The sequence below is a fragment of the Monodelphis domestica genome, chromosome 1 (assembly GCF_027887165.1).
Source record: "Monodelphis domestica isolate mMonDom1 chromosome 1, mMonDom1.pri, whole genome shotgun sequence".
In the NCBI taxonomy this organism is placed as follows: domain Eukaryota; kingdom Metazoa; phylum Chordata; class Mammalia; order Didelphimorphia; family Didelphidae; genus Monodelphis; species Monodelphis domestica.
The window spans coordinates 565920395-566064573 of record NC_077227.1 but is presented as its reverse complement, the minus strand read 5'-3'; the positions used below and the strand labels follow the sequence as shown (position 1 = coordinate 566064573).

Genomic DNA, 144179 nt, shown 5'->3' with positions numbered 1-144179 from the left:
ATTGTATAATTATCCTAAAATCCAAGGTTTAAAATTATTTGGAGAAATTTCAGGAAAAGAAACTCATCAACACCCTGAATCAAGAAAGCAGATCCTTTGGAGAAGGTGTCACAAAGAAGACAGCAGAAACCATACACTGAATCAAAAGATCAAAAGTAAATTTTGGGATATAATGAGCTGAACTGAATGGAGTTGAACACATTTATTCTGAATGTAAACTCTTATGCCAAAGGAGAATGCCCCAGTTGACTTTTTGTCAATGCACCTATCAATCATTGTTTTTGCTTTCTTTCTCTGTCATTTCCCTCTTATTCACAACTACTATATTTTCCCGTTGGAAAGTGCAATATTGTATGCACCTATAACTAGAAGATCTTTAGCAGTGTAAACTGGCTATATGAAACAATTCATTAGGGAGCCTAGGCATGTAAATCTGGGAGATTTCAGCATGCTCATCTCCCAGTAGAATCACAGGGAGAAAAAGAACTTAAACTCCTTTTATTTATTTTAACTTAATCAAGAGCTTGGAGTCCCCTGCCTTTCACACGTAGTTAGTCATTAACACTTAGTAAGAAACTTTTAGTATAAAAGGAAGTTCATACCCTATGTTAGGAGGGTAATTTAGGGAATGGCACCAGATGGATAGGTATGAATCAGTATCAGAAGATTAACAGGTTTGGGAAACCTGACTCTAAGATGACACACACAGATCACTCAGTGAAATGGGAAGTAGTTTTAATAAAAGAAATAAAATAGAAGTGTATGGAATAACCTAAAGCTAATTTATCTAACTAATACACCAGGATCTAATATCTCCTCACAGAGATATCTTCAGAGTGATTTTTTCCCTACTCTATTGCTTTCCTCACTGCCTAAATTCCCCAGTCCCTGTTATTGGCGAAGCTAAACTAAACTAACCCCCTTACCCCTCCAGCTGGTTTTAAGGAAAGGATCTGTGTAAGGCTGATAGGGCCCAGGGAAGGTCCTAGATCCAAAAGGACCCAGGCCTAGCCTCACAATCAGATGCCAGATGGTTCCAGATGAACAGGAACTGCAGTAGATAAAACAAATCAGTGAATAGCTGGGCAGCAGGGCAGCCAGCCAGCAAGACAGGATAGCGAATTCAGGATAGTATAGGGTAGTATCAGACACTAAGGAAAAGCAACCTATCTCTCCAGGTCAAACAAAAAAATTAACAAGCAATAAGTTGGGAGATGAACAGAATTTTATCTTTTGTTCCATTAATACCACTACTATGCCTATATCTCAAAGACATTTTTTTAAAAGAGAAAGGGACAGCACTTTGAGCATGTGTGTGTGTGTGTGTGTGTGTGTGTGTGTGTGTGTGTGTGTGTGTGTGTGTTGGCAAAGAATTAGAAATTGAGGAGAAGTCCGTCAATTGGAGAATGGCTAAACAAATTGTGGTATATGATGGTGATGAAATCCTCTTTCACTGTAAGAGAAGATGAGGAAGAAGATTTCAGAAAAACTTTAAAGACCTACATGAACTATTACAGAGTGAATTAAGCAGAACCAGGAGAACATTGTTCACAGGAACAGGAATACTATATGATGATCAACTATGAAAAACAGCTATTATCAAAAATATCATGAAAAAAATCTGAAGGACTTATGACAAATCAATGCTATCTACCTCTAGAGAACGAATTAATAGAGTCTAGGTACATATTCAAAGGTACTATTATTCACTTATTTTAATGTGTTTTTATTTTGTGTTTTTTGGTTTTATATGAGTATCCTCTTACAAAAATGAACAAGATGGAAATATGTTTTGCAAGAACATACATATACACCCAGATCAAATTGCTTCTGATATCAGAAAGGATGGAGGGTTTTAAGGGTAGGAAACAATTTGTATCTTATAATTTCAAAAAGCATTTTAAAATTATCACATTAAATTATGAAAATAAATATTTAAAATTTTAAATGACATAAAAAGAATATCAAGTCAGTTTTCCTTGATAGTTTTTGATAATATGACAACTGTGATCTTTTTTTCATTGTGGCTCTTAAGTAGTCCATCAATTCTTTTTTTTTTAAACATTATTTTTATTTGGTCAATTTCAAACATTGTTCATTGGATACAAAAATCATTGTCTGTTCCTCCCTCCCCTCCCACCACCCCTCCCATAGCTGACACGCAATTCCACTGGGTATCACGTGTCCTTGATCTGAACCCATTTCCATGTTATTGGTATTTGCATTAGGATGTTCATTTAGAAACTACATCCCCAATCATATCCACTTGGCCCCTGTAGTCAAGCTATTGTCTTTCCTTGGTGTTTTTACTCCCACAGTTTGTCCTCTACTTCTGGATAGTGTTTTTTCTCATAGATACCTGCAGATTGTTCAGGGACATTGCATTGACACTAATGGAGAAGTCCATTACATTCAATTGTACCACAGTGTATCAGTCTCTCTATATAATGTTCTCCTGGTTCTGCTCCTTTCACTCTGCATCACTTCCTGGAGGTTGTTCCAGTCCCCATGGAATTCCTCCACTTTATTATTCCTTGAGCACAATAGTATTCCATCACCAACATATATCACAATTTGTTCAGCCATTCTCCAACTGAAAGGCAAACCCTTATTTTCCAGATTTTGGCCAACACAAAGAGCACAGGTATGAATATTCTTGTACAAGTCTTTTTCCTGATCCTCTCTTTGGGATACAAACCTAGCAGTGCTTTGGCTGGATCATAGGGCAGACAGTCTTTTATTACCCTTTGGGCATAGTTCCAAATTACCCTCCAGAATGGTTGGATCAATTCACAACTCCACCAGCAGTGAATCAATATCCTGACTTTGCCACATCCCCTCTAGCATTCATTAATTTCCATAGCTGTCATGTTTGCCAATCTGCTAGGTGTGAGGTGATACCTCAGAGTTGATTAACTTGCATCTCTCTGATTATCAGAGATTTAGAACACTTTTTCATGTGCTTATTAATAGTTTTGTTTTCTTTAACTAAAAACCACCTATTCATATCCTTTGCAGCTCTTTGTAAATTTGAGTAATTAAACCGTTGTCAGAGGTTTTTGTTATGAAGATTGTTTCCCAATTTGTTGCTTCCCTTCTGATTTTAGTTACATTGGTTTTGTTTGTACAAAAAATTTTTAATTTGATGTAGCCAGAATTATTTATTTTACATTTTGTGACTCTTTCTAAGTCTTGCTTGGTTTTAAAATCTTTCCCTTCCCAAAGGTCAGACATGTATACTATTCTGTGTTCACATAATTTACTTATTGTTTCCTTCTTTATGTTCAAGTCGTTCATTCATTCTGAGTTTATCTTGCTGTAGGGTTTGAGGTGTTGATCCAAACCTAATCTCTCCCAAACTGTCTTCCAATTTTCCCAGCAGTTTTAATAAAATACTTGATTTTTGTCCCAAAATCTGGGGTCTTTGGGCTTGTCATACACTGTCTTGCTGAGGTCACTTACCCCAAGTCTATTCCACTGATCCTCCTTTCTTTCTCTTAGCCAGTACCATATTGTTTGGTGACCACTGCTTTATAGTATAGTTTGAGATCAGGTACTGCAGCTTTTTTTCCCATTATTTCCCTGGATATCCTTGATCGTCTGTTCTTCCAAATGAACTTTCTTATGGTTTTTTTCTAATTCAGTAAAAAAGTTTTTTGGAAGTTCAATGGGTATGGCACTAAATAGATAGATAATTTTGGGTAGGATAGTTATTTTTATTATATTAGCTCATCCTACCCATGAGCAGTTAATGTTTTTCCAATTGCTCAAGTCTAGTTTTAGTTGTGTGGAGTGTTTTGTAGTTGTGTTCATATAGTTCCTGTGTTTGTCTCAGCACATAGATTCCTAAGTATTTTATATTGTCTAAGGTGATTTTGAATGTAATTTCTCTTTCTAATTCCTGCTGCTGAGATATGTTGGAGATAAATAGAAATGTTGATGATTTATGTGGGTTTATTTTGTATCCTGCAACTTTGCTAAAGTTGTTGGTTATTTCCACTAGCTTTTTAGTTGAATCTCTAGGATACTTTAAGTAGACGATCATGTCATTCTCAAAGAGTGATAGCTTGGTCTCCTCATTGCCAATTTTAATACCCTAAATTTCTTTTTTTACTCTAATTGCTACTGCTAGTGTTTCTAGTATAATGTTGAATAATAAAGGTGATAATGGGCATCCTTGTTTCACTCCTGATCTTATTGGGAATGCATCTAGATTATTGCCATTGCAAATGATGTTGGCTGATGGTTTTAGATAGATACTGTTTATTATTTTTAGGAAAGACCCTTCTATTACTATACTCTCTAGTTTTTTCAATAGGAATGAGTGTTGTATTTTGTCTAAAGCTTTTTCTGCATCTATTGAGATAATCATGTGATTTTTGTTGATTTGCTTGTTGATATGGTCAATTATGTGGATGTTTTGTCTGATATTGAACCATCATTGCATTCCTGGTATAAATCCCACATGGTCATAGTGAATAACCCTCATGACGACTTGCTGGAGTCTTTTTGCTAGTATCCTGAATAAGATTTTTGCATCTATGTTCATTAAGGAGATTGGTCTGTAGTTCTCTTTCTCCATTTTTGACCCACCTGGCTTGGGATCAGTACCATATCTGCATTGTAAAATGAATTTGGTAGAACTCCCTCTTTGCTTATTATGTCAAATAGTTTGTATGGTATTGGGATTAGCTGTTCTTTGAATGTTTGATAGAATTTACTTGTGAATCCATCAGGCCTGGGGATTTTTTCTTGGGGAGTCCTTTGATGGCCTGTTCAATTTCTTTTTCTGATATGGGATTATTTAAAAATTCTGTTTCCTCTTCTGTTAATCTAGGCAATTTATATTTTTGTAAATATTCATCCATATCACCTAGGTTGGCATATTTATTGCCATATAATTGGACAAAATTGTTTGATGATTGCCTTAATTTCCTCTTCATTGGAGGTGAGTTATCCCTATCCATTTGATTTTCTTCTTTCCTCTTTTTTTATTAGATTGACCAATATTTTTTTCTATTTTGTTTGTTTTTTTTTTCAAAATACCAGCTTCTAGTCTTATTTATTAGTTCAATAGTTCTTTTACTTTTGATTTTATTAATTTCTCCCTTAATTTTTAGTATCTATAATTATGTTTTCTTCTGGGGGGGTTTAATTCTTTTCACTTTCAAGTTTTTTGATTTGCATGTCCAATTCATTGACCTCTGCCCTCCCTAATTTGTTAATATATGAAATCAAGGATATAAATTTTCCCCTGAGTACTGCTTTGGCTGCATCCCATAGAGTTCGAAAGGATGTCTCATCATTGTCATTTTCTTCAATGAAATTATTAATTGTTTCTATGATTTGTTGTCTGACTAGTCAATTTTGGAGAATCATATTATTTCATTTCCAATTAATTTTTTATTTGGCTCTCTATGTACCATCACTGCTCACTATTTTTATTGCCTTATGATCTGAAAAGGTTGCATTTATTATTTCTGCTTTTCTACATTTGTATGCCATGTTTTTATGACCTAGTATATGGTCAATCTTTGTGAATATGCCATGTGCTGCTGAAAAGAAGGTGTATTCCTTTTTGTCCCTATTTATTTTTCTTCATAGATCTACTAACTCTAATTTTTTCTAAGATTTCATTCACCTCTTTTACCTATTTCTTATTTATATTTTTATTTGATTCATCTAAATTTGATATTGGTAGATTCATGTCTCCCACTAGTATAGTTTTACTATTTGCTCCTTCAATTCTACTGATTTCTCCTTTAGAAATTTGGGTGCTATACTATTTGGTGCATACATGTTGATTAGTGACATTTCCTCATTATCTAAACTCCATTTTATCAGGATATAGTTACCTTCCCTATCCCTTTTAATCAGGTCTATTTTTACTTTGGCTTTGTCAGATATCACGATTGCAACTCCTGCCTTCTTTCTGTCATTTGAGGCCCAATAGGTCTTGCTCCAACCTGTAATTATGACCTTGTGAGTATTTACTCGCCTCATGTGTGTTTCTTGTAGACAACATATGGTAGGATTCTGGATTCTAATCCACTCTGCTATTCATCTGCATTTTATGGGTGAGTTCATCCCATTCACATTCAAAGTTATGATTGTCACTTTTGAATTCCCTAGCATTTTGATATCCTCTCCTACTTCTGTCCTTTCTTCTTTTCCTATATCCTTTTAAGCCAGAGGTTTACTTTTAGTCAATCCCCCTATTCCCCTCCCTTGATATGTTTCCCTTTCTGGCCCCTCCCTTTTTTTCCCTTCTTGTTTTTTGGGGGGTCTGTTAAGTTCCCTCCCCAGTCTCCTTCCCTCCCCTTTTTTTGGACTCCCTCCCCCTTAGCCCCCTTAGTTTTCCCTTCTTCTTTACCCTGTAGGATAAGATAGACTTTAAGATCCCAATGGATCTAGATGCTCTTCCCTCTCAGAATTGATTTCACTGAGAGTAATATTCGAGTATTATCTATTAGCACTCTCTTCCTCTCCCTCTTATAAGAGTATTCTTCCCCACCCCTTCCCATGTGTATCTTTGTGTGACAAAGATTATTCTATTTATTTTATTTCTTCAAGTATCTCTTAGTACTATCATCGATTCCCCCCACCCTTTTTTGCATATTATTTTATAGCCTTTAATGCCCCAATCTTTTCCTATGAGTGATTCTTCTATTTACTATAATAATGAAAACATTTTTGAGAGTTACAAATAACATTTCCCCATATATTAATATATATAATTTGATCTAATTGTAGCTCTTAAAGAAGAGAGTTTGAATTAAAAAAAACATTTTTCTCCTTTTCCCTCTCTTTCATATTTACCTTTTCATGTTTCTCTTGATCTTTGTGTTTGGATATCAAATTTTCCACTTAGTTCTGGTATTTTCTTTACAAATACTTGGAAATCTTCTATTTTGTTGAATGTCCATACTTTCCCCTGGAAGTATATAGTCAGTTTTGATGGATAGGTGATTCTTGGTTGAAGACCCAGTTCTTTTGCCTTTCTGAATATCGTGTTCCAGGCCTTGAGGTCCTTTAGTGTGGAAGCTGCCAGGTCTTGTGTGATCCTGATTGGTGCTCCTTTGTATCTTAATTGTTTCTTTTTGTATTCTTGTAGGATTTTCTCTTTAGCTTGAAAACTCTGGAATTTGGCAAATACATTTCTGGGAGTTGTTTTTGGGGGGTTTCGTGTAGAGGCAATATCTATTTTGCCCTCTTGTTCAAGAACATCAGGGCAGTTTTCTTGGATGATCTCTTGTAGCATGGTGTCAATATTTCTGTTTATTTCTGGCTTTTCAGGTAGACCAAGGATTCTCAAATTGTCTCTCCTTCTTCTGATTCCCTGATCTGTCACCTTGTCAGTGAGATATTTTATGTTTTCTTCTATTTTGTCAGTCTTTTGACTTTGCTTTATTAATTCTTGCTGTTTGGCAAGGTCATTGGTTTCCAGTTGCTCAATTCTGGTCCTTAAGACCTGGTTTTCTGTTATAACATAAACAGAATTATAATTCTGTTATAATCTTTTGGTTTTCTGCTTTAACCTTTTGGTATTCAGCTATGATTTTTTTTCATTTTTTTGAACCATTTCCTACATCTCTTTCCAGAAGGCTTCTATATTTTTTATAAGCTCCAATTGAGATTCTTCCAGGGCTTATGGACAATTTCTGTTATTTTTAGGTTTTGCCTTTGTTTGAATTTCACCCAGTATTTCCTCTGTAGTCTGAGTTTTTCCTCTGTAAAAATTCTCAAGGGCCACAGTCTTCTTTTTGGGTTTTTTGGAAGGATTTTGAGGCTCCTGTGCACAATTAGCCATTTTCTTGGATGATTTCCCTTCCCTCTTTAGTCAGAAATCTGAGTCAGCTGGGCAGGTTCTCTGTGTATGGAGTTAAGGAGCAAGGATTTTGCCTGAGGCAAGCTCTCAAATCTCCGCAGTCCTTTTGCAGCAATTCTTGGTGCTACCTTCCCATAGGGCACTCAAGGTCTGAGCTCTCCTGCCCTCCTGGGTTTCCAGTCTAGCTGCTTTCAGGGATATTTCTCCAGATGTCCTAGTCAGCTCCCAAGGACCTAGAAGTGCCCCTTTCTCACTCTAGAGGTTCTCCTCATTCACTCCCTGATTCTGGCAGGCACACTAGCTCTGGGCACCTAAGGTCTGTGCTCCCTCATGTGCTGGGGTTTTCTGCCTAACTGCTTTCAGGGGTGGGTCCCCTGTGATCCTAGTCAGCTCCCAAGGACACAGTGGTGCCCCTTGCTTACTCCAGGGGTGCCCCTTTGCTCACTCGTCTTGGTGTGCACTGGCTCTGGCTCTGACTCTGTTGGTGGGGTTGGGGGAGTATAGATCAGCTCGCATTTGGGTAAAAGCCCTTTCACCCTCTTATAGACTAGAAAATCCCCAATCCCACACATCTTCAATTCTGTGCCCTACTGCACAGCTCCTCCACTCCTCTGAAAATGATTCTTAAGGTCTTTTGGGGTAGTCCTTGTCAGTGTGTGCTGGGGAGAGGACGTGACCTGCATTTAGACTGCCGCCATGCTAACCTGGAAGGTTTTAGTCCATCAATTCTTAAATTATCTCTCTTGGATCTATTTTCCAGGTCAGTTGTATTCCTCCTAAGATATTTCACATATTTCTCTTCTTTTATTGTTTTGACTTTTTCTTGGTATTGTTTCTTGAAACTGCTGTTTTGTTTCTTGAATGTCTCATGGAGTCATTAGCTTCTACTTGTCAAATCAAATCTTTAAGGAATTATTTTCTTCAGTGAGCTTTAAAAATATACTTGTTCATTTCTTCAGTTCTACTTTGCAAGGAACTCTTTTCTTCACTAGATTTTAATAACTCTTTTTTTTTCCATTTAGCCAATACTGATTTTTAAATCATTCTATTCAGTATATTTTATGCCTCCTCCACCTAGATATTGACTCTTTATAATATTCCTTTGATTTCTTTTCCTCATCTTTCTTCAGTCTCTTTCATTTGATTTTTAAAATCCTCTTTGAACTCCTCCAGGAACTCTTTTGGGTCTTGAGACCAATTTATATTTTTATTTGAGGTTTTGCTTGTAGCTACTTTGATCTCATTTTCTTCTTTTGAATTTGTGCCTTGCTCTTCCCTGTCTCTATAACAATTTTCTATTATTTGAAGTTTTGTTTGCTCATTTTCTCAGTCTATTTCTGAATATTTATTTTCATATTAAAGTGCACTCAATTCTTAGAGTGGAGTGTGTACCCTACTAAACTACAGGTTTTTCCTAAAGCTACCTTCAGAGCCAGTTCTGGGTTCCTTCAAGTTTCAGTTCTTCCAAGGTATAGTAAGTACTCTCCTGACTATTGCTCTTATCTATAATTTACCACACAACCACTCCTTTTCACCCTGGAACTATGACCTGTTTCCCAGATTCTGTTAGTCTTTCTGCTTTCCTCAGGGCTATAACCCAGGACTTCATATGGTCTATACAAAAGAATTCTGCACCAAGGTGACCATAATTTCCTTCTCACTAGTTGAGACCCTTTTTAATGCCTGTGAGATAAGAGCTCTGGAAGCTGTGTCCCACTTGTATTTTGGCCTCTCCCAAGGTCTACTATTGGCTTATACTGGTCTGGCATATTGCAGGTTATATGCATGCTCAGGGGGCCAAGCCTTGCTGCAGGCTTGCAAAGAGCTTTGAACCTCAAGGGGTAGACATAAGGTCTTTGCTGTTAGCTTAGACAGTGTCTTCTGACATCAATGCTGGTTTGGGCTCAGGTTCAGAACTTCATACCATAGTGAAGGAAGGGTTGCCTTTTCACGTCAGGCAGTGTTCACCTCTCATCTCAGTGAAACATATCTTTCCTCCCTACCTTCCAAATCATTTTCAACAGGAAGAGTGTATTACCTCATCCCTTTGTTGATTTTACCTCTCCAGTATTCCTTTTGAAGAATTATTTTAAAGTTGGTTGGAGGCAATTTTCAGAGGACTTCCATGCTTTCACTCTGCCATTTTGGCTCTGGCCACAATTCATTATTCTTATTTCCATTTTCAAAAATTCACCATTATACTTTCACCTTTCCATGAACTTTATTTCTTTTTTCTCAAAAAATATGTAGATTCCTTTAAAGCCCCACCCTCTCTTTCCCCAAGGCTTTTAAGTTTTTACCCCTGGATAAAAGATAGGGAAAGATTCTAAGTGGCATCATCTTATTTGCATACTAATGCTCTGTAGCTAATCAAGCTTCTAAAGTCTGGGCAATATGCCCACCAGATGGTCTTTTGGGGTAGAGTAGTATATTTCTTAATCATATGCCAAATAACCTAAATAAAAACTTTATACTGTAGTATTTCTCTTTATACTTTAGCAAAATATTTTATAAAACCCCAAATAATCATAATAGTGTTGCATTTTGGAGTTCCTAAGAGCTTCTAAATGCATGATTTCTTTATACTTTCTTTAGTTTGCCTAAATAATTAATTCTCTCATATAAAGCTTTTAAAATTATATTTCATTTTTAAAGAGATTTTGAAAAAATTTAAATTTTTTCAAGATTACATGTCAATACAATTATTCATAACTGTTTTCTTATATTTTGTGATTCATGTTCTCTCCTTCTTTCTTATACCTGCCTCCTCCCCAATACAGGAAGTAATATGATATAAGTTGTAAATGTGTTATCTTATAATACATATTTCCATTGTAAATCTTGAAATTTCTCAGACTTGTGAATTTTAAAAATTTCCACATTGAGGAATCTTCTATTGGAACATATTCCCTACTGGAAACATTCCCCATTTTGATGTGAGAACTCGCCAGGATCAGAAATGGGAGGACCTCTACTCCACCTGTACTTAAGACTGCTTTAGGGGAGAAAACTCCTTGCTAAACAATGAAAGTACTTGGACCCATGCTTATAATAAGGCAAGGAGTTCTTTGAGCCATGCCTGTTTTTAGAATTGATACAATGGGATGCTAGGTACCTATAAAGGTCGGGCAGGTTTTCTCTTAATGAGATTAGTCGACTCAGCTGTGTTTTCTCTGTTTCAGACTTACTGAGGGGATTAGTCGACTTAGCTGGAATTCAGATGGGCTGTCTTTTAGAAAACATCTATGGTGATTGGTAGATGAAAGAACTTAGGGAAGGTGACATAGGAAAAAAAAACCCTATATAAGAAAAGGAATCTCTTCAGCAAGAGATTCCTGGGAGGCTTGGAGATAGATCCTTTTGGAGGAGGCCCTTTGAAGATCTCTTGAGAAGAAGTCCCTTGGGAGGTGACTCTGGCTGGAACTCCCTCTGGGGAGACTCTGTTCCCCAGACATCCTTGCTTAAGACAAATCTTGTGGTGAGTGATAAAAGACTGACTGACTGATCTCTCTCTCTTAAGACTCAGGTCTAGGCCATGTTGGCTTAAGGCCTTTCATACTTATTTCCCTTTTCTCTCTTTCCTTTAATTACTCATTGTAATATTAATTAAAATCTCTATAAAACCCAGTTGACTTGGGTATATTGAATAATTTGGGAATATATTCCCTGGCAACCACCTTATATTTGATTTAAAACCAAGACACTGTAGTGAAACATATTTTCTGCGGTCAAATTTACTCACCCGCTCTTATATCTATCACAATTTATATCTTCCACCATTTTAACTCACTACAGTTTACAACATCAACCATTTTAATTATAACAGTTTATGGCAGACAACTATTTTTTTAATTGTTACACCATATTCATCATATTGTGAAAGAAGACACATCACACTAGAGAAAAATTCATGAAGGTAATCAAGTAAATAATGATATGCTTCAATCTGCATTCAAACTTCATCATTTCCTCTATGGCAATGGATGGCCTTTTCATCACAAGTGCTTTAGAATTATTCTGGATCCTTCCATTGTTAAAAAAAAGTTAAGTCATTGAAAGTTGATCTTTATACATTGTTAGTGTGAACAATGTATTCCTGGTTCTGTTCATTTCACTTTATATCCCTTCATATAAGCCTATATAAATATTTTTTACAAGTAGTTCCTTTTCCTATATCTTTGATGTTTTGAGGTACAGATGAAGTAGGGGTTAATTTTTCATAGACCCCTCTTCAGTTTAAATTACTCTTTCCATTCTTTAATTAAATTTTACTCATTTTTAAGTTACTCCTTAATTTAAAGACTTTTTTTCATGGTCACAAAAGAGTTAACAAGAAGGGTTTATAAAATATAAACTACGTTCTTTTTTTTTCCTTCACTTGGAGTTGCTTTCAAATTAGCTGCTTACCTTAATTAAACTAAAAACAATAAGCCAATCAATCTTTAGGTGAAAGTTGAGCTGTGTTATTTATCTGTAAAATTTTCAATTCTTATTTGTCCTTAAAATGGATTCTATATAGTGGTGCCCCAAATCTCACTAAGATAGTTCAGCAAATATTAAACTTCTGCTAAGTACCTTATCAGATAAGACAATGTTAAAGCAAAAATAGATCAAATCAAAAGAGATAAGGAGAATAAAGAATAATCATGACATTGTAAAAGGCCCTGGACAATGAAACACTATCAATACTGAAAATGGATGCACCACATGGCATAGCATCTGTCATGTTAACAGAAGAAGTTACATGAGGTGCAAGAGGAAATAGCAAAACATAACTAGTGGGGGGGGGGTTCTCAACTTTCCCCTCTCAGAAGAAGATAAATTGGCTAAAAATAAACAAGAAGAAGGTAGAAAAAAGTTATGATAGATCTCTGGAGAAACAATCAGAATTGAAAAGATATACCTCTTTCTCAACAGTAGATGGCATCCTCACAAAAACTGAACATATAATAGGATCTAAAACCCTAAGAAAAATGTAGAAAAATAAACATCAAGTGCATATTTGTCAAACCATAAAGTGATTAAAAAATTATATTCAACAAAGGACAACAGAAGTAAAAACTAAAAATTATTTGGAAATGAAATAACATTATCTGAAGAATGAATGGGTCAAAGAAAAATCATGGAAACATTTAGGTTTCATTAAAGAAAATAACAGTGAGGAGACAACATACCAAAATTTAAGAGATGCAGCCAAAATGTTACATAGGAGGAAATGTCTATCTCTAAATGTTTACATCAATAAAATAGAGAAAGAACAAGTCAATGAATTGAGCATGCAACTAAAATTAAAACTAAAAAAAAGAACAAATTTAAAATCCCCAATTAAAAACCAAATTGGAAATCCTGAAAATCAAAGAAAATCTAAAATTGACAGTAAAAAAAAATCGTTGAACTAATAAATAAGACAAGGAGTTGGTTTATGCATAAATAAATAAAATACATAAAGCATTGGTTAACTTGATTTTTTTAAAAGGAAGAAGAAACTAAAATTACCAGTAACAAAAGTGAAAAGCACAACTAATGAAGAAGAAATTAAGCCAATTATTGGAATTCTTTTTGCTCAGCTACATGCCAATAAATCTGACAATCTGTGTGAAATAGATAAATACTCACAAAAATATAAACTACATAGACTAACAAAAGAGGACATAGAACACTTAAACCCATCACTGAAAAAGAATTGGAACAAATCATCAAGGAAGTCACTAATCAATGAAAAAAAAGCCCCAATACCAGATAGATTTCCAAGTGAATTCTATGAAACATTCAAAGAATAACTAACTCCAATATTACTTAAACAGTTTGGAAAAAGAGGGGAAGAGGGAATTCTTCAAATCTCTTTTTATGACAAAAATATGGTACTAATAACTAAACCAGGAAGAACTACAACAATGAAAGAAAACTATAGACCAATCTCCCTAATAAACATTGATGCAACATTTAAAAATAAAATACTAGCAAGGAGATTACAGGATTATATCACAAGAATCATACACTAAAGTCAGGAAAGATTTTACCAGGAATAAAGGGATAGTTTAATATTAGGAAAACCCACAGCAGAATTGACCATATCATTTAAAAAAAAAACAGAAATCATTATTATTTCAATAGATTTCAAAGTATTTAACAAAATACAATAACCTTTCCTGATAAAAGCATTGGAATGAATGGAAACTGCCTTAATGTGATAAATGCCATCTATCTTAAACCATCAGAATGCACTATCTGCAAGAAAGATAAATTTAAACCTTTAGGATCAGGGGTAAAATAGCAATGCCCATTATTGCCACTATTATTTAATACTGTACTAGAAATTTTAGCTAAAGCAATAAGAGAAGAAAATAAATAGAAGAAATTAGAATATGCAATGAAGAAACCAAATTATCACTCCTTGCAGATGGTATGATAGTATACCCAGAGAATTCTAGAGAATCAATCAAAAAACTAATAGAAATAATTAGCAACTTAAGGAAAGATATAGCATGCAAAAAAAACTGCCTTAATAATCAAAATTTCTATTTACCACCAAAAAATTCAACAAGAAAAAGAAATTCTATTCAAAATAACTGAAGACAATATAAAATACCCAGGGTATAGCTGCCAAAACAAACTCAGCAAATGACAGTTATAAAACACTCTTTATACAAATTAAGTCAAAACTAAACAATTGAAAGAGCATCAACTGCTCATGGATTGACTGAGATAATTTAATAAAAATGACAATCCTACCTAAATTAATTTACCTATTCAATGGGTACCAAACTACTCAAGAATTATTTCATAGAACTAAAAAAATAATAATGACAAAATTCATGAACAAAAGGCCAAGAAAATCAAAGGAATTAATGAAAAAATATAAAGGAAGGAGACCTAGATTTCAAACTATACTATTAATGGTAATCATCAAAACAATCTGGTACTGGCTAAGAAATAGATTAAAATTACACTAAATTATGAAGGGGGTTGTACAGACAAAGCTAATGCAAGAAAATTAGAAGGAAAACAACAAATCTGGAAAAAAAATTCTAGCAAGTATCTGACGAAAGCCTCATTGCCCAACTATATAGAGAAGTGAGTCAAATTTATAAAATGCAAATCATTTCTCAATTGAAAAATGTTTAAAGAATATTAAGAGGTAGTTCTCAGAGGAAGAAGAAGAATAGGCAGTTTTCTTCTTAGAGGAAGAAATCAAAACCTCTGTAGCCATATAAAAATGCTCCAAATCACTATTGATTAGAGAAAAGTAAATTAAAATAACTCTGAAACACCATCTCACATCTACCAGACTGGGTCACATGACCAAAAATGAAAATGATGAATGTTGGAAGGGATGTGGGAAAATTTGGACACTAATATTACACTGTTGGTAGAATTGTGAACTGATAAATCCATTCTGGAGAGCAATAAGGAATCGGCCCAAAGGAACAGAAACTATGCATATCCATTGACCCAGCAATACCAGTACTGAGACTATATCCCAAAGAGATCAGAGATAATGAAAAGGACATTCCTGTACCAGAGTATTTTCAGCAGCTTTTTATAGTGACAAAGAATTGAAAATGAAGGGGTTATCCATCACTTAAGGAATGGATGAATAAATTGTTGTATATGGTTGTAATGGAATATTATTTGCCATAAGAAATGCTGAATAAAATTAATTTAGAAAATTGTATATGAACTGAGGCAAAGTGAAGTGAGTAGAACCAGGAAAACAACACATACAGTAACAGAAATGTTATATGATGATCAACTGTGAAGAACTATGCCATTATCAGCAAAGCAAGAATCCAAGATAACCTCAAAGATTCATGATGAGAATGCTATCCTTTTAAGAAGGGGAGGAATGTGGGAAAAGAGAGTGAGGGAGAAAATCTTAAGCCTAAAACATCAGAAAACAATAGTCAAAAATTGTTTTTACATGTAACTAAAAAAATAATAAAACAATTTTTAAATGAGTAATAAGAAAGTTTGGAGGGGAATGGAGGGGGTAGAATAAGTTCAGTTTTTGACTTATTGAATTTAAGATGCCTTTCAGAAATCCAAGTCACACTATCTGAAAGATAGCTGAAAGGTCAGAAGTTTAGATGGACACTTGATGCTAGAAGTACTTCATTGCTAGGAAAAGGATTTTGTATTTGATTCAGTAGGCAGTGGGGAAAACTTCAGGTGGGACGAAAAGAGAAGGGATACTATCAGATGTATGTTTTAGGAACATCCCTTTGGCAGCTGTTGGGAGAAAGAATTGGAGAGAGAAGACCCATGGGAACAGCAGGTTGAACCAGACAATCAGGAAGCATAAGGTGTTGCTGTGGGAACTTGGTCTGGGCACATCAATCAATCAATCAATCAATCAGGAATTATTTATTATCTACTTGTATCAGGAAGTGAATTAGTAGCCTCCACTTCCTTTCCTCTCACTCTCTTCATAGTTTTCAATACTATGAATTCCAACTTCATCTCAATAAAACTACTGTCTCCAAAGTTACCAATATATTGACTAATTGACAATAGATAAACATAATGTTTTTTCTAGTCTTTTTGTTCTTTACATTCCAATTAGATCTCTTACTGTTCTTCATGCATGACATGGCATCTCTAGAATTATATCATATATTAGTAGGGGGAAAGAGCCTACTCGTTTTATATATATATATATATATATATATGTATATGTATATATATATATATGTATATATATACATATATATATATACTTAAAGGAAAAACTGCAAGTATTTGGATTTTTTAAATGACACCAGCAAAAGACTTGTACAAAAATATTTATACCTATGCTCTTTGTAGTGGCAAAAAAATTGGAAAATGAGGGGGTGTCCATCAATTGGGGAATGGCTGAACAAACTGTGGTATCTGATGGTGATGGAATACTATTGTACTATAAGGAATAATGAACTGGAGGAATTCCATGTGAACTGGAACAACCTCCAGGAATTAATGCAGAGCAAAAGGAGCAGAACCAGGAGAATGTTATATACAGAGACGGATATGCTGTGGCACAATCGAATGTAATGGACTTCTAGTAGTAGCAGTGCACTGACCCAGGACAATTCTGAGGGATTTATGAGAAAGAATGCTATCCACATCCAGAGAAAGAACTGTGGGAACAAAAATGCAGAAGAAAAACATGATCAATCACATAGTTCAATAAGGATATGATATGGGTTTTGATGTTAAAAGATCACTCTACTGCAAATATGAATAACATGGAAATAGGTTTTTAATAATGATACAATTATAACCTAGTGGAATTGATTGTCAGTTCTGGGAGAGAGGAGGAAAGATTGGGGCAAGGGGTGCAGGGGGTAAGGTGATCAAGGGAATTTTAAGAGAGAAGGTGGGATTCTTTTCCTTCTCTTTAAATGGAGAGGGGTAAATACGTTTGTCTCACTAGAAAGATGTAAACTCCAGTGAAAGGTTGAGGGGAAATGTGGTAAGGGAAATATGGATGCTGAGATGTAAGCAGATGGGTTGAGGGAAAGATGGCAAGATCTCTCCCTCTGAGGAGTTAGCTGACACCAGAGCCTGAGGCAACCTCAGAGAGACAGAAAGGACTTTTTATCTCTCTTCTCAAAAGATATTTTGTAATTTATACCTCTTGAGTCTTAATGGAAACACAACTACAGGGAAGATATTTATATCCCTCATCAGTTGTCCCAAGCAAAGAGGTTTGTAGTCAAGCCCTCTTCTGTGGAGGGTTGTGGCAACCCTGGTCTAGTTTGCCACAGATGAGATAGGATTAAACCTTGAATCCTGTTCTCAATCACACAACCTTTCTCTTGTTATGAAGCTCAGGCCAATTCCAAAATCTGACTTGAACTAAGATTTTATTTGGAAAGGAAAAGTAAGGTAAGGAAAGGAAAAAAGGGAGCAGGATGCCCTGACAAGCTAAACCAAACCCCCAACAGCCAGGTTTAGAGGTTTGAGTCTGAGTCCCAAAGGACTCTGCCCTCTTTCCAGCTGTCAGTCTTCTCTATTTCTAAATTACTATCTCTAGTCTTTAAATCTCAGTCAAATTCAAAGATAGCAAAGGGGAGACCCAGAAAGAAGTAGGCAGGCTGACTCAGATGAGAGAGTCCAAACCAAACTCCTTCTGAGTCTAGGGTTTTTGTTGGTAGATAGAGGAAAGGTGATAAAAGGATTTCTTGATGCAAGCAGGTTCACAGATGAGCAGGAAAAGTTTGGTTCTTCTCCCTCTTGTGGCTTTAGATATCTTCAGCCACCCAGGAAAAGACTTCTCTATTTCCCTTCCAGAGCTGGAAGTGCTGAGCTGTCCCTAATTCTCCTCAACTCACAGTTCTCTACCCAGAATCCTTTGCTGACTCTCAACGGCCACTGAGCTGTTTGTCCATCAAAGGTGCAGAATTGTATCTAGATTCCTTTTGCCATACTTTAGAGAATCATGAATCATGGAACCATGGAAAAATATTCTAAATAAAGGCTGAATGAAATAGAAATTAAATTAAATTAAAAAATAAAATAAAATTTAAATGACACCAGTTTTTGTTTGTAGACTAATTAATACTTTTCATAACATTAAACAAGGGCCTTTCTGTGAATGTATTTTAAACCTACATAAATATTCAATATTTAAAGACTTATTTGTGCCTAGTTATATAACCTCATGGTCACATTTGTAATTAATCAAATATTAAAATGCTGAAATAAGTTAGTTTTTCCTAATGTTTTTCCATTCTTGCATCCCATGTTTAAATCAAAGTTGGTTACAATGAATAATCTTTAATTAATTTTTTAAATTTTCAATTATAAATTCCCTCCTTTTTACTCCTCCCCTACCTATTAAGAAAGTAAGAAATATTGTACACTTTATACATATGTAATCATGCAAAATATGTATCCATGTTGACCAGGGGAAATATATAGCATGTTGTCCAGGGGAAAGGCAAGAAAAATAAAGTGAAACAAAATGCTTCAGTCTGCACTCAAATTTTATCACTTCTTTCTGAAAGTAGATAACATTTTTCATTTTGAATTATGGTGAGTAATTTTTACCAATATATTGTAGTAGACTCTTTGGAAAGATCTTACTGAAAACGTTGGCACTGATATCCATGAATGAGATTGCTTTGTCGTTCTCTTTCTCTACTTTATTCTATATGGTTTACACTGAAACTTTTATGTCATTTCTTCTCTGACACCTAATTATGGTATAGAAGTGGCCCTATATTTTTGAAGGCTTTGGTAGCAGCCTACAACCACCAGAGATTCCTACAAATCCAGAGTCTTTGGATACAGGACAGGTGATGAATTGTGTGTGTTTTCCCAGAAATCAACCTACCTTAAGACTAAGAGGCTCACTGCTACAGGACAAGAAATGAACCATTTTGGTTAAAAAAATCTCTTAATAGCCATATATCTTGGTGTGGAAGGACTATAATCTATCATCAGGAGAGGATGTCATCAAAGCAGTGAAATTCTGTATCTGGATCTGGTCCAATAAAATAAGAAGAGCTTAAATTATTTAGGGCTCCATAGCCAAATGTCAGAGGTAGAAGTTGAAGCCAGTCCTCTTGCCTTTTCCATCCTTTTCCATCATTTCTTCAGTGTGGACTCTCTATCTATTAGGACACACTGCTTCTGCTTCATACAAGAGAATATAAGTTCTAGATTATGATTTATAAGATAGATATTTCACCTTTTCAAATGAACAACACAGTAATCATTTCTACTTTGGAAAACATATTTTCCAAAAGTGATTTCCTTTATTAAAGTAAGAAAGAATAATTTTTTATTTAACTTCTCTCATTTTTTGCCCTCTGAGTCTTTTATATGTTCAAAGGTTTCCATCGTTTCTTTTTCCTCAGGCTATCCGAAGTAAAAAGCACAACATGTCTTTGTTTTAGAACAGGGCCCTTGTGAAAAACGAGGAAATATACATTCTCCAACCATACACTTCCCTCCCTTCACCACTTTACAAAGGAAATTTTCTTGAAGTTCACCACACCCTATGGAAATAAATCAAAGAATGTTTCAGAATATTTGTTTATAAACCCATAGAAGAAATGTTATGTTGTAATGATGAATCTTAGTTCAGAGGACTTAGCCATTAACATAAGATAAAATGATTTAACATTTATGAAATTTTCTCTTAATGAATATGGTATTCTGTTTCAATGAAAAGAACCAAAATGTGAAAATAGAATATTGGAATTCTAATCCCAGCATGCCTACTTTTTTTAGCTTTAAGAACTTGTTAAAATTATCTCACCTATTTGAGTCTTAGTTTAATTATCTATGGAAGGAGAGTCATCATACTTACACTAACCTACCTCACAAGGTTGTTATGAGTATGAAAATGGGACAGGGACTGAACCTGTGATTTTATTGCTTTTGAACAGGTGTTAGTATGTCTCCTTTTTTAGCACATGCCAACAGTCCCTGTTTCTTCTGGAATCAAATACAAACTTCTTCATTTAATATTAAATCACCTTTCAACCTGATCCTAGTTTGTGCAACCAAACTCTGGAGTAAAATCCTTGCATTCATTATAGAATTAATTCAAACTAGTTACTCTTTGTTTTTCATATCACAAGACTTAATTTATCTTCTCTATGTCACTGGACTGAATCAACTGCTTTTCTGGAATGGATTCTTTCCCAATATTGACATCTAAGAATTCATAATTCACTTCATTACTCAACTGATGTGATACCTTCTAAAAGCAGCCTATCCCAATACTTGAAGCTCCTGCTACATTCCCCAATACCCACTGCAATGGATCACTTTTGCATTTTATATACACATACTATATGGCCATCACCAATAGAATAAAAACTCCTTGAGAATATAAATGTTATTTTACAGTTGTATTTCTATGCCCATTCCTTGACTAAAACAAATAAGGGATTAGTAAATGCTTGATTGACTTCAAAGGTACTTTAGTACTACTAATATGGTACTACAGATATGACACATTATTTATAGTCAAGGAAACTATGAGCTGGTAGAGATTAGGTACATACATACACATGTAGATACATGTGATATGGTAAGAAATATAATGTAGTTTCGAATTTAAAATGAAGTATTAGGAGGATTCATTTGAAGGGGAAAATTCACTTCTGTTTTAGATAAGGAAGATGAAAGAAGGAAGGATTCTAAGAGAAGATGTCATTTGAATTGGAACTTGAGAGATGCATAGGGTTTCCCCTAGATGGACAATCAAGAAAAGGGCTTTGGGCTAAGGGGTTCAAGTGAGCATAAGCAAGTTAGAGGCTATTCTCCAACATCCCCCTTGTCAATGTGAAGATATATAGGAGACAGTAGTTTATACTATGACATAATAAAAAGCATATTAGTCAGGGGCAGCTAGGTGGCTCCATGGTTTGAGAGGCAGGACAAGAGACAGGAGGTCCTAGGTTCAAATATGGCCTCAGACACTAGTTGTGGGACTCTGGCCAAGTCACTTAACCCTAGTCCTTTCTGCTTTCTTGCCTTGCAACCAATACATAGTATTAATTCTAAAATGGAAGGTTTTTTTCCAAATGAAGAATATTAGTCTATAATCAGTGAACTTAAGATCCAAACCTATTTTTGATGTTTATACCTATGTGACCTTGGGCAAGTCATTTAACATCTATTTACAGCTGTAACATTTCCAGTTGTAGACAACTTCTTAAAGCCCTCTTCATTTCTAAATCCAATAGCCTCATTCGTTAAAACTACATAATTAAAGTAGACTAGATTTAGAATGTAGGTCAACAAAGCAAAGAACTGGACAAGTATTTGACAAGCAATCTTGAGCTATTAGAGATGTTATTGTGAGGTGGTAGATTTAATCTATTATTGAACTTAGCAGGGACAAAATAACAAATACACTTTAGGGTAACTTTTTATGTGAATATGAACCAGTCATACTCAGCAGGTTTCCTATCAGTAAGGGGAGGAAGTTGGACTAATAATAATAACAGCAAGAATTTATATGCTAATTCAATATTTTAGAGTTTTACAAATACTACCTCATTCTTAGGAGGTAAGAAATATTATGAATCCCATTTCAGAGCTGATGATGATGATGATGATTTGTGTCAAGCTGGATATATACCAGTCACTATACTAAGGATTTTAAAATTATCTTATCCTGACAATAACTCTGGGAGGAAGTTGCTATCATTGCCCCATTTTACAGATGAAAAACTGAGGTAAACAGAAATGGAATTATTTTCCCAAGATCATACAACTAAGACCCAATTTAAATTATCTATAAGATGGAGCAGTGGACCTAGACTTGAATAAACTAGATGACCTCTACAGTCCCTGCCAGCTCTAAGGTTACATTCCTAAAAACCATATAGAGAAAATGTCTGGGACAAAAGTGTTAGCTGAGGTCTTCAGTGGTATGCTCAGTTTGGGTTTTGTTTGTTTGTTTGTTTGTTTGTTTTGGATTTGGGGAACAAGAAAGAATAGATTAGGGATTAAAGAGGACAATGATGTGAAGAATTTTTAGAACTGAGAGTGTTATATAGATGCTAGCTATTAACTATTACCTATCAAAAGAGACTGACCTGGACTCATAGTAGATACAGTTTATGAGAACTACACCTTTCATCTATCCAGCAGAAGACAGTTAAGGATAGAATTTTAATTTGGAAGGGACTTTGCAATCATCTAATCTAAGTTTAGTGACACAAAGAAAGACAAAAGACTGTCCCTACCCTCAAGGAGTTTACAGTTTAATGGAATAAATTACATGGAAATTACTATATGGTGATGAAATTTATGCAGGATAATTTGAAAATAATTCACTTTTGCAAGAAATTACATAGCTAGTGGACCAGGACAAACATGGTTCAGAAACCCAAGGAAACAAACAAAAAAAGACAATACAAAGAGCAATCTGTAGATATCATGCAAGGGATAACAGCAAAAGACTCCAATTCAGGAGAAATGAGTCTGATTTCATAAAAGCTATAATGCTACATGTTCATGGAGATATGAATGGTTTGATCTTAGCTTCAAAGTACTTTGTTACACTTGAGAGCAATGAGAGGATTTTACAGAGGCAAAGGCAGGCCAAATAATAACAAAATCTGCTATGGAATGAATTTCCTTGAGATGTAGAGGAATCCACTTTCAAATGCAGCATTTATCCAGCTAATAAAAATTGCTCTCCTAATTTGTTCCTTCAACTAAATGGAAGCACCTTTCCCTTAATCTTCCATACAGTTATGAAGATCCCAGCCCTCTTCTCATAGCTAGTTCAGAAAACTGATGGTACTTCAGATTAAGCTCATCCTCCATATCCACAGTCCCATCTCTTTGATACTCACACTGCACCTTACCTATGCCAGAGTAGAAGATCACAAAAAGCATTGTAAACAATAGGTAGAGGATCCTCATGGTGTCTAGATGGCTGAAACCTAGAATTGGAGGAGAGGTGAGATAAAGAGAGCTCAGGAGGACCAGGGCAAGTAGAATACACCAGGCAAGAGTCAGCAGTCCAAGATGAACTGGACTCCTCTTTATCCCTAATTCTTGTCTTGATCTCTTCCAACCCTGTGCATTTCTAAATATCCTCTTTCATGCATGCAATAGATTCTGCTCTTCTTTCTTACCCACCTCCCAACTCAAAACCATTTGTCTTGGGGGCAGGTGGGGGGCTCAATAGATTGAGAGTCAGGCCTAGAGATGCGAGGTCCTAGGTTCAAATCTGGCCTCAGACACTTCCCAGCTGTGTGACCCTGGGAAAGTCACTTGACCCCCATTGCCTAGACCTTACCACTCTTCTGCCAATACATAGTATTGGCTCCAAGACAGAAGGTAAGGGTTTAAAAAAAAACTTGTCTTCAACACTACCACATACTTAAGTCTGTTAAAAATCCCTCTTTTCAAGAATCAACTCAGATATCAGCTCTTCTAAAAATCCTTTCCAGACCTCTTCTGCTTCACCTCCAACATTCTGGGGCAAATGATATTAACCTTTTTCATATTTTGGACAGGATCTTGAGATAAGTGCAAGAAAATGCAAATTATTCTGAGTAATTTATATATATATATATATATATATATATATATATATATATATATATATATATATATATATATAACTTTCTTCTAGAAGACAGTAAACTTCTTGAAAGCAAGATTTTTGTCTCCTCTTTGTATTCTTAGGAGCTTAGTACACAGCTGACATAGTAGAAACTATAGATATCCATTAGAAAAGATTTTCTGTTTTTCTGTAATTTTGATTATCTCTGTCAAGATGTCCAAAGCTTCTTTTCCTTTTACCTAAACAGCAATAAAAAGTCAGAAGACATTATAAAACTGATCGAACTCAAACTTTTGCATACATGTGAGAAGGGTTTAGAATCTACGCCATAAGACAATTAACTCTGGGAACCTGAGATATTTCATGATGAAAAGAGAAGACTCATGATAACTGTCTTCAAGTATTTGAAAAACTGTCATGCAAAATCAAATTAAACTTGTTCAGTTTGGTCCTAGTGGGAACAACAAGGACTAAAAGATGGATCGTTTGAACAGTCAAATTTGGACTTGATATCAGGAAATAAAAATCAAAGAATTTCCTAACAACTAGAGCTAACCAACAGTGTAATAATTAGGCCCAAGAGCTTCTCCTCAATGGAAATCTTCAAGCAGAGGCAAGAAGACATTTGTCTTGTATAATATCTCCGGCATTATTTTTCACACATGAGTTGGACCAGATGACCTCTGTAAATTTTAAAACTACTCCACCGTACTCAGACCGTACTTTAGAAGATTTGATTTAGCTATTTCCTGATTTGTAACAATGGAGATATTGGGAACTCTACATTGCTCCACCCTACTTAGTTTAATAAGGTCAGGAATGTCTGCACCCATATTCAAGGATTAAGTACCTAAGAAGAAGGCCTTCAATAAACATGTGCAGAAACAGCTGACAGACCCCTGGGCTGTCCTAAGTCAAGCTAAGCTAACATTGGTACAGATGAGACGCAGGAATGTGACATAAAACCATCTATATAAGGCACATCACTTCCTCTCTTTGGCCTTTTTCCCCAGAGAGGCAGCTCTAGATGGCAGCATGCTAAGTGTTACAATATCTTGGCGTGATGGCAGCTATTTGTCTGGGTTTTGGCAGTGAGTTTGCCCTTGAGCTAATTCTGGTTCAGGCATATTGGCTGAGCCCTCTTGGAGTTCAGACTGATTCCTTTGTCTTTTATTCTCCAAAACCATACCTTCCTAAAGGTAATCTTCTAATGAAATAATAAATAAATAAATCTCTAATCTTCCCCCTGGCACAAGCCAGGTGGGAGAAATCCTACACCCTTTCCTTCTCCCTTCTTCTTAATTTCTTTCCACTATATTAATTAAATCACCATAAATTTCCAGCTAATTTGGGTATTTTTTTTATTTGGGATATCCATGGCTACCAATAATTAATATAGTTTAGGTCAAAATGCTAAAATTATCCTTTACAGTTTTGGTTGACCACATCAGTTATGACGAAATACCCTCAATCTTCTTAACTTTCCTAAACCTTTTCTCTACTGTGACTATCCCTAAGTTCATCTTTTAATAGATTATTTTGATCAGCTGTAAAGGTAAGTAAATTTGTATTATTTTTCCCTCTCTCCTTAAATTATATAGAATACAGCTGTTTTTTTCCTTTTATTTAATCCAAAGAGGCAGGAATGGGAAAGCTGTTTAGTTACAAATCCCCTTTCCCTTAGGAAACAACTGCCTAGATTACTCTTAATTAGGAGTGAAGGGGATCTAAAGAGAGTTTTGGCTTTGTGCTGCTCCCCACGTGTTTTGTGAAGCCTGCTAGGAAAATAATTACCAAAAAAAATTATATATATATATATATATATATATATATATATATAAATGAATATTACATTCTTTGATATTTATATGGTGGTTGAAGAATTAGGGGCATTGAGGAATTCAGCATACCTCCAATTTTTAATATTATTAGATTATGTCATTTTTGTACTCCTCAGTACTGTGTTTAGAGATGTTAACATAAAAAAATTATTTGACACTGAAATTCAGAAAAACACACAAAATTCCAAAGCTAAAATACAAGAAATTATGCAAAAATCTGAAGCTAAAATACAGAAAATTATTTAAAAAAACATGCAAGATAAAGCACAGGAAAATATTGTTAAAAATTTGAGGCTAAAATGCAGGAGAACATACAAGTCCAATTGGATAATTTAAAATGTTTCTTACAGGATTAAATTGGCAAACATCCACCCCACCAAAAATAGGTCTGGACATGACAGACCTGTTTATGAACCTCTAAATGAGGAAATTTCCATCCCCAAAATAGAAATGGAAAATACCTTCCCCATAGCTCAGCTAACAGACTGGTTCTCTCATGGTCTGCAAATCTTGACTGAACTTAGTCCCGAAGACCCTTTCCCTGCAATCCCAGTTTCTCATGTTCCTCCTCCTACACAAAACCAAATTCCAGCCCAAAGTAAATCTCATCCTTCTAAAGAAACTCGTCTTAGTCAAACTGACCCACAGGTACCAAATTCAATTAGAGGCCTGTTTCCTATAAGAGAAGTACCTGAAATAGGATGGAACAGGGATGTGGTGACTTTAAGGCACAATATACCATTTACTCCCCAAGAAATAAATGAATTTACATGAAATATCCCCACATATGAACAAGATCCCTTTCTAGTAACAAAAAAGATGACAGACATATTTTTTTTTAGTATAATCCATATTACAAGGACAATGAAAACTTGCTACAAGCTTTTGCTAACTGTCTATATAGAGCATGTCACTTCCTCTCTTCGGCCTTTTTCCCTGGAGAGGTGGCTCTGGCTGGCAGTGTACTAAGCGTTCTGACATCTTGGCATGGTGGCAGCTATTTGTCTGGGTTTGGGCAGTGAGGTTGCCCTTGAGCTAATTCAGGTTAAGGCATCTTGGCTGAGCCCTCTTGGTATTCCTTCCTCTTTTACTCTCCAAAACCTTACCTTCCTAAAGCCTCTAACCTTTCCCCTGGCACAAGCCAGGTGGATCCTACACTCTTTCCTTCTCCCTTCTTCTTAATTTCTTTCCACTATATTAATTAAATCACCATAAATTTCCAGCTGACTTGGGTTTTTTTTTTAATTTGGGATATCCATGATGACCAATAATTAATATAGTTTAGGTCAGAAAGCTAAAATTATCCTTTACACCTCAGTGGTCTCTTCCAGCTCTCAGATTCTGTGATACTCTATTTCTGAATCTCTGGAAAGTGCTGAGACTCAGCTGTACTTCCAGGAAGAAATATAGTGACCAAGAAATTAAAAGAGAATCATCTAGGCTTCTGGAATTAATTATCCTGAAACCTCTTTATCTAATAGTATCATCACTAGTTCTTCTAACTTACAAAGGGGAATGGCATTACATAAATCTAGGCAAAATGCGATCTGAGACATAATCTTAGTGCCATCCATTCCCCATCAATTTGTCAAGTATTTATAATTCTCCTTTCATTAGCAGAGCTCTGTGCTAGTCATTGAAGATTAAAAGATAAAAGTTACTTGGTCCCTCTCTTCACGGTATTTATATTCTATGGATGCAGTTATGGACTGGATAGGGTTCCATCACATATGTACACAGATAAATATGACCCAAGGTGAGAATCCAGGAGATAAAGAGACTCAAAGAAGCCACAAATTCCTCTGAGAATATTTTAAGAGGGAGAAAAAAATTTAGCTAGCATGGTACATAGAGGATGTGGCATCTAGCCTGAGCTTTCTAGTTCTTTCTCATATTAGAGGGTATAATAACTTCCCAAGCATTTGACCACAAAAAGGAGGAAGTGATGCTAGGTTAAACTAGATTATCTTTGAGGCCCATTTGTAGGATCATAAAGTTAGAGACTTCAAAGGTCTCCTTATATAAGTTTCTAAACTCAAATATTGAAAGTATGTGATTTGCTGAGAATCACTTCACTATTTAAGACAAGACCAAAAGCCAGCTTTCCCCAGATATTCTTAGCTCTAAGATTAACAATCTGTTTTAAATGTTCTTTCAATCAGTATGAGCCCTTGCCTTGGATTTCCCCAGCTCAACACCCTTACAAAAAGGAAAGCAAAATTAAAACCAAAACAAAATTCTAACATTGGAAAGTTAAACATGACTACTACATTCCTTCCCTCTTTTCAGGGTACTAATCATCCCTTAACATCAAAATGCAAAATGGTTTAGATTCCTGCTTGGTACAGTGGGATGCATATAGTAAATATTTACTATATGCCTCCCACCTGCAAGATTCTAGGTACTAATTTCATTCATACATGAGATAATTCAAAATGTCCCCTGACTCAAGTTGAGTTGAAAAGAATGAAGTGGAGATATGGCCAAAAGGAGCCAGCCCCTGTCCCTCTTACCCCAGGATATTCCAGCTGAAGATTCTGAAAGTGGCTGTTTCTCTATTTCGGCTCTTGTTATTATGGTAGTACTAATGAAAGATTCTACAAACCTAACTGATGGGCAGATGCAGATGAGGCTTCATCTATCTCAGTCAAGCAGAACAGATTAGGTACTGAGGTAAATGGTCCAGATATGGACACAGAAGAGGAAGAACAAAGCACATGATGGGTAGAATATATGCATTTGTTTGCCATCTCCAATCTCCTCATTTGATCAGTCTCTATAACAAAAATCTTGGAACTCTAATCTTACATTTAAGGCCAAGTTTTCTGATCCTTCATGGTTCATAACAACAATCTTTAGAATGTCCACAAGTTTCATATTCAAAAATTCCTTTGCAAAGATTCTATCTCTTAAAAATATTAAAACTGTGCTGTCTGTGTGGAAGTTAATGGTACCCAAAAATAGAAGCCTGAGAATTCTCCTTTTGAGTTCCTCTGATCAGACTGGCACACCTTTCCGAAATTGTCACAGAATACTACTAGGTCATTAACTGGTCTTTGGAAACTCCAGCTGTGGAGTTCTGGATAGAGAGCTGACCTCAGGGCATGGAAGCTCTGGGCTCAAGTCCTAAATCTTATACAAACTAGTTGGGTGACTTGTCAAGTCACTTGAATTCCCATTGCCTTAGTCAACTCTCTAAGGCTATCAGGTGCAGAAAAGGGGCTGATCAGTATCAATCGAGAGAGTTTCCGCACAAGGAATTCCCTATATCACTGAAAGCACAAGTATCTCTAAGACGATGGGTATAACCCCTCCCCTTTTTCTTTCTCTCTCAACAAGCTCTCTTTTCACATTCTGTGAATCCTCTTACTTTCTTTTTTTAATTATTTTTATTTACACAATTAAATATTGACCAATTCAATGTAAAATAATTAACAATTTTTTAAATTTTTCTTTCAGTTCTAAATTCTCTCCTATCCTCTATTCTCTCTTCCCTCTTTGAAAAGGCAAGTAATTCCACATTGTTTATACATGCCATAGACTGATTACAGAAAATTAAGGCTAATTGGCATAATGGCTAGAGTGCTGAGTCTGGAGTCAGGAAGACCTGAGTGCAAATCTCTAACTGAGGAAAAGTCACTTACCCCTGTTTGCCTCAGTTTCCTCATCTATAAAATTAGCTGGAGAAGGAAATGGCAAATCAATCTAGCTCTTTTGGGGGTCAAGAAAACCCCAAAAGAAAAAAATTGGGTTTTATGAAACAACTAAATCATAACACAAATGCAAAATATAGTTCTATATTAGCCATTTTGCAAAAGAAAATACCAACAAAATAAAATAATAAAAACAAAGAAAGGCATATGGTGTAATGGAATACTATTGCGTTATAAGAAATGATGAACAGGATGAATTCAGAAAGAGCTAGAAATATATACCTACATGAACTGACGCATAGTGAAATAACTGGAACCAGGAGAACATTGTAACCAGTAACAGTAATGTTGTGGAATAATCAACTGTGATAGGTTTAGCTAATCTAAGCAATACAATGATCCAGGACAATTCTGAGGGTCTTCTGACTAAGAGTACTTTCCACCTACAGAGAAATAACTTCTGAAGTTGGAATGCAGATCAAAACATATGATTTTTCACTTTCATTTATATGGGTTTTTATTTGGGGGTTTTGGTTTTATATGATTAATCCCTTGCAAAAAGGAACAATATGGAAATGTGTTTTGCATGATAATAGAGGTATAACCCAGATCAAATTATTTGCCAGCTTTAGGAGATGGTAGGAAAGGGAGAAAGGGAAACAATTTGAATAATATAACTTCAGAAAACTTATGTAAAAATCAGTTATTACATGTAACTGGTAAAATAAAATATCCTTATAAAGAAAAATGTTTTTAAAAATATAATTCAAACTGTATACATAGCTCACCAATTCTCTCTCTGGAGGTAAATAGCTTTTTTCATCAAGGCTCCTTTAAAATTACTTTGAATCCTTTTTTAATTTTTTTACTTTTGTGCTCATTTTTATTTTTTTAATATAATTTTATATTTTAAATATTTTTCCATGGTTACATGATTAATGTTCTATCACTCCCCTCTTACTTCCCCCCTCCTGGAGTTAACAAGCAATTCCACTGGGTTTATGTGTATTATCACTCAAAACCTATTTCCATGTTAATCATTTTTATAATAGAGAAATCCTTTAAAATTAAAACCCAAATTGTATACCCAAATAAACAAGTGATAGATCATATATTTTCTTCTGCATTTCTATCCCAATAGTTCTTTTTCTATATGTGGATAGTATTCTTTTTCATTAGTCCCTCAGAATTGTCCTGGATCATTGTATTATTGTTAGTAGCAAAGTCAATTACATTTGATCATTCCTCAGTATTGTAGTTACAGTGTATAATATTCTCCTAGTTATGCTTCTTTAACTTTGCATCATTTCATGTAGGTCTTTCTAGTTCTTTTTTTTTGTCACCAGAGAGTAGGAGCTTTTATTATTCCAATATTTCCTGGGGAGACACAAACATTAAAAACCCCAAATGAGAATACATCATTTTGTCAAACTGTAGTGTAACACCACGTATGGCACAGCTTGCAAGAGCAAGGTCATATGTCATATGCACCATCATCTAAGAGGACAGACAAGTAGAAGGGAGGAGAGCTACCATCTTGGTAACTTTAGCACTAGACTCCCAGTAAACATTCTAAATAACTAATCTGACATCACTTTTTAGCCAATCACTAAAAATGTAAAAGCTTTGCAGGTAGACGTCTAAAAATCCCAATTTCAACTAATCATGTTCTCTCGGTCTTTGACTTGAAAAATCAAAAGGTAGGCATATTACACAATCTTAAAAATGCTGTTAATAAGAGCCAAGGATAATTTGGAATTTTTTAATATTACTACTGGAAAGGAATTTAGAGATCCTCTAGTCTAGCATTGGTGAAAATGTGGCCCATATACCCTGGCATGCCAGAAGGGGCTGCTCCCCTCCCCTTCTCTACTATACCTGAGGCCATTTTTCACATGCTCTGCCCCTCTGCCAAGCCACCCAATGCAAGCACTTCCTCTCTCCTCCTCTCTGCCATCTGAAGTAATGTAGGGGACTCACAGGTGGCTTGAGAGTACAGTTTGGGCCCATGATCTCTAAAAAGTTCCTAAGTGCTGAACTAGTCCAATCCACTCTCATTTCATAAATAAGTCATTTTTTCTGGGGTCAGTGTGGTTTAGGGGAAAAAAAACAGTAGAGAGCAGAGATCATATCTGCTGGTTCTCAAAAGGAGGCTCTGAGTTTCTGCCTGGCAGTTTGCAGAACCTGAAGCTTTTCCAGCTTTGTATGAGGAAGGTCACGATACCAGCTCTATCCACAGAGACTGGTGCAAGGTACCTACCTCTTCTACTTCCTGTCCTGAAGAAACAAAGAAGAGGGTGATACAGACTGCTGGAGGCCTGATGGGTGGGAGAGCTGAAGACTCCCGAGGCCCAAAGGCCTGACTAGAGGTCCAGGAATGGTTCTTTGTTGCCAACTTAAGAGCCCAGTGTGCTGGGAATCATTGCTTTAGAGCTAGATGGGTTTAGAATTAGAGGCCATACAGATGAGGAAGCTAAGGAAACTTGTTCAGGCCCAGACAGAAAGTGTACAACACAGGATTTCAGACTCCAAGTCCAGTGCTCTGTTACATCATGCTGTGAGCAAGACAAGTTTTAGAGCCATTGTCTGTGCCATCTTGCACCCAAGAAAAGCTTTATGATTGAGGGTTGAACACAAAAAGTTCATAGAAAGCCACTGCTTGCAGCAGGGAAACCCACAATTCTTCCTTTATTTCTCTTCCATCAGTCTCCATCATGCTTCTATAGTGCACCAGGCTCTCGAGTGGAAAGGAGACCCGGGGCTTTCCTTGCTTTGGGAAATCTGAGAGAAACTGTTGCACCAAGGCCATGCCACTAGTTCGCATAGTCCCAAGCATCAAATCAAAATGCTTCCCCACCACATTACGGTTCATGCTCAACACCCGATGTTGGCCATCTTGAGCAAACGTTTTGTTTAACAAGGAATACAGCATGGCCTCCACAATGTGGAAGTGTAACGTGACAGGAAACAGAGTGGTCTGCTGAAGAAAATAGGTTCTTTTTTCCAAAATATAAAAATCTGCTTCAGGAATTTTTGAAACTACTGAAGAAATCATTTTCAGATACATAGCCGGCATATATGTTTCTTTCATCAGTTTAAAGTTATTTTCTTGTCACCAGTCAAGAACCATTAGTGTGTTATCAAGATGAGCCCAGGCAATTCTTTCGTTACCAAAAACAATAGAGACAATATTCTTAGCTGCCTTAAGTTTTTTTTCTTTCTATTCCCGGTCTGACAAGCTTTCCTAATGAGTTTTCCAGTATTTTTTTCTCTTTCTTTTTCTCTTTGGACTCTGGATGAAGAATTGAGTCACACACCTTCACTGTACTTTTATACTGAAACAAGGGCACTTCCATTAAGCTTTCCAAGTCTTGAAAGGGTCCATGTTTTTCCCTGTGCTTTACAATGTTGATGGACTTCCTTCCTCGAAGAAATGTGAAAGCGCCAAGTTCATTGACAGATGTTGTGTTGAGAACCTGCAAAATAGCTGATTTCTCTTCAGAAGAGTAAAGATCTTCCAATCTTTTCCCAGTGTCTTTTAAGCTCTCATCTGATGAGACTGAGACAAAGTCTGTTTTCTTCACTGGGGCTATGGATTTTCTCTGACAGCAGGACATATGCAGAGAGTGGTACAGAGATGGGCACATCATAACAGGAAAATGTTTCCATTTTCCTTCCAGGAACAGACGTAGGACACTGAGTGGTCTTTCCACTTCTTAAAAAATCATCTAACCTTACCAATCCTTATAGCACAATAGAATTCTATCACCATTATGTGGAAATCTGTTTAGTCATTCCCCAAGCAAGGACATCCCCTCAGTTTTCAATATTTTGCCACCACAAAAAGCACAGCTATAAATATTTTTGCACAAACAGGTCCATCCCCATTTTTATTATCTCTTTGGGGTACAGACCTAGTGTAGTCATTCCTTGCTATATTGCTGTTCACTTATTATGGATTCACTGTATAGTAGGTTTTTAAAAATATATATATCAAATTCTGTGTCTTGGAGTTTTCACTATGTCACAGGATTTTGCAAATGAATACTATACTGTACACAATGGAAATGCAATATGCCACTACTGCTTGTGCAAGTTTGCCAACGTGAGACTGTACATGGCACACTATTAGCTGATGAAATTAACAACCACAGTATTGGCTGATGAAATTAACAACTACAACACTGTGTTCTGTATCCTGGGTTCTGATAAACTCAGTGACTAAATCATCAGTCTGTTTGCTCTCCTGCATTGTACCCATAAATTCAGAAAGTGTTTATAAGAGTGTGGGAAAGGTTAATAAGAATGTGGAAAAGTTTTGTAGGAGAGTGGGAAGGGTTTATAAAGCCTTAAAATATATCTAAATAATAAAATAAATATAACACTCTTACTTCATGAATTTTCACCTACCAGGGGGATCTCGGGAATGTAACTCCTGTGATAGGAGAGGGATTACTGTAGTGGTATTGCTGGATCAAATGAAATGCATTCTCCTGAATGGTTGGATCAATTCACAACTCCACCAGCAATGCATTAGGGTCCCAATTTTGCCACATCCCCTCTAACATTTATTATTTTCCTTTACTGTCATCTTGCAGAATCTACTAGGTTTGAGGAGGTATCTCAGAGTTGTTTTGATTTGCATTTCTCTAATGGGGGTGGGGATGGGTTAGAACACTTTTTCATATGACTATTGATAGTTTGATTTCTTCATCTGAAAACTGCCTATTCATATAACTTAACCATTTGTCAATTGGGAAATGACTTGATTCTTATAAATTTAACATAGTTCCTAAAAATTTGAGACATTAGACCTTTGTCAGAGAATTTTGTTATAAATTGTTTTCCTAGTTTGTTGCTTCCCTTCTGATTTTGGTTGCTTTGGTTTTGTTTGTACAAAACCTTTTAAAATTAATATAATCAAAATTATTCATTTTATATTTTGTAATGTTCTCTGTCTCTTGCTTAGTCTTAAATTCTTCCCTTCCCCATAGATCTGACAGGTATACTATTCTACATTCACCTAATTTACCTATAATATCATTCTTTATATTTAAGTCATATACCCATTTTGAATTTATCTTAGTATAGGGTGTAAGATATTGATCTAAACCTAAATTTTGCCATACTGTTTTTTTAATTTTCCCAGCAGTTTTTGTCAAATAGTGGGTTCTTGTGACAAAAGTTGGGATCTTTGGGTTTATCAAACACTATCATGCTGAGGTCATTTACTCCAAGTCTATTCCATTGATCCACCCTTCTATCTTTTAGCCAGTACCATTTTGTTTGGATGATCATTGCTTTATATTATAAAGATCTATTCTTCCCTCTCTAAGCCAATTCCAATGAGATTAAGGTTTAAATATTACCCATCGCCCACCTCTTCCTCCCCTCCATTGTATTAGTATTCTCCCTCAGTCCCCTGTGCTTCTTTATGAGATATAATTTTACTTTTTGTTACTTTTTGCTCAATTTTACTTTTTACTCAATTTACTTCTTTTTCCATTTCTCTTAGTATTATCCTCTTTTTCACCCTAGTTTTATCATTTTTTTCATCATATCATCCTAAATACCTTACTACTATACCCCCTATGTATGCTTCTTCTAACTATGATAATGAAAATAATTTTTGAGTTACAGATATTATCTTTCCATATAGGAATTTAAACCATTTGCAGGCCTCAAATTTTGACCTTATTGAAGACCTCACATTTTTTCTCTTTCTCATTTACCTTTTTATGTTTCTCTTGAATTTTGTACTTAGGCATCAAATTTTCTGTTTAAGTCTGGTCTTTTCTTCAGGAATGCTTGGGGTCTTCTTTTTTTTTAAATTACCATACTTTCCCTGAAAGTATATAGTCAGTTTTTCTGGGTAGTTGATTCTTGGTTGTAGATCCAGTTCCCTTGCCTTCCAGAATATCATATCCCAAGCCTTTTAGTCTTTCAATATGGTGGCTGCCAGATCCTGTGTGATCCTTAATGGGGCTCCATGATATCCAGAATTGTTTCTTTCTAGCTGCTTGAGGTATTTTCTCCTTAGACTGGGAGCTCTAGAAGTTAGCTATAACATTCCTGGGAGTTGTCATTTGGGGATTTAATGCAGGAGGTGATCTGTGGATTCTTGCAATATCTATTTTACCTTCTTGTTCAATAATTTCAAGACAGTTTTCTTAGATAATATCTTGTAGTATGATGTCCAAGCATTTTTTTTTGGTCATGACTTTCAGGCAGCCCAATAATTCTTAAATTATGTCTCCTGGATCTTTTTTTCGGGTTAAGTTGTCTTTTCAATGAGATATTTCATATTTTCTTCTATTTTTTCATTCTTTTTATTTTGCTTTATTGTTTCTTGATGTCTCATGAAGACATTAACTTCTATTTGCCCAATTCTAATTTTTAAAGATTGAATCTCTTCCATGACCATTTGATCCTCCCTTTCCATTTGTCCATTTTTCTTCTCTTTTTTCTTCATTTAACTTCTTTTCCTCTTGTTCCAGTAGGTCATTTCTGGCTTTTCAGAGATTGTTTTCTTCCTCTGATTCATGTGTCCCTTTTTCCTAGATGACCTATTTTGCTTTTTCAGCTGTTGCTTTCTTTTTCCCATTTTTTTTCAGCCGGTTTTATTGATTTTTAATTCCTTTTTTGAATTCTTCCACAGCCTGAGTTCAATTCCCAATTTTTTTTAGGTTTTCCTCTAAGTTCCTTGAATCTCATCACCTTCTGTTGGTTCTGGTCTTTGGTCTTTATCACCATAGAATCTTTCCATCATTACCTTTTATTTGGTTGCTTATTCATTTACTCTTTTCCCCCTGTTGCCTATAAGCTAGCCCATCTGCTGATATAATAGATTAGGCCAGTTGAGGTAATCTGCCCTAGGCCAAATCTTCACTCTAGTCAGCTGTGGAGGCCAAAAGTGCCCAGCTTGGTCTTGTTTCTGGTTTTCTCCTTGTACCATGGAACAATTCTTTCTACCTACCTTTCAAGTTATGTTCAGCAGGAGAACCCCATGACTCCAATTTGCTGTTGGATTTGGATTCCTGTTTTTTGAAGCACTTTTTAAAGATTGGTATGGAAGAAAAGGTTTAAGCTTTTTCTGTTTCTAAGCCACCATAATCATTCTGTACCCTTGAATCATTGTTTTTATCAGAGTAGCTAAATCTTTCACAGTTGATCATACTTATATGCTTTTATTGTGAACAATGTTCTTCTGCTTCTACTTACTTCATTTTGCAAGAATTCATACAAGTCTTCCCAGACTTTCTTAAGAAATCATTCTGCTCATCATTTCTTATATCAAAATAATATTCCATCATAATCACCACAACTTGTTCAGATAATCTAAAATAATAGACAGGTTCTCTATTTTTTGTCCTTTATCACCACAAAAAGAACTTCCATAAATATCTTTTTTCCAAAATGACCTTTTTCTATATCACTTCTTTATAAGATAGGGGATGAAGCAAGTATGTTCATTATTTCAATTATTGTGTAATATTGTACTAGAAATGCTAGCACTAAGAGAAGAAAAATAAATTGAAGGAATTAGGATAGGCAGTGAGGAAGCAAAGTTATCACTCTTTGCTGATGGTATGGTGGTATACATAGAGAACCCCAGAAAATCAACCAAAAAAATCAATAGAAACAATTAGCTACAATAAAGTCACAGGATACAAAATAAACCCACATATATCATCAGCACTTCTATTTACCACCAAAAAGGCCCAACAACAAAAGATGAAAAAAGAAATACCTAGGGGGTTATTTATCAAAGCAAAGCCAGTAACTATATGAACACAATTATGAAACACCTATGACAGAAATAAAGTCAGACCTAAATAACTAAAAAAAAAATAATTGCTCATGGATAGACAAATCAATATTGTGAAAATAACAATCCTACCTAAATTAATTTACCCCTTCAGTGCCATAACCAACCAAACTAGGTAAAACAATACATACAATTAGAAAAAGTAATAACAAAATTCATCTGGAAGAACAAAAGTCCAAGAATATCAAGGAAATTAATGAAAAGAATATTAATGAAAGAGGTCTAGTTTATATAGTGATGCCTTATTTGATGGCAGTTTGGAAACAATGAACAAATTTATGACTCTGAAGTAACAATCAGTAGCCAGTAAAGGAGTTAGGTGCATCACAATTTATAGGCTTCCTCTGAAGGACTGTAAGCCTTTGGATGGCAGGATGGTGATTTTTCATCAGGTGAGCATTGAGATACTCCTAGTAAAGTGGTGATATGCTAGAAAGATAAAGGTTTGTTGATCCTATGACCATGGATAGAATGTACATGTCCATCTACATAATAGGTCTTATGTAAAATTATGATATATATTAGGTTACAGATATTCATAAATTATAGTACTAGTTGGTATTAATGCTATTATTATATATGAGTCTAATGTAATTAGTTACATAAGAGTATAATTCATATGAGATATGCTAAGGGTAAATAAATACATGTACTATATACATAGTACCAAATTTAGTTTTATTAACTAAGAAATAAAATTAATACTGAGGCAGTACATAAATTGAAAATACTTAATTCAGGAAGTAATTTAGGAAGAATACCAGCTTTGGATGTTGATGGTGAGTTGTTTGTTACCTTCTTCTTGGGGTGATGTCCTAGAAAGGGGTTTTCATTCACTGTTGACTTACAAAGACAATATTTTTGTTAAATTAATTGGACTAGTGGGTTATGGGTATTTTGGGGTTTTCTTTGTAGTTTTCTAATATGCCTGCTAGGGGTATTAAGATAATAAGTGTGAAGTAAAGGATTGAGGCTAGTTGGCCAATGCTAATTTATGGTTGTTCTACTGATTGACCTCCAATTCAGGTCAGTGTAAGAAGATTGGCTGTTAGTATTTTAAACCTAGTTCCTTTGACTTCCAGAATATCATATGAGGAGCTCTTTCATCCTTTAATGAAGAAGTTGCTAATCTCTTATTATCCTTACTATAGTAGCTTTGCAATATATCATTATTTTCAGCTGCTTGCAATATTTTCTCCTTGACTTGAGAGCTCTAGAATTTGACTATATTCCTGGGAGTTTTTGTTTTAAGATTTCTTTTAGGGGGTCATCAATAAATTCCTTCCATTTCTATTTTACCTTTTGGTTCTAGGACATCAGGTCAGTTTTCCATAAAAATTTCTTGAACATAGATGTCTGGTTCTTTTTTTAAAATGAAACCTTTCAGGAAAAATTCTTAAATAAAATCTCAAACTTTTTTCTAGTTCAGTTGTTTTTCCAATGAGTTATTTCCCATTTTCTTCTATTTTTTTAATAGTTCGTATTTTGTTTCTATTGTTTCTTGGTGTCTTACAGGTTCAGTAGCTTCCACTTGCCCAGCAGTAATTTATAAATTGTTACTTTCATAAATGTGCTTTTCTATCTCTTTTTTTTAATTTGGTCATTTCTGCTTAAGGATTCCTTCTCTTCCATGGATTTTTATACCCTTTTGCCAAGCTATTGGTTTTCTTTTCAGAGTTTTCTTATATCAATCTCATTTTTTTCACAATTTTTCCTTTATCAGTGTTATTTCGTTTTTTAAATCCTTTTTGAGCTCTTCCCAGAATGCTTGTTGAATTTGTATCCAGTTCACATTTTTCTCTGAGGTTTTGTTTGTAGTTATTTTAACATCTTTACTCTTTTGCGTTTGTGTCTTGATCTTCCCTATCACCATAACTTCTTGGGTTATTCAGGGAGGACTAGAAGCCTCTGAGGGTTTGCCAAGCCTTTTCTTATAATTACTCATCCACCTGACTCTCACCTCTGGCTTCAAGGACTTAAAGAATGCATAATGTCCACACCCTTGAAAAACTATCTAGATAAATGGTTTAAACCAGACTGATGGTAGCAAGAGACCTCAGCCCACTGTAGAGTTAGGCAGATGTCTGTCCCAAACATGTGAAGACTTCCCATAGTGGAATGAGTAGAAGAGAACAATTTGTTCTAACAGCCATGAAGATGACTGACACAAGGCACTGTGGAATACTTATGGCTTGGTCAGATAATGAAGACAACAACGTATCCACTTTATAGTAGCCCATTGCCAGTTATATTGACTCTTGCCTTACCATTGGACTCTGATGACTCTATAAGAGTGAATGAAGCTGACAATTTCCTGAGACTTTCCCTCACTTAAATTCAATACATACACAAGTCAGGACATCACCCTGTGGTGTCACTGGCCCTCTTTGCATGAAACAATGATGTACTCTTTGTTAAGTTCTGGTTCTTTTGTTGGTATTTGCTCACATTCCAGACTGTTTCTTGACTTTTAACTTTATATCAAAGTTTTTTTCTGTTCCCAGGGGAGTGAGGACACTACTCTAATCTTCAGGTCTTTCTTACTGCTGCTGTTAGAGCTAGCTCTAGGGATCTGTAAGCTTTTATTGCTCTTAGTGATCCCTCGCACAAATTCTTTATATTGACCTTCATACTTAACCTCAAAACTACATTTCCTCTTTCTTTCATGTTTCTATGTTTTTGTCCTTTAATACTTGGTTTTTAGTTCTGTCTCTTTGTTTTCGCTGCTTCCTATTTATTTTCCTGTTTTTGTTTTTGTTTCATTCTTAGTCTTTTTTCTGTCCTTTTGCCTCAATCTCTGAAACTCTATGTATATGCCTATAGCATATTGTTCTGTTTTTCTGTCAATATTCTCCCTTCTTTTTCACAATCATATGAACTGGTTGAGTGACTCTAGTCAGTTAAATTGATTTCCCAGTGCCCCAGTTAGTTCTCTAAGACCTCAAGTACAGAGCAAGGACAGATCTGCATTAGTAGAGGAATTTTCCTCACTAGGAATTTCCTATAACATTGAAAGCACAGATATCTCTAAAAAATGTGTATATATCACCCCATTTGTTCTTTCTCATTCAGATATTTCACATCTTGTAGGTCCTCTTATACTTTTTTTATAAAAAATTAATTTATTAATTTAAAATTTCCAAATTACATGTAAAAATTTTTACTCATATTTTAAGTTTTGAGCTCCAAATTCTCTCCCTCTATTACATCCTCTCTCCTTGAGAAGGCAAGTAATTACATATTATTTATACATGTGATGTATATGTGTGACATATATATGTATACACACACACACACACACACACACACACACACACATAGGCAGCAAAGTGGTGAAGGGGACAGAGTGCTTGGCCTGGAGTCAAGAAGTCTTATCTTCCTGAGTTCATCTCTGGCATCAGACACTAGTAGTTTGGTTCTAAGCAAGTCAGTTAATGATTTTTTGCTTCAGTGCATCATCTAGATGATCTGGAACAGAAAACAGCAAACCACTCTAGTTCTAATATTTTTCCTGAGTGTATATGTTAATTCCCTATTTGAACCCATTTCAGTGAGAGTAAGGTTCAAACACTGCCAGTCGCCTCCTCATCTTCCCCTACAATGTAAAAGCTCTATTTCATGGCTCTTCTGTGTGAGTTATTTTTTTCCTCTCCCTTTTCCTTTTTCCCAGTGATCCTTCTTTCTTACCATTAAATTTGTTTTGTTTTTTTTAATCATTCCATTATGGTCATCTCAAACCCATGCCCTCTGTATTATATATATGCCTTCTAACTACTCTAATAATTATAAAAATTCTCAGGCATTAAAATATCAACTTCCCATATAGAAATATAAATATTTAAACCTTATTTAATCACTTATTATTTCTCTTTCATGTTGACTTTTATATTTATCTTGAACCTTTTCTTTGAAAGTCAAATTTTTCTATTAAACTTTGGTCTTTTATCAAGAATACTAGTATTTCATTAAATATCTGATAATTGGTCATAATCTTTTTTTGTCTTCTTTAATTGTTCCTTGGTGTCTCACAGATACAGTAGCTTTCCCTTTGCCAAATTCTAATTTGTAAGAAGTCTTTTTAATGAGCTTTTCTTCCTCTTTTTCTATTTGGCATTATTCTCTTCAATGGATTTTTGTGACTTTTATCAGTAAAAATATTTCTTGGTAGTACCCATGAGCAATTAATGTTTTTCCCATTGTTTAGATCTAGCTTTAATTATGTGGAAATGATTTTGTAGTTGTCTTCATATAATCCTTGTGTAAGTCTAGGCAAATAGATTCCTTAATATTTTTTATTGTCTAGGGTGATTTTAAATGGAATTTTTCTTTCCAACTCTTGCTGCTGAATTGTGCTGAAAATGTATAGAAAGGCTAATGATTTATTTGGGCTTACTTTGTATCCTGCAACTTTGCTTAAGTTGTTTATTATTTCCACTAGCTTTTTAATTGATTCTCTAGGATTCTTTAAGTAGACCATCATATCATCTGCAAAGAGTGATAGCTTGGTCTCCTCATTGCCTATTTTAATACCTCAATTTCCTTTCCTTTTCTAGTTGCTACTGCTAGAATTTCTAGTATAATGTTAAATAATAGAGGTAATAACAGGCATCTTTACTTGACTCCTGATCTTATTGGGAAGGCTTCTAACTTATTTTCATTGCAGATGGCACTTGCTGATGGTTTTAAATATATACTGTTTATTATTTTGAGGAAAAGCCCTTTCTAGTGTTTTCAGTAGGAATGGGTGTTGTACTTTGTCAAAGGCTTTTTCTGCATCTATTGAGATAATCATATGATTTTTGTTGGTTTGGTTGTTGATATGGTCAATTATGTGAGTGATTTTCCTAATATTAAACTATCCTTGCATTCCTGGTTTAAATCCCACCTAATCATAGTGAATAATCCTTGTGATCACTTGATGGAGTCTTTTTACTAGCATTCCTTTTAAGATTTTTGCATCTATGTTCATTAAGGAGATTGGTCTGTAGTTTTCTTTTTCTGTTTTTGGTCTGCCTGGTTTTGGAATCAGTACAATATTTCTGTCATAAAAGGAATTTGTTAGAAGTCCTTATTTGCTTATTTTGTCAAATAGTTTGTATAACCTTGTGATCAGTCATTTTTAAATGTTTGATAGAATTCACTTGTGAATTCATCTAGCCCTGAGGATTTTTTCTCAGGGAGTTCTTTGATGGCTTGTTCAATTTCTGTTTCTGATATGGGATTATTTAAGTATTCTATTTCCTCTTCTGTTAATTGAAGCAGTTTTATTTTTGTAAATATATATCCATATTACCTGGGTTGCTGTATTAATTGCCATATAATTGGCAAAATAGTTCTTAATAATTACCTTAACTTTCCCTTCATTAGAAGTGAGGTTACCTGTTTCATCTTTGATACTCTTAATTTGGTTTTCTTCTTTCCTTTTATTATTAGATTAACCAGTACTTTAACTATTTTATTTGTTTTTCAAAGTACCAGCTCCTAGTCTTTTTATTAATTCAATAGTTCTACTTTCAATTTTATTAATTTCTCCTTTAATTTTTAGGATTTGCAATTTAGTTTTTGTCTGGGGATTTTTAATTTGTTCTCTTTCTAGTTTTTTAATTTGCATGCCCAATTCACTGACCTCTCCCCTCTCTGATTTGTTGATATATGCACTCAGAGATATAAAATTTCCCTTGAGTACTGCTTTGGCTGCATTCCATAGATTTTGATATGATGTCTCCTCATTGTCATTCTCTTCAATCAAATTATTAATTATTTCTATGATTTATTCTTTAACCAACCAATTTTGGAAAATCATATTATTTAATTTCCAATTAATTTTTTATTTGCCTTCTCCCCATTTTTGTACTTTTGTTTCCAATGTTTTTATGCCTTATTAAATGGTAAATCTTTGTGAATATATCATGTGCTATTGAAAAGAAGGTGTATTCCTTTTTGTCCCTATTTATTTTTCTTCATATATCTATTAACTCTAATTTTTCTAAGATTTCATTCACTTCTCTTACATATTTCTTATTTATTTTTTGGTTTGATTCATCTAGATCTGATAGATTGCTATTGTCATTTACCCCATGTCTATTCAACTGATCCACCCTCCTATCTCTTCGCCAATACCAGATATTTTGATGATCACTGTTTATAGTACATTTTAAGATCTAGTACTACTAGGTCACCATCCTTCACATTTTTTTCATTAGTTACCTTGATATTATAGATATTTTGCTCTTCCAGATTAATTTAATTATTTTTTTCTAGTTCTATAAAATAGATTTTTGGTATTTTGATAGGTATGGCACTGAATAGTAAATTAATTTAGCAAGAATTATCATTTTTATTATGTTAGCTCAGCCTACCCATAAGCAATTAATGCCTTTCCAATTGTTTATATTTATTTTTGTGTGAAAAATGTTTTGTAATTGTGTTCATATAATTGCTGGGTTTGTCTTAGCAGATTGATTCCAAAATATTTTATATTAACTAGAGTGATTTTAATTAGAGCTTCTCTTTCTGGCTTTTGTTGCTGATTTTTGTTGAAAATATAGAGAAATGCTGATGATTTTTCTCTGTTGTTTTTGTTTTTCTCTTAGTCTTAGTCTCTGTGTGTCTTTTTGTCTTTATCCATGGAGCTCTGTATATGTGGCAATAACTCATTGTTCTTCTTGTCATTTTATTCTTTTCCTTTCTTTCTCTTAATCAATTTCTCTCCCCTCTCACTGTCTTGCTCCTCTGAAAACAAAAGAAGGAATTTTCTCTCCCTTCTGTCCAGCCTCTCTTTGAGAAATAGAGTCATGAGAAATGTCTATTTTTCACTTTTGCTTCCTTTTATGGTTTTACTCTTGATCATGACCATAATTTCTCCTTCATATGCACATATACTCTGGTCATCTTCTTCTCCTGTTCTGCCTGTCCTAGCATCTGAACACCTTCCCAGGTTTGATATGTTAGTATTACCAATGAGAAGCATGACTGGGTAGCCCAAGTATGTAAATGCTAAAATATAGTAGGCAGAAGGTGGAAGAATTCATCATAATAAAATTTTGGCCAGTAAATGAATTTTTATAGTATAAAATAATGCTCTATATAGTATATAAGTACATATTTTGTAAAAAGTCAGATAAGCGATCTGAATTAAAATCAGAAAATCAAGGTTTGAAATCTGGTTCTTCTATTTACTTAACAGCTATGGCATTCAGTTAACTTATCCATGAAGTGAGGTAGGATAAAACCCTCTTCTATTTTTTAAGTCCTATGACTTTCTAAGTTCCCTGAAGCTAGAACCTATTTTATTTTTGTCTTGGCAGCTACAATTTTTAACAGAATGACTGAAACATAATAGGCACTTAATAAATGCTTACTGCTTAACTGAGTTTAGGCATTATTGTGGAAGTTCAAAACCTATGATGGGAGGTAACTCAAAAATGTTACCTTTACCAAAAGTGAATAAATGCCTTTTTAAAGTTTGGTAGCAGTAACCACCTTTAATATCTACCACTAAAATTAAAAACAGAAATCAGAATACAGAAATGGAGATACATATATAATGGTAAAGTCAGTGTTGAAGAATCAATGGAAATGGGTAGGACAGACTCCAGGCATTTCATTAAAAGAAAATCTTCACTGGGAAAGGGGTGAATAAACAGAAAAGGGACAGAAGTTGAATTCTAATATCTATAGAAGAAATGGTCTCAAGTCCAAACCCAAGAAACAGAAATATAGTAGGCGAAGTCGTTTGTTATTTTTTGTGTTTGTTTTTTTTTTTTCTGAGATGCAACTCAAAGAGTTGAAGCACAGAGTTGGTACTAGCTAGGAAAAGCTGTAGCTCCTAACCTTCAGAGCCACATTTTGTCTATTTAACAGATTTTTGTGAAGACCATCATATTGCTTATTTCCACCTCTCTTCTTCCTCTGAAAATGAGTATGCTAACTACCTTGATAAGTTTGAACTCTCCAAATATTTGGGTAATCTAGGGGAGCTATATGGAACTCACTTGAGCAATCAGGATACAGAATAGCTCAACAAACCAAGAATCCTTTTCCGTAACTGAGAATAAACCCATAAAATGCAGAATCGGCTACCCTGAAACTAGTTTAGCTCAAATTAGGCTTGCATGATCTCCGAGCTACCAGCTAACCTTGGACTCTTGGAGAATCCCACTTATCTTGTTGTCAGTACTCAAGCATTGGACTATTTATGTCATCATGCTTATTTTGTTTACTGTTCAATGTGCCAAGAAGTCAGTGCCCCCGTTCATGGAATTTTATACCCCTTATGCTTGGAACTCTCCACCTGGAACACTCCCAGTTCCTTCTCTGAATCAGCCTATTTCCCGACTCCTTTTGTTAGAAAAATTTATAAACCACTTCCTGCTTTTCCCAAACTGGGCTGTTCCATCATTAGACTGTCTGCTCCACAGATTGAATGTAGGTATCTGCTTAACAAAAATTACTCTTGATTGTTACAGGTTATCTTTCAAGTATTATTCCCTACCAGGGAAAGAAGGACTTTGATCTGTAAAATGCCTCATATTCATTCCACTTTTAAATAAAGCACTCCATACCACCCCAAACCTTCTCCAATTCTCATTTGTATTGCTAGGATTGCTTCCCAAAAGTTACATGACTTCTTTTCCCCTCAGGATTCTAGAGAATAAGTAACCCACCCTACAGTTCCTGGAATTCCCATACTCTAAGTCACACAAGCCCACCAATGTGTTCTTCATCGATTGTCAGCCGAAAATTTTTGAAAGAGTACTTGTGCAATGATATCATATTTTTTAGAAAAGGTCTTTATATATCAGACCTAGCAAGAACAATGGTTTCAGAAATAGGTCCCAAAACTAGGGTCCATTTCTTCTTTATAAATATGTCTCTAAATAGTGTAGTCACAAACCACAGAACAAAATGGGACCAAGGAGTGAACTCGCAGCTTATGGTTACTGGATGTGTTTTTGTACTGTTGTGGATCCTGTTACCTAAATTAATGGGAATTCTAGATCTTTTGACCGTTCAAAGTTCACTTAGTTCTCTCATAGTCAATGGTAGAGGTAGGGGGAAGAGGAGAGAGAAGGTTAGGAGAAAGAAAGGATTCTCTTTTTTCCTTTCTCCCACCCAAAAGCATTTCCCTCTCAATACTGTGACTCCATGATATTTGAATTATTTCCTTCTAGCTACTTGCAATACATTTTACCTTGCCTCAGAAATTCTGGAATTTGGTTATAATAGGTCTGGAAGTCTTGGATTTGGGATCCCAGTCAGGTGGTGACTGGTGGATTCTTTCCATTTCTATTTTCCACTCTTATTCAAGGATATCAGGGAAGTTTTCCATGATGATTTCTTCTACTATGGTGTTCAGGATCCTTTTTTTATTTTCCAGATGAGTTTTTTTGCCATTGAGATATTTCAGATTTTCTTTTTTTTTCATTCTTTTGAATGTTTTGTTTCCTGCTGTCTTATGGAGTCATTAGTTTCCATCTAATTTTACAGTTATTTTCTTCATTGAGCTCTTATGTTTCTTTTCCATTGGACCAATTCTACTTTCAAGAAATTGTTTTCTTTAGTGTATTTTTTATCTTCCCTTTCCATTTAGTCCATCCTAGTCTTTAGGGATCCTTCACTGAATTTTTTCCAAGCTGGTTAATCTATCATTTCTCTTATTATTTATTTTTTAAGTTCTTCAAGGAATTCTTTTGGGGCCTGAGACCCTTTCACACTTGCCTTTCAGGGTTCACTTTTCCATTTTGACATTGCTGTCTTCTTCTGTATTCTGATCTTCCCTGTCACTAAAGTAGCTCTCTAAGGTTGGGTTTATTTTTTGTCTTTTGCTCATCTTTCCAGTTATTTTCCCAGTACCTTGTAATCCCAAATTTCCCTCATCTTAAATATTTTCCTCTCCAACTCATCTACTAGCTCCAACTGAAATCTGACATCCCCCTGATGACACAACTTATTTAGGCACATTAACTAGTACTGTCTGTATGTTCATTCATTCTCCCAACTCACTGGTTGAGGTGAAGGTGTTGGAATATTCCTTGCTCCCCCCATTGACACTTCTAGGCTCTCTCCCTTCCACCATCACACAGCAATCTCGCTTCCTTAGAGGTTCATGCTACTCATATCAACCCCTCAATCAAATGACTAGTAGTTGCTGTCTACACATCCCCTACCAAGGTCAGTGTTCTTCCTTCCTCATTGGGTTTGATACACGACTCACAATTATTTATCCTCCCCAATTCCTGGCCCCATACAAAGGGACTTCCATATACATACTGATTCTCCTTCAGCATCCTAACCTCTCAGTTCTTCAACCTACTCTCTTTTCATGATACATTCCTCCATCCCACCTCAGCCATATGCAAAGATAATCATACCCTTAATCTTGCCATCACCCACAAATGCATTTATCTCCATGTTTAAGAATTCTTAAATACCCTTATCCTACCATAATCTATTAGATTTTTACCTCTCCCTCTGCCTTCCCCTATAAACCTTAATTTTCATGGGTACTTTGACCCCAATATAAACATACCATGATCTGCAATCCCTGGATTCTTCACCTCTCTTCCTGACCATCTCCTCTGCATTAGCCATGAACAAATTCAACTCTACGTTGCCTTCCTCTTTTAAATCTATTTCATTATATTACTAATTATGCCTGCCTCATTCATGGATCACTCCCTCCATGTCCTTCATATCTGCTGCTAAATGAAGGTGGAGAAAATCATGCAACTGTTCTGACAGGGTTCACTAGATTTTCCTGTTACATAACCTTAACCAGAGCCCTCACTGCTGCCAGGAAAATCTATGATATTTCTACCAACAGTTTCATCTCCAGCTTCCCAGGGTTCCTCCTCCTCCCACTCTCTCAGCTAAGAACTTTGCTTTCCATGAGATGAAGAACAGTCCTATTCTGTTGGAGACTACAAGTTTTATCCTCTCACAAGGGCTTATCAGGAGAGGGGCGGCCCTAGAGCTACCACCAACAGACTATTTAAATGATGCTGGTATGGGCCCCATTCAAAAGGATCAGGATGGTCCAGGTTAGGCCTGAACTTGCTGCCCGATCATCTATCTCTTCCGAGAGACTTCCCCCTCTGGCCTTCCCATTCTATCACTCATTTTCAGCCTTGCCCTGTATCCTGGCTTATTTCCTACAGCCTACATACAAGTCTATCTCCTCCATCCTAAAAAATCCCTCACTTGATCCTTCCATCCCTGCTAACTCTCACCTTATTTCTCTTGTGCCCTTTGTGGATGAACTCCTCAAGTCTGTCTAAAATAAGTGCTACACTTTCTCTCCTCTCACTCTCTCTTCAACCCCTTAAGAGTCTGGCTTCTGAGCTATCATTCCACCAAAACTGATCTCTTAAAAGTTACTAATGATCTCTCAATTGTCAAATCCAATAGCCTTTTCTCAATCCTCATTCTCTGTGACTCCTCTGGAGCCTTTGCTACCACTGATCACTCTCACCTTGATACTCATTTCTCTCTAGGCTTTGAGGGCATGTCACTCTTCTGGGAAGTCCCACCTATCTGATTGTTCCTTTTCTGCCTCCTTTGCTAGATCCTCTTCTAGACTATGTCTAACCATGGGTTTCCCTCAGGCTTCTGTCCTGGGCCCTCCATTCTTGTCCCTCTATGCTACTTCATGTGATGATCTCATCAGTTCCCATGGATTTATTTACCATCTCTTTGCTATTTCTCAGATCTATATATCCTGTCTCATTCTCTCTGCCTACCTTCAATTTTGCATCTCCAACAGTCTCTCTAGTATCTTAAACTGGATACATAATGAATATCTTAAATTCAATATGTCCAAAATGGAATTTATTATTTTTGTCCTTAAATCCTCACCTACTCCTACCTTAACTATTACTATACAGGTAGCACCATCTACCTAGTCTCTCAGAATCAAAACAGAGTCATCAAGGGTTCCTCATACTCCCTGATCCCCTTATCCAATTTGTTGCTAAGATCTGCCGATTTCTACTTTGCAATATCTCTCCAACAAGTTCTCTTCTCTCCTCTGTCACTGCTACTAGAGCAGGCCCTCATTATCTCATGTCCAGATTAGTGTAATAGCTTGCTGGTGAGCCTGCCTGCCTCAAGTAATGTAACCTCAAAATTTCTCAGACTTATGAATGTTAGGGGTTTCCCCCATTGGGGAATCTTCTACTTAAAAAAAATTCCCTAGCAATGGTTAGAACTCTACTTGAGTGTGGGGGCTCCTAGCTATGGGAGTGTCCCTGCTCTACCCTACTTAAGACTGCTTTAGGACAGAAAATGGCTTGCTAAACAATGAAAGTACTTTGATCCATGCTTATGGAAGGGACAGGAAGTTCTTTGAGTCATGACTGTTTTAGAATTGATACAATGGGATACTAAGTACCTATAAAGGTGGGGCAACTTGTAAACTACTTAAACCTAAAAGGGTGATAACTTATTCAGAGGTTTTTTCTAATGAAATTTGTTGACACAGCAGCATTTTTTCCTGACTTACTAAAGAGATTAAAACTACTCAGCTGTGAATTCAAAATGGGCGGTCCTTTAGAAACATCTACAGTGATTGGTAGATGTAAGGACTTAGGAGAGGTGACAGAGGAGATTTTGCCCTTAAAAATAAGAGCTTGGATCTCATTCAGGAATCTCTGATTTTCTGACTCTCATTCTGAAGGAGAGTTCCTTGAGGAGCTCCTCTGAGGGGCTCTGTCCCTCTGGGGTAGGAGCTCTGGAGGCTCTTGAGAGAGGCCCTTTGAAACAATCTCTGGCTGGAAGACTCTTTGAGGAAGGACGCTGGCCTGATGTTACTAGAATCCTTGTTTAGTCAGACCTTGTGGTGAGTGTTAAAAAACTGACTGATTTCTCTTTTAAGACTCAGGTCTAGGCCATATTGGCTGGAGGCCCTTCATACTTATTCTTTTCTTACTCTCTCTCTCTTTCTTTGATTACTCATTGTATTATTAATTAAAATCTCTATAAAACCCAATTGACTTGGGTATTTGAATAATTGGGAATATTTCCCTGGCAACCACCTTATATTTGATTTTAAAACCCAAGACACTGTAGTGAAACATATTTCTGCAGTCAAAGTTACTTACCCTCTCTTATATCTATCACAATTTATATCTTCCACTATTTTAGTCACTACAGTTTAAGACCTCAACCATTTTAAATCTCACAGTAATTACCATTCCACTTCTTTCTTCAGTCACTAAAGTGATTTTCCTAAAGCATAGGTCCAATCATATTAACCAATAAACCCACTCCCCCACATACTCAATAAATTCTGGTGGCTTCCTATTGCCACTAGGATCAAATACAAAATGCCTTGTTGGACATTCAAAACCCTTTAAAACCTAGCCTTCTCCTAACTTTCTATTCTTTTTATACTTTATTCCCTAATACATCCTCTTCATTCTAGTGTCACTGGCCTCCTGACTGTTCCACAAAAAAAAAGGTATTTCATCTCTTGACTTGTGACATGTTTTTCTGGCTGTCCCTCATGCCTGAAACACTCTCTGTCTTCCACTCTGATTTCTGATCTCTCTGGCTTTCTTTAAGTCCCAATTAAAATCCCACCTTCAACAAGATACCTTTCAAATAATGTCTTCCCTATGTTAATTATTTCCCACTTATTCTGTATATCACTTGCATTGTATACATTTATTTGCATGCCATCCACACGTTATAAAGTGAGCTCTTTGAGAGCAGTGACTGCCTTTTGGCTCTTTTTGTATCCCCAGTGCTTAACATAGTGCCAGGCACACAGTAGGGATTTACTGAATATTGACTTATTGATATAAACATACTGAACTAGTCCAGACCACAACCCCACCATGTCTTTATTATGCTCCTTTCATAAATCCTCCAGAGAGGATCAACTCTGCCCACTGGAGACCATCCTTCTTTGAAGTATTTAAATACCCTATGGGCAACAGTGAAACACTCAGACTATCTAATTATTATCTCTTAGTCTTGATTTAGGATCTGCCCCCTTCCTTTTCACATTATACTAAATATGTGCTCTCCTTATTAGTATTTTTAACATCACTTCCTCCAGAAGTCTGTATTGATAATATGCTGAAGCCTAGATTCTTTGAAGGATGGATAAAAGAAAATCTTTGACCTATATATAATAGAGTCCTTTTCCTTCCCTGAAGGAGAGAAAATACTTTGTTACTAGCAAAAAATCTCCTTAGCATACTTGGTGATTTATGGATGCCAAGACTAATAACAGTTAAATCCTCTCCCTGACAAAAACACCTCCAATGGATCAAGATTTCTTGTCAAATAGTCCTCATTTCTTAGTCTGTCTTTGAAAGTCTTCCATGCTCTGGCTTTTATTCTATATTAATTTCTTAATATTATAGACCTGGATTTGTGGACTTAGAGATAGAAAGGATCTAAGAAGCTATATAGCCCAACCCCTTTATTTTCAAAGTGAGAAAAAAGATGCCAACTTCAATGACTTGCTCAAGTCATAGAAATAGTAAATATTAATGAGAAGTTGAAATGGAACTCAATTCCATTGACCCTAGACCAATGTTCGTTCTACTTACCACACCATATCTCTTCATGCTATACTACACACAACATCTCTTCATAATAATAAACTGATTGTCTGAGCAGGCCTTGAATACAAATAAATATGGGAAGACATTTTAAGAGAAAATAGGACAAATAAAACGATATCTAAACAACAACTATAATATAAAAATAAAACCAGAAACAATATATGAAAAAAAGAAGAAAATGAGAAAAGGACAAAGAAACAAATATGACATTTTTGAATATTTGTATATTGTGAGCCTAAGGGGCTTCTCCTTTATAAGATAAACATTTTATTTCCCAAATGAAACAGAAAAGAGACTTTCATGTGAGAAAAGCAATCTGAGAACCTAAGAGAAAAAGGGCCCTCAAATAAATGTGCTGACCTATTTGAAAGGACTTCAAAGGAAAAAGCACTGACTTAAGGTGGAGATGATTACAGGTATCATTGTGTATCAGCTCATTTTCAGTGATTATAATAGATGAGAAAATATCAATCAAAGAAGCATTTGGATGGCCACTGGAAAAACTGTGCATTGTTTGTTCATGGTGGATCAGCAAGGTGTAAATCTTAGCAAGGTTTAGTTTTTACCTTGGTTTAACCAGATCACCAGTCACAAGGAAGCCTTGATAGGAAACATTAAAAGCCAAATCAGAAGAGGGAGGGAGGGAGGGAGGGAGGGAGGGAGGGAGGGAGGGAGGGAGGGAGGGAGGGAGGGAGGGAGGGAGGAAGGAAGGAAGGAAGGAAGGAAGGAAGGAAGGAAGGAAGGAAGGAAGGAAGGAAGGAAGGAAGGAAGGAAGGAAGGAAGGAAGGAAGGAAGGAAGGAAGGAAGGAAGGAAGGAAGGAAGGAAGGAAGGAAGGAAGGAAGGAAGGAAGGAAGGAAGGAAGGAAGGAAGGAAGGAAGGAAGGAAGGAAGGAAGGAAGGAAGGAAGGAAGGAAGGAAGGAAGGAAGGAAGGAAGGAAGGAAGGAAGGAAGGAAGGAAGGAAAAGAAAGAATATCTTCCACCTGAAGAAAGGAGATGATATTAAAGACTGAAGCATATCAGAATCTGTTCTGTGCTACCAAAAGAATCCCAACAGAGATGCTTTCAAAGAGCAATTCAGCAAGTGAAATTCTAGGGCAGCTCTAGAAGATGTTTGTGAGCTCCTTAAGAAAGCAGAATCTGCTGGAGAGGTTCTTGTTGTTCTTTAGTTCCATCTAGTGTCCGTGCGGACTGAGCACAAACAAGCCCTGTCACTTATTGATCTGGGGGCTATTTTAATTGAAGGAAAGCTCTGTAATGTCTGGTTAGCTATTGGAGAAAGTTAAATTGTCTCCTGTGCTAAGAGCTGTCAAGGCTCAGGTGCATTGATTGCTAAGAGAGCAGATCTGAGGAGATCTACATTTCTTAAGTTTTGGTGAATTGTCCATCTACTGAAAGCCTTGGCTTACCATACACATACACAAAGCCTACCATGACAATTTTGAGTTTAGTCACACCTACCTCATGCAATGCCAGATGCCAAAAAGTATATTTAAAATATTTGTAATATATTTTTGTAGTGGAGGGGAAAAGAATGTATTGTAATAAAAAGCAGGTTTAGAAGACTGCCTTTATTTGACAACCCACTCATTGAAGCAATTTGCTTTGCTTTTTATAATAATAACTACCATTTCTATTGAGGTTTTGCAAAGTGCTATGCATATGTTATTTCACTTCATCCTTCTAATAATCCTGGGATATAGATGCTATTATTATCTTCCCCATTTTACAGGTAAATTCAATGACCCTTATATGAGATTTCAGATGTTACAATAAGGAATATACTACAGATAGATGACTAGATTATGTGTGTGCGTGCATGTGCATGTGTATGTGTGTGTGTGTGTATGAGAGAGAGAGAGAGAGAAAGAGAAATTAAGAGAGTAAATGCACATCTGATCATAAAAGGTTTCAAAATTATTAAAGACATTGAAAGAGACTGGATAGAAGGGAAAATGCATTTCTTTTTGTTTTCAGAAGAGCATGATGAGAGAAATTCATGTCCTGGCAGTCTCAGTTGAAGTGATGACTTTCACTGAACAGTGAAAGTTTTTTTTCATTTCTTCCTTTTTAATCATTATCATAAGAACTGAACTTCTGAAGAGAGGGCTGGGGAACGTATATTTTGTTAGTAAAGGTGATGTATAAACAAAAGATATCAATAAGACAATGAAAGTATAAAAGAGAGAGATTGACCAAGACAAAGAGAATGAAAAATTAAAAAAAGAAACAGAATAGAGAAATAAGTTTAAGAGAAATAAGAGAAGAGAACAAGATGGTAAGACAGTTCAATAACCTATAAACACAGAACAAGAAGAACCAAGGATAGTGACAGAGAGAAGAAGACTAAGACTGACTGATATACAAACAAAAAAAGAGAAACAAATAGAAAACAGAAATGACAAAAGAAAGGATCAAAAAAGAAGTAATGAAGACAGAGACATTTAAAAAAGAAATGTCACAGGGTGAATGTGCAAGAGATTTGTGAAAGGGTTCAGACAAATTAAGTATGTGAAAGGATTCACATGATAAGGAAAGTTAGATAAATGATAGAGAAAGAGAGGGAAAGAAACACACACATCTTTTTGGAAATAACCTGTGTTTTCAATGATTTAGGGAATTCATAGTGAGGAAACTCCCTTTAGTAATGCACCCAAGAGTCTTAAAGAATTACATGAGGCACTGAGAAATCAAATGCCTCAACTAGAGTCTCCCAGCCAGTTTATATTTAAAAAAATGATTTTTTTGTAATTGAAAATTTAGGGCTTTCCGATTCTAATGCCAGTTTTCATCCACTACTCCACAGTTCCAACTACATTTCAGACTAAATGTAAAGGCCAGGAAAAACTAATAGAATTTTTTAAAAACCAATAACTCCCATTTTGTGCCCAGTTCCATAAAAGTGTGCCAGACTGATCAAAGAGAGTTGACACAAGGAGATAAAGAATCAGGCCTATATCTATCTCTGAATATCATTAGCCACCACACTGATAACCCTGTGTTATACTTACAGGCATCTAACAGATAAGAAAGTTCTGAAGACTGCCCTTCTCAGGCAGTAAGCTTGGCCTCATATGTAAGATTAGAGTTCCCAGATGTATGGTACAGAGACTGATTAAACAAGGAGATGAGAAATGGGAAGACAATACATATATTCTGTTTTTACTGTGTTTTACTCTCTCTTTGATGGGTCTAGATGTATCTCAGCACCTTATCCTTCCTTTTTGGCTGGGTCAGGTAAAGTCCCACTTCCCACTCCCCAGGTATTTCATTGTTTGTATGCTATTTCACTGAGGCTGCCAGGAACTGGGCCAAGAGGCACAGAAATACAATCCTTTTCAGAACCCCCAACTATGTCTTCTTGGTAGACCCTGGAGCCTTGTCTGAAAGACAGGGACTAGATAGATTGCTTTGGCCTAGAACTTCCTTTCAATCTTGGCCAATCTCTTGTCAACTCTATTTCTTGCCCTCTTTTTGCCTCAATAATCATCTATGGTAAATATTCCTTATCATTCTCACTTATCTACTTAGAAGTATGAAATTTATAGCTAGGAGAGACTCTAGAGATTAAACACTACAATTTACAGATGAGAAACTGAAGCCTAGAAGGATGAAGCCATTTACTCAAGATCACATTATAAATAGAGTTCCTAAGTTAAGACTAGAAGGCCATATGTAAAGGCGATGACAGAAAAGGTCCTTGCCTTCCTTAAAAGATGGCCTCTAATATCCAATCCAATAATGGCATTCTGAAGTGGTACACTTCACAAACAAACACGTAGAATTTCAATTATTGGAACCATAATTTATTAATAGAAGAGAGAAATAAAGAATCTACCAGCTGGAGCAGAATTCCCTAATGGAAAACTGCATTGGTTTGACATTAAGGAACCGATTAAATACATTACAGAGTTCTTATCTAACAAACAAACCTTAACACAGGAATGTGGGGTCCGAGATGGGGGAACAATTCTTAGATTTATGAGGGGGCTGTTATCCAAGGAGTGTTTATCTTCACTTAACCAAATGTTAGTTCGCTGGCCCTTTGATATTCCTGAAATTCCTCTTTTGTTTCTTGCCACCCAAGCTAAGCAGAAACCAGTTTGTTATCTGCCTAAATAGCTTGATCTCCTGGAGGGAATGGAAGCCAGGTCTGTCCCCTAAAAATGCAGATAGGGATCTGCTTTATTTCTTTTTCATTTTCCCATCTTTGGTCTTTTCGGGACTACTTCAATTCTTGTATAAGCCTTCATTCAAAGGGACAATTTTATGGAGTTCTCTCCTCACTGCTCAAGATTAATTAATCCATTTCCTTCCATTGAATGAGAAACCCAAATCATTTTTGAGAACCAGAAAAAAGAGCATTCCAGGCCTTCTGACTTCCTGTGGGCAGAGAGACGATGTGAGGTTCTCCCTTCTCTTTGGGTTCATGAAAGGAGGAAAAATCTGGGAAGAAGTCAATGTGCAGAATTTTGATGATGCCTCTATCTCCAGCTTACTATGCTAGAGATTTGGGGAAATGTGCCCTTGCATGAGAACTCTCTTTGGTGAATGGAATAATTTCACTTTCAGAGAGGGTTCATTCAGTATGGCTATTGTAAGGTATATAGTCCAAGATGTACACTTTGTTCCATATCTGTTTGCAATCTGTTTGGATAAACAGGACGGTTTGCTGTTTGCTATATGTGTTTATCCATTATGGAACTGGCATTTGATGGGAAGAGAGTCGAGTTTTGGATATTTAGCTCAGAGACCTTCTTCTTCATCAAGGAATAACAACCAGGAGCTACTTGCATAGACTAAGCCATATTTAGTGTTAGATATTGTGCGAGGGGAGCCCTCTCTGAGAACACGCACCTACATCACGCCATGGAGGGTGGGTCGCGGGGCAGTGACCAGCTTGCTAAGGCGGCTTCCCACCAAAGCAAAGCCCAGAGAGAGACCAGGAGCTCCCCGCTGTGAGGGTTGCGCTTGGCTCACCACCCAGCCCCCACACTGACTAGCAACTCGGAACAGCAGAGCTGCTAGCCCTAACCCATTACCTTGCAGCAGCAGCCCGTCAGGTGTGGAGCGGCAGGCTTTCCCTATCCCCAGCGGTCAGGTTAGCGGGGCTTCTAGCAACCATCAGTACAGCCTTCCACCAGCCCCAACGTCACCCAAGCCTTTTTCCCAAGCTCTGGCTCCCCCCTGAGAGGCTCCTGGCACAGCCAGGTCCCAGCTATTCCGCTTTCCTCTTTGGCCTCCCTCTAGTGCCCCAGACCCCGGGGCTCAGGCCACTCTTGCTCCCCACTCCTGGTCCTGGCCAGAAAGTCCCCAAAGTGACCAGGAACCTCTGCCCCTGGCTTGCCAGGCCATTGCACTCTGGGCCGGGACCATGGTGGGCTCACCACCACACGAAAGTACCCAGGCCAAGGGAACTTTCCACACTCGGGGCCGTGAGGGCCTGGCCCACAGCAAGGGTCCCTGAGCCAGGATTCCAGTAGGCAGTCAAGGTGTTGGGGGGAAATTGGGGTTGTTGTTTTTTTCCCAACCCTTGCTTCTGCACAATTACCTTGTCTCCCTTTCATAGCCTCTCATGCTCAAGAAAGGCCTCCTTAGCCCCACTGGCTAGTTCTAGGAGACCCTCCCCCCTGGCTAAGGAGCCAGTATATAGTAGGAACTGTTATGGTTTTATTCTTTTACTCATAATGTTATACACATAGAATATGTGTGTATTGTTATGTTTAAAATTAATGTATCTACCAGTTATTAATTTTCATAAAGTTTATTAATAATTACTTGAGATAGAAAAGGTAGAAAAGCATAGATTTAAAGACTTTTCCTTACTCTAAGTTCTGACCATAGGCTTCTCTCCCTCACCTCTCTGCTCTGCCAAGAGTCTGTGCCAAAAGACCCTGGTGGGCTCCTACCACTCTCTTTTATTGACATTCATAGACACAATGCTGGCATGTGAAAAATATGGATGAACCAGGTCAGTCACCTAGGAGGGGGAGGGGATGAAATCCCCCTGGACACAGTATGTATATTTATATATTCAGAATTTAGGGGGGGTTTTCTCTTCTATTTGTTTTTGGGGAGAAGGGATTTGGTTTTCTTTTGAGAACTGATTCATATACCCCATAATTCAGTCATGTATCCTGGGGTGATTCTAGTGTTAATCAACACCCTCCTAAGGAGGGATTATATAATTATCCTAAATTCCAAAGTTTAAGATTTTCTAAAGCAATTTTAGGGGGGAAAATTGCCAACACCCGAAATCAAGAAAGTGGATCTTTTAGAGAAGATGTTATAAGGATGCCTATAGAAACCACATACCACATCAAAAGATCTAGAGTGAATTTTGGGAAATAATGAACTGAGCTGAAGGGAGTTGAACTTATCATTTTTTCTGAATGTAAATTCTTATGCCAAAGGGGAGTGCCCCCAATTGACTTTTTGTCAATGTCTCTATCAATCATTTTTTTTGTTTTCTTTCCCCTTTTTTTCTTCCTTTCCCTCTTATCCCCAAATTGTTGTAATTCCCTCTTTGTAGAGTGCAATATTTTATACGCCTCTAGTAAGACAATTGTTAGAGGTGTAGGCTACATATGTGGAATGATTTATTGAGGAGACCTGACATGTTAATCTAAAAAACCCAAATGATAGATTTAACATGCTGGTCTCCCAAAGAATCAAAGGGGAAATTTTGTGATGGGAGCCCTCTCCACGATCATGCATTGAGGCCCCTCCTATAACATGCCATGGAGGTGGGTCACAGAGCAGTGAACTAGGCACCTGAGTCAGAGAGGATTGGGATATTAAGCCGGAATAAAAGGGAAGGAATAAAAGAGGGGGTTCCAGGAAGTGGGTTGTGTCTATTCTCTCTGTTGCATGGTGAAAGGAAGGTGGCTGAGGGAGGCATGCTGAGAACACACACAAGGCTAGTTAGAATAATTTTCTTTTCTCTCTATGTGCCTTCTCCTATTCAAGAAAATATTAATAAACTCTATGGAAATTAAGGACCAGAGTTTAATTTAGTTATTACAATATAAATGTAATTCTAACCTTCTATTCCCTCTGTCTGAAAAGAGCAGAGTAACCAAGCTCTGGCCCCAACCTGCAACTAGCTGAAGTCCAAGTTTCCCTTAAAGAAGGGAAAGAGACCGGAGGAAGGGAATAAGTATATCATGCCTACTATGTGCCAGGTGTTGTACTAAACACTTAAAATTTTTCATCTCACTTAATCCTCATAACAACCCTGAAAGGTTGGTAATGGTAGTTTTTCTATTTTACAATTAAGGAAAATGAAGCAAGCAAAGGTAAAATTATTTGCCTCTGCTAATATTTGTCTAAGGGAAAATTTGAACTCAGATCATCTACAGATTTAATACTTTATTCATTTTACCATCTAACTGCCTCAGACTCCAGAGATATTTGTTCTTGCCCCCTGTGAGTCACCTCTAGACAAACCTATGTGGAGGTGCATGGCCTACTTGAGCAAAACAACACCTTACACATGACACATCTATTACATTAGGATTTATTCTTTTAGAACTCAGTTCATCTATCTCCAAATTCATTGCTCTTTTGTATGCTGCTAACAAAAGAGCAATATAGTTAGGGTTAGGGAACAACCTGGATTAACCAGAGAACATCAGTCTAATTTAATAAAAAGAAGTGTCATTTGAGATAAGTGGAAAAATCTTACACTTGGATTTTAAAAATTCATCCTCACTCATCTGAGATTTGTAAATTGGACTAAGCAGAAGTTTGTTTAGAAAAAAATTTTCAGGATATTTGTGAATTATATGCCCAGTGTGCTGCTGTATTAGGAATAAACAATCCAGAACTAAAGAGATAATAGTTTTTCTAATTCAATACATCTGGCATATCATATTTAGTTACAAACATGACATTTTCAGAAGAATGAGAGTAACCTGAAGAGAATTCAAAGGTAGACAACCATGAATTTGATATTATTCTAGGGAAGATAAAGCAGAGTAGAGCCATGTGGGTTATTGTTAGGCATTTGAAGGATTTTCATGGGGAAAAGAGATTTGATTTATTCTTAGTACCAGTAGGAAAAACTAAACTCATTGTGTGAAAGTTGCAAAAGGGCAGCTTTTAGTTTCCAGAAGGAAAAGTTTTCCAACAATTAGAGATATCCCAGAGTAGAATAGATTGTCTTGGGAGGCAATGAGTTTTTGATTATAGGTTTTCAATGTAAGATCAGAAAACCATTTGTTGGGGACATTAGAGAGGGGTTTCTTCTTTGGATCTGAGCTGACTCAAAGATTATCTGAGGTCCTTTCTAATTCTGAGAGTTATGATCCCGTAAGTAAATCCCTTCCCTTGGCAAAGATGAAAAACTATGAGTACTCTTTTTACTGGTAGAAGAGCATGGTCCAGGTTTTGAAGGCAGATGACAGACACTACTGGCAACTTAGAATAAGAAATGAGGCACTAGTGAATGGACTTTCCAATTTTAAAGCATTCATAATCATGAGATTTAGATCTAGTGCAACCCTATGTTTACAGATGGGACATTGAAGTTAAGTGAATTTTCTATGGTCACCCTGAGAGACGCACAACTGGATGTTGATCAGTCTGACTTTGTTCAGTTGGCTCTTATGCGAAGTTTTCAGATCTGATTTTCCCTTTTTAAGTATTTTATAAAACACTTAACTTTTTACTTAAAATCTTCTATCATCCTTCTCCATAAAATTTCATGAATGAGTTTCATGTCTCTCCACTTATCAAGAAACCTGCTGTTCCGTGAGGTCAGATCAACACAGTTCTTGTCCCTAATACACCATGATACTTCCCTCCATATCAAACCTTTTCTGAATTCATATCTTACTCTGTTGGAGATAGCTCTATTTCTTGTGTTCATCTTCGGGGGGAAAAGACTCCTAAAATAAGAGGGACCCATCTGACTGGCTATAACAAATTTCTTCAAGGAACAGCCCAAAGAATCGGGAATGTTGGACTTTCTGTCACCACATGTCACATTTAGACATAAATATATGAACAAATTGGCTGTGTTCCAGCATAGCTAAATACTGGGCAGGGCACATAGTAGGTTATCCACAAATATTGGCAGAATTGTTCTCTAAAGGGTTTTTATATTTGCTAAAAAAAAAAAGTCATCTTAAAGAATTTTTGGTGCTTCCATCTCATAGAGAATAATGAAATTATCAATAATTCAAAAATCTAATGATAATATGTTAATATTATAAGGAAGGAAATGAGTAAGCCAAAGACTGGAGCATATCCGTTTGAAATGGTATTGGAATAAACATTATTGAAATGAGAATTTTTGATGGAAATTTAACATTTGGGAAGTGTAGAATTTCATATTTTATTATTGGGAATAACAGTACTGAAAGACTATTAATAATTAATGGTACTAAATAATAAATTAATAGTACTAAAAATTGCAGTTTGACTTGAAGATAGTATAAAATAGAAACTCTAGTGAGTTAAGACTGGCCTGAAAGCAATGAATTCTTTGTAAAAATCAGAGTTTAATTAAATGTATGTGCTCTTTAAAAGTAGACTAATTGGGATAGATTAAAAATTAACATGTGACTGCCACTGTGGCAATTGTGAATTGTTTAACACAGAGCCTATGATATGCTCTATGATTTAACATAGAGAAACGATAAGCAATGCATATTTGCCTTATTTTTTTGACTGAATGTAAATTCTCATACTGGATAGTTCTGCATGAAGTTTTCAATATGATTGTTAATTATGTGATCTTATGAAAATTTATTTTCTATTACCAAATTGTGCTATGTATAAAATTAATACCTGACATGAATTTAATAAAGCTCTCTGTTGGAACTAGTGTTGAAATAGTAAATTATTTTAAAATCTGAGATTATTTTTGAGTCATTGGTTACAGTTACACCTTCAAACTGTAAAAATTAATTTAGTCTCTAATAATAAAATATTATATTTTATGAGGTTTATTAAAGATTATTAGAAATCAAGGATACAAAATAATAACCATGTTTGTGTCCATGGCTGATTTGCCCATTCATAATCCCTGTGCTTAGCTTACTTACTACATCATTGCAATGGCAGAGAAGAGAGAGAAGTAGACGTTACTGCCAGTTAAATACTAATTGTGATATCGCCCAGGTGGAGATTCAAGTGAGATTATAGGGAATTCTGGAAAATACCAATGATTTCCAGGGATTGAAGTCTAGGGTTCAAAATCTCCATTTTTACATCCCCCCACCCCAGGTCCAAGGAAGACTAGTCTCTCCAATTGGTCTTGTAAACATACCAACTTTGAAATTACAATAATTTGAGGATAAGAGGAACAGAGAACAAAACCAAAGATTGCTAGGCACATTGACAAAAAGCTAGTTAGAGGGCAGTCCCCTTCTTCATAAGAGTATACATTCAAAAATGCATTCAAACCCCACATAATTCAAATCACCACATCCCAAAGTTCACTCTGGATCTTCTGGTGCAACATGTGGTCTGTGGAGGCATCTTCATGGTGTCTTCTCCAAACAGTTCACTTTCTGGATTTGGAGAGGTAGCAAGTTTCTTATCCTGAAATTAGTCTCAAAAGGAATTTAAGCTTCGCAATTTAAAATAATAATATTTTACACACACACCCGCCTGAAGAGGGTCATTGAAAAACACAGGGATCATTTAGGGATACATGGCGGAATTATGAGGTATATGAATCAATTGGCAAGAAAAATAAAAAATATTTTTAAAAATCCAAATAAAAAAGATAATTTCTGGATGAAATATAGACTATCAAAGTCTTATGTGTAAAAATTCCAAGTAAAGGAAATATAAATCTGTAATAGGTCCTTGAATCAGGGCCTAATCAAAATGATATAAAAGCATTTACCCAATCAGTAGCTAGGACTACTATGTTTGCCACACTATGAAAGACAGAAAAAGGACGACATTATAGGAGCCAGGTAGGAGCCAATTTTGAGATACTTGGTAGAATGTGGAACAAGGAAAACCTACCTTTAACACATGTTAAACAGCCACAACCTCAAACCCCAAACATGTTCAAGTCCTCTTGTCTTGGCTCAAAAATTTTCATCCATCCCACCGGGATTGGTTGGTGTCTTTGACCTTGCGCTCGATTGGCACTATGCAGTTTAGCTTTGTGCTTCTTTGGCACTGTGCAATGGCTCTTTTTGCATTCTCTTGTCCTGGAATCAGACAGAATCATTAAGCAAAGTCCCTGTAAAGATTAAAATTTAGGGGAGATGGGGAGACTGAGGCAGGTAGAAATTAGTTTCTCTCTGCAAGGAGTATTATATTTTTTAGAGGTTTATTAAAGGTTAAAGATTAAAGAATATACAAGTAAGAAACATGTGCCTAGGCCAGAGGCCTAGACAAAATAACCTCACATCAAGCAAGAGACCACCTGCTCCAAAACGGAAGTCCAAAAAGAGCCAAGAGAGAGAGAGCCTCAAAAGCCTTTGAATCAGCTTAAATACCTTCTCGATCTCGGCCCAGGTGAGATTCCAAGGCATTCTGGGGAAGTGGAACAAAGGCTTGTGGGGATTGTAGTCCTGTATTCGAGTCTATTTTTTACATCCCATAAATTTTTTTAAACAATCAGTGGCATTATTTTTATACTCTAAAGCTTTTTGGGTATATATTGACATTATAGCAAATATATTTTAAACTTATATTACTGTAAAATCAAAAAAGTTAAAGAAAATCTTAATACTGGTGACATGTGGTTCAAATATAAAAAGGAAAGAAAAATAAAAAACTGAAATAGTATATTGCACATGCAAGAAAAATAAAATAATAAAAGAGTTTTAAAAAAATAAAAAATATAGCTTAAAATCATTGACACACTGTAACAGCTAAGAAAATGTAGAATACAAGGTTTCTCACCAAAAATGAGATCCATTTCCTCTTCATACCTGACCATGATCCACTGTGAGTACACTGAAGAAATGATGTATATTGTTTGAAACTGTCCATTTGAAAATGTAATATATAATAACATTTTTACTTTGAAATTGCTTGTGTCTTTAGACAATATTCCAAAAAACTTGGAAGTGTTTAATTGGGTATAATTCAAAAGTAAAAATGCTATTTTTTGAAGTTTATTTGAGTTATAATGGAGAAAGCATATAGAAGAAAATAAGAGAAAGGCTAGATTAGAATATGAAACAAAAAAGTTATTAAGAGATTTTAATAAAGTCCATTTGAAAGTTAGGGGGATTTTAATTAAAGTCATTTGTGGGGAATGTAATATGAAAGGCCTAAGTAGGTATGTGAAGAGTGTAAACCTCAAAATTTCTTAGACTTATAAATGTTGGAAATTTCACCATTGGGAAATTTCATACTTGGAAAATTTCTTAGTGATAGTCTATTGGAATGTGAACCCCATTGGCATGGGAGGTTCATCCTCCTCCCTTCTTAAGATTACTTTAGGACAGAAACCTTTTGCTGAACAATGGAAAGAGCTTTGACCTATGCTTAAGCATAGAACAGGAATTTCTTTGAGTCGTGATTGATTTTAGAATTGATACAATAGAGATACTTGGAATGACAGAACCAGGTCTTGGAAAATACAATTTCCACCCCACTCAGTCCTAACAGGATTTAGGAAGGGCTGCAGCATAGATAAGATTTAATTATTTGAGAATATGACCTTCAACAGACATGTGCAAAGCCACAGACCTCTGGGCAGTCCTGGGTTAAGCTAGAGCCACAATTGGCACAGGGAAAATGATGGACAGTGATTGGTAGATGTGAGAACTGAGGGGAGGGAACTTGGATGGTTTCCTTAAAGATAGAGGGGTCTGAGGACTGAGGGGGTTGGTTGGAGAGTTTTGGCTCTGAGTGGTTGGAGAGGTGCTCTGAGAAGCTTGCTCTGAAGGAGGCTGGAGGTGGAGGCCCCTGAGACTGTTTCTCCATTTTGGTCACGTGAGTAATAGGGACTGATCTCCTTTCTTTGCCCCAGCTATCTAAGGGCTTGGGCCTTTTGGCCCAGCCTAAACAGAAGGGGTATTTAAGCCCTATTCCCTTCTCTCCCCTTTCTCTTTCTCTCTCTCTCTCTCTATCTATAATACCTTTCTTCATCCTGTTTATAATTAAACTCCATAAAGGTTGACTGCTGACTTGAGTTTTCATTTAGGAATTACATGGCTGAATTCCTTGGCGACCTTAAATTAATATATATCAGTCTTTTAAAGTGATTTCCTAGTCACAAGAGTTAGGGAAGGGAAAAAGCAAAATTGTAATCTTCTTTGAGCAGTGGGTTTGAGGATAAAAGGCTTGAATGTTTTTAACTTCTAAAATAAGTTTCATCTAAGGTTAATTTGTAAGCTCCTACCTATTTTGTGAGGTGCTTAATTGTTTTAAGAACTCTTATTTTTCCACTACAAAAAAAAGAGAAACTTTTTAAGGGTAAAAGAGGGCCAAAGTCTGAGCCCTCCTAAGAATTACCAGATAGATAAATTATAATAGCATAGGGAAAATCCTATAAGTTAACTTCATTATTGAGTGGTGAGACTTGGTAAAGACTGGAAACATGTTGGAGAAAAGAGAAAAAAATCTGGTAATTACTGTGTGGAAAAGCTAAAAGAAAAACCATGCAAAGTTCCTTTATTTATAAATTTTCAATTTGTATGAACATGGTCACCAATCCTGTGGCAGTGGGGTGGGGATGGGGGAACACTTGTTTGGGTTATGGAATTCTAAACAATCTGATGATAATATAGACCTGGTTTTTAATTATTTATTTTTTGGCCACAAAGAGTCCATGATTAAGAAGAAGAGAAAGGAACTAAGTGAAATCTTATATTGTGTGAGTCCTTTTTTTAATAATTGCTATCTATGATTAATTTTTTTAATTGCAACTCCATGAGAGTAAGCTTAATTGTATTCAATCCTGAGCTGTGGTCAGGGAAACTTGCCATTGGAGGTAAAAGCTCTTGGAACTGCAACTAACATTATTTTGAATTTTTAATTTAGGTATTATTTACCTGATGGGTCAATAAGTCATCAATCCACCATAAGAGAAAAGGCTATAAGTTACTCAGGAGTGTGATCCTGAACTGTCACCTGCAGAAGTCCTTATCTGGGAAAAGTTGAGGGAACAATTTCAGCATAGCTGAGATAGAACCCCTTCCAACTAATGTGAACAGGAACGTTTCCACCTGATTATTCCCGGACCTGGCTATGAAGTGGAATTGTTACTGCATGATTGATTATCATCTGTGACTCTTGCCTGAACTTGAAGTTAAGAATTCTGGTGTACATGTGATGAATCACTCTGTATCTTTAAGGCTTATGCCTCTAAGAACCAGTTTTCATGGTGTTTTACTCTTATCCCTGTTTTTTTTTCTTTTTATAGTAAATCTCTATAATCAGACCAAGAGGTTACTAGAAAATATGAGCACAATGGAAATACATAAGCTATTTTCAGTCTAAATTTGTAGTCATTTCATATCCCAAATAACTAAAGTTTGGATTTGTCAAATGCCTATTAACACATAGTCATGAATAAGATGAAGTTCATCTGAATATAGTTAACAATTGAACATGTTTGAATACAAGCACCCCATTTAGTATACACCTTCTCTGTATGCAAATGGGAATTACTTATTTAACTGTATCTGCATACTATCCCAAGTTTTATTTCAATTGGAGTATATTCTCTTGAAAGTTAATTCATTTGTATAATCCTGAAGGTAGAGAAATTTATTTGCAAAAAAGTGTTATTGCTTATGTTTTATCTATAGGATTAGATCCCCAATAGCATGTGATTCTTCTTAAAAATATTGGAATTGATTGGAAAGGAAAGTTTTGAGAAAGCAATGTTAGATAATCCTGAATATCAAATATTAATGATTCTAAATGGCATGTAGAAACCTAAAATTCAGAATTTTAATTGATTTATTGTTAATAAATTTATATATTAAATAATAAATAAATATTTTAAATAAGTGAACATATTCAAAATTAATTAATTAATTAATTTGGGGAGATTAAAAATAAATAAATAAATTACTGTTGATAAGGTCAGCTTCACTAGGTTTTGGATGGTTTGGGACCACTTCATTAAAAGGTGTACTAATTTGTATTAAGATCTGTTTTATTAAAGATTTTAGCAGGAGTATCTAAGGAATCTCTGCAAGTAAGTTGGAATCAAATAAACAAATCTACTAAAGAAAAGACCTATCCCAGGATGTCTAAAAGAAGATATTTTTGAAGATAAAACAACCAGACTGGATATCTGAGATCTGAAATGAAATTTGTGGACATTGGGAATGGGCTACAAAAATGCAAAAAGATTTGAGGTGAGTTATCATTGATATTACTTATTATATTGCTTTGGCCTCTTGTTTTACTGTATCTGTATATTAAGTTCTTCTTCTATTTCTTAATGCTCCATGGAAAGTATGTCAAGACATTCGCAACGAATTGTGACTAAAATTTATGTCCCACGAAGTTTTTTCTCCTTTTTGGCCATCAAGGGCAAATAGCCCCTGGACCAAAAATAAAAAAAAAATGGAGGAAGAGTTAAGGATTAACAAGTTTATAATGGCTTTTATGATGTTTAGAATTGCTTTGGAACATCAGGATTATGGAAGGGTGAAGACTTTGCAATATTCCAGACCAAAAAGATAATCATGCCCTGAACAATACCCACACTTTCCTCTGTCTTATCAAGGTTGCAATCTAGTACATTACAAAATATTGAGAATATATGTTTCTTTCTTTCTTTCTAAAACTCTTCTCTTTGATGTTAAAATCAATACTGCTCATTGGTTTCAAGGCAGAAGAAAAGAGTGGTAAGGACTAGGCAATAAAAGTTAAGTGACTTGCCCAGGGTCATAGATAGGAAATATCTGAAGTCAAATTTGAACCCAGAACTTCCCATCGCTAGATATGACTCTCAATCCACTGAGTCACCTAGCTGCCTCCTCCTCTTTATCTTAAAACACCATATAAACTTATACCTTTGCCCAGTCTCTTAGACGGGCCTTGGGTCTATCCAAACCAAATACAGACACACACACACACACACACACACACACACACACACACACACACACACACACACACACAGAGGCGTGTTTTTTAATTCTCTTAATGGAAATTAACATCTTTTCCAAGGAGCTATATGCTTATTTGGTTTTAAGGTTGACATGGTCTAAAAGTCTCTCCTGGCTCTAAACTTTATGATTTTTAAATAGCAAAGAAAAAAAGGGAGAATTTTCCCAAACTGATTCATTACTGATTTTGAAGAAGTAAAATAGAATTGACAAAAGAGTGACTGAGTGAACCAAAGACTCTAGTGGATAAATGGCTAAAGAGAGCTGGCCAGTCCTTTAGAGAAATCTTCAGGGTACCCCTCCCCAAAATGTCTCTAAATGGAGGTTCTAAAAAAGCTGGTGTTTCTATTTCTCTTTGTTCAGCTTTGAATAGCCCTAGTAAAATACTAAACAAACAATTCAACTGCTGGGGAGCTGGAGATAGGGCCTTTCCTGTCCCTGTCAATCAGGAGGGATGAGGTGCTTAGATGCAAGAACAAAGCAAGAACAAAATATATTAGGAATGGAAAGCAGGCATTGTCTTACCATTTTCCATCTCCTTGTTTAATCAGTCTCTATAACACAAATCTTGGAATTTCAAACTTTCACTGGAGGCCAAGCTTTGTGAACCTTCATGGATCATGTAAGATTTAAATCAATGTCCAGTACTCCAAGTATTGCATTTTATAAAGTTTATTAATAATCACTTGAAGTAAAGGAATAAAAAGGTAATTATCTAACAAAATATAAGGCCATGTGAGTAGATTCTCCTGCCACTCACCTCGCACCATCGCCACCAAATGGAATCACAGGAAGAGAGAGTGAGAGGAAGGGCTACACCAAATTTATATCCTCCCTACATCAGCATGTAAAATGAGGAGAGTGGGATGCTGGGAGTTGTAGTTCTGGGGTTTAGCTTCCAATTACACAATCAGAAGGACAATCTTAAGAGTTTCTTATCTGTTTGATGTCCACAAATATTATTCCCACAGATCTCTTTGCCACAAGACTACTTTTTGGAAATAGTACCATTGTTCTGTCTGTATGGAGTTTAATAGTATTCACAGATAGAGAATAGGACATGATGCTTATGGCAGTTCCTTCTTATCAAGCTAGCAAATCTTTTCTGAACTGGTACAGAATGGAAGATTATTGATTGATTTTTAAAATTCTATCTCATAATATTTCTGTTCTCCTTTAGTGTTTAGTCTTCAGGTTTTTTCTCCAAAAAACAGTTCTCCTTACAATATAATGGGTCACTTTCTATCTCTGGATCTTTATATGTCTGTGATTTTTTAATCTATCTTGATATTTTATCCCCTTGTTTTTCTTAATCTGAAGGCAACCAAGAAGCATAGTAGAGTGCCTAGGCTGTAGTCAGGAAGACCTGAGTTCAAATTTGGGCCTCAGAAACTTACTAAATGTATAACCCTGGGGAAGTCACTTAGTCCTGTTTGTCTCAGTTTCCTCATCTGTACAATGAGCTGGAAAAAGAAATGATAAACCATTCTAGTATCTTTGCAAAAAAAAAAACATAAGGGGTCATGAAAACTAAAAAACAACCAACAAGCAACAATTTTCTTAGTCTATTTCTTGGTGTTTGTGCTTCCATTTTTTTTTACTTTTAATCTCTTTTTCCCTTTTATACTTAAAATATTTATTGACATATTTTGTTTGTAAATCTCCTTCCCTACTAAATATATCTTTCCTCAGCCCCTTGACAGTACATGCAATGTTCCCTCCTACTGTCATGCTTTTTTTTCAAACAAAAGAAGGATACTAATTTTCCCCTCTCTTCTTTAGTGTTTCTCTTTCCATCTTTTATTTTCAGTTTGGTTCTTTTTGTGGTATGACTTTAATTACTCCCCTGATTTCTTTTTCAAATACACACATACTCCAACCATCTATCCTTGCCATGTTCCTTGACCTTAGCATCTAACACTTTCTAGAGGAATAATTGAACAAGACCTCAGTATTCCAAACAGCCACTTAATGGTCATAAGAATAATGGCACTTTATAACACCATCACTCCCCTTGCTTATAAATTGTAAATCAAGAAAAAAATGCAAACACATCCTCCCCAAAATCCACTTTCAAAATTCCCCCCTTTTCCTAGATGTCCCTCAGATATGGCCTCAAGATTCCCAAGAATCCTCCAATTAAAGGTTTCAAAAAGAGCAAAGTCTGATTGCCTAATCCTTTGCCTAATAAAAACAAATGACTAATGCATAAATAAATACTGGGAAACAAGAGGTGGGTCTTTGAACCAAGCAACAAAGACTGAGGGAACAATGATCTAGACACTAAAGAGCAATCATATAATCAGTAAAGAAAAAATTATTTTCACACAAAGTAAGATCTAAAAAATTGGAAAAATTAATTGCTCATGGGTCAGTTGAACCAATATAATAAAAATGACCATTTTTTCCTAAAATAATTTATTCAATGCCATACCAATCAGACTACTCAAAAACTTGCTTCATAGATCTAGAAAAGACAATAACAAAACTCATATGGAAGAATAAAACATAATTTTTATCAAGGAAATTAATAAAAATTATCAAAGAACATGGCTTAATCTCAAACTATATTATAATGTATTAACCATGAAAACAATCTGGTACTGCCTAAGAAAAAGAGTGAAGGACCAATAAAATAGACTAGTCACTCAACATACAATAGTAAGTGACCAGAGTCACCTAGTTTTTGACAAACCCAAAGAACCAAGTTTCTGGAAGAACAAGTTAACAAAAACTTCTGGGAAAACTGTAAAACAGTATGGCAGAAAATAGGCATAAACCAACACACCATATATGAAGGTAAAATCAAAATAGATATATTATTTATAAATAAAGGGTGACACCATAAACAAATTAGGAGTTTATGGTTTGTTTATCTGTCAGACCTATGGATAATGGAAGAATTTAGGTCAAAACAAGGCACAGAGGACATTATGAGTGATAAAATAGATAACTTGGACAATATTAAATTTAAAAATTTCTGCACAAACAAAAGGAATGCAACAAAATTAAAAGGATAACAACAAACTAGGAAAAACATCTTTATTGCAAGCCTCTTTGACAAAGTCTTCATTTCTTAAAAATATAGAGAACTGAAACCCAGGACCCTGGCAGAATCAAGATGGCAGCTTAGAGACAGCAAAAGTTCAGACCTCCTCAAAACCTTTCTCACCAAATCAAATACACAATGCTTTGAGGCGACTGAAAACCAAATTTAACAACACGATGGAGCTAGGGAACTCTCCTGATGGACCCAACTTAAAAGGTATGCCCAAAAAAAGCCTGAATTCTAGAACATGAGGGTTTATGGGGGAGGAAGAAGGAAGGTCCCAGGATCCCTCCTCCACCTATAGCTCTGAGCCTCCAGTGGTGGCTGAAATCTCTGGGTGGGCAAGGGCGCTAGTCCAGAGGGAATACCTTGCTGGAACACCTGTGTCAGGATCAGTGGCATAGAGGCAACTGGAGGAGAAGCTCAGAGCAGGCAGCCTAGTCACAGCCAAGACACTCTATCTTATCTACCCCCCCTTCTCAAGGTTTTGGCCTCAGGGCACATCCAGCTTTGCCGATCAACTCTGCCCTGGCTAAATATTATCAATAGGGCAGATAAAAAGCCTTCAGAGGGCAGGGAAGCTCAAGCATCAACATCCCTCCCCCATAGACTGGTCTGAGAGCCTTGCTGACTAAGCTCCAAGGGCAAAGGCTTCAACAAACTACAGGCAACAACCTTTGATAACAGGGCAGGAAGTTCAGCTCCTTTTCAGCTTCTGCAGCCAGCCTGATCAATCAGCAGAACAGAGAAGAAGCCCTTCAGGACAGAACAGCCCAAACCCATAGATCCAGCACATAAAGAGAGGAATAAGACCACAGCCAACTACAGGGGGAAAAGAAGAAGGAAATATGAGTAAACAACAGAAAAAAAGAAAAAGAAATTACAATCAACAGCTTCTATCCAGGCAATGAACAAAGAGCAAAGGGAACAGAGGAGGATTAAGAAATAACATAGAAACTCCAGCGAATTGGACACAGGCTTTGGAAGAACTCAAAATACAATTCAAAAAACAATTAAGAGAGGCTAAAAACAACTGGGATAAGAACTTAAAAAACAAAATAAATCATCTGGAAACAGAAAATAGTGTCTTGAAAGCCAAAATTAATCAGCTTAAAAATAAGGAAAAGAAGATGAAAGATGACCTCCAAAGAAAATCAGACCAGAAAGAGAAAAATGACCAAAAAGCCAAGGATGAAATTCAATCTTTAAAAACTGGAATCCAACAACTAGAAGCAAATGACTTCACAAGGCAGCAGGAAGCTACTATGAAACAAAATCAAAAGAATGAAAAAATTAAGGAAAATATTAAAACACCTCATCCACAAAACAGAAGATCTAGAAAACAGGTCCAAGAGAGACAACTTAAGAATCACTGGACCACTGGAAGATCATGAGAAAAGAAAAAACCTGGACATCATTCTACAGGAAAGTATCCAAGAAAACTTCCCCAACATTCTAGAGCAAGAGGGAAAAAGTGGAGATTGAAAGAATCCACAGATCGCCTGCTGTGCTTAATCTTCAATTGACAACACCCAGGAATGTTAAAATCAAATTCAAGAAAAAAATATTATAAGCTGCTAAGAAGAAGTAATTCAGATACCATAGAACCACATTTAGGATAACACAGGATCTGACTGCATCTATACTGAAGGATGGAAAAGCATGGAATATGATATTCCAGAAGATAAGAGAACTAGGTCTATAACCAAGAATCACCTACCCAGCAAAACTGACTATATTCTTGCAGGGAAAAGTATGGTCATTTAAAAAAATATAAGATTTCCAAGCATTCATAAAGAAAATACAAGACTTGAACAGCAAATTGATGCCCAAACACAGAACTCAAGAGAATCACCACAAGGTAATTAAGAAGGGGGGGAAGCAAAAGAATCCCCCCCCAAAAAAAACTTTTTTTAAGGGACCCAATAAGTTAAAATGATTTGTATCCCTACAAGAAAAGAGGATATTGGTAACTTAAAAATTATTATTATCACCTGGGTAGCTAGAAGAATTATTCTTAGAGGGAACAGTAACAAACTATATAGGATGAAATGCCAAGAAATATATATATATATATATATATATATATATGTGTGTGTGTGTGTGTGTGTGTGTGTGTGTGTGTGTGTGTGTATAGATATATATATATTGTATGCATAAATATAAATACGGAGAACTAAGACAGATCTATAAGAATACAAAGCATTTCTCGATTAGCAAATAAGCAAAGAATATGAACAGGCAATTCTCAGATGAAGAAATTAAAAATGTCTTTAGTCATATGAAAAAATATTCCAAATCACTACTGATTAGACAAATTCAAATTAAAATAATTTTGAGGCACCATCTCATACCCAACACATTGGCTAACATGACAAAAAAAATGAAAATAACAAATGCTAGAGGGCACATGGAAAAATAGGGACACTAATACACTGGTGATGAAGCTGTGAACTGATACAGCCATTATGGAGAACAATCTGCAACAGCATGTGCACACCCTTTGACACAGCAAAACCACTACTAGGTACATATCCCAGAGATTAACGATAGGAGAAAAGAACCAACTGGTACAAAAATATTTATAATAGCACGTTTGTGGTGGCAAAGAACTGGAAACTGAAGAGATGCCCATCATTTGGGGAATGGCTAAACAAGTTGTGGTATATGCTTGTAATCGAATACTATTATGTCACAAGAAATGACAAAGTGATGACAAAAAAATCTGGGAAGACATATGAAGTGATCCAAAGTAAAGTAAGAATCAGGTAAATTGTTGTACACAGTAACAGCAATGATGTATGATGACCAACTGAATGATTTAACTATTATCAAGAAGCCAAGGATCCAACACAACTTCAAGAGATTCATGACAAAAAAAGACTATTCACTGCCATAGAAGGAATTTAGACCAAGTCTAAATGCAGATTGAAGTACACCATTCTTTATTTATTCCATTAATTTTTCTCTAATGTAAGCAATATTAGTCTTCTTTCACAACATAATGAACATGGAAATATGTATTAAATGATAATACATGTACAACTTATATCATATTACCTGCCTTCTTAAAGAAAGTAGAGGGGTGGAAGAGAGAGAATATAGCCTGAAAATGTCAGAAAACATTAAAACAGTGGCATGTAATTTAGGAAAAAATAAAAAATCTTAAAATTTATTTTAAAAAACAAATTCTGCCTCAAGCAGAGATTCTGGGAGAAATTCTTGTGATATAAATCAAGACATAAATATAATATATTTTTAAGACATGGAAAGACCTATATGAAATTAAAACAATCATATACAGCAACAGAAATATTTTTTGAAGAATTTGATGTTTTTAGATCCTTAGATCATGAACTGAGTGATCACATATAATTTAGTTAGTAACTATAACTATTATTTTGAAAAGAGTTATACCCAAGTTGTTTATTAACTGTGTATGAACACAGTAGTAGATAGGGAAAGAGTTAGTTTGATGTTTTGGAATTTGTAGCTTTGTATAAAAATTAACAGATTCTGCTTCCAACTTTGGAATATTGAACAGATTGGATAGTTGGATACTAATAAGATTAACAGATATAACCTTGGAATTAGTAGTAGAAGTTAGGAATTTTTTTTACAATGCCAATATGGTGTTTGTTGTTTTTTTTTTTTTTTTGAAGAATTTATAGGTTCCTCAGAGTCTATGACCTTGATAAGTGACTCTGGCTTACCTTCAAACATAGAGAGTTAAGTCTGATGACACCAGGCTATTACTTATAATATTAATTAGAGATGACTGAAAATTGTATCCAGATCAGATTTATTTCCATATTTTCTATTGTTATTTTTAAACTGCAGTGATTAATGGTGCTTGTGACACACCATGAACCATACATTCTAGAAGTTGAGACATTTAAAAGAGGCCCTGATCTTCATAAATCTTTCTGGTGTTCAAAGAAATCTTAATTGATGCTAAATCACCAGAAAGACAAGGGGAAATGGGGGCTGCCTATCTTAAACCTTTTATTAGTAATTATTAATTGTATTAGCAAATATTTCCTAACCTTTAGAAACATATTCTGTACACTTGGTTTTATTCATCACTTATGGTGATTGACTTTCGAAAGCCTATAAAACAGACTGTTGTACATCTAAATGTAGTCTTTGCCACAGGCTGGACATGGTAAGATCTCCACCATTATTTTCCCACAATTAAAGTTGGATTTTCAACTCAGGATCCTGACCCAGATATTTGTATTTCTAACAAATTATTTGTGTATGTTTACCTCCAGAGAAAGAACTAATATAATGGAATTATAGTGAGACATGGTTCTTTATATACATATATATATACATATATTTTTTTCATTAAATAATGCTTTCTCTAGTATAGGGAAGGGAAAGAACATGAGAGATACCTGGGAATTTTAATGTAACAAACACAATTTTACAAATTCAAACAGAAAAAAAGGAAAAGAAACCATTCTCCCTTTTCTTCCTGTATGGTTATCCTTCCTCTAGCTCTCTCACTTTAGTGGAAACTGATATTTATCTGCTCTGAATTGTCACAGAGTGCTACTTAATTGGCTATGAAACCTTTAGGGAACAAGGGAGTACTGAATATGAAGGTACAAGTTCTATTTAAAGCAAGACTAAGACCTTTTTGAGGGGGTCACTTTCCATTGGGTGTCTACCTAAATTAGCTTAGAATCTACAGGCTATTTTTTTTGTATGAGATACTCAAAATATTTGACTTAACAATCTTGTAACTGGGTGATAGGCTGTCTAGGAACTCAGGCTAAGAAATGCGGCACAGAGCCTCCCATCCAAAAAGGAGCACACTGTCTGTGGCAAAAGCTGACTTAGATGAAAATTCACCGTGGTCTTTGCTATTCCAATCCACTCATAGCCAGAAGAAAGAGAAAAGAGCTCGTAGGGCTTAGATTCACCTCTGGTACAATCTGGCATTCTGGATAATCAATGACCTCTTGATTGAGTAGCCCTATAAATAAAGGGGCAATTCTGGTTCTTTAGAAGCCTCCCTCTGTCAACCTTAGGTGTGTAAGAACTGAACTGAACTGAACTGAGCTGAAGTAAGCTGCGCCTGGTGAGATAAGCCTCTCTTAGCCTGTGTTCCTCCATCTTCTCCTGAGCTGGTCTTCCCTCATGTCTACTACAATTCCCAGGTTCCACCCAGCCAATGGGTCCCTAGGAGGATGCCCTGCCTGGTGTTTATGATACTATTTGTGATTTTCTCCTATGCTAGCAAAGGTAAAGACCTGAATAAGAGATGTGACTGTGGATACAGAGGATGGGCTCAGTTTGGTTGTTTGGAACAACTGGCAAGGAGACTGAGGTGGCTAACACCTCTATCTATAATCATGACTATGGGAAAACCCACCTTTGCTTAGCTTAAGGGGGGAGCAGTTTTTATTTAAGTGAGCAAATGCCTTATTTGTGACCAGGAAAAAGAGGGATTCTGTGTCATAGAAAAGTTGTTATTTATTTAAAAGGATTCAGCGGGGGCCAGGATTAGGAGGAAATGAACATCTCTATCATGATTTCAGCATCATAAGCTGATAGGATCCTAAAGGGAAGAAAACTCAGAAGGTCTCCACTCTTCTCCCACCTCTTTCATTTTATAAATAAGAAATTTGAGGTCCACAGAAGTTTGGTGACCTACCCAAGACTCCACAAGTAGCATCAAGTGTGGGATTTGAACCCAGATGTGGAAGAAAACATTCTGAAAAGTCTTTCAATTGTACTCTCTTGGTTCGAGAGATGGGAAGGGAGAATTTGCCAATGTACCTACCCAGAGAAAACTCTGATGGAGCGGATAAAGCATTGGCTCTAGTTTAAATCAGAGCCCTGATACTTAACAGCTAAGTAAGTAGACTGCACCAATTAGCTGAGTGACATTTGGTAAATCAATGAGCCTCTCTGACCTTTATTTTCTTACAGTTCTATATAATTACTGGGACTATTGTGAAAATAAGTTGAGGATTTGTTTAAGTAGAGAGCTAGAGCTGTAAGCTCTATGAGCTGTAATTACCTAGCAAACATTCTCTCCAAGATTCAGCTAGGGTTCCAGAGAATGGCTTTGCCTCAAGTTGGAACCTGCCAGGGTCACAAAAATCACCACTGAGACACTATCTTTACCTGTAGGATCCAGAGTTTCTAGGAAGGTGTTTGGGCTTTGTAATGTGGTTGGAAAATATTAAGTGCTGGAGTCATCATTTGGAGCAAGAGGAAAGTGGGTGGAATAGAAGGACACCCTCTGACCTACTAAAGGCAATTTCATGTTTAGAGTTATATCAATTAAATAACCAAGGAGATATTTTATTGTACTTGATAAAATAACAAAAAATTCATTTGTAAAAAAAAAAAAGATCTAGAATATCAGGGGATATGACTAAAAGAAAGGACTCTGGAATCAGAGAATGAAACCTTTGGTTTTCTAGTCCCTGATATCTTAATGCCAATTATCCCATTCCTTTCTCCCCACCAGAGTGATGATATCAACAGGTTTTCAAAAGTTATTTTCAGATATTGAGGAGCACCACTACCTCTGACTGATCATTCACCTACCTTTACCTTGAGTAGTAGTAAGTATACAGGTGACAAAGTGAAGTGCAATAGCACTAGTGTATTCCCCATCTCCACATTTATTGTATTTCTCACCTCCACATTTGCAATGGATGGGATATATAAATACTTGCCTTTTATGGCTGTTATAATCTTATCGTAGAGGTGGAAGGATTTTCCATGGGGCTTTGTGACCCCTGGAAGCGAAAGATTTCCCATAAGGTTTGGTGACCCTTGGATAGTTTCACTCTTTAGCTTACTCTACCCTTCCACCAGGATTGTAATTTAGGTTCTTGGTGACATTCTAGACACAAAAGGTCTTCATCAGCAGTATAAGCAGGACCTATAGATTTCTCACTCCATGACCTACACTCAGGTGATAAGGTGTTTATAAAGAACTTCCAGCACACTGTTAACCACTCCAACAGCTATTAAAATTGGAGAAAAGGACACTTGGATTCTTTGCTCACATATAAAATAAGCACCTTCTATAGACACTGAATAATGCAATTGTTTGTTTTGTTTTGTTTTGTTTTTACTCCTCCTAAGATTGGACTGGAGATATAAGTCCATAGACAAGTTGGACACTGTTTTGGCTGACACACTGTCATGGAATCAGCATTAATGCTTTTTTTTTTTTTAATTTTGAAGACTAAGTATAAAATATCCATTAGCCCTAATATCACTGTATACCCAAAAGCTTTAGATTACAGAAACATGCCATTAATTGTTAAGTGTTATGGGACTTTGACTAATAATTATGTCTGATTTCAGAAGGACTCACAAAAGAGCCACTGTACAGTTCCAAGAAGCACAAGATCAAGGAGACCAACCAATCCCAGTGGGATTGATGAGAACCTGCACCAAGACAGAGGACTTGTTTTGAGATTCAAGGAAGTGGCTATTTGACAACATCAGATACCAGATTTCCCTGTGCCAGATTTCCAACAAGTACCTCAGTTGGCTGCCATTTTGGCTCTCCTCTCCCTGAGAGTAAAGGTAGAATCAGACCAAGGAATCATATTTTCTCTTTTCCCTTCAAAATCTAGTCCCTTTTCTGTGCACACAGATAGATAGCACAATTCACAATCTTCTACCATCTTTCTCCATAAAATTTCATGAATAAAATTCTATTCTAAACTGATGGGGTCCTTATCAGCCATGTCTTTTGTTTAGCAAAAGGCTCCAGGGTTAAATTGATGGAGTCTGAATACATACTATTTCACTTTTTTTTTATGTTTGAGATCAATTCCACAAAATGATTAGAAAGAAAAATAATTTACATTATTGCACATGTAGAATTTACATCATTACTTACTATATTGAGGGTTGAAGGAGTGAAGGACACTTGAGAAGGAGGAGTAGAACTTGGAACTCAAAAATTAACATTTAAAAATTGTTTTTATATATAATTGGGGAAAAATAAAATATTATTTAAAAAAAAAAGGAAACTCCAATGTTCCATGAGATCATACAGACAAGTCCTACCACTATTAGAACATGATGCTTTCTTTTGCGTCATCCCAGGTCAGAATTCACATTCTATTTTGATGGAAATGCCTCTACTTTAGAGGGTCCCTTCTGACCAGGCTACAAAATTCCTCAAGGAACAACCCAAAGAAGATTGAACTTTCTGCCACTACAAGTTATATTTCGAGATAAATGTATGAACAAACTTCTCTGTTCTAGCAAGGCACAAAGTGGTTAATCTACAAATATTGGCAGAATTGGATGCTCAAGTCTGAAGGAGACCCCTTCTGGTATGATTCAGAAAGGACTCTGGATCACAGTGACAGAACAAAAGAAATTCTCTTTCTCCCTTGGTGTTAGAAAGTTTCAGCAACAAATGAGTTCTTCACTGTAGTTCCAATATAAAGAAAATGCTTCGGAACAAAAAGGGAGAAAATGTGCTTCCATCAGACAAAGCAAGCAATAGACTGTGCTCATAAGTATAGTGAATAAGTCATCAATCACAAAAGAAGGATCTCTTGCAATAGCAATACTTCCCCCTCCTCTGGAACATGGACTTTAATTACAACCAATTCCCAACAGCTATCATCCAAGGAAGCAGCCTCTTTGAGGATGCAAGTTGGCTACTGCTTGGGCAGATTCTGTAGCTCCTGCCTCAATAGCCACAACAACTAAAGAACCCAAAAACAAAGTTCTCATAAGCAATATTCTTGGCATTATCAAATGATTCAACACTTGATCAGTGTGGTTTTATCAATAAAAATGTCATTAAAGAAGGTGCATTACCATCTGCTTTGCTCCATCAGCTTTGAGGCTATTGAGAACCCAAAGAGCCATGGGCTTTTCCATTTTGATTTGAAATCGATACCCCCTATATGACCTAAAGTCTAATGGGATTAGAATGTGAATGCCTTGGGAGGAGAGATTGTCTGCTTTTCTATTTGTCTCCAGTTCTTTTATAAGTGATTAATATGTGCTTTTCATTGATCCATTTATTTACCTGGCAGGATCTCAAGGCCTTTCACTCTTCTCCACTCAGTTTATCTATCCTAAAATGCAGTGCCTGATAACTGAACACAGTACTCTAGAAGTGGTCTGACCAGGCAGAGATCACCTCCTACATTTGGGGCACTTCGCCTTTCTTAATATAGACTGACTGATTTATGTCGACTCATTTTTGTTAGTCAGTAGTGTCCAGTTCTTTGTGACCCCATATTTCCTGCAAAGGTCCTGGAGAGGTTTGCCATTTCCTACTACAGCTCATTTTGCAGCTGAAAAAACTAAGGCAAACAGGATTAAGCGATTTGCAGAGGGTCACACAGCTAGTAAGAGTCCCAGGTCAGACTTGATCTCAGGAAGATGAGGCTTCCTGACTCCTGGCCCAGCACTTTGTCCACTGCACCACCACCTGGCTGCCCACCTTGACTCATATTGAGCTTTAAGTTCACTAAAATTCCCCAGTCCTTTCTCAGATGAAGTGCTACCTAGTATTCTTCCCATCTCTTATTCTTCTGAAGTTTCCTGGTGACCATTGATGAGACTTAAGATTCATTCCTCTTCAATGTTAATTCTGTTTGGCCCAGTGCTCAAGCCCCTCAATATTGAGAATCCTGGTTCTGGTGCAGTATCCCTTCCAACTTTGGGTTATAATGAAATTTAATAATCATGCTGACTATATTCCTTTTCTCAAACCATTTGTAAAAATAATAAACATCACAGAGCCTGTCTTCGAGTAGGTAGTGCCACTAGTAGATAAAATGCCATACTTGGGAGTCAAGAAGACTTGAGTTAAAACCATGTCTCATATATTTACTAGCTGTGTGACCCTGGATAAGCTAATTAACCTCAGCCTCAGTTTCCTTATCTGCAAAAGGGGAATAAAAATAGCATTTGCTTAATAGGATTACTGCAAGGATCAAATGAGATAATACATATGTGTTTTGCAAACCATCAAGCAATAGATGTGTGTGTATATATATATATTTTTACACATATATGTATATGTTAGCTACCATCATTATCTGCTTCATTTTTATCACCATACTTTATCCAGGGGAGACAGCACAGAATCGAGAGTGGAAGGAATATTAGAGATAATCTCATCCAACTACTTCATTTTATAAACTCGCAGGGCCAGAGAAATGAAATTGTCTCCCCAAGGCCACCCAGGTCTTTGGACTAAGGTTTTCTGCTTCAAAATCCAGTGCCCTGCCTATGTCGGGATGCCATCAGCAACAGATATGCTCCAGGAATGCACGTAGTAGGGAGGCCTGTGACTGGCAATAGCCAGGCCCTCAGATCTGCCGCAGTCCTTTGTTTAAAAGAATGGAAGGCCCATCAAAAGTCTCCAGAATGCAGGAAAGCCCAGGATACCCACCCATCCTCATTGATTGCTGGACATTAAGCCAATCAAAAGCCTCCAGAGGATAGGGAAGCTCAAACCCCCAACAATCCTCCCTCAGAGACTACACCAAAAGATCTTCTGTTAAAGCTCCAAGAGGGGAGACTGATAGAAGTCCCCCAAAAAACAAAAAAAAATGAGAGTAACAAGAGCACAGACAAATATGGGGAGTAAAGAAGGGGTGAATTTGAACAAACAACAGAAAAAGAAGAAAGAAAATACAATAGACAGCTACTACTCAGCAAATGGAACAAAACGGGAGAGATCAGCAAACGATAAACCAGAAATCCCAGCGAATTGGATACAGGCTGTGGAAGAACTCAAAACACAACTAAGAGAGGCTGAAGACAATTGGGAAAAGAATTTAAAAACTAAGATAAGTCATCTGGAAACAGAGGCACTTGAACTAAAACAAGAAAATAGTGTCTTGAAAGCCAAAATCAACCAACTGGAAAATGAGGCAAAGGAGATAAAAGATGAGGCAAAAGAGATGAAAGACGAAGTAAAGAGGATGAAAGATGATCTTCAAAGAAAATCAGACCAGAAGGAAAAGGATGACCAAAAAGCCAGAGATGAAATCCAATCTTTAAGAACCAGAATAAAACAACTAGAATCAAGTGAACTCACAAGGCAGCAGGACACTATAAAACAAAACAAAAAGAAAGAAAAAATTGAGGAAAATGTGAAGCATCTCATTCACAAAATAGACAATTTAGAAAATCGTTCAAGAAGAGACAATTTAAGAATAATTGGACTACCAGAAGACCACGACAAAAGAAAAAGCCTAGACATAATACTAGAGGAAATTATCCAGGAAAACTGTCCCAAGATCCTAGAACAAGAGGGGAAAATGGAGATTGAAAGAATTCACAGATCACCCCCTGTATTTAATCCCCAACTGACAACACCAAGAAATATTATAGCCAAATTCAAAAACAATCAGATGAAAGAAAAGATATTACAAGCTGCCAAGAAGAAGCCATTCAGATACCATGGAAACACGGTGAGGTTAACACAGGATCTGGCTGCATCCACACTGAAGGACCGAAAGGCATGGAATACGATATTCTGTAAAGCAAGGGAATTAGGTCTACAACCAAGAATAAAATACCCATTAAAACTGACTATATTCTTACAGGGGAAAGTATGGTCATTCAACACAACAGAAGAGTTCCAACCATTCATAAATAAAAGACCAGATCTGAACAGAAAATTTGATGTCCAACCACAGAACTCAAGAGAATCATCAAAAGGTAATTAAAAAAGAGGGGGGAAAAACAAACAAAACAACAACAACAAAATTTTAAGAGACTCAATAAGTTAAAATGATATGTATCCCTATAAGAAAAGAGGTCATTGGTAACTCTTAAAAACTGTTGCTATCACCTGAGCAGCTAGAAGAATTACACTCAGAGGGAACAGTGACAAACTGTATAGGATGAAAGGACAAGACATAAACAGGTATATAGATATATGCATGCATAAATACATATACATGTGTATGTGTATATATATATATATACATGACTAGAGCTAAAAAAGAGGTTATGACTAAAAGAAATGGGAAAAAAACAAATGGGGGTAAATTTATATGTCACAAAGAAGCTCATGGCAGAAGGGGGGAGAACATCGATACACTGGAAGGGTAAAGAGGTTGCAGATAGGAAATACTCAACTCTTATGTACTTTGAAACTGACCCAAAGGGGGAAGAACAATCCAATCCATTGGGGAAGAGAATAGATTTTTTGCCCTATAGGGGAGTAGAAGAGCAAAAAAGGGACTGGTGGGGAGGGAAGCAGTACAAGGGAGGGAGAGGGTGGGGGGATTTTAAAAAGACTACAGGGGAAAATAATGGAGGGAATAAGAAGGGAGGGGCGTAGAAAGGGAAGTAAAATAAGGTGGGGGGATCTAGGGGGACTGACTATAAACAAACATTGGTATAGAAGGAAATAGTGAAAGAAGAAAAGGCAGGACCAGGAGTAGAAACCAAAATGCTGGGAAATACACAGCTAGTAATCATAACTCTGAATGTGAATGGAATGAACTCACCGATAAAATGCAAGCGAATAGAAGACTCACCGATAAAATGCAAGCGAATAGCAGAGTGGATTAGAATCCAAAACCCTACCATATGCTGTCTGCAAGAAACACACATGAGGAAGGTAGATACACATAGGGTGAAAGTAAGAGGATGGAGCCAAATCTATTGGGCATCAAATGATAAAAAGAAGGCAGGAGTAGCAATCATGATATCGGACAAAGCCAAAGTAAAAATAAATCTAGTTAAAAGAGATAGGGAAGGTAATTACATCCTGATAAAAGGCAGTATAGACAACGAGGAAATATCTGTACTCAATATGTATGCACCAAATGGCAGAGTATCCAAATTTTTAAAGGAGAAACTAGAGGAGCTCAAGGATGAAATAGATAGAAAAACTATACTAGTGGGAGATCTGAACCTTCCCCTATCTGAACTAGATAAATCAAATCAAAAAATAAATAAGAAAGAGGTGAAAGAAGCAAATGAAATCTTAGAAAAATTAGAGTTAGTAGACATATGGAGAAAAATAAATAGGGACAAAAAGGAATACACTTTCTTTTCAGCAGTACATGGTACATTCACAAAAATTGACCATGTACTAGGGCACAAAATCATTGCAAACAAGTGCAAAAGGGCAGAAATAATAAGTACAACCTTCTCAGACCACAATGCAATAAAAATAATAATTAGTAAGGGTACATGGATAGATAAATCAAAAATTAATTGGAAATTAAACAATATGATTCTCCAAAACCAGCTAGTTAAAGAACAAATCATAGAAACAATTAATAACTTCATTGAATAAAATGACAATGGTGAGACATCCTTTCAAAACCTATGGGATGCAGCCAAAGCAGTACTCAGGGGGAAATTTATATCCTTGAGTTCATATGTAAACAAATTAAGAAGGGCAGAGGTCAATGAATTGGGCATGCAAATTAAAAAACTAGAAAGTGAACAAATTAAAAACCCTCAGATGAAGATTAAATTAGAGATCCTAAAAATCAAAGGAGAAATTAATAAAATTGAAAGTCAAAGAACTATTGATTTAATAAATAAGACTAGAAGCTGGTACTTTGAAAAAACAAATAAAATTGGCAAAGTACTAGTCAGTCTAATTAAAAAAAGGAAAGTAAAAAACCAAATTGACAGTATCCAAGATGAAAAGGGAGATCTCACCTCTAATGAAGAGGAAATCAAGGCAATCATTAAAAACTACTATGCACAATTATATGGCAAAAAATATGGCAATCTAAAATGGATGAATACTTACAAAAATATAAATTGCCTAGACTAAAAGAAGAAGAAATAAATTACCTAAACAACCCCATATCAGAAAAAGAAATTGAACAAGCCATCAAAGAACTCCCTAAGAAAAAATCCCCAGGTCCAGACAGATTCACAAATAAATTCTATCAAGCATTCAAAGAACAGCTAACCCCAATACTATACAAACTATTTAACAGAATAAGCCAAGAAGGGGTTCTACCAAATTCTTTTTATGACAAAAGCATGGTACTGATCCCAAAGCCAGGCAGGTTAAAAACAGAGAAAGAAGACTATAGACCAATCTCCCTAATGAATATAGATGCAAAAATCTTAAATAGGATACTAGCAAAAAGTCTCCAGCAAGTCATCACAAGGGTTATCCACTATGATCAGGTAGGATTCATACCAGGAATGCAAGGATGGTTCAATATTAGGAAAACCATCCACATAATTGACCATATAAACAAGCAAACTGACAAAAATCACATGATTATCTCAATAGATGCAGAAATAGCCTTTGACAAAATACAATACCCATTCCTATTGAAAACACTTGAAAGTATAGGAATAGAAGGGCCTTTCCTAAAAATAATAAACAGTATATACCTAAAACCATCAGCAAACATCATCTGCAATGGGGAAAAACTCAAAGCCTTCCCAATAAAATCAGGAGTCAAACAAGGATGCCCATTATCACCTTTATTATTTAATATTGTACTAGAAACACTAGCAGTAGCAATTATAGAAGAAAAAGAAATTGGAGGTATTAAAATTGGCAATGAGGAGACAAAGCTGTTACTCTTTGAGGATGATATGATGATTTACTTAAAGAATCCTAGGGAATCAACCAAAAAGTTAATCGAAATTATCAACAACTTTTGCAGTTGCAGGATACAAAATAAACCCACATAAGTCTTCAGCATTTCTATATATCTCCAACCCAGTTCAGCAGCAAGAATTAGAAAGAGAAATTCCATTTAAAGTCACCCAAGACAATATAAAATACTTAGGAATCTATCTGCCGAAACAAACACAGGAACTATATGAAGACAACTACAAAACACTCTCCACACAATTAAAACTAGATCTAAACAATTGGAAAAACATTGATTGCTCATGGGTGGGGTGAGCTAACATAATAAAAATGAGCATCCTACTCAAACTTATATATCTATTTAGTGCTATACCCATTGAACTACCAAAAATATTTTACTGAATTAGAGAAAACCATAACAAAGTTCATTTGGAAGAATAAAGGATCAAGGATATCCAGGGAAATAATGAAAAAAAAAATACAAAAGAAGTGGGCCGTGCAGTCCCAGACCTCAAACTATATTACAAAGCAGCAGTCATCAAAACAATTTGGTACTGGCTAAGAGACAGAAAGGAGGATGAGTGGAATAGACTTGGGGTAAGTGACCTCAGCAAGACAGTCTTTGACAAACCCAAAGACCCCAGCTTTTGGGACAAAAATCCAGTATTTGATAAAAACTGCTGGAAAAATTGGAAGACAGTGTGGGAGAGATTAGGTTTGGATCAACACCTCACACCCTACACCAAGATAAACTCAGAATGGGCAAATGACTTGAATATAAAGAAGGAAACTATAAGTAAATTAGGTGAACACAGAATAGTATACATGTCAGACCTTTGGGAAGGGAAAGATTTTAAAACCAAGGAAGACTTAGAAAGAGTCACAAAATGCAAAATAAATAATTTTGACTACATCAAATTAAAAAGTTTTTGTACAAACAAAACCAATGTAACTAAAATTAGAAGGAAAGCAACAAATTGGGAAATGATCTTCATAACAAAAACCTCTGACAAAGGTCTAATTACTCAAATCTATAAAGAGCTAAACCAGTTGTACAAAAAATCAAGCCATTCTCCAATTGAAAAATGGGCAGGGGACATGAATAGGCAATTTTCAGTTAAAGAAATCAAGACTATTAATAAGCACATGAAAAAGTGTTCTAGATCTCTTATAATCAGAGAGATGCAAATCAAAACAACTCTGAGGTATCACCTCACACCTAGCAGATTGTTCAACATGACAGCAAAGGAAAGTAATGAATGCTGGAGGGGGTGTGGCAAAGTAGGGACACTAATTCGTTGCTGGTGGAGTTGTGAATTGATCCAACCATTCTGGAGGGCAATTTGGAACTATGCCCAAAGTGCGATAAAAGAATGTCTGCCCTTTGATCTAGCCATAGAACTGCTGGGTTTGTACCCCAACGATATAATAAGGAAAAAGACTTGTACAAGAATATTCATAGCTGCACTCTTTGTGGTGGCCCAAAACTGGAAAACGAGGGGATGCCCATCAATTGGGGAATGGCTGAGCAAATTGTGGTATATGTTGGTGATGGAATACTATTGTGCTCAAAGGAATAATAAAGTGGAGGAATTCCATGGAGACTGGAACAACCTCCAGGAAGTGTTACAGAGTGAGAGGAGCAGAACCAGGAGAACATTGTACACAGAGACTGACACATTGTGGTATAAGAGAACATAATGGACTTCTCCAGTAATGGCTTTACAATGTCCCTGAACAACCTGCAGCCATCTACGAGAAAAAAAAAAAACTATCCTCAAGCAGAGGACAAACTGAGGGAGTAAAAACCCCAAGGAAAAGCAACTGCTTGACTACAGAGGTTGAGGGGACATGATGGAGGAGAGAAGCTAAATGAGTGCCCTAATGCAAATACCAACAACAAGGAAGTTGGTTCAGAGCAAGGACACATGTGATACCCAGACAAATGGCCCGTAGGCTAGGGAATAGGGAAGCGGGGGGGGGGGGGGGGGGGGGGGTGTTTGGGGGAGGAAAAGAAAATGATCTGTTTCCAATGAACAGTGTATGAAAATGACCAAATAAAATAATGTTTTAAAAACTTAAAAAAAAAAGAATGGAAGGTAGGTGCAGAGAGGTGACCATGGGGAGAGAGCAGAGCCTGGAGTCCCCATTCAAATATGGCTCCTGACATTTAATAGAGCTGTGACCCTGGCTGAGCTACTTAACTTTATTTGCCTCCCTTCCTGATATATAAAATGATATGGAGAAGGAAATGACAAACTACTCCAGTATCTTTGCCCAGAAAATTCCAAGTTTCATTACAAAAAGTCAGACACAACTGAAAACAACTTACAGCAAAAGCACAAAAGTCTTGACCAATGGGGCCATCTGCTGGACATTTGCCCTAATGGCATCATGCAATAATAGCTGGACCAAAAATTCTTAGTTCAGGATCAAGGACTTTCCATAGAACCAATTGCTTATGGCCTCCTGTGACAGAGATGGCACTGGATTTTGAGGCAGAAGATCTGGGTTCAAATTCTAGCTTTGCTACAAAACACTTGTGTGGCCTTAGAAAAGTGATTTCATTTCTCTGGGCCTCAGCATCTCTAAAATGAAATAATTAGATTAATTATCTCTCCTATCCTTTCTATTCTCAATCCTGTACTCTCTCTTCTTAGACACTATGTGTGTTGGTGGTGGTAGTGATGATGATCATCATCATCTGAAGAAACTGAATTTCAGAAAAGTTAAGTGGGAAGGCAGCATGGGAGTCTAGATGTAGAGGGGATACCATACAGCTCCTGACTAAAGTCCTTGAAGCTTTAGCTTCTGAAGAGTGATTCTAAGCAGCTTTTCTGGGATAAATGGTTTCCAAGGCAGCCTGTGAAGATTAAATTTAACTCTCCCCTTAATGTAAAAATGAAATGAATTAACTCTCCCCTGATTAGGAAGATTAAATTATAACCCCTGCCCATTTTTAGATTTATTCACCAAAAGTATAAACACCTACTTAAAAGTTGAGTGGGGAGATCTGCCCATTTTTAGACCTAATCATCAAAATGTAAACATCCCACTTAATCATTAAGTGGGAGGTCTGTGACCAAGTGTGTGGAATGTGAGTGACAAATCAGAATTGGCTGACTGCCTCCTGGGCAGTCCTAAGCAAGGCTTTAGACCAGGGGTCCCCAAACTATGGCCAGCAGGCCACATGCAGTCCCCTGAGGCCATTTATCTGGCCCCCACCATACTTCTGGAAGGGACACCTCTTTCATTGGTGGTCAGTGAGAGGAGCACAGGATGCAAATGCATCCTGTGCTACTGGAGTACTGTAGGTGGCAATGCCACAAAGAGTGGCATCGCTCACATTGTTAAGATTAAAATTGCCAAACTGTGGTAAAATTAGTTTCTCTCTGCTAGAAGTATTATATTTTATGAGGTTTATTTTTTGAGGTTTATTTTTTTATATTTTAAGTTTTTTATATATTATATTATTTTATATTTTTTAAATATTTTATATGTTTATATTTTTTTTTATTTTTTTCATGAGGTTTATATTTTTATGAGGTTTATTAAAGCTTAAGAATTTAAGAAAATACAAGTAAGAAAGCACGTGCCTGGGAGGGCCGAGAGGCCCATTCAATTTCACTTACATCATGAGAGATGGTCTGCTTGTCATGGGCAAAGTCCACCCTTGCCTGAGACTCCAGGGTATCCGGACTGGTGGCGAACAATCAGTCAACAAAAATAACAAACAAAAGACAGCTTAATCATAACAACCATGGGATTGCTTTGCATCTGACAGCTGCTTCACTTTCCCGATGTCTGATCTTTATTTTTATACCCATTCTCTTGGCACTCATATACACAAAATCAAAGAGAGATAATTGGAAAAGTGATACATCAACTTTTAACAAATCACTTGATTAACAATCTATATTCTTGTATTGTGATTACAGACAGAATAAAGGTTGCACACAAGATAAATGATTTTTGTCACAGGTGGATTAATTTTCTCATTACCCTGTGAGAAGTTTTGAGCTTACAAACAATCAAGGAGAATTATGTATTGCTTTTAATGAAATGAAATAATTAATCAGCAGTTCTTAGAAGACAATTCAACAATCATATCATGGAGGCTGAGGGGTCTGGGAACACAATTCAAATTTAGACTGGTGGCTTCTAGGGAGTTACTGATTTGTGTGATCAAGTCACTGAGGTATACTGAAGCTTGATGTACTTGTACTTATCGCTTGGGCCTCTATGATTGATTTGTGTTCTGGCTTCATGAGAATAGGCTTCTGTATGTGGGAAAATATTTGGCTTGATCTGTAGCGACGGTTTTGCTGGGAATTATGTACCTAAGTAAAAGTTAACCCATGACAGTCTTTTGGGGATTGGGTTTGAGGGCCTGCTCTTTCGGTGATGTTTTGGAGAATTAGGATTCAGGTGTTTTGCTCTGGCATTATTTCTTTTGAGACTAGGGGGAATAATAATCATGTCAATTCATAGGTAAGGGGCATTGATGAAAAGTCATGCAAGGGGGATAGAGTGGGCAGTCACATCTCGCCAAGGACCACTCTGTGGTCTCCCCGGCTACCACGCGTGACTCTGTCAAGGCGTTGTGGACTGATGGCCCCCAGCTTGCAAGCGGAAGTAGGAAGAGAGCGAGCCATAGGCAGAGACCCCTTAAATAGTAATTTGCTCTCAGCCCAGGTGGGAATTCAGGTGAGGTTACAAAGCATCTTGGGAATTAGAGCAAGGACTTCTGGGGATTGAAGTCCAGGGTTCAAAACAGTACTACTTCCAGTGACATAATCCTTTGCATGGCGCCTTGTTCTGAGAGTAGCTGAACAAGAATGAAGTGGCGCAAAAAGGATTATGTGGCTGCACAATGGAAGATGTCAGCATGGTGAGCAGTGATCTGGGGGAGGGGATTCCGCACTGTGTATACTGCTGCTCCGTATAGTGGTGGCAGTGATGGAACTATGCAAAGTGTGACAGGCCCATCACAGGCAGTGCTGCACAACTTCTAATTTTTATTCATGGGACAAATAACAATTTCAAAGTCACAGAAGAGCTTGCTGCACTGCAAAGCATTAAAGAACAACTATAGGAGAAGATATTTATGAAAAGTTTTCCCAAACTGTGAAGGATTTGGAATTGGACTGGGCTAAACTAGCCAGTGTGACAACTGATGGTGCTCCTAGCATGCTGGGATCTAAGAAAGGAGTAATTGCTCGCATTAACCAAGACATGGACAAGCGTAGCCATTCTCATTCAATAGCCATACACTGCTTCATCCACCAACAAGCTCTGCTATGTAGTAAATCACTGAAGTGGGACTCTGCTATGAAAATTGTGGTATCTTGGGTTAACTTCATTAGAGCTAATGCACTAAACCATAGACAATTTCAGGAATTTCTGCCTGAGCTAAATATTGCCTATGAAGATGTTCTGTACCACACAGAAGTCAGTTGGCTGAGTCAAGCGAGAGTCTTGAGACATTTCTATGACTTACTTCCACAGATTACAGTTTTTATGCTTTCAAAAAACAAAGAAATATCAGAGCTCAATGATGAAGAATGGAAATGGCACCTTGCCTTTCTGTTAGATATAATAGAGATACTCAACAGTTTCAATGTGCAACTCCAAGGAAAAGGGAAACTCATCTGTGATACACAATCATATGTGAAAGCATTTGAAGTAAAATTAGTCCTCCTTATCAAACAAGTAAAGGAGGAAAATTTCTGCCATCTCCCCTTAACTCAAAATCTGTTAGCAGAAAAACCCTTGATTGCATTCCCAAAATAAACATGTGTGGATTCACTAGAAAAGTTGCAAAAGGAGTTCTGATTCAGATTTAAAGAGCTTCACCCCATGAACAGGACATACAGCTTTTCTGTAACCCATTTTCGATTAACATTGAAAATGTGAATACAATTTGCCAAATGGAACTAGCTGAACTGAAGAATTGTGACTCTCTGAAAGACGCATTTAAGTCAAACAGCTTACCTAATTTATATGCATCTCTCTCCTCTGAGACATATCCTAATCTCAGGAACCATGCACTCAAAATGGCAACCATCTTTGGCAGCACTTATGTCTATGAACAAACTTTTTCCAGAATGAAACATCCAAAATCTCCAACCAGATCTAGACTAACTGATGCACACTTGCATCACTTGTTACGGCTAGCAGTGACAAATATGGAACTGGATGTTGACTATCTCATTAGCCAAAAGCAGGCCCATTGTTCCCATTGAAATACTGGTCAGTTTGTTGATTTAAATTTACTTGTTCTTTATTTTAATTATTTTATTTGTTCCCATTTTTTTTACTTTAAAATAAGATATGTGCAGTGTACATAGGGATTTGTTCATAGATTTTTTTTATATAGTCTGGCCCTCCAATGGTCTGAGGGACAGTGAACTAGACCCCTGTGTAAAAAGTTTGGGGACCCCTGCTTTAAACTATGATTTGTCCATGTAAAAAGTGGAGGAAGACACAGGAAGTGATGCAAAAGAAAATGTCTTTAAAAGGAATTACAACTTCCTGTGAGAGACAGTTCTTCATGCTTTGGAGCTGGAAGATGGGGAAAAATCTGCCAGGACCTGAGACTCTGTACGCGGTGAGATTGTTCTTAAATCTCACCCCTTTGGACTGACGTGTGGTAAGTGAAAGAGCTGACTCCTTTCCTGAATTTCTAAAGAGACTAGCCTCAGGAGAGATCTACCCTCTTGAGAGAGGCTCCCTGTATCCCCAAGTCCTTGGCTACAAGGACCAAGACCTCTCAGGTTAAGGACTAAACTCCCCTGCCTGGTTTTGAGCCATGGGTTGGAGTAAATTGCCTAGTGCTTAGGCTAGATATCTTACCCTATCCTCTCTCTAATTTTCTAACTTCACTTTTTCTATATTTTGTAAATAAATTATAAATAAATCTCTTTGGAATAAATTAAATTCTTGGTGACCCTATCTTAAAATCCAGTCCAATCTTTTAAATAAAACCCCCCATTTTCCCCCTAACAAGCCAGAACTATTCACTGCCTTGAAAACTTTCCTGTGTCTTTAACATGAGCCCAATCTATCTACCTCATCAGAAAACAATGAAGTTACCTCCAAGCTAAAGAGCTCTGTCTGAAACCCCACTGCTACTTTCCCATAATATCTGATCATGTCTAACTTAAATTAGTTATCCTCCCATTAGAAAAGCTTTGGGATGTTCAAGGGAGAGGCTGAATAATGAGCTCCTAAAACTATTTATTAAGCTGCTTGGCCCAGTTTCCAAGTCCCTGGTCATTCTAGAGGGCCATGGAGTACTGTATCACTTAACATTTATGATACTGGCCTAACCAATAAACCTAATATAATCAATAAATGGATATTTCTACCCATAATTTAGGCTCTTGAGATCATCTTAATCATGACATTATCCTAGTTGATGCTCACAACTGACTCAGTGGGGTCCTTGTGACATGGGCACTGTACCCCAGAAACCCAGGCAAACTATTATCAGGGGAACTCCCTTGCTTTTCCTGACTCTGAGCCTAAAAACACCCAATGACCCCTCTAGGGTCCTGAGATGACTATCTTCCTTTGATCGTCCTCTAGATGGACAGAAAGATGCACCTTCAAGCCACACCTCGATCCTATCAGACATCTATTTGTCCCCCAAAACTAAGGAATCTTTATGTCCCCAGGCAGACCCCAGTATGATCACCCCACCTCATGCCTGAGTGACTAACTGTTGTGAAAAATATAAAATCACCAGAACTTATGTCATCTGGGGGAACAGCCTTTCCTTTCATGCTGTCCTCCCAAGGAACTGCTCCCCATCTTGCTGTTCTACCTTGCTATCCTCCTGGCCACTCTCAACATTTCTTTCTAAATTAATAAATCTCTTTTTGTTTTTAAGCTAGGTTTTGGAGTCATTGCATGCTTGCAAAAGGCATCCTTCCCGAACCCCAAAAGGTATCCTTCCTTCCCATAACACTTGCTATTATTATCCCCATTCTACAGACAAGAAATCAAGGTTGAGAGAGGGTAAGTGACTTGCCCAAGTCCAGACCTAGTAAATGTCTATATCAGAATTCAAACCCAGATCTTTCTAATTCCAAATCCAACAAGCCATTCACTGGATGACCTAACAGCCTACATCTTTCACCACAAAACTGAGGGCACCTGAGGGCACAAAAGATAAGAGCAACCTAGGGTCATATTTCAGATACAAAATAATAATTCCCTGCAAAATGAAGAGATGATTAAAAAAAAGGGAATAGTAAATATTGGGGGGGGGTATAGAAAGACAGGCATGCTATTGCATTGTTAGTGAATTAGAGCAAGCATACTGGAAAGTGATTTGAAATTTTTCAGATAAAATGATTAAAAAGTCCATCCTCTTTGACCAGATTCCACTGCTGGCCATATATCCCAAGAAGTTAATTGACAAAAAGCAAGTACAAAATATTTTTGAAAACTATTTTTGGTGTGTATGGTAGAAAGAACTCAAAACAAAATAGATGTCTGTAAATAGGAGAACTAGCACTAAACAAATTTGGTACATAAATGTAATGAAATATTGCTGTTCAGTAAAAAATATTCAACACAAGTACAAAGAAACATGGAAAGATTTTCATATGAACTCACACCAGGTGAAGTAAGAAGAGCCAGGAATGTACACAATGATAAGAAAATAAATGAAAGAATAAGGATCTCAAAAAGAAAAACTGAAACTGAATGTTGCACAGTTCTGGAGGACTCATGATGAAACAAGTTCTCCACTTCCAGACAGAGAGGGAGGTGGTCTCAGAGTGCAGACCACTGCATTAATGGGGCTGGGGGGAATGATTAATGAGTGAGTTTGTGGTGCTTGGCAACACATATTTGCAATGAGTTTTTCTTTCTCAATGAGCAGGGGAGAGAGAGGTGTTGTGGGGGTAAAGAGGTGCACCCCTGGGGTTTGGGAAGGATACCTTTTGCAAGAATGCAAGACTCCAAATTTAGCTTAAAAACAAAAAGAGAAATTTATTAATTTAGGAAGTAATATTGAGAATGGCCAGGAGGATAGCAAGGTGGAACAGTAAGATGGGGAGCAGTTCCTTGGATTGACAGCATGAATGGATAGGCTGTTCCCCCAGATGACATCAGTTCTGGGGATTTTATACTTTTTACAACAGAGAGTGTTAGTCACCCAGGCATTTGGTGAGGTGGGGTGATCATCTGACTGGGGTCTTCCTAGAGGCATAAAGATTCCTTAATTTTAGGGAACAAACATGTCTGAGATGTAGCCTGATAGAATCGAGGTGTATCCTGGAGGTACATCTCTCTGTCCATCTTAATCTAGAGGATGATCAAAGGAGGATGATCATCTCAGGACCCTAGAGGGGTCATTGGGTGTTTTTAGGCTCAGAGTCATGAGGATGTAAGGGAGCAAGGGAGTTTCCCTGAGTTTGCCTGAGTTTCTGGGGGTACAATGCCCATGTCAGTGGGAAAGAAATAATTTAGAACTTGTCAACCTGAAAGCTAGAAACTTCAAACTTGTAGCCTAGGAAGAGCTGATGAATCCCAAGTTTTAGGACTAGATTGTAAATTGGAGACCAAGTGACTCTTTAGCGCAGTAGGCAGTGCGTCAGTCTCCTAAGCTGAAGGTCCTGAGTTTGATCCCTGAAAGGGGGATGTGGTACAGTGGGCAAGCTTCTAAGGCAAAAAGTCACTCAGCTTATACTTAGCTCCACTAACTAAGATTGTCATGTACCTTACGGTCCATTATTCAGTCTGAAATTGATAGCCTGAGATTCCCTTCAGGGTGGATTCTCACAGGAACAAGGGAACAAGTACAAACTTTGGGGTCTCCAACTTACAAGCTAGTCCTAAAACTTGGGGTTCATCAGATCTTACTAGGCTACAAGTTTAGGTTTTCTAGATTCCATGTTGACAAACTGAAAAGCAAATAAAATTTTTTAAAGAAACAGTATCTTGAAATTATAAAGGAAACTTGACTGCAAAGAAGACAAATGATAAAGAAGAGAGATGTAAGAATTCTTGTTTTTTTGCAGAGGTGGAGAGGTTGGTCCATGGGTGCAAAATGTTGCAAATAAGGTCATTTTTTAAAATTTTGTACTGTTTTTCTTTGGATTTATTGGGCGAAGGAGGCAGGGAGTGACATATTGATTGTTTTTGCTAGATTTTGTCTCTCTTTAATTCTTTTTTCTTTTTTTAAATACTTTGTTATGAGGGACAGTGCTTTATTTGGCCTCACCACTCAAGTTAAGCCAAAGTCCTGAGTTCAAACATTTATAGAAAATTAGTATTAGGGATGCTGATACAAACAAGAACAGATCATGAGCTGAAGATCTTGGGGTCTTAAATGCACTTTGGGGGAATATAGAACAGGAAGGACATACTGACTTGTTTACAAAGGGGCTTGGGCAAGAGGCTGTAGCTACCAGGGAGTGACTTAGGAGAGGCTAAGAAGACAAAAATGGTACTTAAGGTTTGGGTATTTCTATCTCTCCTATACAGGGTGCTTAATGTATGCTTGATGGTCCACTGTTCAGTCTAAAGCAAAGATCAGTTTGGGAGTCCCCTGAAGGCAAGTTCCCAAGGGACAAAGGTAAATTTGGGGGTTCTATAAAATAATGTTGTCACAGTGTAAATAGAAATTTGTCCCTACAGATGCAGGGAATTCATCCAGCAAGAGAGGAAGGGAAATGTGTCAGCAAGGAAACATGCTCAAACCTGGGATTCAGGTAATGAAATTATGTACTTTAACAACAGATCTGGCAGAGAACAAGTAATCAGGGTCAGACTGGAAAGAAGCATTATAAATTTCATTCAGATGTAGTGAAGTTCTCAGGATCTTAAAGTGACGATGCCTTAAAGTGAGTTGAGTTTTTTGTTTTTGAGTTGATTTTCAGATAACAGAGGCCCAGCAAGAAGCAATACTGCTTATTAAGTAGCCCCAAATATGATTGATGTCTGGAAATTTATGAGATATTTGAAAGTTTTGATTTCTATATCTACTTTTGAATTCCTGAGTCCTGAGTGCTTTATGAGTTTCTGGTATCTATTTAAGGTTTTGTCTTCATTTTCTATGGCTTCCTCTATGGAGGTCAAAGGCAATCCTCTATCCAACTTGAATTTGTTACCTAGAGCGCCGTGAGTATGAGTACATAAGCCTTCTTTTACTCAAATCTGTGGAAACCTAGATTCAAATTAGGCTTAAACTCTATGTGGAAATTTCCCAAATTTACTAAGTACCAGACTGTGTCAACATGGAATCTAGAAACCCCAAACTTGTGGCCTAGTGGGATCTGGTGAACCCCAGGTTTCAGGACTAGCTTGTAGGTTGGAGAGCTCAACGTTTGTACCTGTTCCCTGTTCCCATGGGGTATCCACTCCGAAGGGAATCCCAGGCTAGCAGTTTGGGACTAAGGACCCTCGAGTGAATGAAAATCCTTTTTGTCTTAGGTAGTCTCCCTTATTGTATCAGATCCTTTCCCAAGAAGATCCACACCTGGGCAGGGGCCATCCTTTAGTATCCATTGGAAGCAGCCCCTTCTCTTATACCCAGCCTCTAGCTAGGATTCCTTTCCCAAGATTGATGCATCCTGTAGGTGTAGTTTGAACACTCTGATTTCCTTTGTAGCTATAGTGATGTCAATCATCTTTCCCTGCCCCTGGATTTCCCCCAAATGGTATATAGGTTCCCCAAATTCTTTTGTTTCTTGGAGTCGTCATCTAGCACCAGGGATAATATCCCCAAAGTCCAGGGTTTATACCCTGTAAAAGTTGTGGCGCCAGACTCTGAGTAAAGAATCAAATATTGGACTTATCCCTATCCTGATTAAAGACTTGGTTTTTCTGACTATTTGATAGTTCTGGATTATTACCAAGTTAACAACTATATGCATCAGGAATACAAAGAAAGGCAAAGACAGGCCCTGTCCTCAAAAAGCTGACCTTCTAATAGAGGAGAAACATATAAACTGCATATAAATTATATTCATAGTTACTGGAAGGTAATCTGGGTAAGGAAGGCATTAACAGGAGTAAAGGCAAGGGATCTTCACTGTCTTGAAAGAAACTGAGGTAAAGGGCAGGAGGGAGAGCATTCCAGATCTCCTTGAAAAAAACACAAAACCAACAAAGCAGTTATAAAAGAACAGGGCTTTATTCAGGAGAAGGGAAATGATGCCCTTGGGCCACTCCTCAGAGCCACCCATCTCTGAGGATCTGGGGATGCAGTCACCTGGAAAAACACCTAAAATGGGAATTTCTGTTGAACTGAAGAACTTGGGGTTCTGAAGAACTTCTGAAGAACTTGGGGTTCTAGTTATACCTTAGAGAATAGGACCAAAGAGAAACAAGTGACTGTTTTGGAAAGAAGTTGTGGCCTGAGGCTAGGGTGCCTGAAAAGGTTTAAATACTATAAGAGAAACAAAGACACCAAAAAGGGTACTAAAGACTTGACTTCTACCACTCCTATAGAGGGATATTCTTTGAGCGCTTAATGTTCTATTGTTCAGTCTGGGACTATGGCTCCCTCTGGGAGTTTCTTGAAGACAAGTTCCCACAGGAGGGTTAAAGGTGTGCGGGCGGGATGGACAATAGGAACTGCCATTAGGCTAGATGTGACTTGGAGTGCGCAGAGATCAAAGTGTAATATGAATGGAAAAATAAGAAGATCTTTTCACGTCTAGTATTTTATGGTGGCAAGATCTGAACCCGTCTTCCTCACTCCAGTAAACTTTGCACACACTAAGCTCTTAATAAATACGATCAGTTGCCATAGATTCAGAACTAGCTATGGTCCCTGGCCTTCAGGCAAAGACTGGAGGTTCCTGCCCTAAACCCTACTCAACGTGGAACCCTTCGCCCCTCCTCACAGTCCTAGCACTCTTCTGACCCCGCAGCCAATGGCGTGCTCAAAAAAGGCTCGAGCGGGTCCTGAGACTGATGGGAGTGCGCTTACTTCAGGCTAGCTGGAGCCAAAGCTGAGGATTCCGCTCTCTTCTCTCCTCCCCTTCCCCGGTAGTGGGGTTGTAATCTGGGGAAAACTGGAATAAAGGCGGGTCGGGGTCTGGGCGGGCTCCCAGGCTGGGGGGCGGGACTCGCGCCTAGAAATCCTGGTTCCCGCCTGAGTAGTGTTGGTGTCCTTACGGGGATGGCTGCCGCTCTGAGAAGGCGTTGAGGATGCACGCCGGATACCTAGTGATCTGCGCTCTGCTGCTGGCCGCGGAGCAGGGCGCACGTGAGTCGGGGAGCTGGGAGAGCCTAGTTACTAACCGTGGGGCTCCGCGTCCAGCTCTTAACCTCCCCTCCCCCCTTTGGGACAGCTTCCCCCGTTCGTGTAATATCTAACATGCTTGCAGGAAGCCTCTAATTGTCATGCATGAGCCCTCGCATGCAAACTGCCTAGTCTAATCCCCTTCCCTCATAACCAGCACCCCTTTTCGTTTTTGTATTTGCAAACTCTCTCCCAACTTAGTTTTTAAAACTTCGTGAGTGCTGACTTCCCAGTCTCTTCAGGCTGCTGATCTGGCCCTCCTTTTTGTATGAAATAACCATTCTCACTTCTCCGCAGCCGCTCGTTTTAACCCCCGCCCTCCCAAAACGGTGGAACCCACCCATTCCTTTATCCGTCACCCCCCTGCTTATTCTTGAAGTCTCCCAGTGCCCCGGAAACAAGCAAATTCCGGGAGCCTAGAAGCAATCTCCTCTCTCCCAAAGCAACTGCCCACCCCCGACCCATTCTTTCTGCAAGTTACAAACTCATGCTCTATATTATCTCTAGCAAAACATGCTTTTGGATTCCAGCTCTGCATCAAGCATCTGGCAGCTATCCCTGCCATGTTTATCAGCCACTGGCTGCTCTCGATTACGGTCATGCCTTCCACCCCCATCCTTCCCTACACCGCTGCTGGATGGCTGGGCCCCAGGTTAGCTGTCCACACTGAGAGAAAACTCATCTCCCTGGGAAAAGGATTAGAATACATAGCTCTCCTTCCAAAATTCCCTTAGCAAAAAGAGAGAAAGCAAGCAGAATGCATTGGGGAAGGGGGAGAGAGGAAAAATTAAATTTGGGACCTGAGTTAGTTCAATTGAAAGGATGATGGATATGGAATGGATAGACCTTAGGGCAAGGCTTCCTAACCTTTTCTGTGTTAGCAGCCTACTGAGCCCTTCGACTGCCTTTTCAGAAAAAGATTTTTACATGCATGAAATAAAACGAACAGAATTCCAAAAGATACTAGTTACACTGAAATGCAATTATCAGCATATTTTTTAAAACAAGTTTCCAGACCCCAAATTAAGCATCTTCCCAGAGAAAACAGGTTCACGGTTAAGGGTCTGTAGCAAAGAGAAGGCTCCAAATGATGTGTGGGCAGAGAAAAGAAAGTGACCATAAAGTTAGAGAAAAGACTCTTAATTGGAAAAGAAATTGAGGGTGAAAAAATTGCCTAAGAACTAGAATGAAAATAGCCAGATGAGGGTGCTCCATTCCTAATTGACTGTTCTTTTCCCTATAATACCTCATTATTAATTATTATTAATTAATTACAGGAAGTATACACAGAGGCTAGCTGGAGCTGAGGCACATACACATGGAAAGGTGGTCTGAAGGAAATTATTTCATCTCCTTTTTTATTTTGTACTAGTTGGGAAGATGATAGGATTAACTGATTAGATCCTTCCCTTTCTAGATCTGGAAACCACCTCTGAGATCTTCAGGCTCCATTCTTTCATTTAACAAATGAGGAAGATCTGAAAGAAGCATGTAATTTCCTTGCCCAAGACCAAAAGGATAGGCCCACATAAAGAGAGGATTTAAGGTGCAAAGAAAGGGACTGAAGGAGCTCACAGTGGGTAAAGTCACTCTTCCCAGAGTAGGAGCCAGGTCATCAGCAGAGATGCAGATGGTAGGGCCAGAGTTAGAGAGAAAAGAAGGTTCCAAAGGAACAGTCCTTGTGGAGAGTGTGAGGGAGTCAAGCAGATGAATCAAATAAAATCAGCAAGCATTTTTTAAGCACTCACTGACTTTATGCTGGATTTGAACTCAATGCTTTAGCTTGTGGGAGATCTCTATGATATCAGTCAGAAGATCTCCTTCCCCTAGATTCCTATGACAACTTCTCCCTGCAGAATCCCATACCAATTCTGGCTAATACCACAAGTTACTGGACCAGAGATTCCCCAAATAAATGAGAATAAAGAGAAGGGAACTTGTCCACATAATTTAAATGTGTGTGCGTATAATTTCTTATCCTAGGCAACTAGGCTGGAGTAAAGCAGACCTGGATTCAGATCCAACTTTAGACATTTACTATCCATATAACCTTGAGCAAGTCACTTAAACCTCTATTTGTCTCAGTTTCCTCAACTGTAAAATGGACATAATCATGGCACCTACCTCCTAGGGTTGTCATGAGACTCAAATGAGATAATATGTCTGGCCCAAGGTAGGTGCTTTATAAATCAAACTATCATTGTTATTGATATTATAATCCTACTTCACATTGTGGTTTAGTGAACTTGGAATCAAGAAAATTGAATTCCAGTCCTGACTCTGCTATCTTTTGGCCCCGTGGCCTCCCTGGGAAAATCACTTTACCCCTTTTAGTCTCAGTTGCTTAACTTACAAAATGGGAATGACATTAGTAACCCAGGAGAGTTGTTGTGGCTAACATACTTTATAAACTTTAATGTGTGCCATGTACCTCATGGCTATTTTCCTACAACGTGATGAAGAACCTTGTTCCCCTTCTTGTCAAAGAGGCACCTTGGAAGAGAGCACCAGAACAGAAGTGCAACTTAACTTATGTGCTATGATATCTAAAGATAAAACTCTTGAATTTTTATTCTTGGAAGGTGGAGGCAGGATGCCAACTAGGATTTCCAACATTTCTAAGACTGCTTCATTGTATCTGGGATGCCCAGGCATGCTTTGCTCTTTAGGGAAGGGAGTATTAAATACTATTTTGTTCACCAGCTCTGGTATGTCTAGTTCCTTAATGTTGGAAGGGAAAATTTGAGTTCCACAGACAGATAGGGAATAATCAATGTAAGGTAGTGATTCATTGAGTAATTCATGAAGATCTTTTTATATTTGACTAGGCTAGGACTGTCATTCTTGTGTTTCCTCAAGCTCTAAATATAGATACCACAGAAAGAAAAAAAAAGTGTTTAGTACAGCTATCCCTTACACATTGTGGGAGATAGGGCATGGCACCCCATCAAACTGGGAAATCCATTAAAATATTTTTGATATCTTCTTTCTTACCAGGGAAGACTGGTTTTTTTTTTTAATCCCATTGAAAAATTTGGGTTAAGTATTTGGTCATAGACTATTTTATGCATTTCTGAGGTTTTTCTTGTGTTATCTGTTGGCTTTTGTGTGTCATCTGAGGCTTCCACAAAACTTCCAAAAAATTCCCACAATATATCGAAATTTCAGTGAGGAAAGTGAGGATGTGGAAGGGATACCTGTACACGGTTGGTGGGCATGTTGTGCCTTTTGCTTTTTAATTTACTTATTGAGTGATCTAATTTCCACTGGAGTAAGTAATATTTGAGACATAATGATGCTTGGAATTCTAGGCCTCTTTATTCCTTAACTCATCCTTTTTTCCCCCTCTTCTTATAGGTCTCTGCACAGTGGTTTATTACTTTCACACCAAGCAGTATCTATGGGCATGGCTCACTCTCTCTACACTCCTTCCTGGATGCTTGATTCAGGGCTTAAGCTACCTCTGGTTCCTAGCAGATGGCCATCAAGGCAGTTGTTCTCTGGTGATCGTGCATCTCCTGCAGCTTGGCACATGGAAACGGTAAGGGTGGGCAGCATCCCTGTCTCTTGGAATTCAAATGACTGTATCCATTCATCCATTCCTTCATTCAATAGAAATTTCTTTAATACCTCCTTGTGCAAGGAACTGTATTAGAAAATGGACCTACAAAGGGAGATAGAACACACAACCATTCAATTAACCAATCAATAAGCATTTATTTTAAATGCCTCGTATGGTAAATGCTAGGAATACAAGGATTGAAATGTAATGGTCCTTGCCTTAAGGAACTAACAGCGTATCAGAATTATGTACACACATTAATATATATAGCATCTACCTCCTGGGATTTTTGTGAGCATACAATGAGATATTTGGAAAGGTCTTTGCAAACCTTAAAGTGTTATATAAATGCTAGCTAGTATTATGTATAAGTAACACTAGTGGTTGTGAGTGTCACTGTTGAGAAAACAGTTGTAGAGAGGCTTCTCTTCCTTACCCTCTTTGTGAAAGAGAACATCAGAAGATCAAGGATGTCTCCACTATCCATCTTTATAAAGGAAAAGGAAATAGGTTGTCCTGGGACAATCACAGGAGTCTCTCTCTTAGTCATTGGCAGCAAGATATTTGCCAGAGTCCTCCTTAATAGGCTGGTCTTTCACCTTGAAGATGATCATCTACTCAAGAACTAATGTGGCTTCAGAAATGTCTGAGGAATGGTCGATATTGAAGTTTGCTGCCTGACAGCTCCAGGAGAAATGACAGCAGAGGACAGAGGTCTGTGCTCAATATTTGTCCACTGGAACAAGACTTTTGATACTGTCAATTGTGAGAATTTGGGGAAGATCATGGAAAAATTGGGTTGTGTAAGGGCCAGAATGTAAGGGGTTAAAAATTAAAGGGTTGGATAATATATTTAAGAATGTGATCACCAGGAATTATTACTCAATTCCAAATGATTTTTTATGGTAATTTATTTACAAAGGGAGAAAGAGTGAAAATAAGAAAATCAAAGAAAGTAGATATTTACTCTAGCCTGGTCCAAACCAGGAAGGGCTTCAGAGACCCAGCAAAGGAGGCCCAGAGGTAAATTAAACAAGGGTTTTAGCCACAAGGCCTCCTCTAAGGCGAGGGAGCCTCTCCACAGTCTAGTACCTCCAAAACAAGCCAGGGAAGGGAGGTCCTCAGCCAGAGCTTCTCCAGGGTCTAGTTGAAGGCAAAAGGCCTCGTCACAGGAAGCTCTTGCCACTTTTAAAGACCATTCCTTTCATCACTTCCTGTGCCTTCCTCTCACTTTACGTGGACCAATCATAGTCCATGACTTTTCTTAGGACTGCCCAAGGAGTAGTCAGTCTCCTCTGATTTGTCACCCACTTTCACACACGTGGGTCACAGACCTTCCCCACTTAAGGATAAGCCGGCTGTATACGCTTCTGGTGATTAAATCTAAAAATGGGCAGGTGACAGTTAATCCCATCTTCATAGCTGTCTAGAGAAGTTCATCAGTATTGTATTGTACGCCAGCTCCATTATGGCGTGCTTGCACACATTCTGGAAAATGATCAAAGCTCTTGCGATGCCCCAGTCACCAGTGGAGTGAAACAGGGATGGATGCTCCCTCCCATACTCTTAAGTATGATGTTTTCAGAAGCCTGCGATGAGGACCAAAAGGCATCAAAGTCAGCTACCTCACTGACGGTAAATGTAACATGAAATGGCTTTAAGCCAAGACTGAAGTGGAGGGAGAACTGGTATGTGGCTTTCTGCTTATAGATGATTGTGCCTGTAACACAGCCTCTGAGACGGAGAAGCAACAAAGTATGGATCGATTGGCTACTGCGTCTGCTAACTTTGGCCTGACGATAAATATCATGAAAACAGAAATTTTCTGCCATCCATCCACACATGGAAGCTTCCAGAAATTTTGAACTCTGTAGATAAGTTCAGTTACCTTGGCACGGTACTTTCCAGGGATGTTCACAGAGATGATGAAGTTGACCCATGCATTGCCATACGTACCTTAATGTCTAGAGGACTCCAAAGAAAAGTGTGGGAGAGACGAGGAAGGCATGAAGGACAAATACCAACTCCCTTTGCTCCTAAAGATTTAATTAGCTAGATGGCTTAATGGATAGAGTACTAGGCAAAGAATTAGAAAGAGCTGAGTTCAAATCCAGCCTCAGACACCTAAGTGGCTATGGGACATTGGGCAAGTCACTTAACCCTGGTTGCCTCAGTTTCCTTATCTGTAAAATGACTTGGAAAAGGAAATGGCAACCTATTCTAGAATCTTTGTCAAGAAAACCCCAAATGGGGTTATGAAGAGTCAGACCCAAATGAAACGACTGAACAGCAACAAGCATAGTTCTGTAGCTGAGTTTTGGTAGAATCTAATGAATCTAGGAGTCCACGCTCTCAGGGAGCTTATAGTACTGGGGAGGGAAACGAGGGGAGATGATAACAAGGAGAAGGAGAGAAATACAAAGGAAAGAGATTTAGGAATCTGAGTAAGGAAGGATCTCCTTTTTGTGGCGGGACTATCCTAAAAGACCTCTAGTAAAAGGTGGTCCCTGCCCTGGGCCATGAAGGAAGGCAAAATCGGGGGAGATATGCAAGCAGACCATAAGTTCCTTGGGATGATAATTTGATGTATTTGTGCATGCATACAGGTAGATGTGCTCCTAGAATGGAATGCTGTAAACTAGCTAGAAAAGCCATGTGTTGTAATGGAAAGAGGAATAGATTTAGAAACTGAAGGCATGAGATTGAAGTCTGCCTCTCTCACTTTTTTCTGGGGTCTGGAAATTCCCTTAATCTTTTAGGACCTCATGAAAGTGATGGACTTGGGAAACCCTGAGATTCCTTCCATTCTGAATCTTATGGTCTAGATCCCCAGTCTGTACTGCCTTCATCTAGGGGCTGATTAAGGTCTATAGTTGGTCTATGAATGAGATTTTTTTTAATGATTATTTTTTGTTTATGTTTTTCTAAGTTTACAATAAATATATGTATATACTTGTATGTATATATGTGGGTATCTATATATACACATAAGATTATATATATTTGAATTTAAATTTTATTTTACTTATTCAAAATATATAGTCACATATTCATCTATAAATTATTTATTATATAATTTGTATATGTATATATTTGTATATGTATATATGTATAAATTACATATATAAATTATAAATAACAAAATTACAAGTAACAAAATATTCATATGTAAAATATATAAATAAATAAAAATATAATGTATATTCAAATATATAATCTTATGTATGCATATATAATCATATATATTATGCAAGATTGTATTTGTGTGTTGTAAAGATGAAAATTTAGGGGAGACTGAGGCAGGTTGAAATTAGTTTCTCTCTGCAAGGAGTATTATTTTTTTTTAGAGTTTTATTGAAGATTAAGGATTTAAGAAAATACAGGATAAGAAACACATGGTGCCTAGGCCACAGAGGCCTAGACAAGACATCACCTACATTATGGAAAGAGCCCCATCTGCTCCAAAACAGAAGTCCAAAAGGAGCCCCAAAAACCTTTGCCACCAGGTTAAATACCTTCTCAATCTCAGCCTAGGTGAGATTACAGAGCATTCTGGGGAAGTGGAGCAAAGGCTTGTGGGGATTGAAGTTCTGGATTCCAATCCATTTTTACATTCCCCCTGTTTGATCCTCTGGGAAGAAGTCCTTCCCCAAAGGATCATAAAAACATAATCAATTTAAAGATTACAATAATTTGAGGATAAGAAAAAAAAGAACAAAACCAGTAATTACTGGATGCATTGACAGAAAGCCAGTTAGGGGGCAGTCCCCTTTGGCATAAAAGTATACATACAAATAAATGTTCAATCAACCACACCCAAAGTTCAATTTTGTGTAGCTTATGGTCTGGAGGCTTCTTCATGGTGGCTTCTCCAACAGTTCAGTTCTGAATTCAGAAAGGTAGCATCTTCTTTACCTAAAATTCTTCTCAAAAGGAATTTAAACTTTGTAATTTAAATAATGATATATTTTACATTTCCCCCATTAAGAGGGTGATTAAAAAAACAGGATCACTTAGGGATGCATGGCTGAGGTATGAGATATATGAATCAATTGGTAAGAGAAATTAACAAAAACATTAGAAAAATCCAAAAGAAAAGAAAAATGTCTGGATGAAAATATAGACTATCAAAGTTTTATGTGTAAAAATTCCAAGTAAAAGAAAAATAAATATATAACAGGTCCTTCAATCAGGGCCCAATCAAAATGATCTAAGTAATGATGCATTTACCCAGTCAATAGCCAGGACTACAGAAAGTTGCCACACTATGAGAGACAGAAAAGAAAAGGACCAGATTATAGAAGCCAAGTAGGAGCCAAGTTTGGGGATACTTGTCTGTGAGTATCTTCAGAGTGAGTGTGGACACAAGGAAGGCCTACATCTTAACATAAGTCAAGTGTCGCAACCCCAAGTCTCATATTAGGTTCAAAACCTTTGTATTGGCCTAGAAGTGCATCAGTCCATCCTGGATTGGCTTTTCTTTGGCTCTGTGCAATGGCTCTTGTGTGTATATCTTGTCCTGGAATCAGACAGAATCATTAAGCAAAGTCCCATAATTTTTTAAATAATTAGTGGCATCATTTTAGTCATAAGCTTTTTAGGGCATGCATTAGCAAATGTATCTTAAACTTGTAGTAATGAAAAATCAAAAGGTTAAAGAAAATCTTAATGCTGGTGACATGTGCTTCAAATATAAAAGGAGAGAAAAATTTAAAAAAATACTGAAATAGTATATTGCACATGTAAGAAAATATAATAAAAGAGCTTTAAAAAATTAAAGAATATAGCTTATAATCATTGACACTCTGTGTCAGCTAAGAAAATAAAGATTACAAGGCTTTCTCACCAAAAATGAGATCCATTTCCTCTTTGTATCTGGCCATGATCACTGTAAGTAGAAGGCAAAAGGAATTGAGACAGGTAACATTTTTTTCATTTTTAAAAATATAGTAGTACAAATATGTAGATATCAATATCCCCCAAATTCTCAATAGCCCAATTAATTACAATAGCAAACAAACACTATCATATTTCACATAAGTTGTTGTATGGCATTTTTAAAACCTATGAATTAATGGATATTTGTCACAATTTTTACAAATGTAGCAATCTTTCAACCTTGGTGTATAAACATATTTTTAAAACAAAATAAAACTTATCTTGGGTTAAGAACATAATCAAGAAATCTAGATATCATTCTGGTGCAAGTAAAATAGTGAGCTAAAGAGTATAAATAAAGGGGTGCTCCTTTTTGGGGGGGAGGCTTTTTAGGGATACAAATGCCCTGAGATTAACTGCCCCAACTTCCATTCACATATTTAGAAATGTGGGAAGGTTGGGGGTTATAAAATGTATTTCACTTCAGCTACTAGAATGGGCCTTACCTCGTGGTAGGGGCAGGCAAAAATAACCAGAGATTGTTAAAAAAAAAATTCCAAAATAATATTTTAAAAACCCTTAAAATCATTTGAGATATTTAGCACATTAAATGTTCCAAGGTTGTTATAGCAATTGTAACCAGTTCTGAAGTCCATCCATCCTCTATGTGACAAAGGCAAAAATAGAAAAAAGCTGTTTTGTTTTGTTTTGTTTTGATATATGGGCTTATTAAATAATATTTGTTCAGCACAGTTATAGGGGAAAAACAACAGAATTTTAAAACTCAGTATAACAGAATATATGGACTTAAAATCACAAAGTTAAACCTTAAACAAGAAAATCAGGAAAAATGCAATAGAATACAGAGATTTGTATAAAACATTAGAGTCTGAAATGCCTTAAAATATAGCCTTTAGTCTCTTCAAAGTTCCTTGGGTGTGTTTTTTTTTAATTATTAATTATCCATTTAAATGTCTATTGTCCGAAGGCAGAGTGGTAAGGGCTAGGCAATGGGGTTTAAGGGACCCATCCAGGGCCCCACAGCTGGGAAGTATCTGAGACCAGATTTTAACCCAGGACCACATGTCTGTAGGCCTGGCTCTCAGTTCGCTGAGCCACCCATTTGCCTCCCCAAAGTTGAGTCTTTGGGCTGAATCTTTCTTCTGGCACGCAGGTGAAATCAATGAAATTACCAGAATAGTCAAAAGGTATCCTTTTAAACAGCCCATTGCTTTTAAAAGTCTGTTTGAAAAGTCTGTTTCTTCTCTCCCTTTTTCTCTCTCCCCTGCTCTGATACCTCCTCCTGCCCCAGTCCACGTGGAGCTCAGGCCACCCATGTGGAGCCAATACCGCCCCCCCACACCATCCCCACCCTGTTTTGTTACCAGCTGATAGAAATGAGTCCCGAGCGATCTGCTCCAAGGAACTGGGTTTGTTGGGCAGGCAGGTCACCAGGTGATTGCAATCTTGGTTGAATCAGGTGGGCCAGGTGAGCGAGAGAAGGACCGCTGGGGTGGGTGGGCAGTCCAAAGAGGATGGCGGCAGGCAGGCAGGCAGGAAGCTTTGCAAGGGTAAAAAACCTCGGCCAGAGGAATGTGGCTCAAAAAATTTCTAGGCAGTAGATATTAAAAGCTGAACTAAAGATCAGAAAAGAAACCAGAAGATTGAGAGTTTTTTGTCCCATCTGGGTCGCCAAACTGTAAAGATGAAAATTTAAGGGAGACTGAGGCAGGTAGAAATTAGTTTCTCTCTGCAAGGAGTATTATATTTTTTTAGAGGTTTATTGAAGATTAAGGATTTAAGAAAATACAGGATAAGAAACACGTGGTGCCTAGGCCACAGAGGCCTAGACAACACCTCACCTACATTATGGAAAGAGCCACATCTGCTCCAAAACGGAAGTCCAAAAGGAGCCCCAAAAACCTTTGCCACCAGGTTAAATACCTTCTCGATCTCGGCCTAGGTGAGATTACAAAGCATTCTGGGGAAGTGGAGCAAAGGCTTATGGGGATTGAAATTCTGGATTCCAGTCCATTTTTACAGTGTTTATTTATAAATATGTCATATCTGCTCAGAAGTGCTTAGAATAGGATTAGGAATATAGGTTATAGCCCAAGAGAAGACAGGTAGCAGGAGGATGCTTTTGTGTAGGTCCCCAGCAATAACTCCTAAAGCCTACATGTAACCAGTGCTAGGTTCAAATGAGGACTCCATGGATATTGATCGGTCTTGTGTTCTTGAACAAATTAGGTAGCTCCCCAGGATTTATTAAAAGGACTTGTGTATACTTCCTAGCTGTGTGACCCTGGGCAAATCACTTAACTCCCATTGCCTAATTCCTACCCCTTTTCTGCCTTAGAATCAATATTGATTTTGCAGGAAGTAAGGGTTGAAAGGGAAGGGGGCGGGGGGGGGACATTATACAATGGAAAGAGCAACTGATTTGGAAGAAGAGGACAAGGATTCAAATTCATCTCTCACTTAATACCTATGTGGCCACATGGACAAATCACCTAACCTGGCTTGGTTTCATGGCCTCATCTGTAAAATGAGGGTTTACTAAGGTGGCTTCTAATATCCCTTTCAACTCTAAATCTGTGATCCCATGACGACTCCTTAAATTAGATGGAGATGAGAGACTTTTCCTTTTATTTTGTTCAGTCTTTTCAGTCATGTCCAAGTCTTAGACCATATGAAATATCATAGATTCAGATAACATATATAATGAACATATATTAAACATAATCCTTTTATTCAGATTATTATATTAAAACACCAAGAACATGCCTCTACAATTCTCCTTCCCTGAGGTTTCCCTTCATGGACTTCTCTGCTGGAGTGCTCATAACATAAAATAAAACATGACTTTCAGGAAGTCTGATGTGCTGAAAGAAAATACTAATTGACTATATGCTATTTGAGAGGTTCTTAACATTTTTTGAATGTCCTGGACTTTTTTTGACAGTCTGTTAAAAATCAGTGGTGGACCCCTTCTCATGATAGCATTTTTGAATGACTAAAGGAAGTTCTTAATTTCAGTTGGAGTTTAGTGAAATTTAAAATGTAGTATTTTTTCCCCATCCATCTTAATAGTCTCTCTAAACTCTATCCATAGGCACCTTGGTCAAGAACTCCCTACCTAGAAGGATTTTAAAATTAAGAAGCCCTGACCTAGAGGGGTTAATCTCAGATTCAAAACTCCTATTCCAGGCAGATTTGGGGGGAAATGGCAAAATGAATGAAATCTAGCTTGTGCACTTGGGAGAAGCTCATTGATTCACCCTTTCATAAACCCATTTCTCAACATTATATAATGTTATCCAACTGGCCTCAATGTCCAGAAGACCCGAGTTCAAGTTTTGTCTCTAATAAATTTTAGTTCTTTGACCGTGGACAAAGTTACTTAAATTTGTAGTGCCTCAGTAACTGTCTAACATTATTAGTTACATCTGTAACTATTGAAAGTTCCCCAATCTAATGAAATCACAGTCCCAGTCCCCATCCCCACCCCAAAAACCTGAAACAGTAGAGCTTCTTACATGATAGTGAGCCCTTCTTAGAAGATTTCTGGAGGTGGGAGCAGTTAGGGAGGGAGAGGGCTAAATATGGAAAACGTTCTACTGAGGTTTCAAAACTAGGGCATATGTTGGGAAACATTAAAAAGTAGGAAAACCCCTATCAAGAAGCCTCGTTGCATGCTATAATCACTATGTTACCATAAGAAAGTAAATTCAAACTTCTAGAAGTTTAAGAAGCCAATAAAAAATTTTTGAGGACATTTTTAAAAAAGAAAAAATAACAATCAAAATCAATTCTGTAATCTTATCTTTTTTTAAAGCTCCTCAGAATGTCTTCTATTTTATTGTTGTACAACAAACCCAAGCTTTACAAGTCTTTTTATTCCTTTATTAAAAAGCGATTCTGTTTAGGGGCTATCTAGCAATGAAATTGGCTACCTTAAGAGGTAGAAAACAGAGTAGTTGTTGTTCTGTACTGTCCAACTCCTGACTTGTAAGAATAGTTTATTCATTTTGGGAATTTGGGAGAAAATCTTACTGCATTGTTTGAACTTATCTCTTCATGACTAGGAAACTGGACCCGCCTGTACTTGCTGTGTAGAGCTCTACCTTTAATCAAGGGCCTAGGTTATGTTGACTAGAAACTCATATAAGAAATTTTCTCATAATTGTACATCTCAAGCAACCCATGTGTCATATCTGAAAACTGGCCCCATACCAATCAGTTTGGCTTTCCATGATTGTTTACAGATACTCAGAGAGGAGTGGGACACTTCTTTTTCTGAATTTAGAGAATTTTACCTCCTCACTCTCTCCCTCCCAACCTGGAAAGTCTCTAATATTTTATCCAATTAAAAATTGGGATAACTAATGTTGTATCATTTCCTTTTAATTAATTGACCTTGTTTGATTGTTTTTATTGTATAAAAGTCTTTTCCCCACAATTTGTTAGATAATTGGCATGCATAGCTTAATAAATCGATATGCCCAGAAGATCATGACTGTTTCCTCAGTCATTTCATCTTTTGCTTTTTTTTAGGAGTTTTTAAAGGAGTTTTTAAACTGAGCCTGTATTTTTTTCTATCAAGGGTGTCTCATGTTGTACCTGTCAAATCCTATTCATGCACAAATTAGGTAGCTCCCCAGGATTTATTAAAAGGACTTGTGTATACTTCCTAGATGTGTGACCCTGGACAAGTCACTTAACTCCCATTGCCTAACCCCTACCCCTCTTCTGCCTTAGAATCAATACTGGTTTAAGGGGAGGAGGGGCTTGTATACAATGGAAAGAGCAACTGATTTGGAAGAAGAGGGTAAGAATTCAAATTCATCTCTCACTTAATACTTATGTGGCCATGGACAAATCACCTAATCTGGCTTGGTTTCATGGCCTTATCTGTAAAATGAGGGTTTACTAAGGTGACTTCTAAGCTTCCTTTCAACTCTAAATCTGTGATCCCATGATGACTCCTATTAGATGGAAATAAGAGACTTTTCCTTTTATTTTGTTCAGTCTTTTCAGTCATGTCCAACTCTTAGACCATATGAAATATCCACAGATTGAGATAACATAAATATTGAACATATATATTAAACATAATCTTTTTATTAAGATTGTTATAACCTCTGATATAAGCCTTCATCATCTCAAACCTATACTATTATGATAGACTCTTATTTGGTCTTCCTGCCTTGCTTCTCCTCATTCCAAACTGTCCCCCACATAGCTTGCAATGTGATTTTTCTAATGTATAATCTAACCATGTCATCCCCTTCCTCAATAAACTCCAAGGACCCCCATTATCTCCAAGATCATAAAGAACATCTTCTTTTTACCTTTAAAACTCTTCACAAACTGGTCCTGTCCTATCTTTCTAGCCTTCTTGTTGTGGGAAAAACAGACTCAAGTTTGTAGCAGAATCTTGCCCCAAGAATGGGAGTCTCAAATGTTCAATCCAGAAGTAAGAAAAGAATTTTACTTGAAGAATAAGAGGTTTAAGGTGGTATAATAAATAGCCTAATAGTTGTGTAAAAGTGAAATTTAAATCTCAATAATAAAAATATTATATTTTAGAGATTTATTAATGATCATTAGAAATATAGGAATAAAGAAAATACAAAATAAAGACCACATGCCCATGGCTGATCAGACATTTCAAACACGTGCCTTATCACCACCAAGCTTGGTACAGGAAGTAAAGAGAAGGGACCTTCCATGTCCCTGCCTAATATCCCCTGTCTATAGGAAGTACATAATGACAGGAAGTTAGTGGGCTCCTAGGAAATGTAGTTCTTTTTTAGGGTAACAGATTTTCAATTATACAGTCGGTAGATTACTCTGGGGGCTAATCAGGTAGCCTTAGGGCTGATGGATAAGCCCAGGGGCTAGTAGAGTAGCCTCTCTGGAGCTGATGGAATAGTAGTTCTCCAGGTGTGGATCAGCAGCTTCCACTATAGAGCGGCAGCATCCACACTCTGTAGATCAAGGTTGGCATATTTATTAGAATCTGAGAGCTAGTCATCTTCTATTCCAGAGAAACCTTCACCTCTACTGAAAACCCTAGAAAATGAGCGTGGCCAAATTCAGGTGGAGGTGTGTTTTGGGGAATAAGGCACCTGTACAGGTTTGGGCGATTCTTCCAGAATGCCAGAATCCCCACTGCACAGCACCTTGTCATCATTTGTCAATGTGGAAGAGATCTCACATGCCTTTTGGAATGAGTATATGGGGACAGGGATGTGAGGTACATTGGAGGACCACTATAGGTAATTAATTATGTCTTACAGTTCTGAACTAAAGTAAAAAAACAGAACAATGTGAGTAATTAATAAAACAGATTAGCTGAAAGCCTAGTGTTAAAAGGAAAGGAGGAACTGGGAAACTCCTAAGGATGTCAAATACCTGGCTAGTCAGGTCCTATGTTTGTAGGCTGACTAGCTGGAGTGACTCTCCCTTCCTAAACAGAGGGCTAAGGTTTTCTCTGTCTCAGATAGGAAATTTGAAGGAAAAGGGGAAACAGGAGTCTGTAAACGAATAGAAACACCACTGGGGTTGAGTATAGATGTTTTGCTAGGTCTTTGTGAAATACCTAGCATCCCTTGACGTCCTTTCGTCATGACTCCTGTCAGAGAGACAGTAACAGCTTCCAATTCAGGGTTTGTGGTAACCTGTCCCTCTGAAACCCTTCACCTCCAGCCCTCCTTCTTCCTTTACAGATCTGACTGCTAATTAGGAACGACAGCTATTTATTTGGGATAGGATAACAAGGGTGAAATTAGGGAAGAGGTAAACAGGGATTCCCTAAGCTAAAAGCACAGACTGAAGGTAGATCCTTTGGCTTTGGCCAACAGCCAGGCCTGGAAGCTTTATCTATCTTCTTGATCTCCTATGCTGGTTACCCTAATCTAGTATTAAAGAATCAGTAAATGTCTTTAGGCTTAGCTGCAGGGTGGGAGCCATTTCAGGCTTCAGGACTGACTCAGCCTGCCCTTCAGAGTAAAACCCTCTCAGGCAGCTGAATGTCCAGGAAGTCCACACAGGTCTTGAATCAATAGAGAGAGACAGGATCAGTTCGCAGTCACTATGGGCATCAGATATGATCGGGAACTCCTCAGGAAATCGTGGGTGTCCAATGCTGAGGTGGGAATGGGAGCTGCTTCACTCCAGGGTTCAGAACTGAACTCCTGAGAGATCCTTGGTCCCAGAAGTCCCCACCCCGACACATTCCAGTTGCCCTGCCTGTCCCTCCTGCTTCTCCAGCATTCCAATTCAAAATCTTTACTAATATAGTATATTGCTGAACCAATATTAATAATTAATGCTTGCAATTTAGGCTTGGCTCATGCTACAGTGTATGTTTAACTGAGTGCTAACTGGTGAGAAATGCAAGATTTCAGAGAGTGAGAGTCCCATTCCTATTACTGCCCACTGCCCATTTTCATCATTCTTACACTTTACTCCATTTTACACACTCTATAATCCTGATACTCTGGTCTCTTTACTATTTCACATATTCAACACTCTATCTCTTGTCTCTGTACTTTTGCACTGGAAGTCCTCCATGCTTCAAATACTCTCCATCTTTACCTCTACCTCCTGACTTGCCTGATTTCATTCAAGACCTAGCACCAATTTCAACTTCTTCAGGGGACCTTTTCTATTGCCACTAGCTGCTAGTGTCTTCCCGCTAAGATTTGCTTCCATTTATACCTCCTAAATTCTATATATACCTTGTTAGTTTTTTATTGTCTACCTCATTAGAATGTATAATCCTTGAAGGCAGGGACTGTGCTTATCTTCTGTTGTATTCCCCAGATAGCTGTAAAAATTAAAATTGAATCTCAATGATAAAATATTATAATTTAGGAGATTTATTAATGATCATTAGAAATCAAGGAATAAAGAGGATACAAAATAAAGACCATGTGCCCATGGCTGATTAGCCCATTCAAAATCCCTACACTTAGCTTACCACTATACTTGCTACATCTTTGCAAAAAGAAGAGAAGAGAGCGTGGGAGGTGTTACTGCCAGTTAAATACCAATTGTGATCTCACCAATGTGGAGACTCAGGTGAGATTTTAGGGAATTCTGGGAAATACCAAGGACTTCTGGGAATTGAAGTCTAGGGTTCAAAATCTCCATTTTTACCATGGCTACATGTGAGACTTTAAATCTATACTTATCTACCTTTTCTAATTCCCACTCACCACCATCACCATGCTGACAGGAAGCCAAAGAGAGAGGGGCAGGATCATCCATTCAATATTTATCCCCTGTCTACAGGAAGTACACAATGACAGTAAGTCAGTGGGCTCCTAGGGAATGTAGTTCTTTTTTTAGGGTAACAGATTTCCAATTATACATAGCATAATGCCTGTGCTAACCTTAAAAAATACAGAACAACCAAAGTAGTTATAATAAAGAAACTTTATTCAGAACAAGGATATTATAAAAATACACAGAGCCATCACCTTGGTATTATAATCTGGAGAAGCCAACAGAATCAAAGGACTAGGACTTCCCACTGAACCAAAGAAAAAGGAGTATTTATATAGATTTAAGGGACAAAAGTAGGTTATGTTGAGTTCACTAAAGCTTGGGAAAGATGCAATAATAACTAGAGTCACAGAACTTTGGAAAAAAACAGTGGCCAAAAGTTGGAGTGATTGGAAAGTTCCTTATGGTTTGATTGTCTTCTTTAAGTCTCAGGTAGAATGACTAGAAAGGTATTTAGGGTTTGATTATCTTCTTTAACTCACTCCTAGTTTGGTTTAAAGGGAAGAGTTTAGGGAGTAAGTCAGTCTGTAGATTCCTCAGAGACAATGTTATCACCTAATACCTATGTAGTAGACACTTTTAAAATGCTTCTTGATTTGGCTTGGTTTGACTATGGTGTCTATGTACAGTTTGTCCTTCCTTCACATCTTCCTCTTAGATTCCTTGTCTTCCACAAGACTTAGTTCATGTAGCATTTGTTTCAGGAAGCTTTTCCTGATCCTCTAGGTATTAATGTACCTTCTCTCTTCAAATTATCATGAAGATGCTTATTATAGAATGTAAGCTCTAAGAGGGCAGGCAGAATCCTATTTGCCTTTGTTTCCCCAGTATCTAGTTTAGTGCGTGGCACATAGAGGAGTAAATGCTTAATAAACACTTGCTTGTTGGATTGGAGAGATAAAATTTTTTTTGTTACCTGCAGTCAGCACTATTACCATATTGTTGATAATGATGTTGTTATGATCTCTGAAAAAAGGAAGTAAATGAAACTTGTGAAAATCTTAGAAAATGCAAAAAAAAAAGGTTTCATTTGTCTTTTCTGCCTGTTCTGTATAGAAGCTCTCTTTAATAGTATTGAGGGCAAACTACTTATTAGGGAATCAGGGTACTGGGCTGACCTGGGCTCTGCCACTAACTCTCTACGCAAGCCAGTTTACTTACAATTTCTGAATGTCTAGTTTTCTTCTCTAGTAGGTTGTACTAATTGACCTTAAAGATACTTTTGGCCTCTTAAAGTCTTCAATTATAGACTTCTTGCAAAGAAGAAAGAAAGGGTGTGTGTGTGTGTGTGTGTGTGTGTGTGTGTGTGTGTGTGTGTGTGTGTGTGTGGTGTTAAGAGAACATAAAGTAATCATGAGAGGCAAGATGTATTAGTGAATAGAGAAATGACCTAGGAGTCAGGAAGACTTTGGTTCCAATATTAGTAAGCCTCTAATCCATACTGGCTGTGAGAACACGGGATAAATAATTTAACCTCTCAGTGTCCTCCCTAGGCAACTCTATGAGACTATAAGTTACAGAGGAGATGCTAATCTGCTTCATTAGAGAAAGTGGTGATCTAGGGAACTTATAAAATCATGACAAAATCAAAAAAGTGGTAACAATTTTTACCATAATTCAATTCAAAAAACTTTAAATCTTTAAAACATTTGTAAGCCTCATCTTAGTGTAAGTATTCCCTTGCTTAACTAAGATCAAAGTGCTTTGCTATGCTATAATAGATGGTTTCATAAACTATTGTAGCAAAATTTAAAATCTAAAAATCATTGTCTGGTGAACAACCTTCTTTTATTAACTACCTTGATCTTAGATGTCAAAAGATAGTATTTTCTATTAATAATATGGGAATAGTTTTTGAACAATGATACACATACAACCCAGTGGAATTGCTCGTTGGCTCTGGGAGGAGGGGAGGGAAAGAATATGAATCATGTAACCATGGAAAAATATTTTAAATTAATTAATTTTTTTTTTTAAAGATAGCATTTTTAGACCTTTTCTTCAGTTTGAAACTCTGACTGGCTTAATCGGACCTGCTATAACTTATACTCTACTGCATTGCCTTTAAGAATTCAGAGCCACCCCCATACCCTGAAAAAAACAGTTGAGAGAAAGATGCTTGGAATCCTTGCTTTTGAGTAGCTTGCATTCAAATCAGGGGATTTAGCATATGTGTGATGTCAGTCTACAAGGAGATAGCTAAGGCAGAGAGAATGATGATAATATACAATGATACATTATAAAGGCATTGTAAAAATCTAAAGTGTTAGGTAGGTCCCAAAAGGAAGGTTATGACTGATTAAAGGGCTCTCTAAAGCTCATCTTTGGAGGCACATAGGCTAGTGACATTCATTCTAATCCCAAAGAACTTTGGTTGAACCCAAGATCACCTTTAGCCCAAGGAACAATAAATAAATCATCCCATTTGTTGAGTCAAACCAGGTGTTTTGATCCTGTTTAAAATAGACCTAAATATCCACTAGGTACCATATCCCATTTCAGCCCTAGATGTGAGAAGCTCCCAGGTGGTAGCACATCTACTCAGCATCCTATTAAGGAGTTCAAACTTATCCTCAGTAAACTAAGTCTACTTTTCAGTGTATTTAACTTCATGTCATCCCATTGGTCTCAGGAAATCTATAATAAGATTTCTTTCATATATAGTTAGGATCTACATGACCATTACTGTCAGTGCTTCTCTGGAGTAAGATCTGTGATTTAATTCAACAAATACTTGTTAAAATATCTTTGCTGGGCCTGGGCCAGGAACTGCATCTCAAGATGAAAAAACAATGTAGTCCTTTCCCTTAAAGAGCTTACAACCAGTATCGCCCCTTCCCAGAAACTTTTAACCCATTTTATGCTATGGATTCCTTCAATAGTCTGGTGAAAACCTAACCTAAGTAAGAAGAAAAGCCTTCTCAGGATAATGCTTTAAGTAAATGAAGAAAATGCTAAATTTCATTTAGCAGTTACTAAAAGTAAGAGTGTATTTTTCCCATCCAAGTTCATGAGTCCCCTAAAATTTATCTGTATACCCCAGATTAAAAATGTTTGTCCTATTCTATGATAATAAGGGATGTAATGATGGGTAGTAGAACAAAAGAACTGTTGGAGGAAATGGATGTTGAGAGCTCGACAGTTGTATGAGGCAAAAAGGACAGATGGGAACTGAACAAGGACTTCTGGGAAATTCTCCTGAGGAACAGGGTCTTGAGTGCAGAGATACAGAAAGGAGTAGAAGGAGGAGCTGTTTATTGGGGCCATTCAAGTCGTCTTTGGGGATTTCTGGCATTGACAGAAGTCTTAACATCACAGGTTCCTGTTTAAAACATTGCTAATCCTGTCAAGAAACCTAATTTCTTCAAAGACTTTCATTCCATGAACTATTGAGATACTGGACTCAAATCAGTGAGCAGCACTCTCTCCCCTATTCTATCTCTCCCCTGGCTATGAGAAACTGTGTACTTCAGTAATTAGATTTATTTAGAAAGAGATTTAGGGTATCTTATAACCCCTCTAACCTTTACCCTTTGCCCCAATCAACAATTAAATCAAATAAGCAGTCAGCAAATTCAGTCTTGTTTATTTAGATCTAGAGAGTAAACTCATTGGCAGACTCCATCTTGTTGCCAATTTTCAAGACAGGAGGGGGAGGCTTATGAGTGCCCCAAATCAGCACATATCTGGATTGATTTCCCTCATTCCTCTCCTTGTATAGAAGACTTCCTGCCACTCTTGAGGGCCCACACAGCCATCGGGGGGCAAGTCTTCACTGAGGGGAGATCTCCATTTTGACTCCCTCAAGTAATTTAGGGACTCTGAGGAGTAGTGAGGGAAGCCATTCTCATCAACCCTTTCCTCACTGCCTTCAGCCCTCATTTCTCCATCTAAGGAGTGTGAGGCCCCCCAAAATTACAGGGGATATAAAAATACAGATGATAATGCTTATTCTATAAGCTTAATTTTTATTATATAAACATATAAATGATCTTATTATGCAGTTAGATTGTCTAAACTATCATTTTAAGCTTATTTAAATGTTTCTTCTCTTCATGCCTCTTATGAGATATTCATGGAAGCAGAACCCACCACCTTATGTCACAGAACATTACAGTTTTGAGAAATGCTGATAGATAGGAAATGTATCCTTTATATCAAGCCTAAATTTGTCATAGCAACTTCCACTCACCATATCTAATTGTGTCCTCTATGGCCAAACAGAAACCTTCTTCCTTTTCCATATGATAGATGTTAAAATATTTGAAGATTACTCTCTTGTGTCCTTACATTCTTCTCTTCTCTGGGCTAACAATTTTTAGCTGCCTCTTTTGACCTGTAGGTAGCATGTCCCTCCCAGTTCTCGGACCATCCTAGTCACCTTCCTCCTTTCCATAGGGAATCCCATTTCATCAATATCCTCCCTAGAACTTGATGCTCAGCATGAAACCCAGATGGAACCTGATTTCAACATTCTAGATATTATGTGTCTCTCAGCATTAGCTCTTTGGACTGCCATGTCACACTGTTGCCTCTTACTAATCTTGGAATTGACCAGCAAACCTAGTATTTTTATTCTCTTTAATAATGTCAGCATGCCCCCAAAGAGGTAAAAAAAAATGGAAAAGGATCTGCTTGTACAAAAATATTTATAGTTGCTCTTGAATTGGTGGCAAAGAATTGGAAATGGAAGGGATATCCCTTAATTGGAGTATGGCTGAACAAATTGTGGTACATGATGGTGATAGAATGCCATTGTGCTTTAAGAAATGATGAACAGAACAATTCTGAGGGACTTAAGACAAAGAATGCTATCCACATCCAGAGAAAGAACTGTTAGAATCAGAATGTAGATGAAAGCATACAAGTTTTCAGTTGTTTACATGGGTTTGTGTTTTGGAGATTTAGTTTTATAAGATTATTCACTTACAGAAACGAATAATATGGAAACATGTTTTATGTGATAAAAATGTATAACCCAGAATGAATTGCCTGCCAGCACTAGGACAGGAAAAGGAAGGGAGGGAGGGAGACAACTTGAATCATAAAACTTGGGAACACTTGTGAAGAAATGTTATTACATGTAATTGGGGAAAAAAATAAATAAAAATAGAAAAGCAGGAGAGAAAAAAAGGAACGACTACATGGCTTTATTCTGCTCAGGCACTGGGACACCTTCTTGACAACTATGACAAAGGAAGAGGAGTCTCCTGATATGAGGAAAGTGCTATTGCACCAAGGAGATCTCTTTGTGCTTCGGCTGCTCGAAGCCCTGCTCCAAATAGGACCCCATCTCCTGCTGCAAGCATATGCTTTTATATCAGCTGATTTCCAAGATCCTGTTCCAGGTAAGAAGGGACTGTGGTACATGAATTAAGTAATTTCTCCTTGGGAGCCCAGAATATTTGCCTTTTTCAGATGTTGCCAGTGACTATTTCTAGAATTAAACTTATTTCACTCTGTGCCAATCCATAGGAATTCTTCCATTTCATCCATTTCGTCATTTTTTATGGCACAGTAATATTCTACTACATTCATAGACTATATTTTGTTTAAATATTCTCCAATAGGAAATAAATAATCTCTCTCTCTCTCTCTCTCTCTCTCTCTCTCTCTCTCTCTCTCTCTCTCTCTCTCTCTCTTTCTCTCTTTCTCTCTTTCTCTCTCTGTCTCTCTCTCTCCCTCTTCTCTGATTTCTTTCAGATGTAGGCCTAGTAGTGATGTAGCTGAGCCAAAGGAGATGCCCAGTTTGGCAACTTTCTGGGCATGGTTCTAAACTATTTTTCAGAGTAACAGGACCAATTTACTGTTCTGTCAACAGTGAACCAATATGCCTGGTTTTCCACAGATGCTCCAACAATAGTCATTTTCATTTTTTTTTTAACTTTACCCGTCTAATACGTAGGAGGTAGAATTTCAAAGTAACTTTACTTCTCATTTCTCGAATTATTAGTGGTTTATAGCATTTTTATGATTGTTGATAACTTGAATTATTCCTTCAAACACTGTTTATATCCTTTAACATTTGTTTATTAGGGATTGAGTCTTTGTTGTATAAATTTGGATCCATTCTTTATATATCTTGGAAACAGAACCTTTATAAGAGAAACTATTTATTTTACATATATTGCAAATCAACTTTTAAGTGTATAGGTTGTTTCCCTCAATAGAATATAAGTTTCAAGGAATGTCTTATTTTTATCTCTGTATCCCAATACTTATTGTTTGATTACATAACTGAATTTGTTTGCTCATCTGTAAAATGAGAGTGTATTCCATAGCTGCTTAACAAAATAGTACTGAGAAGCATTTTGTGCAGCATAAGCTGTCCATGTTATTAATTAGGATATAAATAGGGAATAGTATTTGTGAAGCTCTACTTCTGTAGAAAAGTTCCCTATACGCCCAAAAAAGAAATAAGAATTGAAATTTATTTTCACTTTGATTGATTTGAGGTTGTTTCTTTCAAAGCACACAGAAAGGGAGAGATTAATATAAGTAAAATGAGCTATAGGTATCTAAAGCGAAATTTTTTAAAAAAGGAAAGATTAAGAGGGCAGTGATCAAGTTTGTTTTTTTAAACCCTTGCTTTCCATCTTAAAATCAATACTGTGTATTGGTTCCAAGACAAAAGAGTGATAAGGGCTGGGCAATGGGTGTTAAGTGACTTGCCCTTGGAAGTGTCTGAGGCCAGATTTAAACCTAGGACTTCCCATCTCTAGGACTGGCTCTCAATCCACTGAGCCACCCAGCTGTCCTCACTGATTATATATTTATAGGAAGAGGAAGGAAACTAGATTCAGACTATGTTAAACAAAACAAGCTATGGATTCCTAATGCTGGTCTTTTACAAAAGATTATATAAAAGTGTTTGATAGAAAAGCAAATTTAATTATTATATTCTTAAATACTTTGGGGCTAAACTTTCCTATAAAATGGAGAAAATTTGCAAAATGAATTAGAACACAAAGAATACAAAATTATTCTGTTGTTTGTTTGTTTTTTTCTTCCTCTTTCTAGGTGTGAGTGCAGTCCTGTCCTGGTTATCTCTTTCCTGGTCTCTGGTCTCTTATACTCGCATCATGTCCCTGATAAAGCCAGGACATCTAGCCATGCCATGGGCTGCCCTCCTATGCCAGCTCCTGTGGAGACTGGCTATGCTGGGAACTAGGATCATAACACTGGTTCTGTTTTCCCAAGCCTATCACTGTTGGGTCTTGGTTGTTGGAGGTGAGCTAAGATTTCCTTTCCTAGAAATGCTTTCAACATGTTTTATGGCTTATCCAAATATAGTTTTAATTGGAATTTGTGTGTAGGACTTGTGAAAAAGTGCCATGTTTTCCTTAGAGGAGGAAATCTAATTTCTTAGAAAATTAACTGAAGCAAGGGACTTCTTGCCCCTAATCAAACCATGCACACACGCATGCTCTCCCCCAGGGGCAGCAGAACTTAGGTGACAAGTCATTCTCTAGGTGCCTGGTATTGAGGATGTAGACTTTAGCCAGACTACAAAAGTGGACCTTGAAGGCCTCACAGAAACTTGAAAGAAACTGGCAACATGAAGTTATCATTCTATGCAGAGCTCAGTAGGGCTGAGTGACAGCTCCTCACACTTTTCAGTCTTCGTATTCCCATTCCACATCTGACTTGTGTTCCACTCCCTAGAGACAAATGGGTCAGTGGAATATGAAGCAGTAGATTTGGGAGCTGCTACAGGCATTCTAACAAGTGGCAAAATCATTGCAGGATCTATATTTATTGGGTGGCACAGTGGTGAGACTACTGGACCTGAAATGAGGAAAACCTGCCTTTAAATCTGGTACCAAACAGCCACTGGCCATGAGACCCTGGGCAAATCATTTAACTTCTGTCTGTATCAGTTTCTTCATGTAAAATGAGGATAATCATATTACCTCCCTCACAACAATCTCATGAGATAATAATTATAAAGTATCTTGTAACTCCTAAAAACATTAAATAAATTCTAGCTATTTTGTTTAATATTATTATATTTGGCTCATTCATTTTCTAAGCTTCCTATCCCTTCTGAGTTCCTCTTTTCTCCCCTGGCTCCAGTGGTACAATAGTCTTGCTGTTTGCCAGAGCACTGACCTCTGCTCTTTTCTTTTCCTGGTTCTTTTACCTTTTCTCCCACCTGCTTTCTTGGGTTGAATTCCTTATTCTGGACTTTTTTTTACAGGTGCCCATTGGTTAGTGATGACCTTCTGGCTTGTTGCTCAACAGAGCGACATCATTGACAGTACTTGTTGTTGGAGGCTGTTCAATCTGCTCGTGGGAGCTCTGTATGTCTTCTGCTACATCAATTTCTGGGACAGCCCTTCCAGAAATAGAATGACCACATTTTATACAGTAAGTGATGCTTTTTCTTGAAATGAATTTATTTCAACAAACTTTTGTTAAGCCCCTGCTATGTGCCAAACAGTACATGTTTTAGATACTGGAGATATGAAGTCAAAAATGAACAGTCTCTGCCTATAAGGAGTTAAATTCAACTGAAGCATGTTGGAGGTAAGGGAGAGAAAAGAATATGTCTAAGAAAAGTCAATACAAACTATATATAAAATAAAAGAGTGAATAATTCTTTTTAAAAAGGATAGAGAAACTTAAGGTAGAAAATTTTAAAAACAAAAGCAAAACCTTCTGATTGATAAAAGACAGAGACAACAATTCCTTGGCTCCAGGTGCTTCATTCTTCTTCTCTTTTATGGTGGTACAATAGGAGGGAAGGGTGTAGGTAAGGAAATTGTGGAACAAAGTAGATATTTCACTGGCATGTCCTTAAGGCAATATTTGCTACAGAACTTGGCTATGGAAAGGAAGCCATACATAAAGGAAGAAAGGATTCCTTAGCTGAATTTCTAAGCTAGAGCTGAGTGCTAAGTCAGGGGGGATGGAAGAGGTTTCTTGAACACCGCATTCATCAAATGAGTTAAAGTGTGGAAGAAAAGAAAGGACTGAGAATGAGTATAGACCCTAATTGGAGAGGAAAGGGAGCAGGATTTATTGTAGCATTCTATTCCAACTTTTAAAAACTAGATTTAAGTCATAACCTTTAAATTTGTGATTATTGTGTAGTTATTTTAATTTTTAAAAGTCATATTTTTATATAAAAAGCTGGACATTATGTTATTCAGATTATAGTTTTACAGAGGATGGGCTAAGGATAAGGAAGAAAGCTCAAGTAGAGAAACATCCTCTCAGGGAAATCACCCACCTTCCTGCTAAGATAGTATTGACTCTAGGACCTACCACCACCTGGTGGTGCCATTCCTAAATCACAGGGGCATTTCTTAAGTGATCAACTGAAAATCAGACGTGAGAGGCTGGTTTCTGAGAAACAGCTGGATGCTGCAATTTCTTGTCACTGAGATACAGAAGTTTTAGTGAGCTACAGACAGTGCCAGGAAACACTCTGTGTGCCAAGGCCTGAGAGTCAATTATAAACGTGTGTTTAGCCTTCTAGGTACTAGGCTAAGTCCTAGGGAAATAAGAGTGGCAAAAGCTCCCAAAGAGCTCTCTGTCTAATGAGGCAGACAACATGCAAACAACAGAGCCCTGGATTTAGCGCTAGAAACTCTGGATTCAAATCCCTATTCTGCCTCTTACTACCCATGTCATCTTGGAGGAAACATTTAGCCTAACCCTGTTTCCCCATTTGTAAAATGAGGTGATTGATCGATAATTACAGTATATTGCTGTGAAGCTTGCTATCCATCTCTTGCCAGAAAAGTAATGGGCCCAGGATTCAGAATGAGCATACATTTTGGACATAACTAATATAGAAGTCTGTTTTGCTTGACTATGCATATATGTTACATGGATTTTTATTTTCAATTGTGGTTGAGACAGGGGAAAGGGGAAGATGAGTGGGGAGAGAAGAACTGGGGCTAGGACTAATAAAAAGAGAGCAGAATAAAGCCTAAAACAAATTACAGACAAGCAAGATAGTTTTAAAATTTACATCTTGAATTTATTACATATTTTTAATATATTCTATATGGATATGTTATATTTTATAATCTATGGCATATATTATATAGATATATAATTGAGAAATATAATAATATTATATGTTTTTAAATATCTTTTCTTCTGTTCTTTGGTATCTGTGGTAATCTCTTCCCATTCTACAGTGTGTATGTAAATGTGTTTTATTCAGTGATTATGTATGTTCGGAATTTATAAAAGAATTTATAAATTTTTGATAAAATTTTAATTTATAAAATTCATAAAAGAATTTATAAATTTATAAAAGAAAAAGTAAATAAGGGAGTATGAATGAGATATTCTCTAAGGCCCTATCCCAGTTTATATCTATGACCTTGGGCAAGACACCTTATCAATTTGGACTTCAGTGTCTCCCCATTTCTACAATAAGCTGGGCCAGAGGCAGGAGACTGACCTGAGTGATCACCATGGGCCTTTCCAGCTGTTTATGTGCTGCCAGCTGTGGATACCTATGTGTGTCTCAGAAGATAGGGCAAGGTTTGGATGTTAAGAATTCTTTATTGGGTGAGGAGGATACATGGCTGCTGGGGCCTGAGCCAGAAGAGCTATCTTGACCCTCTTTGTTCTCACAGATAATGCTGATGGAGAATATAATCCTTTTGCTATTGGCCACAGATTTCCTGCAGGGAGCATCATGGGGCACCATGTGGATGACAATAGGCATTGTGTCTGGATTCATTATTGGTAAGAATTCCTGTCACTTTCCCAACACCACAGCTTCTGTTTCCTTTAATGAACTTCAAGAGGAAGGAGAATTGTCACTAGGACACTATTAAGTGGAGGATACAGGAAGGGAGCAATTTTTGCCATATCCTGAAAGAACCTGAGATTGTGAGCAGTTACCTGGGCCCCAAGGGCCCATCTGAAAATAGGTATCTGGGAGATAACCCTTATCCTTTCCCTTTCCCATACCCTTGTGATCCCAAAAGGAATCGTAGGATATCAGATACATAGACTTAGAGCTGGAAGAAAACTTTGAGGCCATCAATTTAACTCTTTAATTAAAGAGAAGAAGAAATTGAAGCCCAGAGAGTTTGTACTCAAGAGTATATAACTAATAAGTGCCAGGACTCTAATCCTGGTTCCTCAACATTATTTATCCCAACCCCCATATTTTACAGGAGGGGAGACTAAGGCTTATAAAGTACCCAAGGGCACATCATGGCAGAGTTGGGAAAGGAACCCACACCTTCTTAGTCTTAACTCCAAATCCATTACACATTCTACCATTTATTCAGTCATAAACAGTTAAGTGGCTACTATGTGCCAGGCACTATGCCAGGTATTAGGGATACAGAGGCAAAAAGGAAAGAGTCTGCCCTCAAGTAGCTCACATGCCATTGGAGGGAGTCAGAGCACAGGAATACAGATGAGTCAATGCAAAATAGAGGCATCATGGTATAATGGATAGGGTTATAGTTGCTGGGCTTGGAATCTGGCCTTCAGACACTTAAAATTGTGTGACACATAGCCTAGGCAAATGATTTAACCTCTCTGAGCCTCAGTTTTCTTATCTGTATGAGGGGGCTAGATTTGATGTCCTCTAAAATTCTTTCCAGCTCTAAATACAAAACCTTACGACTGTAGATGCAAAGGACTGTCTTTGGGTCAGGAAGAGAGGGAACCGTGGTATGTAAAAATTCAGTTGCTCACGTGCAAATTCTTCAACAAGATTGTTTTCTAGAGTAGATGAGTAGGAGGTTTTGGTTGCCCGACAAGATAATAGGGCTGACATCCCTCAGAGTTAGGGAACCAGAGAAGAGCATCTTCTGAGGCGGGCCTGGAAACATATAAGAAGGACCAGTCCAAGAGGCAGGCCATTAGTAAAGGTTCATAGATCAAAGAAGACAGATGTCTGCTTCACCAATTCTCTTTCCTGGATGGCATTTCAGTGTGCCTTTCTCTTCCCACTCCTCTGAAGGAACTATGTGTCCTGGTACCTGAGCTAAGGTTCAAAGAATGAGTATGGCCTATTTCTTAATTTGCTTGGTTCAGCGTCATGGAATTGTGTCGTGCTGGGGCTGACCAGTTTGTAAAGGCCTCCTGTACAGCTACAGACTCAGAGATGAAAGGAACCTAGGGGAGCAGAGAATCTTTTTTCTGGTCTGGAGAGGACTAGATAGTCCTGGAGATCTCGTCTCACTCTAAAATATTGTGATTCTGTAAATCTGCCCTTTGATGAGAATCTCAGCAACGGTGTACTCAACAAGTTTTGATCTGAAGACCTCCAATAAGGGGAAGGAATATAGATGGCCTCTTGGGTTGGGGGGGGGGGCTCTCCCAAAGTCAGTGAGAGCCCTTTACACCTTATACCTTGGGTAAAAAGGAAGGACTCTTTAGGTGAATGTTGGGCCTGACTCCTCCTCTTTCCCAACTATTGAAGGGATCACCTTTGGCTCTCTGGACTATTCCCAGGGAGGAATTCCTCTGCATGCCTTTCCTCATTGAGAAGAGCAGGGAGATGGGGAAAAAAGAGCAAGATCTGATTTTCTGCCTTCTCTTCTCAAGTCTACTCCCTAGACTATGTATTGTAAGGATTTGACAGATTCACAGAATGTCAGTCAAAAGGGAATTTAGAAGCATTCTTTTCTGATCCATATCTGAACAAGATTCCCTCCCTCAATATATATTGTTTAAGAGTTCTAGTGAGAAGCTTTTTTCTTACTTCACACCAAAATCTGAATCTGTGACTTCTTCCCTTTGGTCTTCATTCAACCCTTTTGGACCCAGCAAAACAAGGCGAATTCCTTTTCTACATAACAATCTTTCTGACACTTAAAGACAGCTTTCCTGCCCCATACGCCCACCCAAGTCTGTTTTTCTCCAAGCTAAACATCCCCATTTCCTTTAGCCAGTTCTCACATGATAATCTCAAGGCCTTTCCCATAGTGGTGAAGTATCTGTCTGCCATTTTCCTGCCAGTTCTCCTAACTTCAGTTTTCTAATATAGCAAATGTCTCAGGTAGTAAAGAAATGACTTTGTATATATAAAATACACACATTTGTGTGCAGATGGATGTCCAAAGGCAAACTGCTCACTTCTCAGTCCTATAGGCTATTACTATATAAATTAAATATGCTATCTAAGACTATCTAAGTTGTAGATCGGTTATTTATCTGGTTTCTGGAAGAAATCCACAAACCATTAAAATCATAGCTCTAGCCTAAAATATATCATCATAATAGCTAACATTTATATGGCACTTTAAGTTTTGCAAAGTGCTTTACATATTTTTCTAATTTGATCTTCCATTCAGAAAGACAGATGCTATTATTATCCCTATTTATAGATGAGGAAACTGAGGCTGACAGAATTTAATGGCTTGTCCAAGCTAAATAAATATCTGAGGCAGGATATGAACTCATCTTCCTAACTCCACGGCCAGCATTTTATGTCTGTATGTAAGTGATATGTGTGTGTTTCCATATAAACATCTATATAACATACATACTATACATACATACACATATATTTGTATAGGATCATTGGACGTGGAGGACCTTCATGTTCATCTAGTGCAATTCCTTCATTTTTAAAGATAAGGAAGCTGAGACTCAGAGACCTTAAGTGAATTGTCCAAGATTAAATAGGGCCTGCCTGTGCTCCATTAGCTGTGTCACTTGGGCACATCCCTTCATTTTCCCAAGTCTTGGGTTCTTCACTGGTAAAATGAATGGCCTAGCCCAAGTGATCGCTAGAGTCTCTTCCACTCTTTATATTTCAGATTCACCAGCTCCTCCATGTTATTTCCCCAAGTCTCATACTACTTATAATGATAAACTTAAAATGAGGAATTCCAACCAGTACAACAGGAAGCTTAAATCCGTGTGGGAGGGTGACTGGAAAATATTCTGTTAAAGAAATTATTGACATAGTCAAAACATCTGACAAAAATAAATGGAGCTGACAAAAAGTGATTAAGATGTTTTTGTTTAGCGGAAGTATTGTTTGGGTTGTGGAAATTCCATGCCCTGGAGGGCTCCTGAGGAGCTGTTTTGTAGAGATTCTGTTGTTCTTTGGAATGCACCAACCCGTGTATTTGTGAGCTTCTAACTCATCACTCTGTATGAAATTGTGATTCCTAAGAAACTGTATACACACATACACACACTCATTCACTCCCTCATGTGATTTCCTTCTATTAGTACAGTTATTTAACTGGAGCTGCCCTCAAAGAATTCATCCCAGAATCAGTAGCCCTAAGACACTGTTGTTTTTAAAATGTTGGAAACTCTTCTAATTTAATGCTAAACTTTTCTTTAGGAACAGGTTAAAAATTAAGTGCTCAGACAACCAGACAAATCCAATTCAGTACAATTCATTTTAGTTCAACAAGATTTTATTAGTTACTTAATACATGCAAGGCACTATGCTAGCACAATGGCTAGAGTATTAGATTTGGATTCTGAAAGACATAGATTCAAATCCTTCTTCCTACATTTACTAGCTGTGTAACTGATCTAAGGAAGATTATTTAGCCTCTCTCCATCTCAATTCTCTCATCTTTTAAATGGAGGTAAAAGACTACTTGCCTCACAGAATTGTTACAAAGATCAAAGGGAAATGTATGTAAAACAATGGCCAACCTTAAATTAATAGAAACATTAGCCAATCTAGGCATTTTTCGAGATACCAAAACAAAAACAAAATAATCCTTGCCTTTAGGGCACTGATATTCTGTTTGAGGAAGATAATATGACAAGGCAGTGTGGTCCAAGGAAAATGTGCTAGAGCAGGAATCAGATTCTCTGTCTGCTTCTCATTACCGTGACATTGGAGAAGTCAAAACCTGGATGGATCTTGGTTTCTTCATTGGCAAAAATGAGTGATCTTGTTGACCAGAGCAAAGAATCTTCTAGAATGAGAGCTAGAAATAGCCCACTTCTCCCTCTTTTTTTTTTTTACTAGTGAGCGAGCTAGAGGCCCAGAGAAGCACTTGCCAAGTCACATAAGTGTCAGAGGTAGATTCAAACCCAAATCCTCCCATTCCAAGTTCCTCTGCATTTTTTTACTGAACCATGTGACATCCCAGAGATGACCTATAATGTCCTTTTCCTTTCTTAAATGATTAACCACACAAAGGTAAGTCAATAGGAAGACAGTTAAGGAGACAACAAACATTAATACCTGGGAGGATATTCCAGTCTGAAGGACCCCCAAAAGTCCTCTTTTAATAGTCATGTCACAATTCTACAAAAAGTACCTTACCTATGAGATGATGCATTATATTAGGAAGATTCAGGACTTCTGCTGAATAATCTCATGTTCTTTTGGTCTTTTTCAGGCTGTGCCTCACTGGTAATTTATTATAGCCTGCTACACCCCAAATCCACAGAAATATGGCAGGGTTTTATAAGGAAGTTCTGTGGCTCTGTAGACAGTGATAAAACAGAAAAAGAGCCTTCTTCCTTTCAGTGTACAAAACCAGTTGAAGAAAAGTCAGAAAGTCTAGGCTTGTACCCAGTTGAAGACCCCAAAGACCCCAAATATCAGGGGAATTCCCTTAGCATGGATTGGGGAGCATCTACCGGGAGCCAGGTGGTAAGGGATGAGGCCACTGCCAAATGTCATCACCATTGGCTGCTAGTGAAGCTGGCCTTAAAAACTGGAAATATGTCCAAAATCAATGCAGCATTTGGCAATGGTGGCCTAGACTGTTTTTGCCCACCCATCTACATAACATCGAAATGCTTTGGCCCCCAAATGAAGCTTTCATTTTTAGAGAAAGAATTCCCTTTACCTCAGAAACACTGTGGCCCACCATGTCAGACTTCCTGGCAAAAAGATTCTCAGGCTGAAGACATCCCAGAAACTAAAGAGGACCCTTTGGAAACATCAAGTTTTATCACCCTCTCAAGTCATCAGCATGTCCATGCACCCACCCATAAAACGTTGTCTGTTGCTGTACTAGAAGGACCTTATGTTTCTCCCAAGGAAAAGGTATCTGACGTTTTGCAAGATGATTTCTCATTGAGCAAATGTGGCGCTCAGGAAGAAGTTTGTAGAATTCAAACCAAAGTACCCTGGAGACCGGAAAAGAGCATTTCAGAAAGTCCCATTGGACAAGGAGGAGGAAAGGGGAGAAGACAAGAGAACTCCACGTTCTACTTCAGTGCTACCATGGAGGGGGCTACCCCCTCTCACCATGAGGCTAGGACAGCTCCACCGGTGTCCTGCAGGAAAGTGGACATAGAAAAAGATCAGCAAACCAATTCTGACCCTAATCACTTGGTACCAAAGCCATTTCCTATAAGTGTCGCAAACATTAGCCCAATATTAGGCACAAGCACAGCCCATCGCTTACGGCATAACACGGGTCTTTATAATGGCAGTCAGTGTAGTCTGCCAGGGGTGTCTTCTGCAGGCTCAAGGAGACCTCTGGAGCTCTGGACAGCTCCAGGAAACAGCTTCCTGTCTGTTGGGACTTGGGTGTCTATGATCAGGAGCAAACTGAAGCCTTCAGGGGAGCCCTACTGCACATCCACCCCCAAATCAGAACCCAGAAAAGACGGTGACAGTCTGAGGGAAAGGTTAAGGCAGGAATCAAACCTTTTTTTCTGATCAAAGGTTTGGAAACCCCTACTTCATATCCCTGGAACATTCAAAGAAGTAGGAGAAAGCTTCCACTATGTTGGATGGGTCCTCTGGAAAAATTACAGAAGGATGTGGAAAATGAAGCAAGAAAGTATCGATGAGTTTTGATGTATGCTACTTGAAGTCTCCACATCAGTGAGACTGCAGAGACATCTATCTACAAATTGAAGTGAGTGATGACCATGATTGAAGGAGACTAGAGACTGACAGATAATAAAAATATAATACATGTATCAATAGCAGTATTAGAAATTGTATTTTAACCTGTGGACTTTTTAATTGAAAATCAATGTATTGGGGACAGCTGAATGGTTCAATGGATAGAGATCCAGGCCTGGAGTCAGGAGATCCTGGATTTAAATCTGGCTTCAGACACTTCCTAGCTGTGTGACTCTGGACAAGTCACTTAACCCCCATTTCCTAACCCTTACCACTCTCCTGCCTTGGAACCAATATACAGTATTGATTGTAAGATGGAAGGGAAAGGTTTTTTAAAAATCAGTGTATAACAACAGAATCCCCATTCTGGCTTCTGTTTTATTTTGGTTTTTTTAGCAAAGTGTTTCTGTTTATTTATCATTTTCTTTTTTATTGTTATTTATAATATTAGACATTCAGCTATCCAGGACAAGGTAATACTCAGCCAATGAGACATATTCTGGTCCCTTCTCTCTACCCACTTTTTCACACTCCCCTTCCCATCTCATTCCCCAGAAAGAACATTTACTGGACTTGAGGCAAACTCAAGTTTCAAGAAACAAGGTTCCTGTCACCATATGCTGGTTCTTTCAACTTATCTTAAAGAAGAATATATTGATCGTTGAGATAAGGAAATTTAACAGAACATCCAGGCAGAAAGCAAGACAGATGGTCTGAAACAACCCCTGGTGCTTCCTGCCTCAGATTCTGTTCCCTCAGGAGCCTCCAGGTTCTTTGTCAGTAGTGAGTGCTATGAGGAAAGAGCAAAGCTGCTAGGATAAGAATGAACAATAATTGTATTTATAGAGCAATTTAAGTAGCAAAGTGATTTTCATGTCTTAGTTTCATAGCTAAAAAATTAATATAAAGGGACCCCACAGATGCTGATAGTTGTAGATCCACTCAGGGATCCCCCTGAATACCCAGCCGGGTATTCTGACCTCTGGTGTGCAAAAGCCTAGGAGACAATTGATATAAAAAGCAGCATCTTTTATTTTAAGAGGGAATATAATCTGAGGATTAGAACAAGGGGTCCCTAACTCTAAGGGATCTAGCTAATTTCCCATAATCCTCTATATCCCTTGTAAGAGGGAGCCTTCTGGTCTTCCAGCTAACTTAATAGCTCTCTGTTTCTATCTAGGTATCCCCAAAATGGACTAAGCTAACTATAATCCTCAGTAGTTGGTTGGTTTGATTTATTCGCCAAAAGCTGTCTCAAAAATGCCATTATAAATGAACTTCAACGGCTAAGTTCACCCCAGGGTGTGTGACCCCTGAGGTAAAATCTCAGTCGATCTGACAGGATTTTTTAGATAAAACTTTCTGAAAATTACATCAGATATAGTCATATCCTTTTCTAGGTCTTTCCAGATCAAATAGAGTACCCCAAAAGATGAATTAGGGGTACACTCTTTCTCCACAGTCAGGTTGAGGTAGATGAGCTACAATAAGCCTGCCTTTCCTCCACCATTCCCAGACAGGAAGCTCCTAACCTCCACCAGGAAGTCAAGTCATTCTCTATCAGTTGTCACTTCCAAACTGTTCCTCCTCTGCCTTCTGCCTGCTAAAATCCTTTCCTTTGAGTTCCTACTATAGGTCTAAAGACAGCCTTCCACTTCTCTTAAACCTTACCCTATCTCTATCCTTTTCCCATTACACAACAACACAATAAAGAAGGTGCTATCATTATCCCCATTTTACTGATGAGGAAGCCAAGAAACTCCCTATATGGGGTTAGTGGAAAGAGGGCTGAGCTTAGAGCCAGAGGGCCCAAGTCCAGCCCTGACTCTCGCTCAGTACCTGGGTGGCCTCCGTTCAATCTTTTAACCTCTCTTGATTCCAGTTTTGTTATTCATAAAATAAGGGGATAGGACTGGGTGACTGCCAATGACCCTCCTAGTTCTAGATCTATGTGAGCCCTTACCTATTCCAGACAACCTCAGAAACCCCTAAAAGTCTGTCTCTCTTCTATGTCTGCACCATTTACAGTCTCTCCAGCCAATCCATGAGTCATCAGGAGAGACCTTAATTGTTTTGGACTCTACTGTAGGACCACAGTTTGGAATCTGGCAGAGAGAACGGAAAGCCTTTCATAGTAGTACATTTTTAGCTCTTAATGAATAATTACTGGGATGTTTGGTTTCTTCTGCCTTTTGGAAGACCACATTAACCAACCAAGCATTTATTAAGCACCTAATATGGATCAGACATTGGGCTAGGATCAAAGGATACAAAGGCCAAAGTAAAGCCATCTCTGCCTTCAAGAAGTCTCAAGTGGTAAGAGGTCAGTCAATCAACAAACATGAAGTGTTATTTACTAGGTAGTGAGCACTATGCTAAGCGCTGAAGTTATAAAGAAAAGTCCAAACAAAGAAAAAAAAACAAAGTTTCTGCTTCAAAGCAGTGTCCATTGAGGGGGAAATTACATAGAGGAAGCATTTCAAACTGGCTTTCAAGAGCCAATTGTTAACTATACCACAACCATCATAATCACTACAAATCAGGGCTTGATTTGTTAATTATATTAAATTTTAAAATGTGTGTTCAGGGGATCTTGGTGACAAATACCTCCTTGCTGTGTGACCCTGGGCAAGTCACTTAACCCCACCTTACCCCTCTTCTGTCTTGAAGCCAATACTTCATATAGACTCTAAGATAGAAGGTAAGGATTTTTTTTTAAATGTGTGTGTGTGTGTGTGTGCATACATTCCCTACCCTGCTCCCCAGATGAGTTGTTCAACACTTACCAGCCACCCAGACTTGCTCTAGAAATCCCACTTGAGGGCAGAGGAGTGGAGTAGAAGGCTCCATGAATAATGGCATCACCCAAATGGAAGCCTGGGAACTGAAAGCTAATAAAAATAGATGATAGTAATGACTGGCGTTCATACAGTGTTTTAAGGTTTGCAGAGTGTTCCCTCTTTACCACTCTTGTGTGTCTAGGTACATGCAAGATACAGTAGGAGCCCCTTCTCTACATTTGTACTTTGCCAAGGTCAACACAGCATGGAAGTTTGTCAATAAAGAGCCAGAAGTCTGTGGCAAACTGGCATATTGTCTGCTCCAGGTGCTTCCTTTTTTTTTTTTTAAGGGTGTTTTGGGAGAGAAGGAAGAAGGCTAGAGTGGGGGACTGGCAGGAATGTAGCTACAATTTCATCCATCCACAGTAGGTCTTAGACTATATCCTCCCTTGATCCAGGGTCTTATTCTATTCTATTTGTTGTTCACTCCAATGAGCTCTTCATGACTCCATATGGAGTTTTCTCAGCAAAGAAAGTGATTTGCCATTTCCTTTTCTGGCTCATTTTACAGAGGAGGAACTGAGGCAAATAGGCTTACTTGACTTGAGGTGGGTCACACAGCTAGCAAGTGTCTGAACCAGGTGTGAACTCGAGAAGAGAAGACGAGTCTTGCTGACTTCAGATCTGGTGCTCTAGCCACGGCACCACCTAGCAGCCCAGATAAGACATAGAGGTAATAGAAAGAGAGAAAACTAAAGGATCTCAGTCCTTCCATTGCTAGGTAAGTGAGGATAAATGAATAGCACAAAAGGAGCCAAGAGAATTCCGAATTGGTTCATGGAGAAGAGAGTCCAAGATCTAAAGTGAGATTGTATCTCAGAGGTCGTGTACGACCCTGTCATTTTACAGATGAGGCATTTAAAGGCATTTTAGAGCCTCAGACTGGATTGTTCCTGGTCAAACAGGCAGCCAGTGTCAGAGCTAAGATTCAGTTTCATGTCCCATGAGTCCAAGTCTTTACAAAACTCTACAAAGGAAACAGCCTTAGGGGTGCGATCATGAAACAGGCTAGAAAGTTGAACCTCCCTTTCACTATAACAGTAGTTCATTGATATGTAGCCTTTGAAAAAATTGCCAAGGTTTTTATATCTGATCTTACAACACTGTAAAATGGATTCTATTATCACTATTTTATAGATGAGAAAACTGAGGCCCAGATACATCAATTTGTCTAAACCAATCACACTGCCAACTAAATGTCTCCATTGGGGTCTTCAAAATTCCAAATCTACTTATTCTAGTTACTCAAGTCCAGTTATCCAATTATTCCACACTTTCATGAAAGCCTCAAGGCACGGTAAAGAATTCTTTCCCAACAGATGGCTTTAGGTCTCCCTATGCCTACCTTTATGTCAACATCTGGGTCTAAGAAATAGACAGTGATATTCCATGCATTTATAAATTTGGGAAAAGCAGGGCTATAACTAGCACAGAGGGAACAGGGCTCTGTCCCACCATGTTACCTCCACCAAGCTGCAATTTCATTTCATTTCTAAAGGAAAGGGAAAGAGAACCAGGACAGATGTTCCCTCTGGCCATAGTCTCCGTGAGGTGAGGCAGGGTCTCATTGCCTAACGAGGTTCCTGGAGTCAAGCACACAGCAAATGAATGAATGAATGAGGCAGAATTCAAACTCTTATCTTCCTGACTCAGATGTAGCACATTATTTGTGATGCTATCATAGTAAGTGTCTAATAAATATTTGTTCATCTAAAATGAATTGTATTGAACTGGATTTTATTGGTTGACGAAACAACATCTAATTTTTAAATTTGCTTGTACCTCAGTTTCTTTACAAAATGAAGAAATAGGACATGGATGGCCTTTAAGATGCCTTCAAATTCTGATATGATCCAGTGAAAGTAACTACTATTTCTGCTCCTACCAGATTTTGTCCTGGGACAAAGTCCTATTTGCCCCACACTAGTTCTGGTTCTGTAGGAAAATGTCTTCACTTCTCTGGGTCTTATTTTCCTCATTATTGGAAGAGGCAGAGGATGGATAATAATACCTTCCCTAATTCTCCATGGATTTTATTTTTATGAAAAGCAATATGGGAAAATGTGTTAATGTATTTTAAACTATAAAAAAATGAGGGCCTTAGTCATATGACTACCAGTCCAAACACTCCAGAATACTGCCACAAATTTATCTCTTATCTTAACCATTGCTTGCCCATAAGCTGGTTCCCCAAAATCTTGCACTATAAGGATAATTTTATAGTTGTGACCTAAAATATATATTTAATTATTGGTCACCATGGGATATCCCAAATAAAATACCAAAGTCAGCTGGAAATTATGGTAATTTTAATTAATATAGAGAGAAGGAATTAAGGAGAAGAGAGAGTGAGAGGAAAGAGTTAATTTAAACTGCTCCCGCTCAGGCTGAGCCAGGCAGGAGTTCAAGGCCTTGGCCAAGGGAAAGGGAAGTCAGTCTTATCACTCACCATGAAACCATCTCAAGGAAGCTGTCTGAGGGAGCTCCTCCAGGCTCGAGTTCTAGGATCGAACTGGTTCCCAGGCAGCTCACAGGAAGTCACCAGCCAAATCCACCTCTCCGGGGGAAAAGAGCGAAGAGAGGGAGTGATATGCCCTATATAGATGGTTTTATGTCACTTTCCTGCATCTTATCTGTACCAATGGTAGCTTAGCTTGCCTTAGGACAGCCCTGGGATCTGTCAGCTGTTTCTGCACATGTCTATCCAAGGCCATCCTCCTAGATACTTAATCCTTAAGTATAGGTACAGACATTCCTGACCCTATTAGACTAAGTAGGGTGGAGAAATGTAGAATTCACAAGACATTCCTGATTCTGTTAGACCAAGTATCTCCATTGTTACATTAACAACATCAGGAGGTAGCTAAATCAAATCTTCACAGCACATGCCCTCTTTCATCTCTATCAATCTTTCTCATTATCCTCTTTGTATTTCAGAATTCTTCATCTAGCTCTTAAATGCACCATCCCTTAGAATAAGTGTTTACTTGGGGTCCACAAAGCCCTAAAGGCATCATAGGGAGATTTCAGGGCTTCTGTGAACTTAGATGGAGGGAAATTGACATCCTTTACTTCAATATAATTAGTTTCTTTTACTTTTCAATGTAACTAATTTCCTTCCCCTTGCAGTCCTATGTATTTCAATTTATAATTTATAAACAGCAAGTCCGGAGATTTCATCAGGCCTCTGGTAGTCCTGTCACAAAAGAGGCCAAGAATTCCTGATTTACACATATCCCAGGAGGTCCTGTAAAGATTAAAATCTTAGGGGAGACTGAGGCAGGTTGAAATTAGTTTCTCTCTGCAAGGAGTATTATATTTTTAGAGGTTTATTAAAGGTTAAAGATTAAAGAAAATACAGAATAAGAAAAAAACACATGCCTAGGCCAGAGGCCTAGGCCAGATAACCTCACATCACAGAAGAGACGTGTCTGCTCCAAAACAGAAGTCCAAAGAGCCCTCAAAAGCCTTTGTAATCAGCTTAAATACCTTCTCGATCTCGCCTACCTCAGAATTCCGTGGGATTACAAAGCATTTTGGGGAAGTGGAGCAAGGGCTTGTGGGGATTGAAGTCCAGAGTTCAAATCTCAATTTTACATTCCTCCATTTGATCCTCTGGGAAGAAGTCCTTCCCCAAAGGATCATAAAAACATAATCAATGTAAAGTTTACAATAATTTGAGGATAAGAGAAAAAAAAAGAATAAAATCAATAATTGCTGAACGCATTGACAAAAAGCCAGTTAGGGGGCAGTCCCCTTTGGCATGAAAGTATACATATAAATAAATGTTCAATCAACCACACCCAAAGTTCAATTTTGTGCAGCTTATGGTCTGGGGGCTTCTTCATGGTGGCTTCTCCAACAGTTCAGTTCTGGATTCAGAGAGGTAGCATCTTCTTTACCTAAAATTCTTCTCAAAAGGAATTTAAACTTTGCAATTTAAATAATGATATTTTTTACATTCCCCCCATTAAGAGGGTGATTAAAAAAAAACAGGATAACTTAGGGATGCATGGCTGAGGTATGAGGTATATGAATCAATTGGTAAGAGAAATTAAAAAGATATCAGAAAAATCAAAAAGAAAAGAAAAAAATTCTGGATGAAAATATAGACTATCAAAGTCTTATGTGTAAACATTCCAAGTAAAAGAAAAATAAATCTATAACAGGTCCTTCAATCAGGGCCCAATCAAAATGATCGAAGCAATGGTGCATTTACCCAGTCAGTAGCCAGGAGTACAGAAAGTCGCCACACTATGAGAGGCAGAAAAGAAAGAGACCAGATTATAGAAGCCAAGTAGGAGCCAAGTTTGGGGATACTCGTCTGAGTATCTTCAGAGTGAGCGTGGACACAAGGAAGGCCTACATCTTAACATAAGTCAAGTGTCACAACCCCAAGTCTCATATTAGGTTCAAAACCTTTGTATTGGCCTAGAAGTGCATCAATCCATCCTGGATTGGCTTTTCTTTGGCTCTGTGCAATGGCTCTTGTGTGTATATCTTGTCCTGGAATCAGACAGAATCATTAAGCAAAGTCCCATAATTTATTTAAAAATAATTTGTGGCATCATTTTTATAGTCACAAGCTTTTTAGGGCATGCTCTGACAAATGTACCTTAAACTTGTAGTATTGAAAAATCAAAAGATTAAAGAAAATCTTAATACTGGTGACATGTGCTTCAAATATAAAGGGAGAGAAAAAATTAAAAAAAAAAACCTGAAAAAGTATATTGCACATGCAAGAAAAATATAATAATAAAAGAGCTTTAAAAATTCAAAAATGTAGCTTATAATCATTGACACTCTGTGTCAGTTAAGAAAATATAAAATGCAAGGCTTTCTCACCAAAAATGAGATCCATTTCCTCTTAATATCTGGCCGTGATCACTGTGAGTAGAAGGCAAATGAATTGAACAGTAGTACAAAAAAGTAGTTATCAATATCCCCAAAATTCTCAATAACCTAATTAATTACAATAGCAAACAAACACTGTCATATTTCACATAAGTTGCTGTATGGCATTTTAAAACCTATGAATTGATGGACATTTGTCATAAGTTTTTACAAACGTAGCAATCTTTCAACCTTGGGGTATAAACATATTTTTAAACAAAGTAAAACTCATCTAGGTTTAAGAACATAATCAAGTAATCTATATATCATTCTGGTACAAGTAAAATAGTAAGCTAAAGAGTATAAATAAAGGGGTCCTTTTTTTGAGGCTTATAGGGATACAAATGCCCTGAGATTAACTGCCCAACTTCCATTCACATGTGGGAAGGTTGGGGGTTATAAAATGTATTTCACTTCAGCTACTAGAATGGGCCCTACCTCGTGGTAGGGGCAGGCAAAAATAACCAGAGATTGTTAAAAAAATTACAAAAATCATATTTAAAAAACCCTTAAAATCATTTGAGATATTTAGCACATTAAATTTTCCAAAGGTTGTTAATACAATTATAACCAGTTCTGAAGAAGTCCATCTATCTCTATGACAATTTTACAAAGGCAAAATAGAAAAACTTTTTTCATATATGGACTTATTCAATAATATTTTTTCAGCCCAGTTATAGGGGGAAAACAACAGAATTTAACAATAGTTAACTCAGTGCATTAAAATGAACAGTATAACAGAATAATATCAAATCCAGTAATATATGAACTTAAAATCACAAAGTTAAACCATAACAAAAAATGCAATAGAAATACAGAAAGTTTTTATAAACCATTGGAGTCTGAAATGCCTTAAAATATAGCCTTTAGTCTCTTCAAAGTTCCTTAGGTGTGATTATCCATTTAAATGACTATTTTCTGAAGGCAGAGTAGTAAGGGCTAAGCAATGGGGTTTAAGGGATCTGCTCAGGGCCCCACAGCTGGGGAGTATCTGAGGCCAGATTTTAACCCAGGACCGAATGTCTTTATGTCTGGCTCTCAGTTCTTTGAGCCACCCATTTGCCCCTCCAAAGTTGAATCTTTGGGCTGAGTCTGCTTCCTGACAGATAGGTGAAGTCAATGAAATTACCAGAACAGTCAAAAGGTATCCTTTTAAATAGCCCATTGCTTTTTATGTTCCTGCTTGAAAAATCTGTTTCTTCTCTCTCTTTCCTGCTATGAAAACCCTGTGGTCAATACCCCCATCCACGTGGAGGCTTAGCCTAAGGGAAAATTGCCCATTCTCCTTTCCCTCTCATCTCTCCCCTCCGCCCAATACTGTTACCAGCTGATTGCAATGAGTCCTGAGCGATCTGCTCCAAGGATCTGGGTGATGACCCTCGTGGGTCTGGGGCTGGGGTGATGAGCCATCTTGGTCGGAGGCCAGATGGGTGAGAGACAGACCGCCGGGGTGGGTAGGGCCGGGAGCTGGAGAGCAGACAAGCAGGGCCTGGAGCTCAGGCACCAGGTGAGAGGCCAGGAGCAGAAGCAGGAGCCGGAGAGGGCCACAGGCAGGAGCTGATCAAGATGATTTTTTAAAGAGCATCTTGGAGAAATGTGGCTTTAAAAATCATTATCTAGGCTAAAAAATTTGAGAAGTTCTCATCCAATCTAGTGGTCGCCATCTGTAACGAAATCCTTGAGTTGTTCACTGGTTGTAATGTTAGCTGCTGATCATAGATGTCTCTTCTGGTACCAGGTGCTAACATTCCAGCCTGACTGGCTCCTTTGTTAGTTCCCATCTGCAGACTAATTGTTGTCTGGTCAAAAGGCTTGTCAGTTTGCATTTTGGGATCATAAAGATGCCTCCTAGTCCCATAAGCAGTCATTCCTGCCTGGCTGGCACATTTGTTGGTTCCCATCTGCAGGCCAATCACACTTTGTCCAGCTTTTAGTTTTCCTTCATTAAAAATGCCTCGCTTGCTTTTCTGCATATTTGACACCAATGTCAATTGTCGTATGGAATCCTTTTGTTTTAGCCAGACCTGCTAAAGCTACCAATGTAGTCTGAACTTGGGTCATGTTTCCATTTTCAAAGAGATCATTTGCTTCAAAGATGTCATGTGGCTTCATACCATAAGCTTGAATGGCTTTAATAAAGTTACCAATGTTCTCCAACTGAAGCCAGTTTAATGAAGATTCATTAACTTTTTTCACTGAACCTGGCTGTAGCTTGTTTATAAGTTCACAGAGTATGATGCCATCTTTTAAGCCCAGCGGAAAGTTTGTCCCAATGCTCAAGCCTGTAACTTCTTCTATCCAATTACGAAGATCTTCCTCTGCCTGATGGTCATATTTGGAGGCAATCTTATTCTTGACTTCGGCTGAGAGCCCATAAGAAGGGCCCTTGTTGAAGTGGGTCATGGTACGTGGCTCAGGTCTGGTTCCGTGTGTCGGTGTCCACAGTAGTGGGTCCTGCCTCGTTCCCTGGGCCCTCGACGGTGGCATCAGCTGTGTAGGATGCTCCGTGTGGTGTCCTGGGAGACAGTGGTAGGATGAAGTGCTCAGAGACAGAGACAGTGGTCCAGGTTGGGCCCTGGGGCAGTTCCCATATATATCAAAGTATTTATAGAAGCATTATTTAATGATAGCAAAAAAAAATGCCCATCAATTGGGAAAGTACTAAAAAATTGGGGTACATGAATGCAATGTAATAATATTTCTGTGCTATAAGAAATGACTGATGTTAGATATTAAAAAGACTTGCATAAAGTGACACAGAGTGAATAAATTAAGAAAACTATACAGTGACTACAAGGTAAACAGAAAAACTACTACCGAAAAAATCAAAGGTACCAAATGACAAAGAACAAGCATATCCCCGAAGAGATATTATTATATGGGTTGGCTCTCTGAGAAAGGAAAGAGAGATTCTGGAAGAAATTTTCGCAATGTAAAAACAAAAGATGTCAATAAAATATTGTTTTAAAAAGAACAAAGGATTTTGTAAAGGGATTTTTTTTCAATCCAGGTTGCTTTGTGTTCATGAATTTTGTCTGGTTGCCTAACATGCAGGGTTTAAAAATGTCTCATCACACAGAGGTGTTGCTATATTGTGAGTGGCCAGAAAATCTGGACACACTATCCCCAACAGGAAAGTCCAGCTCTTTAAGTCCTAATGACAGGAAGTAGAGGCTAGATGGCCACTTATTAGAAATGTGGAATCCTTCACCTTCACTCTGTGAGTGGCTTAACACTTGTGACTGGATAGACTTGGGAAGAGCGTTCTGATTATCTTTTTCTTTTTATAACCAATCCTATAAATTTTCCTTCTCTGTATATGTCTTCAATGTATGGTTATTTGCCATCATATCCCCTCTTCAAATATGAGCTCCTCGAGGTTACTGGGGCAATCTTTTCATCTTTGTGACTTGGCATACAGCACAGTTCCTAGCGCAAGAAAAGCCCTTAATAAATGCTTATTGAGAGGTAGCTAGGTAACTCAGTGAATAGAGGGCCAAGTCTAGAGACAGGAGATCCTAGGTTCAAATCTAACCTCAGCTACTTCCTAGCTGTGTGCCCTTGGGCAAGTCACTCAACTCCAATTGCCTAGTCTTTATCACTCTTCTGCCTTAGAACCAATACTTAATATTGATCCTAAGATAAAAGGTAAGGGTTTTTTAAATGAATAAACACTTGTTGACCAACTGGTTGGCTAGAGTCAATAAAAGAAGTAAGAAAGAGTAGTGTCTAATTAGCAAGATGTCAACAGATGAGTAAAAAGCACCAAGACTTTAAAGCTATAAAATGATCACTGTCCACCTTGCCCATTGATATTTGGATTCTGGGAGCAAAGCTCTACTGCCCTGTACTGGCTCCAGCCCTGCTAGGATCCCTGAATCTACTCATGGAAAAAAGCCCTGGCAGGAAAATCAGTAGGAGTTTTCACAGGGCTTCTCAGGTAAATTAGTTCCTGCATTCATTTCCTCAACTGCCCTCTGATTCAATTCCATTGTTCTCTCACCTGAGAAGTATGGGTTCTCCATAGTTCCACCTGGTCATTTAAAGAGAATGAAAGGCCTTTGCAATTCTTCATCCTCCCAGCCAAACCTTCTTCCAGAGGAAAAAAAATATATCCAGAGAGAAGACAACAACCCATTTTCACCAGAGGTTTGGTTCCCAACGGGCTGAAAAAAATTTTTGGAAGTCACAGAGGCAGATACAGATAATGGCAGCTCTAGGGAAGATGGCGGCTAAGTGG

The 144179-nt window shown here is 37.4% G+C and overlaps 2 protein-coding genes and 1 pseudogene across 3 annotated transcripts; 1 reads left to right on the top strand and 2 right to left on the bottom strand.

The window, feature by feature from the left end:
• Positions 1-31963: 31963 nt before the first annotated feature.
• LOC107651464 (transcription elongation factor, mitochondrial-like) lies at positions 31964-33345 on the bottom strand. The gene is given in 2 exon segments (XM_016431222.2): positions 31964-32563; positions 32565-33345. Coding segments are annotated over 2 exon segments (1035 nt in total). The 5' UTR covers positions 33000-33345.
• A 65174-nt stretch (positions 33346-98519) lies between these two features.
• Positions 98520-136766, top strand: XKR5 (XK related 5). 2 transcript variants are annotated; one of them, XM_001381550.4, is made up of 7 exons: positions 98520-98649; positions 102043-102226; positions 120587-120771; positions 122444-122653; positions 123624-123793; positions 126025-126136; positions 130738-136766. In XM_001381550.4, exons 1-7 carry the CDS (start codon positions 98592-98594, stop codon positions 132012-132014), a joined length of 2196 nt encoding a protein of 731 aa, XP_001381587.2. In that variant the 5' UTR covers positions 98520-98591; the 3' UTR covers positions 132015-136766. The 2 variants fall into 2 exon arrangements, with proteins under 2 accessions (XP_001381587.2, XP_007476297.3); XM_007476235.3 differs by lacking the exon at positions 98520-98649 and adding an exon at positions 99229-99337.
• Positions 136767-139452: 2686 nt separating this feature from the next.
• On the bottom strand, positions 139453-142391 carry LOC130456526 (calponin-3-like; annotated as a pseudogene).
• Positions 142392-144179: the final 1788 nt, after the last annotated feature.

Excerpts from the sequence above, each read along its gene's own strand:
- XKR5 (XM_001381550.4), top strand. The coding sequence starts at position 98,592 with ATGCACGCCGGATACCTAGTGATCTGCGCTCTGCTGCTGGCCGCGGAG. Across the intron at positions 122,654-123,623 it reads TTGGGTCTTGGTTGTTGGAG|GTGCCCATTGGTTAGTGATG; the intron begins GTGAGCTAAGAT and ends TTTTTTTTACAG. Across the intron at positions 126,137-130,737 it reads TGTGTCTGGATTCATTATTG|GCTGTGCCTCACTGGTAATT; the intron begins GTAAGAATTCCT and ends GGTCTTTTTCAG.